The sequence below is a fragment of the Acomys russatus genome, chromosome 28, assembly GCF_903995435.1.
Source record: "Acomys russatus chromosome 28, mAcoRus1.1, whole genome shotgun sequence".
Classification (NCBI taxonomy): domain Eukaryota; kingdom Metazoa; phylum Chordata; class Mammalia; order Rodentia; family Muridae; genus Acomys; species Acomys russatus.
In genome coordinates this window covers 36,306,440-36,428,752 of record NC_067164.1, presented here as the reverse complement: position 1 = coordinate 36,428,752, position 122,313 = coordinate 36,306,440, and the positions used below count along the sequence as shown (strand labels likewise).

Genomic DNA, 122,313 nt, shown 5'->3' with positions numbered 1-122,313 from the left:
CCTCATCCTATCAAGTCCCATCTGGACTGCCTGTCTCCTCTTCCTCTGTGGCCTGGCAAGGCTGCCCCGTCAGGGGAAATGATCAATGTGTGGGGGCCAGAGTCCACGTCAGAAGTAGTCCCCACTCCCCATATTATGATGCCCACAAGGGGACTGTGCTGCTGATCCGCTACATCTGAGCAGAGGGTCTGGGTCCTCACCATGCATGGTCCTTGGTTGGTGCATCTGTCTCTGTCTCTGCAGCATCCCTCTCCTCTGCCCCAAATCTTCTTTCTTTCTTTCTTCCTTCCTTTCTTCTTTTTTTAAAATTAATTTATTCATATTACATCTCAATTGTTATCCCCTCCCTTGTATCCTCCTATTCCTCCCTCCCTCCCACTTCTCCCCTACTTCCTTCCCCTATGTCTGTGACTGAGGGGGACCTCCTCCCCCTGTATATGCTCATAGGGTATCGAGTCTCTTCTTGGTGACCTGTTATCCTTCCTCTGAGTGCCACCAGGCCTCCCCATCAAGGGGATGTGGTCAGAAATGGGGTCCCAGAGTTTGTATGAAAGTCAGACCTCACTTTCCACTCAACAGTGGAGAATGTCCTGTCCATCGGCTAGGTCTGGGTAGGGGTTCGAAGTTTACTGCCTACATTTTCCTTGGCTGGTGCCATAGTTTGAGCAGGACCCCAGGACCCAGATCTGCCCATCATAATGTTCTTTTTGTAGGTTTCCAGGACCCTCTGGATCCTTCTATTTTCCCATTCTCCCATGCTTCTCTCACCTAAAGTCCCAATAGGATGTCCTCCCCTCTGACCCACTTTCCTGGTAAGTAAAGTCTTTCATGGGACATACCCCTTGGGCTAGTATCTCAATATAAGTGAGTATATGCCATTTGTATCTTTTTGCTTCTGGGTGAACTCACTCATTATGATAATTTCTAGTTCAATCCATTTGTCTGCAAATTTTAGGAATTCCTTGTTTTTAATAGCTGAATAGTATTCCATAGTGTAAATGTACCACAGTTTCTTTCTTTCTTTCTTTCTTTTTTTCGAGACAGGGTTTCTCTGTGTAGCCTTGACTGTCCTGGACTCACTTTGTAGTTCAGGCTGGCCTTGAACTCACAGTGATCCGCCTGCCTCTGCTTCCTGAGTGCTGGGATTAAAGGCGTGCGCCACCATGCCCGGCTATACCACAGTTTCTTTATCCATTCTTCTAGTGAGGGACACTTAGGCTGTTTCCATGTTCTGGCTATTATGAATTAGGCAGCTATGAACATGGTTGAGCACATGTCCCTGTTGTGTGGTAGGGCATTTTCTGGGTATATCTCAAGGAGTGGAATAGCTGGGTCTTGAGGAAGCCCTATTCTCATTTTTCTGAGAAAGCGCCAGATAGATTTCCAAAGTGGTTGTACTAGTTTGCATTCCCACCAGCAATGAAGGAGTGTTCCTCTCTCTCCACATCCTCGCCAGCATGTGGTGTCACCTGAGTTTTTGATCTTAGCCATTCTGATGGGTGTAAGATGGAATCTCAGTTTCGTTTTGATTTGCATTCCTCTGATGACTAAGGAGGCCGAGCATTTCTTCTTCTTCTTCTTCTTCTTCTTCTTCTTCTTCTTCTTCTTCTTCTTCTTCTTCAAAATTTGTATTTATTTATTTATTTTTGGTTTTTCTTTTTCTATTTTGTTTTGTTTTTTCAAGATAGGGTTTCTCTGTGTAGCCTTGGCTGTCCTGGACTCGTTTTGTAGACCAGGCTGGCCTCGAACTCACAGCGATCCGCCTGCCTCTGCCTCCCTAGTGCTGGGATTAAAGGCGTGCGCCACCACCGCCCGGCTAGCCTTCCTACTTTCAAGCGCACATGAACTGGTTGTAGTGATACAACAGACGTCTTTCATCGGACAGATCAAGTCCAGCTCCAAATCCTTTACTTGTGATTCTTCTTATTTTTTTAAATATTTATTTATTTTATGCATAGGAGTGCTCTATCGCATGTACATCTGCCTGCTAGAGAGGGTATCAGATCACATTACAGATGGTTGTGAGCCACCATGTGGTTGCTGGGAATTGAACTCAGGACCTCTGGAGGAGCAGACAGTGCTCTTAACCGCTGAGCCATCTCTCCAGCCCTCCATTGTGATTCTTATTTGAAAGTGTATTTTTTTGTTTTGTTCTGTTTTGTGACAGGATCTTACAGTGTAGCCCAGGAGAGCCCATGCAAATGTCCTGCTTCAGGTTCCTGTGTGGTTGGGAACTTCCCTGAGTGCTGGCCTTCAGAGTGCGCGCATGCGTGTTGGTGTGGGTCTTGTAGCCTAGGCTGGCCTCGGATTCATTACGCAAGTGTGACTGTTCTGCAACTCCGAATCCTCCTCCTCTACATCTCAAGGGCTGAGACTCCAGGCATATGCAACCACACCCAACCTGCTTGCATTTTTCACAAACTGACCTCCAGGCCAGCTTGGGCCACTTTGTGAGTCTGTGTACTTAAAAAAAAAATGTGCTGAAGAGATGGTGACTCATGGGCTAAGAGTACTTGCTGCTTTCTAGAGGACCTGACTATAGTTCCCAGCGCCTACACCTGGTGGCACAAGACACACAGCTGCTTATAATTCCAGCTGCAGGAGACCCAGTGCCTTCACTTGGTTTTTGCAGACACAGACACACAGTCACTATATATATATATTCTTTCTTTACTTTTTATTTTTTATTTCCCTCTCTCTTTTTTTGTGGGGGGGGATTGTTGAGACAGGGTTTCTCTGTGTAGCCTTGGCTGTCCTGGGCTCATTTTGTAGACCAGGCTGGCCTGGAACTCACAGAGATCCACCTGCCTCTGCCTCCCTGAGTGCTGGGATTAAAGGTGTGCGAGAGAGAGAGAGAGAGAGAGAGAGAGAGAGAGAGAGAGAGAGAGAGAGAGACAGACAGACAGACAGACACTAAGTCTAGAAAACTGTGAGCAATCAATGAAGAGAACAGAGAGAAGTCAGAGCAGCCCTGCAGGAGGTTGGAACTCTCCCCCCTCCTATATACTTCTCTAGGAGAAGTCCCTGCTCTCTTCCTCATCTCCTCCACAGCACTCCCTTTAAAAATATAGAAAGCTTGGGCTGGAGAGATGGCTCAGTGGTTAAGAGTGCCACCTCCTTTTCCAGAGGTCCTGAGTTGAATTCCCAGCAACCACATGGTGGCTCACAACCATCTATAATGTGATCTGGTGCTCCCTTCTGGCTTGCAGGTGTACATGCAGATAAAACACTCATATACATTAAATAAATGAATATTTTAAAAAATATACAGCCTGTAGGTAGTGGCCCACACCTTTAATCCTAGCACTTGGGAGGCAGAGGCAGGCAGATCACTGTGAGTTCAAGGCCAGCCTGTTCTACAAAGAGAGTCCAGGACAGCTAAGCCTATATAGAGAAACCCTGTCTCACGAAAAACAAAACATAACAATTTTTTTTTCTTTTGAAACTCCAGAACCATCTGGGCAGTGATGGTGCACACCTTTAATCCTAGCACTCGGGAGGCAGAGACACGCAGATCGCTGTGAGTTCGAGGCTAGCCTGGTCTACAAAGTGAGTCCAGGACAGCCAACGCTACACAGAGAAACTCTGTCTCACAAAAACAAAACATAACAATTTTTTTCTTTTGAAACTCCAGGACCATTTTATCAGAATTTAAGAGGAAGACAGCAGGGCAGGGAAGATATCAATTTTGGCAGAGGCTGGGAGGGGAGGGGTTAAGAGAAAGAAAGTTATGCTATTTTTTGTTTGTTTATTTTGTTTTGTTTTTTGGAGTCCTAGACTCACTTTGTAGAACAGGCTGGCCTCAAACTCTCAGTGATCTGCCTGCCTCTGCCTCCTGAGTGCTGGGCTTAAAGGTGTGCACCACCACCACTGCCTAGAGATGCCTTTTGAGTTAGAGTCCAAGAAAGCAGGCAGATCCATCCATGGAGGTCTACAAACAGCTGTGTTGTGGGGAGACTCTTGAGAGGAAAAGTGAGAACTCCCAGAGTGAGAGAAATCTTGCTTAGGATTTGAGCCAGTGTCTAAAGAGATATGAAGGGGGGGGGGTGAAGAAGAAAAATTAACGCTTTTTGAGTTAGAACTCAAAAAAGTGGACAGGCTTAACCATGAAGGAATGCAAGCAACTTTGAAACTTATCTGATGTTTTCTTGGTATGTAGTTGAGCCTTCCTGGTCCATCCTAGAGTATGCTTTGTGTTCTAGCAGGATTTTACCAGGTAGCCCTGGCTCGCTTGGAACTCTGTGTAGATCAGATATGCCTGGAACTCTGGAGATCCACCTGAGTGCTCAGATTACAGGTGTGAGCCTCAGCTTTTAGTACTTAAGTTAGTAGAATTTATTTATTTTTTATAAAGATTTATTTATTTATCAAATATACAGTTTTTTGCCTGCATGTACACCTGCACACCAGAAGAGGGCACTAGTTCTCATTATAGATGGTTGTGAGCCATCATGTGGTTGCTGGGAATTGAACTCAGGACCTTCGGAAGAGCAGCCAGTGCTTTTAACCACTGAGCCATCTCTCCAGCTCTAGTTTGAATTAATCATTATTGAGTGTATGGGTACTCAGGTGTGCTTGCGCCATGATGCATATGCTAACCAGAGGGCCACTCTGAACCGCTGTTCTCTCCTTCCTCTGTGGGCTCTAGGACTTCAGGCTAGTGCAACAAGTATCTTTACCGGCTGAGCCATCTTGCTGGCCCATAGTATATCCTTGATTGTAACTAAGATGCTAGTTTCTGGAAAGGGTCACTTAAGGTCTTCAAATGTCGGTTACACAATACTCAAGTGGATACACTCTGGGAGACAGTAACAGTCATTGTGGGCACAGCCTGCCTGCCTGTTTAGGAGTATCAGGAGCTCCTACAGGCCGCTTCATTTTGTTTCATTTACATTTATAGGAAATAGGTAATTATTTACTCTAACAAATGAAAAAAGTCTGGTATACAAGGGACTGTCTCAAAAAAAAAAAAAAAGATGGAGACCGATAGGCCGGGCATGGTGGGACATGCCTTTAATCCCAGCACTCAGGAGGCAGAGGCAAGCAGATAGCCGTGAGTTCGAGGCCAGCCTGCAGCCTGGTCTACAAATTGAGTCTAGGACAGCCAGGGTTATACAGAGAAACCCTGTCTTGAAAAACAAAACAAAACAAGACAAAACAAAAACAAAAAAGACAAGTAGAGGCGTTAGTGACCTGAGTCCAGTTCCCCTCCCACAGGGACCTGCTCTTGAGAGTTGTTCTGGGTCGGGCAGTGGTGGTGCTAACCCTAACCCTTTATTCCCAGCACTTGGAAGGCAGAGGCTGGCTGATCTCTGAGTTCAAGCCCAGCCTGGTCTAGAGAGTGAGTTTCAGGACAGCCAGAGCTACACAGAGAAACCCTGTCTGGAAAAGCCAAATAAAGATTTCTTTTTAAAGTTTTAGAGATGTGAGGCAGTTAGTTCTCTCAGGGTCGCTTAGCTTGTGAGCCGAGGAACTAGACTAGAATGGTTTTGTTCTGTTTTGAGACAGGGTCTCACTATGTAGCCCTGGCTGTCACAGAGATCCACCTGCCCCTGCCTGCAGGGACCAGAGGTGTGCACCACTGCTGCCCTAGTTGGACAGAATGTTGACAAAAACTTGGCTTTAGAAAAACTTTTTTCTAATGTTTTTATCACAAACGATAAATGTTTGAATGGACAAATGGTTAACCTAATCTAAATATTACACAATTTACACAGAAAAGCACAGACTGATATTTTGTTAGTATGTAGAATATTCATGTTTTTGTGTATCAGCTGTAAATTAAAGCTGGGCAGAGTAGCTCATGTCTCTCATCCAGGAGGGAAGAAGGTGAGCAGGACTGAGCTTGAGACCAGCCTAGGCTACAAAATAACTGACTCAAAATAAAATAGAACAATTTTATTTTTAAAAAAACACTTATTTTTTTCTGTGTTATTTTATTCTTTCTAGCTTTTTGAGACAGAGTTTCTCTGTGTAGGACTGGCTGTTCCTAGAACTTGCTCTGTAGACCAGGCTGGCCTAGAACACAGAGATTTACCTATCTCTGCCTCCTGAGTCCTGAGATTAAAGGCCAACATGCCTGGCTTTTTTTTTTTTTTTTTTTTTTAATTTTTAATTTTTCTTCAGGCAAGGTCTCCCTTACAACCCTGGCTGTGTGGAACTGGCTTGGCCATCCTGAGGTGACCATTTAATATCCTTTAGGAAGCCTGTTCTAAAATAACAAGAACCAGTCGGGTCGTTATGAATGAAAACTTCCGAGGGTGGAAAAGGGAAGTTCTTGAAAAAATGCAGCGTCCCTGAGAGATGCTATTATTTACTTATTTACTGTCTTGGGCTGCCAGTTCCATTCTCAGTTGCAGTTCCCACATGGAGGCTGTTCCCACCCTTCCTGTGTCCCTTGAGTTAAGCAGGCACTTCCTGTTGGAAATGAAAGTTGGAGTTGGGGGTAGCCCTGCATGTGTGCAGTACCGTCTGTTCCCTTATCCCAGCCAAGTGGTGACAGGAAATCCAGAGAGCGGAGGAGCTTCATTTTAGCGAGAGTTTGGGTTAATGCCTGTTGTGACAAAGACGGGGTTAATTTACTTTCTGGAGCACGTGTGTGGGGAGGCCTGAGGAAGGAATCTGAAGGCAGGCGGTGGCCTCCCTGCTCTGGGTGAGTGGGTGGGCTTCCTCTGTATCCTTTTTGAGTTTTCTTTTCTTCGAGGGCAGGCGTGTTGGAGGTGTTACTGCAGCTGTGTGATATTCTCAACGAGTTATATTCGTCCCTTAAAAGTCTCCTGTTTTCCTTCTTTTTAGAGCATGCTTTTTAAAGAGTTTACCATTTGTTTGTTTGACAGCTCAGAGACCGCGTCCTAACTCTGAACTTCATTCAGCTTGGCTATAGGATCCACACCTGGTGAGTTTTTATACTTGTTTAAGCTGTGTGGGTCTTAAGGGCTAGGGAATAGTAGAATAAAAAAGTCAAAGAGCTGGGCATTGTGGTGTTCGCTTCTGAGCACCCAGGACGACAGCAGGAGGACCCAGGTCCACATTTCTGACTATATGGAAATCCACATCAGCTTAGGCTACAAGAGATCCTGTCTCAAAGCTGGCGAGCTAAGTGGTTAAGAGCTGTTGCCTAAGCCGGGCGTGGTGGCGCACGCCTTTAATCCCAGCACTCGGGAGGCAGAGGCAGGCGGATCGCTGTGAGTTCGAGGCCAGCCTGGTCTACAAAGTGAGTCCAGGATGGCCAAGGCTACACAGAGAAACCCTGTCTCGAAAAACCAAAAAAAAAAAAAAAAAAAAAAGAGCTGTTGCCGAGGACCCAGACTTGATTCTCAGCACTCACCCGGTGGCTCTCGGACATCTGTAACTCCAGTTCTTGGAAATCTGACCTCTGTAGGCACCAGGAAAATCCACAGCACACAATACTCATAAATGATTAAATAAATCTAACTTTAAAATAAGGATTAATGCGGGGCATGGTGGTGCACGCCTTTAATCCCAGCACTCGGGAGGCAGAAGCAGGCAGATCACTGTGAGTTCGAGGCCAGCCTGGTCGACAGAGTGAGTCAGGGACAGCCAAGGCTACGCAGAGAGACCCTATCTCAAAAAAACAAAAAAATTTTTTAAATTAATTAATTAATTAATTACATTAAATAAGGATTAAGTGGCTGGGCATGGTGGTGCGCACCTGTAACCCCAGCACTGGGGGAAGCAGAGGCAGGGTGAGTTCGAGTCCAGGACAGCCAGGGCTACACAGAGAAACCCTGTCTCGTCGAAACCTGCCCCCTCCTCCCAAAAAGAATCAAGTATATACTAGAAGGGTGGGAATGTACCCCTTGGCACAGCGCTGTATCTCTTAGCATCATCAAACAAAATAGCCAAACCCAAGCCAACCAAACACAACGGGGCGTCAGGTTGGTGTATAGGTTCGTAATCTTGCACTAAGAAGCCTGAGACAGGCAGATAATGAGTTTGAGGTCAGTGAGAGCTACAGAGTGAGGCCCTATCTTACATAAATAAGTAAGTAAATAAATAATAAAGTTAAATAAGATAGCTTCCACGTGGGTTGAAGGCTTAGCTCAGTGCATGGGAGAGATCCTGCTTAGCCTTCTAGAGCCTTTGTTTTTTGATCCCCAGTAACACTGAAAATAAATAAGTAAATAAAATAATGATAAAATTAAAAGCTTCTGCTTGTCCAAAACAATCACAAGGCAGCGAGGCTCCTGGACTTGTTCTGCCGATGATGCCTTAAGTATGAGCTCTTGCTGGGAGAATCTGAGGTGGGGACTGTAACATTAGCCTGTCCAGGGGCACCCCAGAAGGAACAGAACGAAGGAGCTGAAACTATTTCCATCATATAATTTAATTTCTATCTGCTTTTTGGTATACTGCTCAGCTTTGCTCTCTCTCTCTCTCTCTCTCTCTCTCATTACATTTCAAAAACACTGTGTGTGTGTGTGTGTATGTGTGTGTCTGTACCTATGTCTCTGTGTTGGGAATGCATGTATGTAGGTCAGAGGACACATTTCAGGAGTGGCTTTTCTCTTGTACCATGTGGATCCTGGGAACTGAATCCAGATCTTTTTTTTTTTTTTTCTTCAGCATCTTTACCTAGTAAAACATCAGGATGGCCTGGAATTTGTGATCCTCCTGCCTCAACCTCTTTTGTGTATTCCATCATCAGTGTGTGGCCTTGGGTGCCCTGGAACCTGGTATGTAGATCAGGCTGGCCCCAAACTTGGTGGTTCTCTTTCGTGTGTACAGGAGTTACAGCTTTAAATAGTGTATTGCTATTACTAGGCCATGATCTTTCTTTTTCATTATTATTATTATTATTATTTATTAATTTATTTATTTTAGGTTTTTCGAGATAAGGTTTCTCTATGTAACAGCCATGGTTGTCCTGGACTCTCTTTGTAGACCAGGCTGGCCTTGAACTCACAGAGATCTGCCTGCCTCTGCCTCCCAAGCGCCTCCTATGTCCTGCTTTATTTTTAATTTTATTTATTTATTTGTTTTGTTTTGTTTTTTGAGACAGGGTTTCTCTGTGTATCCCTGGTTGTCCTGGACTTGCTTTGTAGACCGGGCTGGCCTAGACTCACAGTGATCCTCCTGCCTCTGCCTCCTGGAGTGTTGGGATTAAAGGCATGCGCCACCACACCCAGCTGAAAATGTTTTCATGATTTATTTTTATGTGCACCTGTGAGCATGCCACGTGGGTGCTTGGTGTGTGGGGCCGTGCGGGTGTCAGAGAACAATTTTTGGTAGTTGGCTCTCTCCCTCTACCATGTAGATCTGGGAACCTAACTTCGGCCTGATAATCGTTACCGCTAAGTCATCTTGCAGCCAAGCTTGAAATCTTGCAGCTGAGATCTGAGGGAAACAAAACAACAGCGGGGAGGTGGTGGCGCAGGCAGAGACAGGAGGAGCTCTGTGAGTTCGAGGCCAGCCTGGTCTGCAAAGCGAGTCCAGGACAGCCAGGGCTACACAGAGAACCCCCGCCCCCAACACCAACAAAACAAAACAACAAAAACCTTTGTCTTTTCACTGATGGTAGGGTAATCGTCTTTTTGTTGATAACCAGAACTTGTTCAAGGAGGAATGGGGATCCCTTGTGACCTAGAACTCCTCTGTCTAGCCTGAACTACTAAAGTCTGTGGGAAACAAACCGAATTAGAACATGCGGGCACTAGGACCCAGTGGAAGAGGCGCCTGACTCTGGGTTAACTTCTCTCAGTGACGTAAGGAACAGACCTAGCTCATTCTTCCCCGCGGCCCCCCCCCCCCCTTGCTCCTTTTTCTCCTCTTTCTCCTCCCCCTCCCTTCTCCCTTCCCTCCCTCTTTTCCTCCCTTCCTCTCTCCCTCTTCTTTTCTCCCCTCCTCCCTCCCTCTCTCCCTCTTTCCCCCTCCCTTCCCCTTCACTTCTCTCCCTCTCTGAGCTCCTCACAGTAGAGACAAAATGCTGCTATCGGTGACTTCCAGGCCCGGGGTTTCGACTTTCGCCTATAACAAGAACAACAAGAAGGTAGGAAAAGGCGCTTTTGCGGACCGTGGCGCTGCCGTTCCCGGGGATCCGGGGGGGGGGTGCCCTTGGCTTCAGCCTTCCTCTTTAAGAGGGAGCTGGATTCCTCCGTCCCCTCGCAGTGCCTCTCTCCGCCGCTTCTCCGCCTGCCGCTCCCTGCACCTGGTTCTAAAGTTGAAGGAATTTAGAGCCAGGGGTTTGTGAGGCTTGGGGGGGGGGCAGCGGGATAAAAAACAAAACAACAAACAAACAAACAAACAAAAAAACAAAACCAAAACATCAACTTTGCAAGTTTGTATCTTGTGAGATGAAGTTACTTTGCCTGCCTGCGGCTGTGTGCCAGCCCTCCTGCGGGGGCAACTTGACATCTCAGCCCTCGTCCTCAGGCTCACTCCGCACAAGTTTAGTTTATCATTTTGGTTAATTGAGCCCACCCTTAGCCCACCCCCACCCCACCCCACCCGCCTGGCTTTTTATTCGGATCGCTAGGTCGCTGAAATTACAGGTAGTCTGAGAGAGAGAGAGAGAGAGAGAGAGAGAGAGAGAGAGAGAGAGAGAGAGAGAGAGAGAGAGAGAGAGAGAGAGAGAGACGTGTCCTGAGGCTCGTCCAGAATTAAGTGTGTGTGCTTCTGAACTAGAGACCCTACCCCACCCCAGCGTCCGGCAGAGGAATTTGGGGAGATAACATGCCTCGGGATTAGGGCAGAAGGCTCTGTGATTCTTTGAGTCTTGGCTTCCGTGCTGATACTTGGAACCCTGCAGATAGCCAGGCTTAGCGAGGGTCCCTGGAGTCTTTACGGTTAACCCCCGGCTGCCTGAGAAGTTAAACAGCCCCGAGAGAGATGGACAGTCTCGCCCACGTTTGCTAGAGAGGACCTTCGGCAGTTTCTTGGCTTTTCCTGGTATGCAGTGCTGGAGGAGGAGCCGCGAGCCGTAGCAGGATGACTTTTTACCCCCTCTGAGCATTACAGCTGTCCTTTAAGAAAAAACGTGGTGCAGAGATCTGTGCTTGTGTGATGGAATGTTGGAGGTGGGGAAAGGCTCATGTCCTCAGGGACCTGAAGAGACCATTTCAGAGACTCAGGGGGACACTGGTTGTCTCATCAGGGCAGTGGCTCTTAGTTTATGTGACATTCATTCTGTTTATATGCTTAAGAAGAATAAAGCTCGGCGAGGGTGAGGGTGGTTGGTGGTGGCGCACGCCATTAATCCCAGCACTCAGGAGGAAGACTCAAGCGGTTCTCTGAGTTCGAGGCCAGCCTGGTCAACAAAGTGAGTCTAGGACAGCCAAGGCTACACAGAGAAAAACCTGTCTAGAAAAAAACCAAATAAATAAAAAATAAATAAATAAATAAATAAACAGAAAAAAAAAACAAATGAAGCTTTATGCATATTTTGATTAGATACCTATATATCTCATGTTCCAGCAGGTATATACAGACTGATGTCCTATCATATATAGAGAGAGATTATATATTCATTTTATATGTGTGTGTGCTTGAAAGGGAACATTCTGTCTTCTCAAATTCATATCGTACTGTATAAAAAAGGGTTTTTTTGGTTTTTTTTTTTTTTTGGTTTTTGAGACATGGTCTTTCTCTTTACCACAGCTTGGCTTGGAACTCATTCTGTAACCCCGGTTGGTCACAGGATCACAGGCACGGATGAGCCACTGCACCTGGATCTTTTTTTTTTTTTTCCTCCCCTTGCCCCCAGGGTGTCTCAGTGTAGTCCTGGCTGTCCTGGACTCACTTTGTAGACCAGGCTGGCCTTGAACTCACAGCAATCTGTCTGCCTCTGGCTCCCGAGTGCTGGGATTAAAGGTTGGCTCAGCCTCCCCAGTGCTCCCATTACAGCCGTTTTCTGATTCTCTCTCCCCATCTAAGTTTTCAGGATACTCATTAAAATGAAACTAAATGGCCAGGAATAGTGGCGCACGCCTTTGATCCCAGCACTCGGGAGGCAGAGGCAGGTGGATCGCTGTGACACCTGAAAAGAATAAGTAGTTTAAAAAGTCTTTGGGAGTCTGTCACAATGACTCAGAGGGCAAAGGTCATGGCTTAAAGCCTGCATGGCATCCTGGGACTCACATGGTGGGAGAGTCTCACACATTGTCCTCTGACCTCTACATCCACAAACAAAAACATTAAAATGTTAAGTAACAAAAGAAATCTCGAAATTCTTTTTTTTTCGAGACAGGGTTCCTCTATGTAGCCCTGACTGTCCTGGACTCACTCACTTTGTAGACCAGGCTGGCCTGGAACTCACAGGGATCTGCACAGCACGCCCGGCTCTAAATTCTTATAGGTCAATGTTCCAAAACTTCTGAGGGTGGCGCACGCCTTTAATCCCAGCACTCTGGGAGGCAGAGGCCAGCCTGGTCTACAAAGTGAGTCTAAGACAGCCAGGCTACACAGAGAAACCCTGTCTGGAAAAATTAAACAAACAAACAAACAAAACAGAACAGAACAAAATTTTCTGAGGGAGCAATATTTGCACATTGCGGCTGCGTACAGGACTGCTATAGTGTGTCTGTATGGGCTGTGAATTGTGGGTATATGCACTGAGGACTGCTGTGTTGCTCTTTATCTTGTTGATGCAGAGTTTGATGCATTTGTTCTTGTTTCAGGATAAGTGTTCTTGTGTATTTTCTCATGTGAATCCGTGCTTTGGGGGCGGGGATGGGGACTGTGATTCTTACTATGTATCCCTGGTTGGCTTGAAATGTACTCTGTAGCTGCGTAGACCAAGCTTCCCTCTGGCCTGCAGGTGTACATGCAGCAGAGCATGCATGTATTAGATAGATAGAAAAACAAATCATCCGCCTGGACCAGTGGAACAAGCTTTTCATCCTAGCACTCGGGAGGCAGAGGCAAGCAAGTCCAGGACAGCCAAGACTACACAGAGAAACCCTGTCTCAAAAAAACAAAATCAAAAAACAAAAAAACAAAACCAAATTAAAGTCCTGTAGTTTCTTCATGTCCTGTGATTTATTTATTTGTTTTTTTAGTTATTTATTCAATGTATATGAGTGATCTATTTGCATGTACACCTGCAGGCCAGGAGAGGGCGTCAGATCACATTACAGAATGGTTGTGAGCCACCATGTGGTTGCTGGGAATTGAACTCAGGACCTCTGGAAGAGCAGACAGTTCTCCCAACCTCTGAGCCATCTCTCCAGCCCCCATGTCCTATAAATGCTTACTCAAATCCCACTCCTATAGAAAAATGCCTTACAGTATGCACGTTCTACCAGACTTTCTTTCTGCTAAGGCTGTTTTAGTGTGCGTGTGGCGGCACATGCCAGTGCTCTCAGCACGTGGGAGGCAGAGGCTGGAGATTGATACAAATCCCAGGCTAGCCAGCAGAGTTCTGTCTAAAACAGAAGTGTCATGTGGGGCTCTGGGACTGTGGTGCCTCCTGAGGCACTGGCCTGGGAATTGTTGGGATGCAGCATGTTCCAAACTCTCTCAAGCTTGACATTTAAAATCTCATCCTGAGACCAGAAGGTGTGGGACAAAGCTCTCTCCTTGTTTCTGTGCCTGCCTCTGGAGCAGGTGACACAACCCCCAAGAGGCTACAGGTAACAACCTCTCATGACTGGCCACCTGTTGCCTGGGTTGACTTTATCAGTATATTCTGGGGATCCATTTGTTGTGTCCCAACGGTGGGAGTTCTGGGGAGACATTTTTTTTATGTATAAGAACGTGTTGCTGCATGTATGAACGTTTACCACATATGTGCGTGGGTTTTTTGTTTTTTTCGAGACAGGGTTTCTCTGTGTAGCCTTGGCCATCCTGGACTCACTTTGTAGACCAGGCTGGCCTTGAACTCACAGCAATCCACCTGCCTCTGCCTCCCGAGTGCTGGGATTTAGTGCGCCACCACGCCCGGCTGTATGCCTGGTATTTATAGAGGTCAAGAAGGTGTCAGATCCCTGGAGCTGGAGTTACAGATGATTGTGAGCCACTATGTGGGTGCTGGGAACTGAACCTGGGTCTTCTGCAGTAGCAGCCAGTGCTTTAACCGCTGAGCTATGACTCCAGCCACTGGCCCTGGGGATCTGAACCCAAGCCTTCATGTTTGCACTTTACCTACTGAACTGCCTCCTAGTCCTTTTTTTTTTTTTTTTTTAAGAAGATTTATTTATTTATTATTTATACAGTGTTCTGCCCACATGTACACCTGCACACCAGAAGAGGGCACCAGGTCTTATTATAGATGGTCGTGAGCCACCGTGTGGTTGCTGGGAATTGAACTCAGGACCTCTGGAGGAGCAGACAGTGCTCTTAACCTCTAGGCCATCTCTCCAGCGCCACCGGTCCTTATTTTTAATTTAATTTGTTTATTTATTTGTCATGGCTATGGTAATGTAGTCAAATATAAGGACAAGAGTACTGAAATATACTGTAACCCAATTGATCAGGAGACTGAGACAAGGCTGTAAGTTCAGGACCATTCTTGCCTGTGTGATAGGGAGATGGCGCTGAGGTGAAGAGTGTGTGCTGCTCTTACAGAGGACCAGAGTTAGGCTCCTAGTATCCACCTCAGTACCTCCCCTGTAGATCCAGCCCCAGAGGGAACCTGATGCCTCTGGCCTCTGTGGATACCTGCACTCAAGCACGTACTCACAGGCACACAGGCAGACACACACAGATACACACACATGGGAGGTGGCGGTGGGGTGGCGTGAGACAGACAAACAGACACATACACACACACCCTGGGGAGGCGTGAGACAAACACAGACCAACACACACACACACACAGATGCACATGGGAGTGGCTGAGAGTGAGACTGACACACACACATGGGGGGTGGTGTGGTGTGGTGTGACACAGACAGACACGCACCCACACTGCGGAGGCATGAAACAAACACAGACCAACAGATAGACACACACACACAGACGCACACATGGGGGTAGGGGTGGGAGTGGGGTGGCTGAGAGTGAGACAGACACATACACACATGGGGGAGGGGTATGTATGAGACAAACAGACCAACACACACACACACACACACACACACACACACACACACACACACAAATCATTAAAGTTTTAAAATCTCATTTTATTTTAAATTGTGTGTATGTGCTGGGCAGTGGTGGCACATGCCTATACTCCCAGCACTTGGGAGGCAGAGACAGGCACGGTTGAAGGCCAGAGTGAGTTCCAGGACAACCAACACCCTGTCTTGAAACACAAACAAAAAAACCCTCAAAGCACAAAAGAAAAAAAAATTCTGCGTTTGGGTGTGAGTATGTGCATGTACATGCAGGTGCCCGCAGAGGCCAGGGGAGCCAGATTCCTCAGAGGCCGACTGCAGGCAGTTGAGGCACCTGATGTGGGTATTGGGAACTGAACCCAGGGCCCCCGCAAGAGCAATATGAGCTCTTAACCACTGAGCCATTTCTCCAGTCCCTAAAAAAAATCCTTTTTTTTTTTTTTTTTTTTGGTTTTTCGAGACAGGGTTTCTCTGTGTAGCCTTGGCCATCCTGGACTCACTTTGTAGACCAGGCTGGCCTCAAACTCACAGTGATCCGCCTGTCTCTGCCTCCCGAGTGCTGGGATTAAAGGCGTGTGCCACCACGCCCGGCTCAAAAAATCCTTTTTTGTTTGTCTGTTTTTTTGTTTTTTGAGACAGGGTTTCTCTGTGTAGCCCTGGCTGTTCTGGACTCACTGTAGACCAGGCTGACCTCGAACTCACGGAGCTCTGCCTGACTCTCCTTCTTGACCTTGTCTCGAAAACAAAACAACAACAAAACCAAAGAAACCCACACACACAACACAACAATACAAACAATTTAAAATCAGCTAATCAAGGCAGTGTTTCTTGGAATGCAGTGTTAAATTTCTATGCATCGGAATTAAAGTAGCTACAAAAGGGAAGCAGGCCTGTTGGCACATGGCACTTGTGTGGAATCTCAGCATTTTGGAAACAAGCAGAATAACGCCATAGAGTTTGAGCCAGCCCTGTGCACATAGCAAGTCCAGCCCAGCCAGACCAAGAGTCTGTCTGAAGGAAAGGAAGGGAGAAGCAAGCTGTAAGTAAATACATAAAGTTACAAAGTGGACTGCGCCATTTTGTACACACCTTTAATCCCAGCACCTGGGAGACAGAGGCAGGCGGATCTCAGTGAGTTTAAGGCCAGTCTCCTCTACATAGTGAATTCCAGGACAGACAAGGCAAAGTAAAGAAACTCAAGCCAGGTGTGGTGGTGCACACCTTTAATCTCAGCACTGGGGAGGCAGAGGCAGGTGAATCTCTTGAGTTTGAGGCCAGCCTGGTCTACAGAGTGAGTCCAGGACAGCCAAGGCTACACAGAGAAAACCCTGTCTCGGAAAAAAAAAAAAGTTGATGTCCTTGAGTTAGGTTTTAAAAAATGAAGCAAGGAAGATTCGTTGTAAGTCTCAGAACTGTGCCTCCGCATAGAAGGAGCTGCCTCAGGCCGAGGTGAAGTAGGCAGCTTAGGTGTGGAGCTAGAGGAGTGTCTTACTTGTGCAGTCAGATACCCCCTTCCTTGCCATCCCCTCCCTGGCCTGTGTTGTCATAACTTAACTCCCAGAGCTACAACCATTTCTTTTAGAAAAAAAGGAAAGGCATTATTTTGGGATTCCCACCCCTCCGCCCGCAGGTGTCTGTGTGGTATGTGTGTGCACATGTGTGAAGCCTCCAGGCTGAGGTGGACAATCGTTACCTTGCTCACTGAGGCAAAGGCTGTCAGCATTTCAGACTGTGGCTAGCTAGCCTGCTCCAGGGGTCCCTTTGCCACCTATGGAGCCTGGAGTCACAGTTGGGCACACTGTGTCCACCTGGGATTTATGGCATTTACAGGGGTCTTGAGACCTAAACACCAATTTTCATGACTGCTTGGCAAGTTTTTTACCTGATGAACCATCTCCCAACTGTGTACATGTGCCTGTGTGTGCACATGCATGTGTGTGGTGTGTGTGTTTGTGTGTATGTAGAAGTATGCATGTGTGTGGTGGTGGTATGTGTGTGCAAGCATGCATGTGTGTGGTGGAGTATGTGTGCACACGTCCATGCATGTGGTGGTGTGTATGTGTGCAAGCATGCGTCTGTGTAGTGGTATTGTGTGTGTGTGTGCGTGTTTGAGGCTAGTCTCTCTGTATCTTTTTTTTTTTTTTTTTTAAGATTTCTTGACTATTATGTATACAGTGCTCTGCCTGCATGTACATTCACCTGCAGGCCAGAAGGAGGCATCAGATCTCATTATAGATGGTTGTGAGCCACCATGTGGTTTCTGGGAATTGAATTCAGGACCTCTGGAGGAACAGTCAGTGCCCTTAACCTCTGAGCCATCTCTCCAGCCCCAAATAAATAAATCTTTTTAAAAAATCCCTAAACTAAAATTAGAAGGACTCTGAGAAGGGAGCTTGTTTAACCCAACAGGTTACCAATGCCTTCTAGTAAAGCTGTGTAAAGTTCTCCCCTTTTTTGCCAATAAATTTGTAAATAAAAACCATCATACACCCAAAAACAAACTCCCTAACCTACAGCTGGAGATGTAGAGTGCTTGCTTCATATCGGCATGCTGTTTGCTGCTATAGAGCAGGTCTCGTCTTTATCATCATCTCTCTCCTTCTAGGATATTATTGTCTCCTTAAAAATCACGTCTATGTGTTTGCATCTGTATGTGGGTGTGTAGGTACCCGCAGGACCGCAGCCATTAAATGCCCCTGGAGCTGGAGTTACAGGTGGCTGTGCTGCCGGAGGGCTGTAAGCCATCGGATGTGGGTGCTAGAAACCAAACAAAGCCTTTTTAGGAGCACCAAGAGGGGTGGTACACCCCGCCCCTACACATACACACTCAGGAGTATGGTGGATGAGTTCCAGGCCAGCCAGGGATACATAGTAAGACCCTGTCTTAAAAGAGAAACAAAAGTCAATAGGCCTTCCAGTGTCTCTAGTTTATACTGTTTTGTGTGCGTGCTAGAGATTGAGCCAAGGCCCCAGTGTATGCTAGCTAGGCAAGTACCCACCAGTGAGCTGTCACTGTAACCTGTTTTTCCAGACAGGGTCTCTCTGTGTAGCCTTGGCTGTCCTGGACTCACTCTGTAGACCAGGCTGGCCTCGAACTCACAGTGATCCGCCTGCCTCTGTCTCCCGAGTGCTGGGATTAAAGGCGTGCGCCACCACGCCCGGCTTGCTACTGTTTTTAAAGACACTGAGCAGGTGGCCCTCTGCAGTGAGGCACTCAGAATGGTCCAGTGTTTGACTGCAGTACAGCCTCTAACAGAACTATGCAGTCTTGAACCCCTGGCAACAGGATTGTTTACTTCTATACTTAGGGGGTTGGAAAAACACCCAAATCGCTTGAGGTGTGGGTCCAGGCAGATGGCGAGGGGTTTGTGCTGTGAGGCCTAAAGTCCTTGTGAGACTGCCTAAGACAGAAACATGTCAGCAGAGCCTGTGGTGGTCCTGTGTGTGCCAAGTGTGTCCACGTCAGGATCAAGCGGGCTTGCCTTATTGAGGAGCAGAAAACGTTGTGAAAGTCTTGAAGGCACAAGCAGAGGCAGAAAGCAATATGCAGCTTCCCCCCACCCCCCACAGCTTTTTAAGTAATAAAAGTCAAGGCTTGGTTAAAAAAGAAAAATTGCTTTTATGTGTTTTCTTAGCTGTTTGCCCTGGTTTGAGTATTATTAATGTTATAGTTTTTCTTACTTATGTCTTTCTTTCTTTTTTTATTTATTATGTACACCATGTTTTGCCTGCAGGCCAGAAGAGGGCATCAGATCTCATTACAGATGGTTGTGAGGCACCATGTGGTTTCCGGGAATTGAACTCAGGACCTCTGGAAGAGCAGTCAGTGCCCTTAACCTCTGAGCCATCTCTCCAGCCTCCTTCTTTTTGGTATTTCAAGACAAGATTTCTCTGTTTAGTAGCCCTGGCAGGAAGATCTCTGTGAGTTTCAGGCCAGTCTGGTCTACAAAGTGAGTCCAAGATAGCCAGGGCTGTTACACAGGGAAACCGTGTCTCAAAAAACAAAAAAACAAACAAGCAAAAATTATTTATTCATTATGTATATGGTGCTCTGCCTGCCAGACAGGTGTACCAGATCTCGTTATAGATGGTTGTGAGCTCCCATACATCTGTGTGAAGGTATCCAATCTCCTGGAACTCAAGTTACAGACAGCTGTGAAACACCATGTGAGTGCTGGGATTTGAACTCAGGGCCTTTGGAAGAGCACCCAACCTCTGAGCCATCTCTCCAGCCTGAGAGTTCTACATCTTGATGCACAGGCAAAAAAAAGGACACTGCCACATTAGGCTTAGCTTGAGCATGACACTTAAAGCCCGCCCCCACAGTGACACACTTCCTCCAGCAAGGCCACACCCACTCTATCCAGGCCACACCTCCTATTAGTGCCACTCCCTATGGCCAAGCACTTGAAAGCATGGGTCCATGGTGCCTATTCAAACTACCACAGGGATGAACACATTTATTTTGATGTTATAGCTTGTTTACATCATCCAAGGAAGTCAGGCAGGAACCTGGAAGCAGAAACCAACGCTGGGTCCGCCCACATCAATCATTAATCAAGAAAATGTCCCAAGGGCTTGTTCACAACTTCTCAGCCGAGGTCCCCTTTTCCAGATGGCCCCCAGCTTGTTTAGGCTGACATCGCAGTGGCCTGACACACAAGGCGTCTTGGCGGGGGTTTCCTTTGTGGTTTCCCAATGGCTGTCTTCTGAACCTACTGTTGTGCTTGTCCTATATGCTCTGCATGTGTCTCTGTGTGAAACTGGAATCGTAGACGGTTGTGAGCAGCCATGTGGGTGCTGGGAATTGAACTCAGGTCCTCTGGAAGAGCAGCCAGTAAGTGTTCTAACCGCGGAGCCATCTCTCCAGACCCGTCAATGCATTTTTCATTCTGATAGTTTCCTGGGCTGTGAGCTCTAGCTCGTAAACTCAGGGCCAGCCTGAGTTGTGCCAGCCATAGTTGTGCAATCAGCCGGTGAGGCTGACGCAGGAGGGGTCTGAGGTCACCCTGGCTGTATAAATATCTCACATGGGCTTGTATAAGCAGTAAGGACTGCGGAGAGACACTCAAACATGCAGAGATTCCCAGAAGAGGCTCAGGCCAACCTACCTGCCTGGAAAAGACCCTGCCAACCTGTAGAGGCTGTGCAGTGTGGGCTGGGGTGATGCAGCTGTCTCTGAGTCATTTCTGCTCCTGTTAGTGACCCCAATAAAACCCACTGGTTTAGGGCTGGAGAGATGGCCCAGGGGTCAGAGCACTGACTGCTCTTCCATGGGTCCTGGGTTCAATTCCCAGCAACCCCATGGCCATTCAAAGCTGTCTGTAACTACAGTTCCAGGGGGTCTGACTGACACCTTCACACAGACATAGTCGGGCAAAACACTAACGCACATAAAATAAAAATAATTTATTAAAAGAAAAAACACTGGATTACCAAGTTGAGTTTTGAATGTTGAAGGCCTGCCTGGGCAACTTAGTCCATGCCTCAAAATAAAAAGTAAAATAGACTGAAGATGTGGCCTTTGCCTGGCTTATAGTCAAGACCTGGGTTCACTCCCCAGCACTACATAAATTAAACAGCATTGTGATTTATTAATGATTCTTACAGTGTCAGTCAGTGCTTTTGTGCAGTGGACAATTCAAGTATTCACTGAGTGACTGAAATAGCCCAGAGGTCTCATGGGTAGTTAGTTACTGGAGAGTCTGTTAACTCCACGGAGAATGGGGACCTTTCTCTTATTTGGAGGCATTAAGAGTTGGAACCCACTGGACGTGGTGGCGCACGCCTTTAATCCCAGCGCTGGGGAGGCAGAAGCAGGCAGATCGCTGTGAGTTCGAGGCCAGCCTGGTCTACAAAATAAGTCTAGGACAGCCATGACTACACAGAGAAGCCCTGTCTCAAAAAACAAAACAAAGAGTTGGAACCCAAGCAAAGATATTCATCCGTGGCCTGACGTATAGTAAGGATTCCTGTGAGCTGATTTCTCTCGTCTTCACAAACACCATGCCTGCTATGCACCAGCAGCTATGGCTTCCTGGTGAGGGAGGGCTTTCTCTTGCTCTGGTGGTTAATAACAAAGTTAAGGGCCCAGGTCAAGAATGAATTTGGCAGCAAATGAGTGACTACCAGAGTTTTGAAATGTAGCCCACTGTGGCTGCACATGTATGCAGTTCCAGCGTTGAGGAAATGAAGCCAGCGGAGTTTAAGACTAGCCCGGGATATCTGGGATCCTGCTTCAAACAGAAGGCAACACAAAAGATTCTGAATTGCATCAGTTTGTTTTAGGGTATTGAGCAAAGCGCAGCTTTTTTGTATTCTTTGCTCTTCCAGTAAGTTAGTTCCCTAGTGTCTCTCTCTCTCTCTCTCTCTCTCTCTCTCTCTCTCTCTCTCTCTCTCTCTCTCTCTCTCTCTCTCTCTCTCACACACACACACACACACACACACACACACACACACACACAGCCTCTTTCTCTCTAACCTATTAGGTGGACATGATTGGTTTACACCATCTTTCTTTCTGAATAGTTTCCTTTGGGAAGTCAGATATGTAATGCTTGCGAGTTTTCCCTCTTAAACTGTCTTTTATTGGCTTAGTCTTTCTTTCTTTCTTTCTTTTCTGAGACAGGGTTTCTCTGTGTATCCCTGGCTGTCCTGGACTCTCTTTGTAGACCAGGCTGGCCTGGAACTCACAGAGATCCACCTGTCTCTGCCTCCCAAGTGCTAGGATTAAAGGCATGAGTCACCATGCCTGGCTTGGGGTGTTTTCTTTTCTTTTTCTTTCTTTCTTTCTTTTTTTTATATTTATTTATTTAACACCTGCGTGCCAGAATAGGTTGTGAGCCATCATGTGGTTGCTGGGAATTGAACTCAGGACCTTTGGAAGAGCAACCAGTGCTTTTAACCTCTGAGCCATCTTTCTGGCCCCGTTGTTTGTTTCTTGAGACAGGGTCTTACCATGTAGCCTTGGCTGGGCTGGAGTTTGCTTTGTAGTCCAGACTAGCCTCAAACTCAGAGACCCTCCTGCCCCTGACTCCAAAGAAGGGGTCTCTCATTGAACCTGCAGCCTGGATTTGCCTAGGCTGGCCAGCCAGTGAGCTCACCTGTCTCTCAGTCCTAAGACTGGGATTATAGGTGTCTGTCATCCAGTTTTCTTCACAGGTGCTGAGGGTCTGAACTCAGGTGTCATGCTTGCAGGACAAGCCCTTTACTAACTGAGCCTTTTCCCCAGCCCCAACATTTCTTGTTACAATCCGAGTTGACAGCAGCTTTCAACTTCCTGAAAGCACTTTTTTTTTAACCTCGTGAATATTTTTTTTAAAAGATTTATTTATTATTATTTGCTCTGCCTGCATGCCAGAAGAAAGCATCAGATCACACTATAGATGGTTGTGAGCCACCATGTGGTTGCTGGGAATTGAACTCAGGACCTCCTGAGGCACAGTCAGTGCTCTTAACCTCTGAGCCATCTCTCCAGCCCCCCTCGTGAATATTTTTTTTTTTTATTTTTTTTTTATTTTTTTGTTTTTTTGATTTTTTTTTTCCTCGTGAATATTTTTGTGTTTAAATTATTTCTCTCTCTCTTTCTCTTTCTTTTTCTTTTTTTTTTTTTTTTTTTTTTTTTTTTTCAAAAAACAGGATTTCTCTATGATATATTGGCCATCCTGGACTCACTTTGTAGACCAGGCTGGCCTCGAACTCACAGTGATCTACCTGCCTCTGCCTTCCAAGTGTGTATGTACTTTATGATTTGATAAGTCATGGATGTGAGCGGTAGACATTAATCATGTTCTACAACATATTTATGACTAGAAACACCCCACTAGCCAGGCGTGGTGGCACATGCCTTTAATCCCAGCACTCGGGAGGCAGAGGCAAGGGGATCACTGTGAGTTCGAGGCCAGCCTGGTCTACAAAGTGAGTCCAGGATGGCCAAGGCTACACAGAGAAACCCTGTCTCGAAAAACCAAAAAAACAAAACAAAACAAAACAAAACAAAACAAAAAAGAAACACCCCACTGTAATACAAAGCACCCTTCTCCCAAACAGGCTTATTTCATTCTATTTATTTATTTATTTATTTTTGGTTTTTCAAAACAAGGTTTCTCTGTGTAGCCTTGGCTGTCCTGGACTCACTTTGTAGACCAGGCTGGCCTCGAACTCACATCGATCTGCCTGCCTCTGCCTCCCGAGTGCTGGGATTAAAGGCGTGCCCCACCATGCCCGGCTAGTTTGTATATTTATTTAAATAATTTTATAGTATATTTTATATACTTATTGCATGCATGCGTGCATAGGAATGTGTGCAAATGTAGATGTATGTGTGCGGGGTGGGGGTGGCTTTCCACAGTGCACATGTAGAGGTCAGAGAACAACTTTTAAGAGTCTTTTCTTGGGCTGGAGAGGTGGCTCAGTGGTTAAGAGCACCGTCTGCTCTTCCAAAGGTCCTGAGTTCAATTCCCAGCAACTGCATGGTGGCTTACAACCATCTTTCATGAGATCTGGTTCCCTCTTCTGGTGTGCAGGTGTACATGCAGGCAGAGCACTGTATACATAATAAATAAATAAATCTTTTAAAAAAAAGTCTTTTCTTTACTCCCCATGTGTGTCCACCCTGCCTTTTGGGTTTGGTATTAAGCACCTTTACCTGCTGAGCTGGCTTACAATTCTTTTTAACTGTTTTATTCCCCTTTTGAGTTGGTTTCTGTTAATGTTTTGTCTCTACTTCTATGGAGTCAGGGGCTTCCTCAGTCTCCAACATTTGGACGTGCGATCTCTCTGACCTGATTTCATGTCTTCCTGCAGCCATATGTGTCATTGTCTCAGCAGATGGCACCGCCAAGTCCAAGGAACAGCACCCCTACCGGGAGCAGCGGGAGCAGCGGGAGTGACCAGCTAAGCAAGACCAACCTGTACATTCGGGGATTGCAGCCGGGCACTACCGACCAGGACCTTGTCAAGCTCTGCCAGCCGTAAGCTGTGCTCTCAGTACGGGGGCTTCCGGGGGACAGTGCAGAGAAGAGCCGCCTGCTGCTTGCCACCCGCTCTTAGCATGACTTTCCAGTGCTGTGCTTTTAGCCAGGTGGTGGTGGCACACACCTTTAATCACAGCTTTTGGGAGGCAGAGGCAGGTGGATCTCTGTGAGTTCGAGGCCAGCCTGGTCTACAAAGTGAGTCCAGGACAGCCAAGCCTATACAGAGAGACCCTGTCTCGAAAAACAAAAACAAAACAAAACAAAACCAACCAAATCCAGTGCTGTGCTTTTACTCCAGAGTCACACCATATCTCAGAAGGTGGGTTTCAAACAAAATCAGCCTGAGAGAGGAAGAGGGAGAGGAAGGGGGTGGAGAGAGGGGGAGAGGAAGGGGGTGGAGAAAGGGCTTCTTTTGGCTCAGAGCTTGAGGCCAGGCTCTCATGCTGGAGGAGTCTAGGTGAAGGAGCTTGAGGCCGCAGCCACATTGCCCCCACACCCAAGATGAGAGGAAAATGGCAGCTTGCTGCCACCCAGCTCCATTTCTGCACTTATGTAGTCTAGGATCCCAGCCTGGAATGGCACTACCCACAGTGGGTAAGTCCATCACGGGCACCGTGGGTGCCCCAAGGGCCTGTCTCCCAGATGGCTCCTGATTCCGTCAGATTGACAATTAACAGTGACCATCACACACTCGGATAGAGATATTCACTTCATCATCACCATCATCATCATCATCTTTTTTGGAGGGAGGCGTGTTTTGAGACAAAGATCAGCCTGCCTCTGCCTCCCAAGTGCTGGGATTAGAGATGTGTGCCACCACTGCCTGGTCTTTTTTTTTCCCCCGAGGCAGGGTTTCTCTGTGTAGCCTTGGCTGTCCTGGACTCGCTTTGTAGACCAGGCTGGCCTCAAATTCATAGAGATCTGCCTGCCTCTGCCTCCTGGTTTTGTTTTGTTTTGTTTTAGGTTTTTTGTTGTTGTTGTTTGCTTTTTTGTTTTGTTTTTTTACTGAGACAGGGTTTCTTTGTGCAGCCTTGACTGTCCTGGACTTGCTTTGTAGACCAGGCTGACCTCGAACTCACTGCGATCGATGGGCCTGCCTCTGCCTCCCAAGTGCTGGGATTAAAGGGGAGTGCTGCCACGCCCGGCTCGGTTTTATTTTGTTTTTCATTCTTCTGTCATATATTGCATCCGGACCACAAACTCCCCTCCTGCCTACCCCCACTCCCCCAAGTCTCTCTCCCTCACCTCCTCATGGTTTTCACACTAGGTGTAGTGTGGTCCATGTCTGTAATTTCAACACTCAGGAGATGGAGTCAGGAAGGCTGGGGGTTCAAAGTCCTCTGCTTGCGGCACACTTGAGGCCTCCTGTGTACTAGGCGAGCACTCTAGCCAGGTGCTACGTCTCCAGTCCAAGAAACTCAGTTTGGCTTCTCTGTCCTTTTGGGCTTTCGTTTTTGCCCAGGGTCAGCATGTAGGATGGAGGTCGGGGGTCCGGAAGGGACTGAACGCTTGGCACAGAGGCTAACACGTGTGCTGACACTATGTGGGAGCACAAGGTAGGAGATCTGTCAGGCCAGCCAGGACTACAGAATGATAGGTAGCCCGTCTCAGTAGGCTGAAAAGGCCAGTGGTGAAAACATAACCGCTCTTGAGGAAGACTGCAGGTTGGTTCTCAGTAGTCACAGGCACACACCTCCACACATAGATGCACGCATAATCGAGAATAATGAAATCTTTTTAAAAGTCTGTCAAACAAGCCTGGTGGTGGTGGTGGCCCACACCTTTAATCCCAGCAGGCAGTTCTGAGTTCAAGGCTAGCCTACAGAGCTAGTCCCAGGAGAGCCAGAGCTACACAGTGAAACCCTGCCTTAGGAAAACCAAACCAGAAACCAAGAAGGGACTGGTTGGGTGGAGCCCTGTGGAGCGGAGCGGAGCAGAGCAGGGAGCTCGGAGGCCTCTTGGAGAAGAGGGCGTTTCTCGCGCCCAGAGGTCTTCCTGCCTTTGTCCCAGTGATCTCTTCCTGGGCTGCTGGGTCCCAGACTCTGGTTGGTGGGAAGGAGGGGCGTGGCCTGGGATTGGAACTCCTGGTTCTCTGGGAGGGGCTCCTTCTGAGGAGGAGGAGGAAGCACTGACCAGCTGTTGCCAGCTGCAGTGGAAATTCTGAGCTCTGCTAGGCCACAGCAGGCTCCACCCTGGGGCCTTAGTGGGGATAGCAGCTGAGTGTCCTCTGGCCGGCTGTCACTTCTTATGACTTCTTGCCTTAAATTGGCTTACAGAGTATGGAGCCTCAAAAGTCCCCAGGACCACTGGCCCCCACCTCCTTTACCACTGGCCCCCACCTTCTTTTAATACGTTCTCCCCCACTCCACGCCCCCACAGGTTATTTGCAGCCAGAGGGGAAAACAAACTGAGCAACCATTTCATATTTTTTGGGATAAGAGGATAGATTTTTTTTTTTTTTTGAGAATAGATTTTTTTTTTAAATGCTTGTTTGGAGTATTAATCTCAAATTTAGTTCCTGCCATCTGTTTCTGTTCAGCTCCCATCCTGTGACAGTGTGGCTGCTGTTCTGCCTCTGACATTTTCACATAGCATATAGTGGCTTTTTCTAGTGGGAGGCTTCTGACACAAACTGAGATCTGCACCACCTCCTGACTAGAGCTCTGGGAGCTGTGCAGCCTCTTGCTGCCAACAAGGAGTTCCCCCCCCCCCCCCCAGAAAAGCTGGAAAACACGGACTCTCATAAAACAGAGAGTGAAGCCAAGCATGGTGGTGTACGCCTTTAATCCCAGCACTCGGGAGGCAGAGGCAGGTGGATCCTGTGAGTTCGAGGCCAGCCTGGTCTACAAAGTGAGTCTAGGATAGACAGGACTGTTACACGAGAAACCCTGTCTCAAAAAACCAAACCAAACCAAACAAAATAGAGAGTGAAAGCACACCGCAGACATTTAACTGAGTCAGAAGCTGGAAAAGCAGGTCAGAGAGCGCAGGAAGTCATTTGTTGGCACTGAAAAGTGTTGGGGTAAAGGGGCAGTGGTGAGGCCACAGGACTTGTCCAAGATCACACATAGCTAGAAAGCATCAGAGGGAGAATTTGAGCCTAAGCACTCTAGGCTGGTTCACATAGGAGAGTGATAGAGTGTTCTGAATAAGGGACCAGAGGAAAGAGTTACTATTTTTTTTTTTTTTTCTTTTTGGTTTTTCGAGACAGGGTTTCTCTGTGTAGCCTTGGTTATCCTGGACTCACTTTGTAGACCAGGCTGGCCTCGAACTCACAGCGATCCGCCTGCCTCTGCCTCCCGAGTGCTGGGATTAAAGGCGTGCACCACCACGCCCGGCTTGAGTTACTATTTTTAAAGTGATTATTATTATTATCATTTTTTAATGTGTACTGGTGTTTTGCCTGCATGTATGTCTGTACACCCTGTGCATGCCTGGTGTCCACAGAGGCCAGAAGAGACTTTTGGGACCCCTGGAAATTGGAGTCACAGATAGTTATGAGCTACTATGTAGGTGCTGAGAATCCTGGACTTGCTTTGTAGACCAGGCTGGCCTCGAGCTCAGAGATCTGCCTGCTCTGCCTCCTGAGTGCTGGGATTAAAGGCGTGCACCACCATGCCCAGCTTCTTCTTCTTTTTTTAAAAAAACAGATCCTGCCTCAGGTTTATTTGTAAAAACAGCATAGGACTCTGGTCATCTGTAAATAGTGTGTAGGTAGGTGTGTCACACTGTCCATCTGTTTTCACATTGCAGAAGCCTTTTCTATGGGGCTTTCACAGGGCCCTGGGCACCTTTGGGAGCCTGAGCTGGGCCTGAAGCCTCTGTCCTGGTTTGGGCTGTGGTTGGTACAGCCTATGACCCTCAGCCATGTAGCTTTGAATCCACTTCTCAAGCTTGGGATGAGCGATGAAGGCAAGCTGGCTGCGTTTGCGGCTGGGGCCCTTTGGCATCTTGGGTTTAACAGCCTTAGGCTTCACAAGTGCCTGCTGCGTCTTCTTCAGGGCTTTCTTGTGCTTCTTGGAAAAGCACATGTTCCTCAGGAACTTAGGGTCAACCCTTAGGAGAATCGTATCTTTGTGACCGGAGTTTCTTGATGCCGTTTCTGTGCCATTGGCGGGACTGGTTGTGTGTGGTGTGGTTCTTGGACTTGGCCACGTCTGCACGGTAACCCGCGGCTGCCACAGCGCCTGAGACCAGAAACACTTTTTAGTGCTTTTCACTGCTGAACCATCTCTTAGGACTTATTTTAATAGGGTGAATGTTGTTTGTCTGAAAGAAAAGTAGCATTAAGAATTATTCCTGAGCCGGGCATGGTGGCGCACGCCTTTAATCCCAGCACTCGGGAGGCAGAGGCAGGCAGATTGCTGTGAGTTCAAGGCCAGCCTGGTCTACAAAGCAAGTCTAGGACAGCCAAGGCTACACAGAGAAACCTTGTCTCAAAAAACAAAAACAAACAAACAGCAACAAAAAAAGATTTATGTCTGCTAGCCATACAGTGGTGGCACACATCTTTAGTCCCAGCACTTGGGAGGCAGAGGCAGGTGGAGCTCTATGAATTCGAGGCCAACCTGGTGTACAAATCGAGTCCAGGACAGCTGAGGATACACAGAGAAATCCTGACTAGAAAAAACAAAACAAAACAAAAACAAAAAACTTGAAAGAAAAAAAAAAAGATATTTCAGTTCCTCAAGGAATTCTAATGGAGCTGGGCCTACCCGTACATACTTTACGTGGGTGTGGGTGTGACCAAGCTTATTTCTCCACAGGTGTTTTTCCAGACAGGGTTTCCCTGTGTAGCCCTGGCTGTCCTGGAACTCTCTTTGTAGACCAGGCTGGCCTTGAACTCACGGAGATCCGCCTGCCTCCGCCTGTTGAGTGCACCCAGCTCTTCTTTGTCCTGTCCTTAGCCCCCAGATCATCACTTTGCATGTTCCTCTCCCTTAGATATGGCAAGATTGTGTCCACTAAGGCTATCCTGGACAAGACCACAAACAAGTGCAAAGGTGAGAGAAGCTGCTTCCGGTGCCGCTCCCTCCTGCTGCCTGGAGTCTGAGGGCTCTGTGCCAGGCAGGAGCCGAGAGGACAGTCCGGTCGCTCTTCTGTCCAATGCTGAATGGTGGTGGAGGGCTTGAGGCCTTCTGAGTGGGGCTCTGAGAATTGAGGGAAGGTGGCTGGTTGCTCTGCCCAGCACTTCTGGGGGTGTCTAGAGAAGAGACGGGGGTCCTTTACAAATGCATGGAGTCTAGGATTTAATACCTTAGATCTGAAGCCACAGGAGAAGGGCCTCATTTCCCGTGGCCACAGAGTGGACCTAAGCTCTGGGTTGGGGGTGGGGTCACAGGGACAGGCACCTGAGAGCAATCTCTCTCTCTCCCCCACTACATCATTTACACGGACCATACCTCTCCTTCTATCCTGAAAAGCCTGGGCCTCCCACCTCTCTCCCACCTCCTGCCTCCCTGTGATGCTGTTTTCCTGTTCCAGGCTATGGCTTTGTGGACTTCGACAGTCCCTCAGCAGCACAGAAGGCTGTAACTGCACTGAAAGCCAGCGGTGTGCAGGCACAAATGGCTAAGGTAAGCTACTGCCCAGCCAGAGTTCTTGGGAAAGTGAAATTGATGAGCAAGTCTACAGTGCGTGCACGGTGCGTGCGTGTGTGCGTGTTTGTACATGTGTAAGTGCAGAGCCACCTGATGTGGACGATGGTAATTGGACTCCGGTCCTCGCCACCTTTCTGGTAGCACCTGACACAGACATGCTGAGCCAGGGTGCACCTGGCTGCTAGAGGAGGCTGTGCTGTGTGTGGCAGGCAGGAGGGCCGGGCCTCTTGGCACTTCTGCAGCTGCCTCGCTCCGCCTTCCTAGGACAGATGGTTATAGTTTCGCAGCAGTTCTCTGAAGAAGCCGGCTGTGCAACTCAGGTTCTGAAGAATGCTTTACAGGGCCTGGGAAGGGGCTGGGGGGAGGGCAGGGAGCTAGAGCAAGCAAGGAAGAGAACCGAGCCTCCTGCTTTGATCTCCCTGGGGCTGAGGGTTCTGTGGGCTCATCCCCTGCCCCCATGTCAATCCCCAGAAAGATAGGAGCCTTTCTGAAATCCTCACGTGTGGGATTGGCCTTGATGAGGCATCTTGACTACTTTAAAGAAGCTGATAAGGGCAACCATTCCTGGAACTGGAGTCACAGATAGTGGGGAGCCACCATGTGTCTGCTGGGAATTGAACCCACATCCTCTGGAAGAGCAACCAGTGCTCTTATCTACAGGGCCATCTCTCTAGCCTCAAGATAGCCGTTCTTTTTCTTTTTAACTTAAAAAAAATTTTTTTAAATTTATCTTATGTATGAGTGCTCTATCTGCATGTACACCTGCACACCAGGAGAGCATTAGATCACATTATAGATGGCTGTGAGCCACCATGTGGTTGCCGGGAATTGAACTCAGGACCTCTAGAAGAGCAGCCAGTGTTCTTAACCTCTCGGCCATCTCTCCAGCCCCATTCTTGGTGTTTTGGTTTTTTGTTTTCTAATGGTTAAAGGAAAAATGAAGTGGGTAGGATGGCTCGGCATATAATCCCAGCACTCGGGAGGCAGAGGCAGGTGGATCTCTGTGAGTTCAAGACCAGCCTGGTCTACAAAGTGAGTCCAGGACAGTCAGGGCTACACAGAGAAACCTGTGTCGAAAACCAAAAAACAACAACAAAAAAACCCCATCCCAACTCCAGTTCCAGGGGATCCAATACCCTCTTCTGGCCTCCATGGACAGTACATGTACACAGTACACAGACATACATGCACACAAAAACACCCATAGACATAAAGTAAAAAAATAAATTTTAGGGACAAACAGAAGGGAAGAGAACTGAAGTTGGAAGTGGGATTAATGTTGCTGGAAATGGCCGACTAAGGCAGAGTGATGATTGAGTTTTGAAAACACAGCTTGCGCGTGTACACACACACACACACACACACACACACACACACACACACACACACACACACACACACACACGCCTGTGATCCCAGCACATGGGAGAAAGAGACAGAGGATCAGGAATTCAAGCTTATCCTTGGCAATTTAGCAACTTCCAAGACTACAGCAACAAGAAACCAGCCTTATGTGCATATGTACATGGAGAAAACCAAATTGGCAACAAAACTGCCCTGGGGCAGAACCGCCATTCCTTGTGCTGTTTGCCGGCTAGGAACTCCTGCCCCGCCTAGCCCTAGGGCAGAACCGCCATTGTGCTGTTTGTCCCGCCCCAGTGCAGCCTCTCACTTGGGCTCCCAGGAGACTACACCTTCTGATGGCAACACTGAGCTTCTCTTCTTGCTGGGCCTGGTTCTTTTTTTTGTTTTTGTTTTTTGTTTTTTTTTGTTTTTCTCTTTTTCTTTTTTAAAATCTTTTAAAAATATTTTTTATCAATTTATTCATATTACATCTCAGTTTTTATCCCATCCTCCCATTCCTCCGTCCCTCCCATTTTCCCCTATGACTGACTGAGGGGACCTCTTTCCCCTGTATGTGCTCATAGGGTATCAATCTCTTCTTGGATTTTTTTGTTTTTGGTTTTTTTTTTTTTTTTTAGTTTTTCGAGACAGGGTTTCTCTGTGTAGTCTTGGCTGTCCTGGACTCGCTTTGTAGACCAGGCTGGCCTCGAACTCACTATGATCCACCTGCCTCTGCCTCTCGAGTGCTGGGATTAAAGGCGTGTGCCACCACACCTGGCTTCAGGCCTGGTTCTTTTTTTTTTTTTTTTTTAAAAGATTTATTTACAGTGTTCTGTCTGCATGTACACCTGCAGGCCAGAAGAGGGCATCAGATCGCATTATAGATGGTTGTGAGCCACCATGTGGTTTCTGGGAATTGAATTCAGGACCTCTGGAAGAGCAGACAGTGCTCTAAACCTCTGAGCCATATCCAGCCCACCTCGGGCCTGGTTCTTAAAGGCACAGTCAGACATGGTTGGTGACTTGTGTGACTGGACTGTTCAGTAGTGGACGTGGACGGACTGGAAATTACAGACAGCTAAGAATCTCTTTGTTTGGAACCCCCTAAATGTTTCTTTTCTCAAATGTTTTTATTTTGTACGTAAGGGCCGAGGATGGCCCGGGAATAAACAGGTGAGCCTCAGTCTTCACCTTTATGTTCATAGCAACAGGAACAAGACCCCACAAACTTATACATCTCAAACCTCCCGCTCTCCATGGATGAGCAGGAACTGGAGGGCATGCTGAAGCCCTTCGGCCAGGTCATCTCCACTCGAATCCTCCGAGACACTACTGGGACCAGCAGAGGGGTTGGCTTTGCAAGGTAAGAGATGGTTAAACAATGTGGCTGAAAAGACGTAAGTTAGGAAAACACACACACACACACACACACACACACACACACACACACACACGCTCCCCTTCCCCCTTACAGCTACCAAAATAATGGGCAAAAACGTCTGGTAAGAGCCAGCCAGGTGGCTCAGCAGGGAAAGGCACTGTACCCCAAGCCCGATGGCCAGAGTCTGACCCCTTCACACGGCGGAAGGAGAGAAACACCAGCCTGTGGTCCTTTGATCTTCTCATGTGCTGTCCTTCTGCACACACACAGTAAACATATAAAATACAAAAGAAAATTGTCTAAAGCCCTGGTAGCAAGTCTAGTTTGAGTGTGTGCGTGCGCGTGTGCGTGTGTGTGTGTATGTGTGTGTATGTGTGCATGTGCATGCGTGCTGAACCGAGGGCCTGGCACGTAACTCCTTGAACCGGCTGCATCCTCCTGCCTTTGCCTTCTGAATGCTGGGGTTCCGGGTGCGCCGTCCCATGCCTCACCGCTTCTTTTCCCTTCCTTCCTTCATCCCCTCCCACCACCTTCCCCTAACCCAGAGTAGAATAATTCTGTATGCTCCCTTCTATGACCTCATTCTAAGTCTACTAGGCCTGTGATTTGCAAGTGGGAGGGAGCGACTCCCCAGATTCCCCACCCTCACCCCAAGAACAGACAACAGAGCACAGCCTGGTTGGTCCTCAAATATGATAAAGTGGAACAAACTTTACAGCGGCTGCCCTGTGTCTGACCTTTAGTTCTCTGTCCTGCTCCGCAGGCCGCCCTCTTCTGGGCTCATGTGTCATGATCCTGGTCCTATTAGCTAAAAAGGATTGATTTTTAAAAAAATATTTTATTTAATTTTAATTTATGTGCATTGGTATAGGGGTGTCAGATCTTGGAGTTACAGACAGTTGTGAGCTGCCATGTGGGTGCTGGGAATTGAACCCAGGTCCTCTAGAAGAGCAGGCAGTGCTCTTAACCACTGAACCATCTCTCCAGCCCCTAAAAAGGATTGATTTATTGAAAGATTTTGTTTGGGTGCTGGCAAGATGGCTCAGCAGGTAAAGATGCTTGCTGCCAAGCCTGCCAACCTGAGTTTGGCCCACAGACTCACATGGTAGAGAGGGAGACTCCCCACAAGTCCTCTGATCCCCAACTTGCATGCCCCCACGCAGAATAAATATACGTAAAAGTTGGTGACACATGCCTGTAGTCCCAGGACTCGGGAGGCAGAGGTGGGCGGACAGCCAGGTGAGTTTCACTGGAAATGAGACTGTTAGCTGCTCAACAGTCTGGGGCCTTGTGTTTCAGTCTCTGTCCACGAGTACTCAGGCTACAAGTATGTGGGTGTCGTGGCTCACTCTGTGATCCTAACATTTGGGAGATAGAGGCAAGAGGGTAAGGAACACTTGCACTACATGAGACCCTGTCTCAAAGAACACCCTAAATAAAACAGGCTGCGGCTAGGAAACAAAATGTTCTGAGCAGGCTCAGTCTGAGTAGCGCCACCTAAGAACAACTCAGGTATGACAAGAGGAAATTCACTGGGCTTGTGTTCATGGCTTTTCGGCTCTCACTTTTTTTTTTTTTTGGTTTTTTGAGACAAGGTTTCTCTGTGTAGCCTTGACTGCCCTGGACTTGCTTTGTAGACCAGGCTGGCCTCAAACTCACAGAGATCCGCCTGCCTCTGCCTCCTGAGTGCTGGGATTAATGGCGTGCGCCACCACTGCCTGGCTCTCACCCGGTAATTTAGTAGACTTTGAGTCCCACCTCACCAGTAGCTGGATTAAAGGACAGCCAGTGTTTTGTTTAGTTGTATTTTATGTGTATTCGTGTGGATGTGCAAGTGCCACAGCAGGAGCGCATAGGTCAGGGGACAACTTTAGGAATGGGTTCTCCTCTTTACCATGTTGGTTCCAGGGTCAAACTCATGTTGCTAGACTGGGAAGCCGGCTCCTTGACCTGCCGAGCCAGCCCAAGGGTAGAGCCGCTGAAATCCTCTCATGTGCAGACTGAGACAGGGGGATGTCCAGGTCAGAGCTAACACGAGCTGTATACGAAAAGATTCCCATTTTAGAAAACGAAGAAGAGGAGGAACCACGCAGGGGTTCCCTGCTTCCCTGAGTGTTCTCACTGTAGAGCTTTGGGTGGCACCTACACCATTTCTCTCTCGGTGCTTTTCCCCCCCCAGCAGGAAGCTGTAATGAAATAATTCCTGACATAGCCGCTTCTCTCTTCATGAAACACAAGCCCTCACCCCCTTTAAAAACCATTTATTTATGCTAGGTGATGGTGGCACACACCTTTTTTCCCAGCATCTGGAAGGCAGAAGCAGTCGGATCTCTGAGTTCGAGGCCAGCCTGGTCTACACATTGAGGTCCAGGACAGGCAAGGCTACACAGGGAAACCCCTGTGGGGGAAACAAGTATGCCATAGCACTTCTGTGGAGGCCAGAGGACGCCCACAGGAGTCACTTCTCTCCCTTCACTCTGTGTGTGTTCTGGGGATCACTTAGCTCCTCAGGCCTGGCTGTAGTACCTTTACCACTGAGCTATCTCACTGGCACAGTGAGCTTCTACTGCCAGAGAACAATATGTCACAGCTAACTGGGCCTTCATAATTATTTCCAGAAATAAAAATAAGTATCAACAAAACCATAGTTCATATTGTTTCATCAAAGAAACAAAATTTAGAAATTAAAAAAAAATTAACTGGGCGTGGCGGCACACGCCTTTAATCCCAGCACTTGGGAGGCAGAGGCAGGAGGATCTCTGTAAGTTCAAGACCAGCCTGTTCTACAAAGCGAGTCCAAGACAGAGAAACCTTGTCTCGAAAAACCAAAAAAAAAAAAAAGAAAATTTAAAAAACTTATTGCATATACAGTGTTCTGCCTGCATACACACCTGCACGCTGGAAGAGGGCACCAGATCTCATTATAGATGGTTTTGAGCCACCATGTGGTTGCTGTGAATTGAACTCAGGACCTTTGGAAGAACAGACAGTGCTCTTAACCTCTGAGCCATCTCTCCAGCCCAGAAACAAAGCTTTTAATATTTATTTTTATGTGTCTGAGCCTGTTGCCTTCAGAGGTCAGATGAGGGCACCAAACCTGGAGTTATACATTGTTGTGAGCTCTTGAAACAGAACCTGGGTCCTCTGCAAGAGCAATAAGTAATTTTACCCACTGAGCCGTTTCTTTACTTCCCCTCACTCCCTTTTTTGAGACAAGTTCTCGGCCTCCCCCCCTTTCTTTCTGGTTGTTTGTTTGGTTGGTTTTTTGAGACAGGGTCTCTCTGTGTAGCCCTGGCTGTCCTGGACTCACTCTGTAGACCAGGCTGGCCTCGAACTCACAGAGATCTGCCTGCCTCTGCCTCCCTAGTGCTGGGATTAAAGGTGTGTGTCCCTGCACCTGGCGAGATGGGGGTCTCATTTTAGTCCTAACTAGCCTGGAACTTGATAAGAAGACCCAGGCTGGCCTCGAGCTCTCAGAGCACCTGCCCCTTCTTCCTGAGCGCTGAGAGTAAAGGAGTGCACCGCCATGCTGGCATCATTAGGATTTTTTAAAAAAATTGTTTAACAGACACTTGAAAAACTTTATTTGTTTATTGTGTACAAATGCGCATGTGTTGAACTCAGAGGATGACCAGAGAAGTTGGATTTCTCCTTATACCCTGTGGGATGGGACTCAAGTTACTGCCCCTGTGGGCACAGGCCTTTTCCCACTCAACCTCAGCCCTCCACTAGGAATTTTACAGTAAAGGGCTGGGATGGACTCCTGAGCATTTTCTTGTCTTACTCGACAAACTCCACCACTGCATAAAAACCAGACATGCAGGAGTGTTACTGCAATGGCAACACTGAGGCAGGAGAATCAGATCAAAGTCATCCTTAGGTAGAGGGTTCGAGGCCAGCCAGAGGTCTATATACACACATTCTGTCTTTAAAAATAAAAAAGGAGCCGGGCGTGGTGGCAGGCGGATTATTGTGAGTTCCAGGCCAGCCTGGTCTACAAAGAGAGTTCCAGGCCAACCAGAGAAATCCTGTCTGGAAAAAACAAAAAATAAACAAAATAAATAAGAATAAAAAGGGAAAGCAACAGCTTTGCAACAGAAACTCCATGTGTGTATCTTACGTAACTTCTTGAGCATTTTGTGGGGCTAGGAACTTGGGTTTTCTCACTGGATGTCTGCAGAACACACATCCTGGGCAGGTGAGAGCCTTATTCCTCATATGTGTCTTAGGATGGAGTCCACAGAGACGTGTGAAGCTGTCATCACCCACTTTAATGGAAAGTATATAAAGACACCCCCTGGAGTAGCAGGTGAGGCCTCTGGGACGTGGGCTGGGAGCCACTGGAGGTGTGAACGCTGTACGGTGGCCCAGCAACTGTCCGCTTGTTCTCTCACCAGCACCCTCTGACCCCTTGCTTTGCAAATTTGCTGATGGTGGGCCAAAGAAACGACAAAACCATGGAAAATTTGTGCAAAATGGACGAGCCTGGCCAAGGAACGGAGAAATGGTAAAAAGATCTCTGAGGAAGTACACACACTAGAGGCATTGGCTTTGGGAGCAGGATGTGTGGCCGAGCCCTGCTGCATGTTCCTTGATTTTCAGTGCAGTTTTACAACCTATACAGTCCCCCAAAAGCCCTGGTGGGACGTGTGGGTCCTCTGGGTTTGCAATATGAACACTGCATTCTTTCTTACAGGGTGGTATGGCCTTGACCTATGACCCCACCGCGGCTCTTCAGAATGGGTAAGGGTATTTCATGTAATTAAATCACCTGAAAAGATCAGTGATTTGTGTCCAGGCACTTTGGTTCTCAAATAGCAGTGGAGGTAGCTCTGGTTCCCTGAGGCTTCTTACTGAACAAAGCTCTTTCCTATAGGTTGTACCCAGCCCCTTACAGTATTGCTCACAGCAGGATGCTTGCTCAGTCTGCACTCTCCCCGTATCTTCCATCTCCTGTGTCCTCCTATCAGGTAAGCTGTGGGGCTTTTCTTTGAAGTACACAAGTAATGGTATATAGGAGTGTAATGTGTGATTTATGCATGTATATAAACAGCATGTATTCCTGTATGTGTATATGCCCATGCATAGTTTGTGTGTATATAAACAGTTTTAGAGGCATCCTCTTGGGCTGGCATGGTGGTGCATACATTTAATCCCAGCACTCTGGAGGCAGAGGTGGATCTGTGTGAGTTCCAGGACAGCCTGATCTACAGAATGAGTTCCAGGACATCCAGGGTTACATAAGAGAGACCTTGTTTCAAAAAAGAAAGTCATTTTCTTTTTACCATCCCAAGTAAACTTGTGTTCACTGCCTTTTGTATATGACTTTCATGTGAGTAAGTTCATGTGTGGGGCTTTGGGAGTAATTTATTTTATAAAAAATGTAACCATATTTAAAATATTTTGTTATTCTTACAACATCTTTTACTTTATGTGTATGAGTATTTTGCTTGCATGTATCTGTGTGCACTAAGTGTGTGCTGGGAACCAATCCAGAGTTCTCTGGGAAAGCAGAACCGTCTCCCAGCCCCAATATCTTCTTTTAAGATCATTTTATTCTCTCTCCCCCTCTCCGTGTGTGTGTATGTTTTTTTTTGTGTGTTCTCTGTGCATGTGCTGTGTATGTGGTGTTCTGTGTTCTCTGTCCATTCTCTGTTCTCTGTGTTTATTCTCTGTGTATTTTTTGTGCATTCTGTGTGTGCGTTCTCTGTTCTCTCTCTCTCTCTCTCTCTCTCTCCTTCCCTCCCTCTACTTGGTAGGTTCTGGGGACCTAATTCAGGTCATCAGATTTGGTAACAGACGCCTTTACCTGCTGGGCTATTTTATCAGCTCCTTTGCCTATGCTTAACTGGGTGTCTTGAGTTGTAAGCTGCTAGTATTGGTAAACAGCTTGTTCTTTTTCATTTTTAAAGTTGTTGAAACAGGGTCTCAATATACAGCCCTGGCTGGTCTGGGACTCAGATCCACCTGCTTCTGCTTTCCTAGTGCTGGGATTAAAGGCGTGTGCCACCACCGCCCAAGACAGAGTCTTTCTGTGTAGTCCTGGCTGTCCTGGACTCACTTTTGTAGACCAGGCTGGCCTCGAACTCACAGAGATTCACCTGCCTCTGCCTCCCGGGTGCTGGGATTAGAGGTGTGCGCCACCATGCCTGGCTTTTGTTTGTTTGGTTTTTCTTATTTTTTTCTTTTAAAAAGAAATGTCTTATTTAATTTTAATCCATGTGCATTGGTGTGAAAGTGTCAGATCTTGGCATTACAGACAGTTGTGAGCTGCCATGTGGATGCTGAGAATTGAACCCGGGTCCTTTGGAAGAGCAGGCAGTGCTCTTAACCACTGAGCCATCTCTCCAGCCCCTGTTTTGTTTTTTTCAAGACAGGTTTCTCTGTGTAGCTCTGACTATCCTGGAACTCTCTTTGTAGACCAGACTGGCCTGAACTCACAGCGATGCCCCTGCCTCTGCTTCCTGAGTGCTGGGATTACAGGCCTGCGCCACCACCACCCGCTGACAGCTTTTGTTCTGAAGGGACATGTCAGTGTGGGGGGTTGCTGAGCATTCTCTATCACTGAGCCTAGGGAGTTAACGTTTATTTGTTTTTGCTTGTATCAGAGAATGACTCAGACGTCTCCTCTACAAGTACCTAACCCATCTTGGATGCAACACCAGTCGTACCTCATGCAGCCTTCAGTGAGTGTTCAGAAGTGGGCAGAAGCAAGAGCTGTAAACAAAAGCAAAGGGCTTTGATGACAGGATACGTGGGTGTGAGTTCTGGCTCGGTGCATTGTGCAAACCAACAGTAAACCTAAATTCTGTGATTCTACAGACTGAAGGTCAGGGTGCCGTTTGTATTGCAGAGCCGGGCTACTCTCAAGACAGTTCTGTAGCTCCTGTGCAGCTTGCTTGCCACTTATTTGCAGTTAGTAAACTATTCTTAAAAAGCAAATAAAAGTCTGGGTGTAGTGACACACACCTTTAATCGCAGCACTTGGGAGGCAGAGGCAGGCAGATCTCTGAGTTTGAGGACAGCCTGGTCTATAAAGAGAGTTCTAGGACAGCAAGGGCTACACAGAGAAACCCTGTCTTTAAAAAAAAAAAAAAAAAAAAAAGGAAACAAAATGTTGGTGGCTCTGCTTGCCCCATGAGCCTGTGCTGCATAACCTTGTCCTTCATTGCATTCTCTAGGGCTCAGTTCTGACACCAGGGATGGACCATCCCCTCTCTCTCCAGCCTGCCTCCCTGATGGGACATCTTACCCAGCAACTGGGCCACCTGTCACTCAACAGCTTGGGCACGGTAAAGGATTGTCTCTAGATTATCAACTCCTGCAGAGTAAGAACTGCCTGTGAGATGCTCCTTGGCACCATAGTTAGGAGGATTGAAGTGTTTCAGGGCCAGTAAAGGTGCACTCAGAGCTGTACTCAGGAGGCTGGGGCAGGAAGACTGTCAAAGGTTCAAGGCCACCAGTACACAGGAAAGAACCTGTCACAGAACCAGGATGTTCTCAACATGAGTGTACTCTAGTAGGCTCCCGGGAACATCTCATTGGGGGTGCTAAGAAAGGGGTGAAGCTCACCTTTTGCAGGAAAGTGAGGGTGTGGAGGAAGAGGTGAGGAGGTCAAGAGGCCGTGACTAGCCAGTGCCCCAGGAACACTTTTAAGAAGCACCCACACCAATGAATTAGCTGTGTTCCCCAAAGCTCCCAAGTGCTTTATTCTAGCTCAGAAACACTGTTTTTCATTCCAGTTCATGCCAGCCGCGGCCGCTATGCAAGGAGCTTGCGTCTCCCAGTATCCCACTGTGCCTTCCTCCAGTGTTTCTGTTGAGGTAGGAGCATTCCTTCTTTGCAGTGAGGGTAGCACACATGAAAGGCAGATTTCTGTCCTGAGCAAGCCCAGTCTCTCAGCACTGCTGACTCTTCTTCACTGGTGGGTGTGAGGCGCTCAGGAAGAAGGCTTCCCTGCTGTTCTCAGCCAGCCTGCTCAGCTCAGTTAGGTTGCTAACTTCGGTTGCTTCAATGCTCTGAAAATGAGCAGTTGTTTAAGTGTTTTTTAAAGCAGCTGGACTATTTCGCCCTCTCTCCTGGATGCTGTGTGCACACCTGCGGCTGGGGAGTGGGTGAGTTGGGGAGGCTTCTTCAGTGGGAACTGAGCAGGGGAATGCTTCAGTAACTTTCCTTGACCTTGATACAGGAGAGTAGTGGTCAGCAGAACCAAGTGGCAGTGGAGACCCCCTCAGACCATGGGCTCTATCCTTTCCAGTTCAGCAAGTAATGAGGTAAGACCTTTATGATGGGAGATAGCTGCTTGCTGCTTGGTCTGGCCTATAGCCAGACAGGTTAGCTGTCACACCCCTCCATACCTGCTCCAGCCTATGCCTCCTTTGGGATTCTTGCCTCATCTTTGTTAAACAGACTTCCGAAGGTTCAGCAGGTTGCAAGCCCATCTATAGACCGTGTTGAGCACTAACAGTGGCCAGTGTTCCCTCACAGGCCCCGGCACTCTTCCTTGGGCTAGTTTCCCATGGCTGATAGAACCTGGGGAACCATGTTGCTTTTTGTTTGTGCTACATTTAAGATCAAAAAGTCTTTTCTTTTGCAAAGAAGTTTCTTGCTTTGTATTTAATTGCAGTGAACCTTTCCCCTACCCCAAAGACTCCGGCTGAGCTGCTTCTGGTCCTCATGAAAAGGTTTGTGTATGTTGGAATTGCTTAGGAAGACTTTTTAAACGATTTCTTTAAAAAAGAAGAAAAAATAGTGCTGGAGAATCGATGAAGGAGCCCTGAGTGCCGAAACTAGTTACGGACTATTTTTGATATTTGTCAGTATGCGTTTTAATATGCAGACTTAAATTTTGTTTTGCAAAGTTCTCAGCTCACACACTGCACCTCCCACCCTTTAAGTCAGGGAACGTAGACCAGACTGGCCTTGAACTCTGTTTCCTGAGTGCACCACTATGCCTGGCTAGTTGGCTTTTTTTTTTTTTTAAAACTTCTTGTCCAGATTTTTTTCCTTTTACATTTAGCCGAGCCTGCCTACTTTGCCTTTTTATAGTTTCTGTTTGGTTTTTCAAGACAGGGTTTCTCTGTGTAGCCCTGGTTGTCCTTGAACTCAAGGCTTGGCCTTGAACTCACAAGAGATCTACCTGCCTCTGCCTCAAGTGCTGGGATTACAGGCATGCACCTGACTCTTTTTTACAGTTTTTAATTTGTAAAATTGACTTAAATTTCATGTGGAACTGGGGGAAGGGAGAGCAACACACAAGTAGAGAAGTGCGGACAGTAGAGGTGGCTTTCCCACTGCCCTCCTGTCCTAGGAGACAAGAGAGACTACACTTTGCCTTCAGGAAGCAGATGAGTGACATTGTGCAGCCTTTGGAAGCCAAATCTGGTGGACAGTGCTACAGACAAGTGTCATCCAGCTTCAGGACCCTGGGACACCTGCTCTGCCTCCTGGAGGGTCTTCATTCTGCCCAAGGTCTCACAGCCCTCCGCGCCGAGGAAGCTCTGTCCCTCACTTTACCTGGAGGTGGATTTGTCCCCAACAAGCTGCTGCCATCTATGCTGCTGCCTATCATCCCTGATTGCCATGCCTGGAGATTGGTCATGTATGCTTGGCAAGTAGTTGTCACAGACCAAGGATGGTCCTCAACACCAGACAGTACACAGCCCCACCTCACCCCTCCCTCCCAAGCAGATTTATCTAACCAAAGTATGTTTGTACCTTTTGGGGTAGGTGAAATCCCCAACACAGAGCCTGTAACCTTCCTGTAACTGACCAGTAGTGCCAGCTATGACTTTGAATTCTGACCATTCTGCCTTCTGGAGGATCATTCTGTCTAGGGTCTCACAGTATGTCATCCAAACCACACATGGCTTTACTTATGCTGTACCTTGTCGAATCACTTAATTCAGCAGGAGCCGTCTTAGCAGGGCTCACTCTTGGTTGTATGCACGTGGTTTGAAGGGATGAAAGTGGAAACTGTTCTGTGTGCATGCTTGAGGAAGGACTGGGCTCTCCTTGCAGAGTTCCCTGCCTAGCCCTGGTGTGTTTGGACCCCTTCCCCAGGGAGCCAGAACACCAGAAATAATATTCCTTCTTGTGGAAGGACAACAGGGTGCTAGAATAGAAAAAGACAATAATACACCCAGCTCATTACCTAAGGGACCTTAAAGACAGGCATTTCAAAACTGTCCCCCTCTACAAGGCCTTCCTCACACACTGTCACAGGTACACACACCTCCACGAGATAGTTACGGGGACACACGTGCAGAGGCTGGTGTGGAAGAGGAAGCTGTTTCCACAGCTGTGTGGGACTCCAGGCGTGGTTGTGCTGTGCGTTCTGGGAATAAAGGGCTGAGGGCAGTGGACAGCAGAGTATAAAGTACAGAATTACCAGCTTTCTCACTGGAGCTTCCAGCCTGAGGCAGGTACATCCAGTTAAAGGGCTCTACCTCTCAGTGACAGCAAACCATCCTGACAAGCAGGGTCCTGTGGACAGTCCTCTTTGCCACTGTTGCTGATGGCTGTACAGTTTGAATTACCTTTTGAGGTTTCCCTCATGTGAGCACGCTGGTTAGAGTCCAGTGTTTCTGGCTGAACAGGTGTGAAGCATGGGAAAAGAGGACAACTTGTAATTTTATTTTTATAGTAGCTAAATGGCACTGCATAACTTCTGCTTGGTGATTCCATCCATTCTTTCCCTCTCATTAGCTCACTGCTCCAGAAAGTAGTGACTGGAGACAACTGGATGCAGCTGTGAGGGATGGTCCATACTAAACGGCTTCCTGGGAAGCCAGGGAGAGCTGTAAGCCATTGCTCCACCACGCTGCCCAAGGCTCTTAATACATGCCTGAATCCTGTGTGAATGAAGGCCAGGTTTTTCTTTCTGTACTTAACATCTATCCCCCACTCATTATAGATGCTCATACCACTCTTAAAATGAGGTAGCACTTTTGTGTTTTTGTTTCCAGTTAGAACATAACCAAAGCCTACACCAGTGATGTGCAATCCTTTACTAGGCTCGAGGCTCCAGACGGAGAAGGTGCTGGCATTAACTAGGAAGACGTGGGAACAATGAGGTGTTTTTAGTGTTTTAACCCAAAGATTTGAAGAGCTGCCCAAAGCCTGTGAGGGAACAGCTCTTATCAATAGTAAAGATAAGGCAGTGGTGAGGCATTAACTGCTACAGGGGGAAGGGTCTCTCCCAACAAGCAGGCATCCCTCTGAGTCCCCCTAGCCTCTGGAAAGTGGAACTGCACCACTGAGGCCTACTTGTTGTCAAGAGCGATGCAGCTGAGTAGGTGGTCAGGCCCAAACTCACCTAGCCTTTCCGAGATCTGAGTCTGTCAGCTCATCTCTCAAGATGTGCCTTGTTAGCCTGTCTTCTGAAGTGCCTTCAGGTATCAGGGCACTCCTGAAGTAGATTCAGGCTCTACAAGAGCCTGCCTTCCCTCAGCAGCTAAAACCAGTCTGTGTTAGTCTCCATGTGGCAGTGATGCTCTCATTTTCCCCACAATCTCTCTTCTCTGTTTGCTTATTCACGATAAGCATTTACCGTCCAAGCAAATCTCCAAGCTTCCTCGTCCTCATTACTCAACTACCTCAGTCTCCCGATTCAACAAGGCACAAGCGCCTACTAGCTTAACATCATCCTTAGGACAAATGCAAGCTCTTCAGGTCTAAGTTGACACTGCTCTTTCTGGACTATCTTTAGTGACATTGCTCCCTGATCACCTACAAGTGTGAACTCTCCAGATCGCCCCTGTACGACAAGCCAGCGGCTGAGCTGTGTAGTCTGATGCCAACTTTGGAGCAGCTTAAGACCCCAGAGTAAGAGGACTGATGGGTGGCTGCCACAGAGCTGCTTGTGGCTTGAACAGCTCCTGCCCCTCTCTGAGTGGGCCGGGTGATGGCTATTGGATGCACTTATCACCCAGGAGAGCAAGTTAATTTATACATATTCCCTTTACCCAGAAACCTGCAGTTCTATATTCTTCCGTGCTCGAATACTACCTCTCTCTCGCTTGCTCTCCTTCCCTGTGATTTATAAGAGCTTTACTTTTGCTAACTTTAACCTTTTTTCTTTAATAAATAAATAAATAAAACACAAAGGCCCGTCTTAGCGTCTTGTTTATCACTGTAGAGGGAAAACTGGTGACAGCACATTAGGTCTACCTGGGAGGTGGACATACCCACACCCATCTCTACCTTAGGGATGGCTTTCTTCATTAGAGAAACACGCAAGTCATCTTGAGTCTCTATCAAACGTGGTTTATTCAATGACAAGCACTTTCTACAGCCGCACCTGTGGAACATCACATGGCAAAAACGAGTTTTTTTTTTAATCTAGACTTTTTTTTCCTTTTTTTAAACCTTATTAAAAATGAGATTGGTCCTAAAAATATAGAAAGAAATAAATTTAAATTCACAAAAAACTGTACATTATCAAAAAGTCACTAAAACACCACATTTGGTTATATAAAAGTCAGTCCCTTTGTTGTAAAAGGAACATGGGAACTTGTTGGTGTTGATGGTTTCTTGCTATTACCAGACAGGAGAGGGGACATGAAGGACAGGGTGGGCTCTTTTTATCTTTAACCTGCTTTCCCTACCAAATACTCTTTGTCAATCAGAGAATCCACCTAGCTTGAGGGGCAGTGAAGATGAGGAAGGAAAAGTGAGAAATGGCCCCTCTGAGCATGTCCTACGCCTCAGTCCCTTCAGCCCCCACTTCTTCAAATCCAGTCTCGGACCTCCAGGGCCTGGTCCCTAGGGAAAGAGGTGGAGGTGGAGAGGAGCACAAGGCCAGGACTGTGGCCCCACTCTCCCCACAGTACCACCAATAATGAACGACTCCAGTACATTTTATGCCAGGGGAAACTTACCATGGGGAAAAGAGTTACCCCCAACTATAACATTTCCGAACATCTGACTAACACAAAGTTTGTTACGGCGCAGTTATTTAGATAAAATATAAATATTTATGCATAATATAAAGTCAATTCAAATAGTCTTCAATCCACTTCTTATTTAAAAGCAAAAAAAAAAAATATCAAATAAAATTAAGTTTTGAGGTTTATCGACAGAAAAGGCGACTTTAGAAATAGGCAATGGGGTTAGGGAGTGGGGTGAGGGCGAGCTGAAAAGGAACAGGGGCTGCACAGGAGCCTGTGCTGCCCCCCACCCTTCAGCACTGCTGGAGTACAGAAATGCTGCCCCTCACCTGGCACCCTCCGCCCACCCATGGAACACAGCTTGGGTGCCTCAGCTCTCTGCTTAGGCCAGCTAGCAGCCACCTCCTCAGTGCAAGTACCCGTAATTTCTGGTGGGAGGGGCTCTGCTGAGCAGGAAAGCAGGGGCCAGTGGCCCATGGCTATAGCTCAGTTAGCAGCTTTCCTCTCATGTGCTGGGGCTTAACCTGGGTTAATTACACACAGGGCAGTGGTAGACCCAGAGCTGCTGCCCATCATGTGCTCCAGGATCTCTGCTGCTGGGGAAGGGCCCTGGGGACAGTAGGTGTGAGGAAGGAAAACACAGCTCAACCCAGACACTCATGGTTTAGGAAAGATCCAGTTCTACCTGTCTCCCAGCAAAAGCTCAAGACTCAAAGCTAATGAGAGAGGAGGGAGTTCCTGCTGAGAAGATTGCACAGTTTGAAGAGGCTGGAACAGAAATGACCATGAGGAGAGACAGCCTTGTCTCCAGAGAAATAGTTCCTGTGTTTTCCCCAAGACAAAACGTGATGGTATGAAACAATGGGAAGGGTGGGAATAAAAACATTACATTAAACAGGGTCACAATCACAGCTCTCGTGTGTGCAAGTGTACACGTACACACACACACATACATACACACACACACACACCCGCCTCTCTCCCCCTCTCCCTGAGGCCAGTCAATTGCTACCAGGCCTCCATCTCGGAGGAGCACTCAGACTCAGCAGTAGTTGTCCCTGAGGAGTTCCCAAGAGGGAGGTTTGGGAAGCAGGGGAAGGAGGCTGGAAGGCCTAGGGCACCTGCCCACCTGTCCGGCTCCCCATCTAGAGTTTCAGAAAAGGCTAGAAACTCAGCATGTGATGAGGAGTCAACATCTTAAGAGGGTTAACTATTGGCAGAAGGTGAGGACAGAAAGACAGGGGAACTCTGAACGTTAGCTTTCCACACAGGGGAAGGAGACTGGGGAGGGAAGGGAAAGTTAGAACCCGTACAAGATAGTTTTACATTATTGGGTAGGAGGAGGAGTAAGAAAAGAAAAGAGAGAGAAAGCGAGAAGCAGGAAGGGCTGAACATGGAAGCAGCATGTCCAGGGCCCGGTGTCCGGCTCGACACACCTGGGAGTTAAGTCCACTTTACTGGCCGTCACTGCGGGTCCACACACAGTACAGAGTGTTTCTCGGTTTTACACATTCACTAGGACTATTGCTATTGTTAAATAACCCCAGGATGCTGGGGCATGTACAGGGAGGGGAGGAAGCTGGGGGTGGGAGGAGGGCTTCTTTACCCCTCTCCACTTCAATTAGGAAAAAAAAATTCTTTCTTTTTTGGCTTTCTGTCCAGAAGGACCTCATCTCTACATCTCTTATTTGAGGAGCATGAGGAACAAGAGAGAAAAGGGATCAGGAACAAGAGGATGTGGGCACTGCCAAGGGTCAGGACCAGAGTCCACCCAGGGCAGCCATCAGCAGGTCAGAGTGGCAGGCTTTCGTTTGGAAGGTTGGAGAAGATGCCACAAGGTGACTCCCACCTTCCTCGCCTCACAGATTGGCCTGTTTTCCCTGATAAAATTCCTCCCAGCGGCTCTCAAAGAAGCGGCGCATGATGTGCCCAGCCTTGCCCACTTCAGAGTCATCCTCGTTGAAGGTCTGGCAGTTGTCAAAAACTAGCAGGGCATCAGCTGCAAACTCCTCAGAGCTAGTGTACCTGGGCAAGGGAGATGGGCTGTGAGCTGTTAGCTCTGAGCAGTATGCTTGAGCAGGGTGACAGGAACAACCAGGAGAGTGCATCATCTTACCCTCCCCGGAGCAGCCGTTCTCGCATGGTAGAAAAATCCATGGGGTTCTTGATGACACGCCGGTACCCACTCACTAGGCGAGGGTTCACAGGCTCCAGGAAAGGCCAGGCTGCGTCATGGGACTCCATCTCCATCAGAATAACCCTGGTACACACAGGAAGCACATGCTGACTCTCCCAGCTCCTCTGCCACAGAAAGGGCAGGCTAGTCCTACAACTCACTGACTCACTCGCAGAATGTGAGGTCGCTGTGCTGGTTTCTCATTGACAGTCGCCGTCTCTTGGAGGGAGACACCCCATCTTCTGGGTGTTCTCGGCTCCTTGACAGCACCCTCCCACGCCGGCTGTCACCCTCTGGGAAGTTCAGTGGAAAACTACTTTTCCGTTTCTGGCCTCGTTTTGGAAAACCAGGTCTCTGAGTGAATTCTTTCTCTCCCTGCTGAGGATAGGCATAGGTGAGCAGCAGTGTAGGGCTATGCTGCTTGCCCCCCTGTTCACTAGAATCCTGCCTATGTATGGTTGTGGCTTCAAATGTTCACACATAAGCCAGCATGTGAATTCATTTAGGTAATCAAGGAGAAGGGCAGTAAAATTAACAATAATCATTCCTATTTCATAGAGATGACTGCAGTCAGAGACTCATCCCTGGGGACATCTGTGGGACTGGTGGTTTAAAGGAAAAAAGGAGTCAAGTGTGGTGGCTCACACCTCTAATCCCAACACTCAGGGAGGCAGAGGCAGATGGATCTCTGTGAATTCCTGAGGCCAGCCTGGTCTACAAAGTTGAGTCCAGGATAGCCAAGGCTGGCTACACAGAGAAACCCTGTCTTGAAAAACAAAACAAAACAAAACAAGAATCTCTGAGCTGGGCAAATGCCTGTAATCCCAGCCCTTGGGAGGCAGGGGCAAGTGGATCTCTGTGAGTTCAAGACCAGCCTGGTCTACAAAGCAAGTTCCAGGACAGCCAGGGCTACACAGAGAAACCCTCTCACAAAAAACCAAACCAAATCAAATCCTTCTTGAGAATGGGGATCAGACAGTAGAAACCTTACCTGGGCCAGACAGACAGCACAGAACCAGTCCCCTTCTGGGACAGTCTCCATCTTGGGCCGATGACAGTAAATGTGGCAGCCTCGGTCACACCCATCACAAAGCAGGAGAAACTCGTCATTGTCGCCCTTCCGGCAGACGAGGCAGGTCTGGACCAACATTGTGAGGAGGTAGAGCGAGTCCTTAGCCCCTGCCTATCCCTGATCCCACTCTCACCAGCCAGCCGTCTCCTAAGCGTTTCCAGACTTACCACTTTGTTGACGGACTTCTCCCATGCGATGGACCTTTCCAGCTGTCCCATGCACAAGCATACTTGGGCTGCACTACGGCACCGCTCAAGTGTCTGCCGCCAGACACGAACACGAGGGGTGATCTCGTATGATATCTCTGTGGTGCTGCCTTCAGGGGCATCGCTGGCTGTGCTCAGCAGCGCCTTTTCCACCACCACCTCATGGGCTGCCCACAGGGGCTCCCGCAAGTAACGCCGCTCCACGTTCTGCTCCAGAACAGCCAGCCGCATCACAGCAAGGTCCAGAGGGTTGGTGCTCTGCCGCTGAGGCACTGTTCCTTCCCTGCCCCGACCTCTCCAGGGGCTGTCCTCCTGAGAATCAGGCAGATGCTCACAGTAGGCCAAGTCTTCTCGGGTAGAGTCTGGACATGGACACATCCAGCCCTGAGGGGGGGGGGCGAGAGTCAGGGGAGACAGGGTCAGGGGAGACAGAACCCATTGTAAAGGGAAATGTGGTCACAGGAGACCACTCAGGGAGAAGAAACCAAGGGCCTTTCCTGATACCCTCCCCGCAAAGGCAGGTGTGGTGGCTCAAGACTGCAATCCCAAGCCAGTCTGAGCTAGAGCGAGAGTAGGTTCAATTTCTAGCACCAACATCTTGGGGTTCACAACAGTCAACTGGCCAGTTCCAGAGTATCTTACACTTCTGGCTTCCAAGGACACTGCGCACACATGCTATACAGACACAGATGCAGGTAAAACATCCACACACATAAAATTAAAGCCAAGTCCCGCCTCTAAACAACTCGCTATCCAACACCAATCCCAGTGTACCCGAATCTGGAGATCAGAAAGGACAACTCGTTGTTCTAGTTCTTCCACCCACTGAAGCACAGCTAGGTCTGTCTCATAAGTCTTCTCTTTGGGGGACCAGCTCATAGCTCCTTCTTCCAAGGCAGGTGGTTGACCAGGCTCAAAGATGGAATCTGGGAAGAGAGAGTGGTCCATCAGAACCAGTGCACATCAGACTACAGCTCAGGTTCGGCCAAGGTCTCTTATTTACCAGTTAAGGGCTGTAAGCAAACTTCCTGCAAGAAGTCCTTGTGCTTGCTAAGATGTTTATGAAGTGTCTTCTCCCGGATGCCTCGGGGATGCAGTGCCTTGAGCATGCCATCCAGAGTCTCAGGCTCTCGGATCCACCACCAGCCTGAGCACATTTCTGTGTACAGAGGGATGGGAGCCAGGCAGGAATCACACCACAGTGGAAACTGCTATTACTGCCATGATTATCCCGTCCCAGCCAACTTTGCTTACCAGGGGGGACAGGCTGGGCTGTCAGCTGGGTTAAGTAACGCTGCTCCACCTGCTTGAAGAACTTGCTAGGAGGTCTCCCTCTACGCTTTGGTGGTCCCAGCCCTGTGGGACGCAGTGGCATTTCTTCAGAGTCTCCAGAGGGCCTCTTAGAGCCCCCTCCAGGTAAATGGGTGGAAGAGAACTGTACTGGAGAACAGAGACTGGCAGCACCGGGTGTATTCATCTGTAAAGGAAAGACAGGAAGGAATGAAGATCCTCCATGTTTACGTATTTCCTACTTCAGTGAGACATGAAGCCTGGACCAAGATGCGTGCAGATGGATTTGGCTACTTACTGGCTTGGAGGAGGCAGACAGCTGGAGGGAGGGAAGAGGCTGGTCCTCAGAAGCTGCAGGGGGTGGTGTGGGAGCAGCATCACAGGGGATCTGGGGTGAGAAGTTAAACCAGGGGCCGTGAGGGTGCGGGGAGGGCTCTGCCTCCTCAGGCTCTGGCTCCTCCGGGGACTGAGATGGAGCAGAGTCCAATTTCCCTGGGCTGCTATCAGGCGTGAGGACTGAGCTGCTCAACACAGAATTGTGGCTTTGAGTCTGGCTCAGCCAGGACAGGAAGGCGGACTGGCTGAGGTCATGCTGGCTCTGACCCAGGGACAGAGGGGAGCCTTCTGGCTCGAGGAACCCGTTATTGGATTGGGGCTGGGTCGAAGCCTGAAGCTGGGGACAGGGATGAGGTCCTGGGTGAACTTGAGTCTGGGCTTGCTCTGAACCATGCTCCCTGATGGTGGACTTAAGCTGCTGAGGTTGCAGAGACCCGGGCTTAGATTTTCGAGGTCGGCCCCGGGACCGGGCAGGAGAAGCAGAGGTGCTGGAGGCAGTTAACTCCCTCTTTATAGAGACTGTGGCAGAGTTGGGTGTTGACGTGAGTGCTTCTGTCAGGAACTCAGTTTCTTGCTTTATTCCATCTTCAGTAACTGTATAGAGAAATAAACACTTTAAAACACACAGCTATACAATGGGAAGAATGGGTATATATAAACAGAACATGCTTGGGTTTTGGGGTTTTTTTTTTGTTGTTGTTGTTTGTTGGTTTGTTTTAGTTTTTCCAGACAGGGTCTCTCTGTGTAGCCTTGGCCATCCTGGACTCACTCTGTAGACCAGGCTGGCCTCGAGCTCACAGCGATCTGCCTGCCTCTGCCTCCCAAGTGCTGGGATCAAAGGCGTGCGCCACCATGCCCGGCTATGCTTGCTTTTTTACAAATTTTTTTTTAGAGTCTACTGGTTAACAGTTTATATGCCAATGAACAAAATATATAAGGAAAAAAATCATTTCTTGTTTATTTGTTTTTGACAAAGAATATTTCTATTAGCTCTGGCTGGTCCTGAACTTTCTATGTAGACTAGGCTGGCCTTAAATTCAAGAGATCCATTGGCCTCTGCCTCCCAGTGAGAATCTTTTGCTTTAAATGACGACTAGCCATAGCATAATCTTTTTTTCCCCCCCCTGAGACAGGGTTTCTCTGTATAGCCTTGGTTGTCCTGGAACTCACAGGGATCCATCTGCCCCTGCCTTCCGAGTGCTGGGATTAAAGGCGTGCATTACCACCGCCCGGCCCCGTTTGTTTTTTTTTTTTTTTTCCCGAGACAAGGTTTCTCTGTGTACCAGGCCTGGCTGTCCTAGACTCCACTTTGTAGACCAGGCTGGCCTCAAACTCACAGAGATCCACCTGCCTCTGCCTCCCACATGCTGGGATAATCTTAAGGTACTTTAGTGAGAAACAACTATAGGTTAAGCACTCTTTCTTGAGGCAGGGTCTTGTTGGATATCTCAAGCTGGCCTTGAACTCTAGATGCCCCTGACTTGGCATCCCAAGTACTGGAGTCAGTCTTCATCAGCAGGCTCAGCTGAGGTGTATTGTTGGTGTTGGAATCAACCCCAGAATATTACTGTTAACACTTGCCACTAACCTATACCTGAGCTCTGTTTAGTACTACAGAGTATCAGCTTATTTTAATTTTTAGTTGCCTTTGGGGAAAAAAAATGATGTGTGTATGTTTGTGTAGATCCCTGCAGAAGACACAGGCACTGGATCCCTTTGAGCTACAGGTGGCTGTGAGCCATGTGACATGGGTGTGGGGGACCCAACTCAGGTCCTTGAGAAGACCAGTGCATGCTCTTAACCCCTGTGCCCCCTCTCTAGCCCCAATGCTCAGTTGTCTTACAAAGCACATTTACTACCAATAAGGTCTGTTTACAAATTCAGTTGCACACAAGAACACAATTCTACTCTGGAGCCATGCTCAGTCAACTCCACTGCATCACAGAATTAAAGCCCAAGAGCCCGAGGCTCAAGAAAGAGGTGTTGGGCTGGAGGGATGGCTCAATGGTTAAGAGCACTGTCTGCTCTTCCAGAGGTCCTGAGTTCAATTCCAAGCAACCACATGGTGGCTCACAACCACCTATAATGAGATCTGGTGCCCTCTTCTGTCATGTACGCAAATAAGACACTCATTAAAAAAAAAGAGAGAAGTGTTTGCTGTTGTTTGAACTGAAAGACTTGACGTTTCCACAGATACACCTACCTATGTTCCCCTCCGATCCTTCCACAAAGATTCCAGCCAGATATGGCAACACCCAGTAATGGCGACTATAGCGGTCCTGACCCAAGGAGACTGCCCGAAGCATCTGGGATGAGTGAAGCAGTTTTTTTCTAAAGAAGAGCTGACGCTGGGTAGGGATTGGAAAAAGAACATGAATGAAGAGACATTGCTATCAGGGCATGATACATCTCCATGTATGGGAGGGAACTGAGGTTTATCTGCTTCCCGTGGATCTGATGTACTCTAAAGAAGGTGGTAACTTTTATAAGACTGAAAGCGCAGTACCTTATTGAGTTTCTCTATCTGGCGCTCTAGCTCTGGAATGCTAGACGCTGCAGCATCAACCTGGATAGAAACAAATAGACACTGAGAAAAAAGGGAGCTACCAGACAAAAAAAAAAAAAAAAAAACTTTCTAAGCTGGGTGTGGTGGTGGCATACACCTTTAATTGCAACACTCAAGAGGCTGAGGCAGGAGGATCTCTGTGAATTCGAGGCCAGCCTGGACTACAAAGTGAGTCCAGGACAGCCAAGGCTACACAGAGAAACCCTGTTTCCAAAAAAAGACCCCCCTCTGCCTCCCGCTCTCCTTTGCCTTGGGTCTGTACCTCTCCATCCCTTCGACCCCTTCGGCTGTGGACAGCTGCCACAGTTTCCTCCTCCTCTTCCTCTTCTATGCCACTGGCTTCTTCCATGATTCGAGAGCTGCGCCTCCGCCCCAGGCCTTCTTCTGGCCCTTCCATCACAATCTCAGGCCGCCCAGTTCGCTTGGCCAGAGCAGTTTTCAGTCTTAAGAAATAGAGATGAGGGGAGACTGGTGAGAAATTTAATGCCAAAAACCAAACACCTGAAACGCATGTTTTCCAGAGCCCTGGCTAAGTGTCAAGCAAAGAAGGCCACCATACCAGACAACATTCTGGCCATGCCTCACCCCCTCTCTGGGTTCTACTCTGTCCTACCCTTACCTCCTGAGTCGTCCTTCAACAATCCATTTGTTTTTCCTGTAGCTAGACATATTCTCCAGAGTCTTGTCAATCTCACTGCAGGGCAACACAGATAGTTTTTGAGGGAGAAGTGTCAGAAAAAAAAAAAAAAAAAAAGATAAAAGAAAAGAAAAAAAAAAAGAAAGAAAGACTAAGTATTACAAGGAGCTACAGGAATTTCAGTCTAGTCCCCAGACTGGCTAAATGACAACGGCAGGCTTCCGATCTTCTTGGGAAGGCAATGAGAGTCTATGCCAAGTCATTCCAGTATCCTCAAAGAAGAGCAACGGATACACATCACCCTGGGGCTTCTGGAGAGCTAAGGCTCTCCCCAACCCCACTCCTATCCATAGCACAGGATCGACCTCTGCCACCCAAGCCCTCACTTGATGATAATGGTGGAGCTGTTGAGCTCATGCACAAGGAAGGCTAGAACAGCAGCCTTCTGGTGAGGTGGCTGGGCCTGAAAAGGCTGGGTACGCAGACTGTCACAGAAGGATGGCTCCACTCTGTATGCCATGAGGAAGCAGCGTAGGATCTCAGACACGTTGTCTCGGGTCAGTGGAATCTCAGACACCTTCTCCCCCAAGATCTTTAGGGACTGTTTGGAAGGAAGCACAACGGCAATGAGAAGGGAGACTCAAGCTGGGTGGCCTGGAGGGAGCTACACGGTCAAGACACAACGCTAAGAAAGAAGGAAGAGGCTGGAAAGATGGCTCAGAGGGTAACGGCACTTGCCACTAAGTTTGATAAAAATGAGTGTAATTCCCAGAACCCACTAACTCTTCATAAGTTGTCATCTGAACGAACACACACACACTCATACACACTCTCTCGCTCGCTAAATGTAATTTTAAACAATTTAGGGTTGGAGAGATGACTATTGCTTTTGAAAGGACATAGGTTTGTTTACCAAAACCCATATGGCAGTTCACAACCATCCATTATCCAGCTATAGGGGGATCCAACCCTGTTTTTTGGTCTCCAGGGGCATCAGGCACATACATACATGCAGGCAAACATTCATCCACATGAAATAAAAATAAATCCTAATTATTAAAAAATGTTCTCTTAGCCAGGCATGGTGGCGCACGCCTTTAATCCCAGCACTCGGGAGGCAGAGGCAGGCAGATTGCTGAGTTCAAGGCCAGCCTGGTCTACAAAGTGAGTCCAGGATGGCCAAGGCTACACAGAGAAACCTTGTCTCGAAAAAACAAAACAAAACAACAAAACAAAACAAAAAGTTCTCTTGCTGGGCAGTGGTGGTGCACGCCTTTAATCTCAGCACTCGGGAGGCAGAGGCAGGCGGATCACTGTGAGTTTGAGGCCAACCTGGTCTACTAAGGGAGTCCAGGACAGCCAAGGCTACACAGAGAAAACCTGCCTCTCTCTATTTTTATTTTTGACAGGGTCTTGCTTTGCACAACAGGCTCAAAGTGGCCATTTGCCTCTGCCACCCCAGTGCTGAAAGGAAAGGTGCATGCCACTACACCCAGCTAGAAGAATTTTTTGTGAAGAGAAAAAAAAGCCTGAACACAGCGCAAAAGAGATGGCTTAGCAATTAAGAGCAGCGGCTGCTCAATTCCCAGCATCCACTTAGCAGCTCACAACTGGCTGTAACTCTAATTCCAGGGGATCCAACACCCTTTTCTGGGGCGTGTGGTGCCAGACACACACATGGTACAAACAGGAAGGAAAAACAACTCTATACATAAAATATTAAAGAATTAAGGAAAAAAGTTACTAGAAAAAGCTGAAAGACATTTAGGTGCGGTGGCGCAAGCCTTTAATCCCAGACAGAGGTAGGCAAATCATTGTGAGTTCAAGGCCAGCCTGGCCTAGAGAGAGTTCTAGGACAGCCAAGGCCACACAGAGAAACCCTGTCTTGAAAAACCAAAAAAAGGGCTGGAGAGATGGCTCAGAGGTTAAGGGCACTGACTGCTCCTCCAGAGGTCCTGAGTTCAATTCCCAGCAACCACATGGTGTCTGACAACCATCTGTAATGTGATCTGACGCCTTCTTCTGGCCTGCAGGTGTACATGCAGGCAGAGCAATGTAAACATAATAATAAATCTTAAAAAAAAAAAAAAAGAAAAGAAAAGAAAAACCAAAAAAAGTTAACATCTACAAAGAAAAACTGCAAAGAAAAAGACAAAATGAACAAATGAAGCATTGGACAAAAAAAAAAAAAAAAAAAAAAAAAAAAAAAAAAGCAAGGGGCTGGAGAGATGGCTCAGTGGTTAAGAGCACCACCTGCTCTTCCAGAGGTCCCGAGTTCAATTCCTAGCAACCACATGTTGGCTCACAACCATCTATGATGGGATCTGGTGCCCTCTTCTGGCGTGCAGGTGTACATGCAGATAAAGCACTCATATACACAAAATAAATAAATAATAAATCTTTTAGAGCCGGTCGTGGTGGTGCACGCCTTTAATCCCAGCATTCGGGAGGCAGAGGCAGGCGGATTGCTGTGAGTTCGAGGCCAGCCTGGATTACAAAGCGAGTCCAGGACAGCCAAGGCTACACAGAGAGACCCTGTCTCGAAAAAAAAAAAAAAAAAAAAAAAAAAAAAAAAAAAAAAAAAGAAAAAGAAAAAAAAAAGCATCTAGAAAACTAGAAAGTTTTACTTTCCTTACTTCTCTGGTTCTTTTAGAGGGGGCGCAGGAAAGCTCACCTGGCAGTAGGAGGGCAGGCCAGGATCATGGAGGGCAGCCTTCAGGAGCCGCACCAGCAGGTCTTGCACTTTGCCCAAGCTGTCACCTTGACATAAGAGTCCCTCCTGAAGGACTCCGAGACTAGGAACATCTTTGGCAAGGTCAAAGCCTAGTACTTTGCCAAAACTGTGCAGGAACTCCACGATGGTCAAGCAATCTGAGAAAGCCCTACTGGACAGCATCAAACCAGGGATGCGCGTGAAGTCAGGCAGGGGCTGGAAAGAGAGACGAGTGGGTATCCTGTTAGACTGACCAGGAGGCAGTATCTGGATATTCAGGCCCTTCCATGACCCTTTATACCTGGTGGTCAGTCAGACACATATCCTCCGTGGGCTTCTTCATCTCCTCCAAGATAACCTGCTGCCTCTGCCGTTCCTGCAGACGCCTTTGTGTGACGAGACTCTGATCTGCTTTGCAGGCTGGCTTGGCTCTGGTCACCTCCTTCACCTTCACTCTCTCCTTTTCTTTCCTTTCTCTCTTCACCTTTTCCTTTAGTTTTTCCTGTTTTGCCTTCATCTTTTCTTTCTCAGCCTAGCCATCCAGGGAGAAAGGACCAAGTAAGTGGCATAAAGATGCCTATCTAGGGGCTGGAGACTTGGCTCAGCAGCTCCGTGGCTAAGAGCTCTTCCAGAGGACCCAGGTTCAACTCCCAGCAACCATATGGCAGCTCACAACTGTTTGTAACTTCAAGATCTGATGCCTTCACACAGACATACATGTAGGCAAAACACAAATGCACATTAAAAAAAAAAAAAAAGATGGGGCTGGAGAAATGACTCAGTGGTTAAGAGCACAGCCTGCTCTTCCAGAGAGCCTGGGTTCAATTTCCAGCAACCACATGGTGGCCCACAACTGTCTGTAGCTCTAGTTTCAGGTGATCTGACAACAGGACACCAGACACATGCAGGCAAAACATCAATGCACATAAAATTAAAAAAAATATCTGTCTAGCCATACTTGATCCTAGTTCCTCTCCCAAACTCAGGAGTCCAAAATGTAATTATAACACAACAAAGCTGGGTGTGGTGGTGCACACCTTTAATCCCAGCACTTGGGAGGCAGAGGCAGGGGGATCGCTGTGAGTTTGAGCCCAGCCTGGTCTACAAAGTCAGTCCAGGACAGCCAATACTACACAGAGAAACCCTGCCTCGAAAAACAAACAAACAAATTATAACACAATACTGACATTGGTATGTTTGGAAAAATCTCTGTTATGACTTCAGAATCAGACTTGAAGGATAGGAACTAACTCTGTAGTGTAGGGTGCTTATGTAGCATGTATAATGCATCCTGGGAAAAGAAATCGCACTTGGGACGTGTATTTATGTATATACCTTAATTTTCTTTTTTGTGTCCCTCTGCTTTACGTTCTTGGTGTCTTGCTTCCTCTTGTTTCTGGCCTGTAAACCATAAGGGAAGTCATTTCTCCTCAAACTCTGCTGGAACGGTGGTGAGGGGGGTGAGGAGGGGTTGGCAATGCATCCAGTCTCTCACCCTAGAGGCCCCATATTTTTCTTGAATGAGCCCACTTTTCTAGGTTAAGCTCAGGAAGGCCCATTTAATGCGTGCTGTGCTATATATTAAGGGAGGTCAAAGAAAATAGAAAGCAGGTTGTAGAAAAAGTTAGCCCACTGACGTTGCTCACCTGCCCTGGGACAGGAGTCTGAGCCTCTCCCCGCTGTACTTTCTGCCTCATCTTCTTCTTGCTTTTACTCATCTTTGCTTTATCCTCCTCATTCAGTGTTTCTGTGAAGGAAGTAAGGTAGAAAAGCAAGTTTGGCACACGGGGGCACCTCATGCCTAGTACAAAGCTGGCTTCTCATGCAGCTCCACGAAGAACAAGTGTTGCTGTTGTTGTTGGTTTGGTTTTGGGCCACTTTTTGGGCTTGTTTACTGAGTAGCTAATAAATAACAAAACATTCAAGAGATACAGGGGTGAGAGTAGCATCAGCTCAGGTAGGTGTACAAAAGGCTCACCCAGCACCGCCAGTCCAGACACCCCGGACTGAGTCCAGCTGATGGAGAAGACACTCCAAGTGCAGAGCGCCCTTTCCCAGGCTATGCAGCAAGGGTAGCACTGCACTGATGCACACAGCCTGCTTTATGCAGAGAGCTGAGAAAGCAGAAGGAATCTAAACAGTCATAGATAGAAAGAGCACTGTTCTGTGATACTGGCAACCTAGTGTGCACCAAGGAAGCAAAGGCAGGTAACAGACTTTTTCAGAGAATCAGCTCAACACTGTTACAGCCAGTGCTCATCTCAACTTCCACAGCTCACTCCACTCAAAGACCTGAACCAAAGTACAGACCTGCAAATGACTCATTTCTAAAAGGTATCTGACTGACAGTCCCTGTTGTTTCATTTCTGATACACAGACAACATCACCATATACCACAGCAATCTTCTACAAAAGTATGGAAGATAAATCTCTTAAAGCTTTCACTAAGCCAGGCGTGTAATCCCAGCACCTAGCAGGCAGAGGCAGAGACAGGTGGATCTCTGTGAGTTCGAGGCTAGCCTGGTCTATAGACTAAGTTCAGGACAACCAGGGCCACACAGAGAAACCCTGTCTCAGGAAAACACGGCAGCATACCACCACCTACAAACTCTAGTTCTAGGGGATCTGACACCATCTTAAGAAGGCCTTCACTGGCACCAGGCATAGAGGTAGTGCCTAACTATGTGCAAAACATTTACACACAAACTTTTTGAAAAAAATGAAATATACTGAGGTTTGGGGTTTAACTGTGGTAGAGTGCTTGGTAGACAAGAGCAAAGCTCTAGGGCTCGTCCTCAACATGGGAAGAAAAATTATTCTGCCAGAAAGCAGAGCTGAAACTCCAAATGGAGCTAACAAGACTATTCTACACTCTGCACTGTATGTGCAATGTTACTTAAAAGCCAGACATTCCCCATTTACCTATCCCACTGAGATAGGGTGCCAACTAGCTTTTGGACTCAGGTGTGCACTAGAGTTTCTACAACAAAAAGCACAGAAATTGTAGCCAGGAGCTGAGAGACAGGAAGAAGCATGGAGCTTCTCCTCTGGCCGTTGTCACTGTGTCTGGGGATAGCCCATGGTGGTAAACTCAAAGAAGAGACGTGGCAGTGCTGGACTCTGACCATGCCTTCCAAGGCAACAAGGTGTTTAGGTTTACCTGTCCGGATGTCAGTCCCTCCCACAAAATGTAGGAATCAGCAATCCAGCATTGCTTCAGAGGCCTCCTGGAGGGAGCAGAATGCTTGAGCTACAAATAACAATGTACCTTGGGGTTCCAGCTTCTTTGGAAGTCGGTTGTCTGTCTTACTCGGTAGCTCGGGCATTTTGACCTTAGGAGGCCGACCTCGACCCCGCTTCACTTTGGGAGCTTCCTTGTTCTTGGCCTTCTCATTGTTTCGAGGTCGGCCACGTTTGCCAGTGATTGCTTCAATTCTGGATGGAATCTCCTCTGCTGATAGTTGGACCCACTGCAAGCCCTAAAGGGACAAGGAACACTGAGCTGTAAGGGCAATCAGTACAAGCCACTAAGCCTTCTGAACTTTCCCGGACTCCCTGAGCCACCAAACTCCACCAAAACAAACTATAATCCTTCCAAACTATTTAACCCTCAGGCAGGCACCTCTGGTGTATCTCTTTCTTCAAAGAAATCTCCAACAGGCATGCGGGGACTGAAGCTGAAGTGCTCACGGCGGACACTATGTACCATATTTCGGCTCAGGTACTGAGAGGAAAAACAAGTGATATTAGAGAGGGCCCCACTGTGTCTGTGTCTATAGCAAGCACAACAGGCCCCAGAGCACACAACGCTAGCCTGCTCTCCTGCGACCCAAGAAAAAGTCCTACAAAGTGAGTCCAGGAGAGCCAAGGCTACACAGAGAAACCATGTCTTGAAAACCCAAAAACACCAAAATCAAAACCCAAATCAAAAGTTACAAATGCTGTTACCTTGATAACTTCTGGAAATTGCTTCATTCTTTTCCCACAGGGGCCATAATACCAAGTCTCCCCCTGCCACCGATGGCTGCCCTTCTTGATGCGCACTTCTCTCCGCCACCTGCCAGAGAAGCACATGGGCCCTGCCACCAGGTCACACCCCTACCCACTCCCATGCCACCCAGAGGCCAAGCCCACTGAGAGATCCCCCTACATTTGTCTCCCTATCCCTGCATGCAGGTAGTCGTACAGACAGACAGTCCTGCATACACAAACAGCACAGCATACAAGCTTGACAAGCAGGCTCACAATGCTTGAGCTAAAGCAAATATTTCAGGAAAACAACCACACAGTGGATGGCAAATGTGTGCACAGATCTCCACCCTCCTTTTGAGGTAGGTTTTAGTTAGTGTCTATGCTCTGAGCAGTGGATTATAACTCTGCCTTAAATATTGCAGCAGTACTAATGGGGACAGCAAGTTGCCTAGAGCGGCTGTGGTGAAAATCAAGGAATACAGTTATTCCCACAAGACCTCTGACCATAGCTGGTTTGGTCATTAAGTAAAGTTATTGTTGCAGGAGGCTTTTCTCCCTCACTGCTGTCCCTCTCTATGCAAACAGGTCTACCTAACTCTGATGAGTTAGGTCTGGAAAAGGATGCTTGATCAAAACCAAGTGACTGGCAGATGAACAAAGAATACATAAGGGAAGACAGACCCTCAGAGACAGGAAACTGGTCTGGAGCGATAGCCCAGCAATTAAGAACACCCCAGCTCCGATCCCAACATCCACAACAGGTGGCCGCATGACAGCCTGCAATGCCAACACAGGTTTCCACAATCTCCTCACTGTCCTGTGATCTACTCCTGTCTGCCCAATCTAGATGAAGAAAGGAGCTGTTTTCTTCCTAGCCATTCCGAAGCTTGTTTAGGCCAATGCATGTAGCAATTTTGAGCACTTACCCATGTTGGAGGGGAAGACGAACTTCTTCTTGGGTGGCAATGCGTCTCTTCAGTATGTCACCTTGAGAATAAGATGACAAATGGTAAGAAGTCAAGCAGAGAAATTGAGTACAGCTGAATATAGTGACACAACACTTGGGAGGCAGAGACAGTTGGATCTCTGTGAGATCGAGGTCAGCCTGGTCTACAAAGTGAGTCCAGGCCAACCAAGGCTACAGAGAAACCCTGTCTTGAAAAACCAAAAAATAAATAAATGAATGAATAAAAATTAATAATAAAATAAACAGGCTGGGAGAGAAGAGAGGTATGCAATATGACATAAACTTTTGCAGAACCCAGGCAGGCAAGAGAACAGAGTCTAATCCCAGCATCCCAGAGGCAGGTGAATCTCTGTAAATTTGAGGTCAGCCTGGTCTACAGAGCAACTGCAGGACAGACAGGGCTACACAGAGAAACCTTGCTTTGAAAAGCCATTAAAAAAAAAGTGTGTGTGTGTGTCGCAGGAGAGGTGGCTCAGCAGTTAAGAGCACTGCTGAACTCTTCCAGTTGAATCCCCAGCATCCATATGGTGGCCCACAACCATCAGTAATGGAATCTGATTCCCTCTTTTGGTGTGCATAAAGAGAGCACTCATATACGTAAAAAAAGGAACAGAGTCTGGACACTTACCACTACCAGAAACTGTGGTGGCTTCTCCAGTGGTCTCTTTCCGATCAGCAGAAGCTCCAGGGACAGTGCTGACACTGTCATTTGCTGGGGGGACTGTCAGGATGGCAGCTGAGGGACAAGAGAAAGCTTGAGAAGTCACTGGAGCTGTCACAGAGGCTTCCATGGAGATGTCTGGGAGGGCAGGTGAGACTTGTGCAGATGCTGCTGGGGGCGCTGTTGGTGAGACTGCTGGATGCAGCTCAATAGCAGGTGGCTGGTCAGGGCCGAGCTCAGTCGGGGGATGTGGGAAATCTGAAGACTGAGTCTCCATCTCTTCCTGCTCAGAGTCATTGCCATTGTTCAGGTCAAAGCTATTATCTAAAATCCAAAGGATATGCAAATGAAAGAAAATGGTATCAGGTAAATGTATTTATCCAACCAAACCTGCACTATGGTAAACACGCTTATTTTAAGGATTTTTTTTAGTGGGGGAAAAAGTAGCTCTAGGGGCTGGAGGGATGGCTTAGTGGTTAGGAGACCCAACAGGTCTGACCCTCTTGTGGTCTCCAAGGTTACCAGAAGCACACACGGTACATAGATATACTCTTAGGAACACTTAAACACATAAAATTAAATTTAAAAAAGAAGCACTGGCTCTTTCCCAAGTTAAAGGGTAAAGCTAGCACTGTCATTCTCACACAGGGAAACAGCTTTTCCTGCAGCTAGAAAGGCCTCTGCCCTTCTTTTCCTCCACAGCTTCCCAGTCTCAGGGCACAGGTCAAAGTACCCTGCCCAATGTCTTTTTGTTTTTTGTGTTTTGCAGACAGGGTTTCTCTGTGTAGCCCTGGCTGTCCTGGACTTAATTTGTAGACCAGGCTGGCTTCGAACTTTGAGATCTACCTGCTTCTGCCTCCTGAGTGCTGGGATTAAAGGCGTGTGAGATTGTGCCTGGTGGCTGATGTCTTTTTTTATTCCCACTGGACACCAACACACTTCCCATGCTAAGGCACCCATTCTCTCGATTTTTCTGCAGGTGAGAACTTTGTCAGACTTTTCATCACGTACCTTGCAAGACAGACTCCCCTAAGACAGGCGGGGAGGTGGGGCTGACAAAGATGGAGGCTGCTGTCTGACTGTCGTCTGCCAGGAGACTGAAGGCAGTGGCATTATTGAGAGCAGGGCAATCGAGGGCCGAGATCACAGGGCTGTCCTCAAGAGGCAGCTTGTCTTCTGTGCCCATCAACTCTGTGTCATCTAAGCCATAAAGCCCACCACTCACTGGCTCTGTTTATGGGGGTGAAAAAAAAAAGCAGAACATTAAGACAGCAAGACTTCTTTAAGAAATACTAGCCCCCACAAAATAACCCAATTCTAATTTTTAGTGTAATGAATTGGGGAAGGGGGAAGGAAACAAGAAAGGGTCTCACCTCTAGCTCAGAGTAACCTGAAACTCACTATGTAGTTCAGGATGGTGTTAAAGTCACAACCCACATACCTTAGCTACCCTACCAGGCTATACATTAGTATCAACTATGGGAAACATAGCCCTCTTCAAATGCAAAGTCAGGAGGAGACCTTGAAAATTAAAGCAGAGATACTGACTGTATATCTACCCACATATCCTTGCAGAAATCTAACATTTATCATAAAATAGGCCTTCTTTTTATGTTTAATTGGCAAATGTTTTCTTTCTAGCTAGTTAGAACCCAAATAACCCGACCGTGTGATAGTTACAGCCTATCCAGTGAATTATTGCAGCCAAGGGCTCTCAGCCAACTGGAAGACAGAAAGAGTCTGGGAAATGAACCAATGCATCTGAGTAAAGTTGGCCCAGCCAGCAGTTTAGACTGCAGCTTACTAAAGGGTCACCTACAAACCGACATCCCAGAGTCCCTTAGCCTTTCCTGGGCTCTCTAACTTCTCTGCAGAGCCCACCTGCTGCTGCCAGAGAGTCGAAGGGCTCAAGGGGGTCTTCACTGAGGATGGGCGTGTCTTCCAGTTCATCAGGAAGATGTGAGGGGTCATCCAGACAGCTCACTGTGGGGTCAGGGACCAGGACGGAGACCTCTTGGTGTAAAGATGCCACAGACGAGACAGGGCCATTGTAGCCACACATCTTAAGTTCTAGGTAATCCCAGGAGAGACCCAAAGTCAAATCTGATGCCCTCAATTTAGCTGTATTAGGTACTTATTGTAGGTGTGCAGGCAACCCTTTTAAGAAGTCCACACATGCACAGGGTATAAACTGTTCTTTTCCTAAATGCACCCTCCAGGTGCTCAAATCCACATTAAAACAAATCTAACTTTGCTTTAAAAATAAGATGGTCAGCTGGGTGTGGTGGTACACGCCTTTAATCCCAGCACTTGGGAAGCAAGGCAGGCGGATCTCTCTGAGTTCCGAGGCCAGCCTGGTCCTCGTGAATTCCAGGACAGCCTGGACTACACAGAGAAACCCTGTCTCTGAAAAAGAAAAAGTTCCTTCACCCAATCAGCATTCATTGCCAGTTCTATGCTGTCCAGATGTCTTACTAACACCAGGCATACATGAGGCAAAGAGTCAGGACTGAGATCTGAAGCCTACCATGTATTTCCCAACAAGTGCAACAGAGAAAAAAATTCTTTGATTTTTTATAGGGTAGTCACCCTTGCACTGAGTATGAACTGCAAACTAGGAATTTTATCTATTTTTAGGGAAACAAGAGAGGCAGTCACCTATGTAAATGTTAACAGCCAAAGGGAAGGGGCTGAGCAGACAGCAGCCGTGCGCTCCACCCGTCACTAGGGCAAGTTCTCTTCAGCAGTGCCTAGCTCTGCCACAATTAAACAGCCGCTCAGCCTCACCTATTTTAACAGACATCCCTGCCCACCCTTTTCTGAGCCTGAATGACCTTGAACTAGAGATAGAGTCTAGGCCTTGCACACTGGCCAGGAAGCCATTGCTGATGCAGAGTCTGTTTGGGCTGCTGCCCTGTCCAGGCTGGCAGCTCTGCATGAGCTGAGATACTCTGCACCCCACTCTTGACTGGTGCTGCAGCCACAGACACCAGCCACGTGGCTGCTCATCACCAGCATGCAAATCAGCCTCCACTGCAGAGTACTAGAAAGACAAGCTCTTCTCACGGCCAGAGCGACCGTCCCACGGCCCCTCTCCACACCCAGCTCACAGACCCAGCTATACCTGGCTGCTCTTCCTCCAGCTCCAGGCTGCCAACCAAGCCAGTGCCATTTTCTGCTACAACTGAAGTCAGCTCCTTTTCTGCTGCCTCATCAGGATGGATCCCATTGCCTGTATCCTGGGAAGGTGCAAAGGTCTGGATACTAGATCCCAACATGGGAGAAGTCTGTGGGGAGGTGAAAAAACTTGGGGGTCCATTGGGCATCACCTCAAAATTTTGGTCAGGAAAGGAATCATACAGCTCCTGTGAATCGAAGTTAAGCCCCACAGGACTCTGGGTACCATTGGCCCAGAACTCTTGGCTCCCAGCTCGAAGGTTAGTGTTGTGGGTTGGGGACGAAGGTTGTCGGCTGCCCCCAAGGATGCCATTGAGTGGGTATTGTCCCCCAGGGAACTGAGAAAGAAGGGGAGGGTCCTTGAGGTTGCTGCCAGGATTAGCAGGTGGGTACTGTGAATAGTTCCAGAGACAGTCATAGGCCACATTCGGGTGATGGAGGTGTGAGGTGTTGGAGGAGTGGGGAGCAGAGTTCAAAATCCCTGAAGTAGTAGTGTGAGATACAGTAGATAAGCCATTAACATTCACATCCCCATTCAAACCTGTCAGAAAAAAATTGAAAAGGGTTAGCTATGAATATACATGCATAATGCTACCAAATAAACCTCAAATGAACAGTGCTGAAGGCTTAAGTAAGGGGACTCCTCTGTTACCTCTATCTTCTGGGTCTCACAGGAACACTAAAGCTGGATGTTCTTGTGTGTGAGTTTAGCAGCTGTCGCTGAGACTGACTGCTAAGGGTCTGGGGAGTGTCTGGTGTGCTCCAGGACCTGGTGGCAACAGCTGTTACTGCTGCTGCAGGGCTTTACTGCATGCAGCTACACGTACATTTCCTACAGTGACTTGCATTCTTCCCCACTCCTTCCTTATGGGATTCCTTGGAGGGCATGACTGGCCTCCCCATCCACCTTCCCTTAGTGCCTATCTGGCCCTACAGTGGCACCAGAAGGGGTAGCCTCCACCTCACTGACACATGCAGAACCAGCACTCTGTGCTGGACTAAGAATAGACTTTGCAGTCACCACAGTGACAAGATTCCAGCTCAGAAGGCTGGGGTTAGCCCCTCCCCACAGGCCCAGGAGGGTAATACGCAGTGGGTAAAAATCTTTGCATGACCAGTGCTGCAGAAAAGAATCCAGCTAGGAAAATAGGTATCTGAGTTTGTAACAGACAACAATCAATAAAAGGGACCAAGATTCTAAAGAAGCAGGTGTAAGTGTGTATGGGGGACTCCTACAGCAAGTGTGTGTATGGGGGACTCCTATAGCAGGTGTAAATGTGGGGGGGAGAGGGTGGGGGACACAACTCCCAAAGCAGGTGTAAGTGCAGGAAGTTCCAATGAAAAAAAGAAGGCTTGTATTTATCTTTACAGGAAAGGACATAAGTCAGAATTTTCTACTGGAAAGAAGGAAAAAAACATGTGAAATTCTAATTCTAAGCAAAATGACCTGAAATCCAGGCAAAGTTAGAAATTGGTAGGGGGGCTGGAGAGAGAGCAGTTAAGGGCATTGACTGCTTTTCCAGAGGACCCAGGTTCAAATCCCAACTCCTACATGGTGGCTCACAAATGTCTGTTAACTCCAAGGTCTGACACCCTCACACAGATATACACACAGACAAAAAAAAACAAAACAAAACAAACAAAAAAAAAAGCCAATGCACACAGAATAAAGGTAAACAAATTAAAAATAAAAAAAAATTAAAAAAGAGAAAGAAAAAAGAAAGGCGACTGGTAGATGACTGAGGCAGAAGGAGTGTCACTAGTTCATAGTCACCCTGGGCTAGAATAAGCCATTACATTACCTCAAGAAAAAAAGAAGAAAATGAGGTCAACAGCAACTCGTGTGGAATTATACATTTCTAGGGGAGGCACTGCACACCTCACCTTCCACACAAGGACAAGAAGCAGCTGCAGCACTTCTGCTGCAGGCCTTCCTGACCTTCACCCACCTTCCTCATCCCTAGTCCAAAAGCTTTCTAATTCCCAAGACCTGCTCCCCAGGGCGGTACCTGTCATAGGTCCACAACCCTCACCATCAGCAGCAGTGGCTACCTCCTTTTCTGCCAGGAGCCAGGAAGCAGGACCAACAAAAGACCAGGCTAAGATGGAAAAGCTTGTGTGCTTTTTCCAATCTAGACTCAAGACAGAAAGTGTGGCTTCCATAGCCCCTTTAACTTGTACTCAGAAGCTCAACTTCTCTCTGGCCATTAGTAAGTACTATGGATTTACTTCTTGTCACTACCTGCCAGCAGAGAGTTGTGGGGTAGTGATCCCAAACAGATCTCAATCTCCTGTCAACCTGCTCCAACATGCCCATTCCCTCCCCGGGTCTTTTGGCCCACACTCACTTTTCCCTTGCTGGGGGAAGCTCATGGGAGACCCGTTAGTGTAGAGGCCCTCCCCTGAGGAAGGAGAGGGTTTCAGTCCTGAGGCAGCTGGTGCAGGGGGAAGGCCAGTAAAGTTAAAATGGTCATTTGCCTCCATTTCTGTAGGACAAGAGAAAAAGAAAACATACTTGTGATTAAACAAGGTTATATTGTCATGTGGGGGCAGTGCCCCACCTCCTTTTATTCACACTTCAATGTAGGTACTAAGAGAAGGTCCAAGTAGAGAAAGAAGAAAATATGCCTTAACCTTTGCAAAGACCCAACTTTAAGTCGAGCATGGTATCACACCTACAAACCCAGCACTAGGAGTGCTAAAAAATGAAGCCCTTGATGAAATAAATTTACCTCTGATAGAGTCCAGGAGGGATCAAAGCAGAATTAAGAACTATTGGAAACGTCTGACCTGTCAGATATTTGTGATGTACTAGTGCACATTAACCTAATATGTGAGAGATTCTGTTTCTATACAAAAAAGAAAAAGAAAAAGAAAGAAAGAAAGAAAGGCTTTGGATTATGTTAATAACTTTAACTTTTGGATGGCAGAAGCATTTATACTGAAAGCTTTTTTTTTTCCTTGTTTGGTTTTTGTTTTTTTTTTTCTTTTCTTTTCTTTTTTTTTTTTTTTTTTGGTTTTTCGAGACCGGGTTTCTCTGTGTAGCCTTGGCTGTCCTGGACTCACTTTGTAGACCAGGCTGGCCTCGAACTCACAGCAATCCGCCTGCCTCTGCCCCCCCCCCCCCCAGTGCTGGGATTAAAGGCGTGCCCCACCACGCCCGGCTTCTTGTTTGGTTTTTGAAGACAGGGTTTCTCAGTGATCCATCTGCCTCTGCCTCCCGACTTGCTGAGAGTAAAGACATGAGCCACCATGCCCGGCGAAAGGTTTTTTTCTTTCCCCACACACAGGGTTTCTCTGTGTAGCCTTGGCTGTCCTAAAACTCACTTTGTAGACCAGGCTGGCCTCAAACTCAGAGATCTGCTGCTTTTTGCCTCCCAAGTGCTGAGATTAAAGGCATACACCACCACGGCCAGCTTTAATTGTCCTTTATAAAAGATAAATAAGTTGGTTATGAAAATATATATCTGGGAGCCGGGCATGGTGGCGCACGCCTTTAATCCCAGCACTCGGGAGACAGAGGCAGGCGGATCGCTGTGAGTTCGAGGTCAGCCTGGTCTACAAAGTTGAATCCAGGATGGCCAAGGCTACACAGAGAAACCCTGTCTCGAAAAACCAAAAAAAAAAAAAAAAAAAAAAAAAAAACCAAAAAAAAAAAAGGAAAAAGAAAAAGAAAATATATATCTGGGCTGGAGAGATAACAGCGATTAAGAGCACTGACTGTTTTTCCACAGGACCTGAGTTCAAATCTTAGCACCCACATGGCAGCTGACAACTGTCTGTAACCCCAGAATCTTGATACTCTCACACAGACATACCAGCAGGCAAAACACCAATGCACATAAAATAAAAAATAAAAAATAAAAGAAAGAAAGAATATACTTGACCAATGGCCACCACCTCCAAGAAGTAAACAGACACCAGTCAGACCTGCTGGCACATGCCTACAAGTCCAGCATTCAAGAGGCTAAGGCAAAAAGAGCAAAGGGACTACATAGTGAGATCCTGTTCCAAAGCAAGCCAATCAGGGTTTGTGGATATGCTGTGTGCTGATAATTAAACACCATTAGGTGTGTGTGAACAGTGTACATACACACTACATTCACATGCGTGTGCGCACACACACAAATGCACTCTCGTGTGCACAAACACACACAGGCTGCTTATATGCATGTAGACACACATGCCATGGCATTCACGCAGAGGTTTGCAGATAATTTGGGACATCAGGTCTCTCCTACCATGTGGGTCTCAGGGATTTAGCTTAGTCTACAGGCCTGGCAGCAGGAAGCTTCCCATGTACCATTTGATTCTAAGAGTCTATTATGTCACCACCTTAATCCATTCCAACAAAAAAGAAATAAAAATAAAAGCAGTTTATGTTCTGTTTAAGAGAGCAGTTAGCTGGAGGGAGTTGGATTTTGTTTGCTTGTTTTTTGAGAGTCGTTCCTATAGCCTAGAATAGCCTCAATTTATACCAACCCTCCTGCCTCGGCTTTCTAAGTGCTGAGATTACTGGTATATGCCACCAAGTTCAACTCAGGAAAAGTTTTCAGTACTAATTTATCTCTCATATACAATACCCCAGCCTCACTCCAAAATTACAGTAAGGGCAGGCAAGATGGCTCAGTGGTAAAAGTGCTTGCAGCCAAGCCTGACGGCCTGAGTTCAATCCCTGGGACCCACATGGTTGAAAGAAAGAACCAACTCCTGAATTGTCCTCTCCTCTACATGCCTGCTGTGGCGCCTGTGTGCCCACATACAGACACACCTAAAATAAATGTTAAAATAAATAGCAATCACATCTCGGCTTTTTGGCTAAGATCAAGTGTAAACCAAGTAGTGGCTTCAATCTGCTATGCATCCGTGAAAAAAAAATCAAGTCTATAGAGGAAAGATGACAGTCTTCCAGGATGCCCCCATTACACAGAAAGCCCATTCTTCAGAACAAGGATCAGAAAAATGAGCATCATGAGATTAGTAATCCTGAGTGAAACACATAAACCAAAAAAATTAAATCCTTGTTCCTAGGTTGGGGTACTTCCAAAGCTTAAACCACAAAGCGAAGAGAACATGCAATATTCACTTTGGGAAGGAAGACTGAAGAGCCAGTCCCACTTGACCTGCACTTCCCCCTCTCCTCCTCCAGTTTTAGGCAGGCACATTGCCTGGTATGTGGGGAACAGTAACACATCTTTCTTCCTGTGTCCTCTGGATTATACCCTCAAAGATGGGTCACACTTCCATTTTTTAATTTTGTTTTTGTCGTTGAATCTACAAGGAAACTAGTGCCCTTCTCCTTTGTTACTGAGAAAACAGCATATCCCACTTCACAAACTACATAGTTAGGAATGAGTGGTCAGCTCAAAGACACAGGGACAGAAAAAGAATAAGGATATTTGGCGTGCTGGAGAGATGGCTCACAGGTTAAGAACACTGGATGATCTTCCAAAAGTCCTGAATTCAATTCCCAGCAACTACATGGTGGGTCACAGCCATGAATAATGAGATCTGGTGCCCTCTTCTGGCTTGCAGGTGTACATTAAATAAATCTTAAAAAAAAAAAAAAAAAGGCTATTTGACACCTGCCCCAACTGAAGGGTCACAGGACCCACAGCCATTTCATTCCTAAATACTGATATACAATGAGTTCAGCTTAGGAGCAGACTTTAGGTCTCAGTTCTACTTCTCACTGGCTTCTTTGACCTCAGGCAAATTATTCAGAAAAATTTTATTATCTCCTACTAGGGCTTGTGAGGGTTCAACAAGAAAATCTATGTAAAGGCCCTTGTATTAAATGTTAGGTTTTGTTTGTTTGACAGGGTCTCACTATGTAGCCCCTGGTGGCCTGGGATTCAAACAACATCCAGCCATGCTACCTTTTCTTATTAGACAAAAGAGTTATGTACAACATTTTTTGAGACAGTTTTTATTTTTTTCCCCCAAGACAGGGTTTCTCTGTGTAGCCTTGGCCGTCCTGTACTCACACCGTAGACCAGGCTGGCCTTGAACTCACAGTGATCTGCCTGCCTTTGCCTCCCCAGTGCTGGGATTAAAGGCGTGTGCCACTATGCCCGGCCTACACATGTTTTTTGAGACTGGGTTTTTCTGTGTAGCCCTGGCTAGCCTCACACTCAGAGATCCATCTGCCTCCCAGTGTTGGGACTAAAGCTATGTCCCACCAAGCCGGGATTTAAAAGGCATATTTTTAAAAGGGACTTATTTTTTAAAGATTTATTTATTTATTTTATGTATATGAGTACACTGTCTTCATGCACACCAGAAGAGGGCACCAGATCTCACCATAGATGGTTGTGAGGCACCACGTAGTTCCTGGGAATTGAACTCAGGAACTCTGGAAGAGCAGCCAGTGCTCCCAACCTCTGAGCTATCTCTCCAGCCTAGGGCTTGTTATTATTATTATTATTATTTTATATACATGAATGCTCTATTTGCATGTATGCTTGCGTGACAGAAAAGGGCATCAGATCTCATTAGAGGTGGCTGTGAGCCACCATGTGGTTGCTGGGAATTGAACGCAGGTCCTCTGGAAGAGCAGCCTTAACCGCTGAGCTCCAGCTCTAAAAGACATTATTTTTAAAAACTACTAGTGTGGGAGAGCCTACAGAAGTGATAATGTATCCAGACATTATACATCTTAACTCCTGATTTCAGGTGTCACAATTTAAGAATACAAGAAAATGCCAGGTGTGGTGGCATTGATCCCAGCACTTGGAAGGCAGAGAAAGGTGGATCTCTGTGAGTTTGGGGCTACCTTGGTCTACTTGCCCAGTTCTAGGCCAACTAGGCTACAGAGTAAGAGCCTGGACAATGCTGAGATTACAGGTGCATATCAACATGCCAACTTGCTTCTCAGCATGTGTATGTGTGGACCTCTAAGTGCATGCACACCACATACAGGCAGGAACCCTCAGAAGTGGAGGTGGCTCCCTGGAATTGGAGTTACAGACAACTGTGAGCTGCCATTTGGTACTGGGAGCATTTGGTGCTAAGGGCAGTAAGCACTAACACTCTGCACTTTTAACACAGCCTTAGACAAGCAACCCAAGGAACAGATGGCATCAAGGTTGATGCCCCACACATCCTGGGGAAGCTCCAAGCTTTCGATGCTCTCAGTTCCTGACCCTAGAGACATTATCTCTTTACATTCATACCAAGCAAATGCCTCCTCCTTGCCCAAGTCACTGTCTTCCATTACAGTTCCAAGTGCCAAATTCATACTGAAAGATGCCCTTTTATCTAACCTACTCAAACCTCTCTTGGAATTCTGATTAAGGCAACTAAAACAAGTTCTGACTGAGGCTTCGTCTCTCTCAAAATGTCCTTTCTTCAACCCCCATTTCAAACCAGAACTCTAAATAAGGTAGAAGGAGGGTGATGAAATTTTACACGGAGGTAGGAAGGCCCGACTCAAAGAAAACTGCCTTGTCCAGGCAGGCTCTCTCACATCACCTGGATGTTAAGTCCCACCATCATGTTTCCAGCGTTTAATTTAATCCTAAGTAGAGAAAACAGCCAAATGAAGTACGGCTTAGGTTTTGTTACTGCCATAGGAGCTTAGTGTAAGCTTGTTCCTATGTTCAGAGAAATAAATTCCATTTTTCTCTTTCTTTCTTTTTCTTTTCTATGAGACAGGCTCAGTATGTAATCCTGGCTGTCCTGGAACTCACTATGTAGACCAGGCTAAACTCAAAACTCACAGAAATCCACCTGCCTCTGCATCCCAAATGCTGGAATTAAAGGTGTGTGCCACCACGCCCAGCTTCATAAAGATAAAATTTTATACTTGTACCATTTCTGGTGCCCATGAAGGTCAGCAGAGGACATCAGATGCCCTGAAACGATGTTAGAAATGGTTTAGAGCCACCATGTAGGTGCTGAGAATAGAACCCAGGCCCTCTGCCAGTGAGTGCAGGTGTCTGAAGAGTCCAGAGATGTTGGATTCATCCTCTGGAGCCAGAGTTACAGGCTGTTGTGAGCTGCCTGAGGTGGGTACTGGAAACTGAACTCAGGTTCTCTTCAAGAGCAGCAGCATGCATAAGATGTCTCCAGCCTCATTTTTTTTTAACTTTGTTTTTTTGAGACAGGGTCTCACTATGTAGAGCCTCGGCTATAGTGGAACCCAGTATGGAGACCATGTTAGCCTCAGAGATCTGCCCAAGTGCTAGGATTAAAGGCAAGTACCACCACATCTAGCCCCCAACTTTTTAAAGTATGTCCATGATGTCCATGTGTGTGGCAGAGCTTTCGTGTCAGTGCACATGTAGATCACAGGACAACTTCAAAAGCACCACCTATCTCCTTGGAGGCAGGGTCCCTTAGTGGCTTGAAGTTGTCATTTCTGCCTGGCTAGTAGTGAGCCCTGGGGTCTTCCAGTTCTGCCTCTCCAGTGCTAGGACCACAACCACATGCCTGTCTGGCCTTTTTACCCAGATCAAACTCAAACTCTTGCCCAGCACTGAGTCACAGCAGAGGCAGGTGGGGATTGAAGCTCTGTAAGTTGAAGGTCAGACTGGCCTATACTGCACAGGGAGTTCCAAGCTAACCAGGGCTACACAAAGAGATCCTGCCTATTAAAAAATAAAAAATAAAAGCCAGGATGGTGGCGGTACAAGCCTTTAATCCCAATACTCAGGTCTCAGAATGAGTTCCAGGAAAGCCAGAGTTACACAGAGAAACCCTCTCTCAAAACAACAACAACAACAACAACAACAACATATTTTAAAGAAATCCTACAGGAGCTGGGCCATGGTGGCACACTCCTGTAATCCCAGCACTTGGGAGGCAGAGGCAGGCAGACTGCTGTGAGTTCAAGGCCAGCCTGGTCTACAAAGCGAGTCCAGGACAGCCAAGGCTACAAAAGGAAACCCTGTCTCGAAAAACAAAACAAAATCCTGCACTGCTGTGGACTAAACCCAAGGCCTGTGCAGCCTGCCTGAGCTATGCCATCTGTAGCTGACTGGACTAGCTATCCCTTGTAAACAGGGCAAAGGAATGAAGAACTGGCAATGTTAGAAAAATCAACCTCAGTTCTAAACATAATTTTCTAACAGACACAACTGAACACCCAAAGAACAGAGGAGGCTGTAAATATCCTCAGTTGGTAGAGTGATTGCCTAGCACACACAAAAGCCTGCAGTCTATTCCTAACTCCTATAAACTGGCATGGATCCCACAGCTGAACAGTCAGACAGCACTTAGGAGTTAGAGGCAAGAAGCACACAAGTTAAAGGTCACCTGTGGGTCTGTGATGCACTCAAAGCCAGTCTGGATTACAAAACGATCAGTCTGAAGTTCGCAGCACCGAGGCAGCTCACACCTGCCTGTAACTCCATCTGCCTCCACAGGCACCTGAACACATGTGCACATACCTGTAATAGTAACTGTCATCTCAGAGGCTCACTAACTCCCTCTACTAACCGAGGCCTAGAGTGTTTTCAGCCTCTGGGAAATACTGCTGAATAAGCTCACTCTTTGTTTTGTTTTGTTTTTTGAGACAGGGTTTCTGTGTAGCCTTGGCTGTCCTTGACTCACTTTGTAGACCAGGCTGGCCTTGAACTCACAGCGATCCGCCTGTCTCTGCCTCCTGAGTGCTGGGACTATAGGCATGAGCCACCATGCCCGACATAAACTCACTCTTTCTACTTCTTTCTGAGCTCTGGGCTGGCTGGTCCAACTCAGCTGTTCTGGCTCAAGCTCCTCTTCCAGCTGACTTATTCAATCTGGCTTCTCTCAGTTCTGACTGAATTGCCCTGCTTGACCTCAAACTAACTCCAGCACTCTGTTCTAATCTTCTGGATCCTTCTCATTCTGTGTCTAGTTTGCTTTCTCTTCAACTTGCCTCAGTAAATTCCTCTCTTCCTACACTGCTTTTTTTCTTTTTCTTTTTCTTTTTTTTTTTAACAGGGTTTCTCTGTGTAGCCTTGGCTGTCCTGGACTCACTTTGTAGACCAGGCTGGCCTTGAACTCACAGGGATCCACCCACTTCTGCCTCCCGAGTGCTGGGATTAAAGGTGTGCACCACAGCACCCGGCTCTTAAATAAGCCTCCCTTTCCTTCCAGGTCTGTGATCTGGCTGGGATACAAACACATCTTTAATCTAAGAGACAGAAGCAAGCAGATCTGAGTTCAAGACCAGTCTAGTAGAGAAAAAGTATCAGGTAAAGAAAAGCTTAGCTCCAGGGGTGGTGGTGGTGCACTCCTTTAATCCCAAACAATGCAGGTAAAGTTAGTCTGTAGAGAGAAGCACCTATATCTGAAGGTGATGTCTAATTGAGTGGCAGAAAATGAAAGTGACAAATCAGACAAAATTTGACAGAATAGGATCCTCCCAACTTTGATGAGAATAGAGAGGAAAGGGAAGCCAGTTCTACCAGGAGAGTTTTACAAAGAGAGGTTGAATGAGAGAAGCTACACACAGGTGAGGACAGAATCAAACAGAGAGTGAGAGGGATCCAGAAGATTAGAGCTGATTGCTGAGTTAGTTTGAGGCCAAGCGGAGAAATTCAGGGGCCCAGAGAAGCCAGATTGAATCAGTCAGCTGGCCCAGAGTGCAGTAAGAACAAGTAAGGATGAGCTTATTAAGCAGCAAGTCTCAGAGGCTGAAAATGTTCTAAGCCTAGGTTAGATTGTATGGAGGCCAGAAGCTTCCAGGACTAGGCCTAGGTTAGCAGACAGAGGCAGGAAGCCTCAGACACAACAACTGAAACAGGCAAATACAAGTTCCTTTTACACAGGCTTCTCTGAGTTTACAGCCAGCCTGGGCTACATGAGACCCTACTGCCAAAATAAGGAAGAAAAGGGGGCAGAGGTACACCTCAGAAAAATACTTCTATGTCCTAAAATATAAAAACTCACATTACAGGGCTGGAGAGATGGCTCAGCAGTTAAGAGCACTAACTGCTCTTTCAAAGGGCCCAGGTTCAATTCCTAGCACTCACACGGCAGCTCATAACCATCTTTTAACCCCAGTTCCAGGGAATTTGAAGCCGCTTCATGTCTCTTGTGGGCTCCAGGCCCACCCGTGCTGCAGACATACATGCAGGCAAAACTCCCATACACATAAGGCAGAAAAGTGAAAGCGGGGGGGGGGGGGGGGGGGGGGGGATTCGGGCATACACAAAAGGGAAAAAAACCCACACTTCAAGAAATGTTCTTTTATAGACCGGAGTTAAGTCATGATAGTAAATTCCCCTAATTAGTTCTGTAGAAGTTAAACGTGCAGGAACCCAAGTCAAGGAAGGAACAGTCAGCCCCCAACAGTGCACACAATCCTAAGCGCACGCCCTCCCCATTCCCCCTTCTCCTCACAAGCCTATCTGCTCAGAGGCTCTTAAAAGCATCGAGCAGATCAAGAAAACCACTGACTGCATAAAGAGCGATTCCCCAGTAGTTCTCAGTTCTCTAAGCTCAATCTGCACCGCTAGTACTGGGCGGCGATCGCTTGTGGCGACAACTCAGTCAGATTCCCTGTGACCTCCACCGCGGGGCGGCGGGGCGGGGTCCGGAACAGACGGCCTCCAGAGGGGTCAGCTACAGTTGACTACTGGTTGACAAATGAACGTTACAGGTGAAGAGTCTAAGGAGAGATCTCTCGGGCCACCCGGTTGGCAAGATCCAAGCTTGCCCAGGAGGCCTCAGAAAAAGAAAGCAAATTACATTAAAATGGACACTTCAAAACAAGAGACGCAGCATCGAACGCACAGCTGCCATTTCCCGGCCACTTCCTGGGGCGGCTGGGGGAGGGGCGGCCTGTGTACAGATGGAGGCGGTGGCGCTCCCCCCACCCCCCGAAGGACACAAATCCCGCACTCCAGTAAGCTCCACAAAGGACGCCTGCTATTGGCACTGACGTCTGGAAGTCGGGGACGCTGGAACCAGAGGGACCGGGCGGGAGCATCGTCTCGGCTCCGGAAACGGGGATCCCTTTCGGAGAGGGTTCCCTCGGAGCGGAATCCCTCCTTATTCCTCTCCGACGCCTCCGTCTCCAGCGCGGGGCCTCTCCCGGCCCAGGCCCTCCACACCCAGAACGCGAGCGTCACCCTCCGACCCCCGCTCCACACGGACCTCCCAGGGAACCCCGCACCCACCCCGCACGCGCAGCCCTGCCGCCCCAGCAGGTGGAGCCCCTCCCGGGGATCCCGCCGCGCGTGGACGCGTCTCCACTAGCCAGCCTCCACCTCAGCCCTGTCAGCCTCCACCTCAGCCCCGTCAGCCTCCACCTCAGCTCCGGCCCCGGGTACCTCAGCCCCGTCAGCCTCCACCTCAGCCCCGTCAGCCTCCACCTCAGCCCCGTCAGCCTCCACCTCAGCCCGGCCCCGGGTACCTCAGCCCCGTCAGCCTCCACCTCAGCCCCGTCAGCCTCCACCTCAGCCCCGTCAGCCTCCACCTCAGCCCGGGCCCGGGTCCCCGTCAGCCTCCACCTCAGCCTCCACCCCTGCCCCGGCCGGGGTCCCCTCAGCCTCCACCTCAGCCCCGGCCGGGGTCCCCTCAGCCTCCACCTCAGCCCCGGCCGGGGTCCCCTCAGCCTCCACCTCAGCCCCGGCCGGTGTCCCCTCAGCCTCCACCTCAGCCCCGGCCAGGGTCCCCTCAGCCTCCACCTCAGCCCCCACCCCTGCCCTGGCCGGGGTCCCCTCAGCCTCCACCTCCGCCCGGGCCGCACACCCTACAGACCTGAGGCGACGGCGTCCGGGCAGGTCACATGGCCAGGCTCGGGGTGCCCGCGGGACAGGGGTGCAGGGTCGGGGTCCGGAGGGGCAGGGGGTCGCGGCTTACCCGCGGGGACGGAGCGGAGCCAACATGGCCGGCGGGCGGAGGGGGCCGGAGCTGGAGGGGGCGGGGACGCCGCGGGCTCCGCCCCTCGCTGCCGCAGGTCCTAGTGCCCTCCCTGTCGTCCAGATCCGGGTCCTAGCGCCGCGGAGCCTCGCAGTCTTGTTTGACCCAGGTCAAACTGTAAGGGTAGCTAAAGCCTTTCCCAGGTTAACCTAGCCGACTACAGCAAGTCCCTAGGGCCAAAGGCAGAAAGATGCTCCTTTCCTAACTGAGAGGGGACGCCTGGGAGATAATTTCGGGGCTGTTCACTTCCTCAGCAGGATAGTGAGAAAGTGGGAGTTGTTAGGCAGCGACTCACACCAAGGAAAGGGATGGAGGGAAGCAGAAGTCCACTCACCTACGTCCTGGGGCACAACCTGGTCCTGCCTGGATCACTGCTTTCCTGGTGTCGTCGGCAGGGCTTCAGACATCAGGATTCCTGCACATGGAGGAAAAGACTCAGTTCTGGCTCCACACAGACAAGCCTAAATGTAGCCAAAGGGTGGGAGAGAGGCAGTAAAAAGTTCCTGGCTGGGCGTGGTGGCGCACGCCTTTAATCCCGGCACTAGGGAGGCAGAGACAGGTGGATCACTGAGAATTCGAGGCCAGCCTGGTCTACAAAGCGAGTCCAGGATGGCCAAGATAACATAGAAAAACCCTGTCTCGAAAAACCAAGAAAAAACAAAAACAAAAACAACCACCCCCCCCAAAAAAGTCCCAAATGTTTATTTTACTGTTCCTGTACTTTTTCTAACAAGGCTATGTAGCTGTGTTCCTTGGGAAACTGCAATGTAAAATCTAGCAAGGAATTAAGAGTTTGGGAAACAGTGTCATATGATGTTACAGCTTATTGGGTTGTTTTTTGTTTTTGTTTTTGTTTTTTTAATTCCAGCTTCTCATTTGCTAGATGAAGAAATGAAGACCCACAGAGGCTCACTGACTTGTTCAAGGTCATACATTAGACACATGAGGAGAAAAGAAACTTCATTCCCTTCCCTTACAGTTCAATGAAATGTAATTCTAGAATGTTAACAGTTGCCTAAAGGATGCAAAGCTAAGTCTGAACACCTGGGAAGAACAACAGACAGAAGGCTGGTGAGATTCTGGCTGGTTGGGAGGTGTCAGCAAATACCTTTTCCTCTTGGAGGGTGCCAAGAGATTGGAAAGCTGAGTGTGGACAGAGTAAGGTAGAGCCAAATCCAACAGTCTAAATTGGATTTCCTTACTGCAGAGAGGGATTCTGTGTGTGGAGGACATTCCCCACCCATCACTGCAAACAGTTCAGAGAGGCTGAAAGGAAGGTTTCCATAGACAAGCCGACAGTATGGGTCAGCAGACACTAAGGGGTTCCCCTGCTCTCCCCCAAGGGAAGGAGACACAGAAAAGCAAAATCTTACGTGTTAAAATGGGTTTTTGGTTTTTTTGAGACCAAGGGTTTCTCAGAGTGGCCCTGACTGTCCTGGACTCACTGTGTAGACTAGGCTGGCCTTGAACTCACAGTGATCGGACTGCCTCTGCTTCCCGAGTGCTGGGATTAAAGGCATGAGCCACCACGGGCCCTACAGTGGGCTTGTAATTTCTACATAAAGTAATTCCTACACTGAAGAGACAGAGACGAGAGGATCATTGTGCGCTCAAGGCCGGCTCAGTCTACATATCAAATTCCAGGCTAGCCACGACTACATGGTGAAACTTAGTCAGGAAAAACCAATAGGACATTTATAGATCTGGTGTGTGTGTGTGAGGGGGGGGGTACACCTCACCCTTCTAATCGTCCACTAACCTGAAAGCCCTAAGTAGAGGCCAAGCTCAAGGGACAAGGAGTTCTTCCTTCCGGAGAAAGGAGAAGTAAACTTATGCTAAGGAAATGTCTAACCCCAAAATGATAAAAAAATAAAAATAAAAATAAAAAGGTTAGGTTGGAACTGGCACCTGAGAGCAGGAAAGGGAGGAAGCAGGTGTAGGGGGAAGCTGGTATCTCCTTTTCCCTCCTCTTCCTTTTCCAGGCCAGAAGAATCTTCCTACCTCCCACCAGGGGTAAGCACTAAGAGACAGGGCATGAGGGGAGGAGCCTGCGCCGGTCAGACGTCCGTGACCACGCCCCCTTCGCTTCACCACCACACACCCACACACACCCACGGCTGACTCCGGAAGAGCCGGTTACTCCTGTGCCCCAGTATCCCCACCCCTTCCGAGCCCTAGGCCTAGTCTCCTGAGCAACCTCTAGGCCCTCATCCAGCCCTGAGCCAAGAAGAAAAGGGTAGGATAGAAGACCACTTGGGATTAGAAGAGAAAAACATTTAAAATTTTTTTTCTTAAAAAGAAGAGAAATGCATTTTTCCCATTTGGTCCAGGATCGTTTTTTATCCACTTACCCTGGGATCTTCCCTGCTGTATCTAACGCTGGGCTGGAAATATGCCCCAGAACTAAGTGGTTACTTTTTGTCAGGTGCCGCAACCTTGTAGCACTCGTGACCCCCTCCTCACGGCCAGCCCAATTTGAACCACAGACCCCTTATGTCCTCAAACCATTTCTCAATCCCATAAAACGTGGCTGGTTATCCAACAAGCCTCGCTTCGAAAAGCTACTAAAACGAGAAAGGGACAGGGGTTATTTTATCAGCAACTTGTAAGAGGAATGTCTGGGGAATTTGACGGAACCTCCCTCAAAACAAGCCAGAGGACGAGAAGCGATGGGTGGAGACAAACACCTGCTCCCCCTTTTGCACACTCTCCCCATTCCTGCTGTACCTCCCTGACTCTGGGTCAACTGCCATAGTGCCAGCCACTCTGGAGCCAGATGGTCAGGGCTGGGAGAGTCACCCTAGGTGCATCCTAGCTGTAACTGCCCTTTCCCCAACCCCGACAGGCTCAGCAGCACAGACACTGCACACTTAGCTGTGACTCAATCTTACAAGACAAACCCTGACACCCATTCTCAAAATTCTGGATGCAGGGGCACTGGAGGAGGAGGCAGGGGCTCAGGTGGCGTTGGCGTAACGAGTATCCTCCATTCAAGGTAAGGTGGTTAGAAAGACCTCCCACTCGCTGACTGGGCAGATCACCCTGTAGGCCACTGCTCTCGGCCCTGTAGCTATTCCCACTGGTCCCTGTCGCCAATAAGGCTCGGGCAAGACAATCTCGGTGTATTTTGGGAAGGGTAGATTCCCTCTTAATATACCAAGAGGAATATAAGCCCTCCCCAGTGGGCCCGCGGCGGCCGTCACATTTAGTCTTTTCTCAATGGACAGCTCCACGGTGGGCACACCAGACACACACAGCTCATTCTTTCCTGGGGTAACCTGAAATAGAAAAGGTCGGGCTTCCTTTGCCTTACCCAGCACCCCAAATCCCTTAGAGACTTAGCCCCGGGTCCTCTCTGCCGCAACAGCCGCTAAAAGCCGAGTATCCCAAGGTTGGTTCCCACAGCGCGGCTGCCTCGGGTGCCGGGACGAGGGGGAGGGGCCAGCCCCAACTGGGTCCCCGGCCCTTCCCACCCGGTCTCAGTGGGCGGTGCTGAGGTCAGACCCCAAACTCCCGCAGGAAAGCCTCTAGTGGGACACGGTTGGACTCGAGGGTGAACGGAGCGGGGCGGACAGGGGCCGTAGTGTGCGCCGTCCGTCTCTCCCTCCCGTCCGCCTGCCGGGACAGACGGACAGCGAGCAGAGTGGTTGGGGTGGCGGTTACTCCCCCTCCCGTTGGGGTTAGCGTGGCGTGGGAAAACGCCGGTTCTAGGGGAGGCGAGACCTAGACCGCAGGAGGGAGGGAGGGAGGTCTTCCTGGCGGGGGAGGGGAGATCCTGGGCCGGGAGAGGATGGCGAGAGCAGCCTACGGGTCCCGGTGCGTCGCAGAGGACAGGGGCGGGATGGGCGCGGAGGAGACGGCGCTGCGGGGCGCGGAGGGGAGCAGAGAGGGCAGCCGCCCGGCGCGGCGCAGGGAAGGTCAGAGCCGGCATCCCGGGGCATCGCACGGCAACCGGCGAGGACACCCTGCCCCGGGACTCCCGGCTTGGAGCGGGATGCCGGGCCTCACCTGGAGCACGGCCGGGCAGGGCCAGGCGGCAGGGGCGGAGGCGCAGGTGGCCGAGCCGGGCGGCGGCGGCGCCTCCTCCCCCAGCCCGAGGCCGGCGGCGGTGGAGGGGGGGAGGTGGCGCTTAAAGGGGCAGGAGCTCCTCGGGTGAGGGAGGACGAGCGCTCTCTCGCTCGCCTGCGCTCAGGGACGGCGGTGGCGGAGGCTCCGCTGGGGGAGGGGAAAGCGGGTGGCGTCTCCTAGGGGCCGGAACCAGGAAGGATCCCAGAGGCAGGAAAAGGACAGAAACTTCTACTACGGCGCAGCTGGGGATGGCGGTGGGCCTGAGCCGTATGCGGTACCCCAAGAGCTCGCTTGCTCGTGTTCTCTCTCTCTCTCTCTCTCTCTCTCTCTCTCTCCCTTCCTCTCCGGCAAAGACTTAATCACAAAGACGGCTGGGAGACAGTGGGAGCCACCGAGGTTCAAGGAGGCCTAGGGCAGCAGGAGAGGGCGTCTGGATCGCGCACGGCAGGCACCTCGCTGGGTAAACATGCTTCCTCTCCCCGGCCCTGGCCCTGTCCTGTCAACCCTCTGGGTATCGTGGAGGCCATCTGTAGCAGCGTAGTGAGGCTGATGGAGGACTGTGAGAATCGGCTTTATTCGTAGCTCAGCTTGGCCTCAGCCACCACCACCACCACCCTTGCAGCAACCTCTGGGGCAACAGGAAGCAGCTGCTCAGTGCAGCCCCGACCTGGTGGTGAGTTAGGGTGGGGGAGGAGGAAAGGCTGGGCTTTAAAGGCCTGAGAGAAACTAGGGGAAGGGGAGGCACCCTTAACAGGACCAGGAGTGGACTAGTAATGAATACTTTAAAATACTACTTGTCTCAGCCGCGTAAATGGGAATGGAGGGGCCGGCCCACCTCGCGGGTGAGGAAGGAAGGCATCACCTAAACCCTAGGCTCTTCCTTAAGAGCTGGAGCTTGCCAATGCTAGGGTCTCGTGCTCAGCAGCTAAGCCGTGTGTCCCCCACACAGTCCATTTCCTCTCCTTCACCCCCCCGCCCCAAAAGAGCAAAGGTTAGGCCCCACCCCTGCTGAGTCAGCCAGGGAGGGAGCTCGGCATCCCTTAGGCCTTTCCCAGGGGCTGCTATCATACTTACCCATGTCAGGCTGGCAGGACTCCAGGGTAGGACCCAGCTTCTCACTGTCCTTGGGCCTCGCTGCACTTGAAGGCTACTGGTAGGTTCTCCCCAACTATGAGCTGGGAACTCGGAAAGAAAAACAAGAAAACAAAACAAAAAACCAAAACCAAAAAGCCAGTGTATGCTTCCTGCGAACCACACAGCCTAAACTGCTGTAGGGTGATGTCCCTGTGTGACAGCCTGGGGTAGGAGGGCGGAGGGAAGGGCGGGGCTTTCGCTGGGTGGAGAAAGGGAGGAGGCGAGGACAGGGCTGACCCAGGAGAAGTATGGAGGAAGGTTACAACTATGTTAACACTTCAGGACTGTGGTAAAAGAGGACAGTAAAGGCAGAAGGAAACAGAGTTGCAGCTAACGAGAGGGAAAAGGTCTCGATAAATGCTAGAGGACATGAACACTGGGACGCAAATGACCTTTAGAATATCCGTTTGCAAGTCTGTATTTGGGTGACAAAGCAGAACAAGGTGACCTGAACTCTTAGGTCTTCACCCGCTTTTTACCTTCTCCAGTCAGGATCTGGAGGAGGTGTTCCCACCCCCATTACAGCATTTCCCCCAACCCAAGCAAGTCTACCAAAGCACTGGCAACTCAGGGGCGCCACCTTGTGTCCAGATCTTGGCACGGGAGGAACTGGAGCCAAGGACGTCATGATCAGGTGGAAGGAAGCTGAGGCCTCCTCTCTGCCCCAGGAGCCTCTCCTAGAGCTCTCCAGGTCACCGGGGGCTCAGAACTGTGAGTTCAGCTGTCTCGGCGGAGCTTCTGCCCGATGTTGGCAACCTTGCAAGGTGGCGCCTATAGATGCAGGCTCCTCCGCAGGACAAAGCTCCAGCTGGTTTGTAAACAGTCATTAGCTGACAGAAATACCTCCCAGAAAATAGCCTGTAATAGATTTCAAAATGGTGAGATTCCACTCTTGTAGTCTCAAATGCTGCCACAAGAGGCCACTAGCTGGGCTCAAAACAGGTTGTAGGTCACAAAATATAGCCTACTATAGTGCACTAAGTGCACATTTTATGAAGAACTCCCAATGCTGTTCCAAAGCCCCAACAGCAACACTAAACACCATGGGGTTTTTTTTGGGGGGGGATGGGGGATAGTGGCGTTGCAGATTGGAGACAGGGTTTCTCTGTGTAGCCTTGGCTGTCTGTTGACCAGGCTGGCCTTAAACCCATTTGTCTGCTTCAGTCATCTGGCCCAACCTAAAAATTATCTTTGTACCTTGTCTCGAAAAACAACAAAAAAATTGTCGTTGTATCACCATTAAATCTTCCTAATTCTCATAAGGGATCTTTATCCAATCTCCTGGGGTTTTTTTTTTGTTGTTGTTGTTGTTTCTTTAACCTGCAGCCTCAAACATGCAAGTCTAGGCTTGCTCAAATATCTGGAGGAAGTCTATTAGGAACTTCCTGAAGACCTAGACAAGGCCCACAAGACCCTCACTTGTAACGCATCGTCCACATCTCATAAAGGCAATTGATGCCTGGTCTTGGAATAAACCAACCTATTTTCCTCTTTCAATAAAAAAAAAAAAACCATTTTGTGCTGGGTATGGTGGTTCACACCTTTAATCCCAGCACTAAAATCGGTCTCACAAAGTCCAGGACAGCCAGAGAAACCCTGTCTTCAAACTTGTACCAGGTCTGTATATACCTTTAATCCCATTTAGGATCTGAAGCAGGTTCTGAGTTCAAAGACAGTGTGATCTATAAAGGGAGTACAGGATAGCCAAGGTTACACAGTGAGGCCCTGTTTTGAAGAGAGATGGGGGGATTACCTTGCCTACTTAGTGTGGAAATGAGCACTGTGGAGTTGGTTTGTAATCTTAGCACTTGAAAGGCTGAAGCAGGACCATGGAGACCAACCCAGGACTATGCAAGATTCAAAAACAAAAGAAGCTGTATGAAATACTCGAAGAAAAAAAAAAAAGCCACAGGAAGCCGCACAAGGCCCACAGCATTCCACCGATGAATGGCCCTTTCTGATAGTCCTGTTCCAACCACATGCTAACTGCAGCCTCTTACTGCCAACTGCATTGTGGGATGACTCAGAAGCAAGACAGACAAGCGAGGGGTGTACACTTTATTGAAAACTTTAAATACTCCTCTCCTCAGAGAGAACATCACATCTTCAATCAAGGCTCTTGTGTGGCCTACACAGGAAACTGAGCTTTCAGCATGGAGGAAGGAGAGGACAGTACAGAGTGCTGAGTTTGGCAAATGGACCCCTCATGAGGCGTGCTCTTCTGCTAGCTTGTCGGCCTTTGCCACAGCTTCTTCAATCGGCCCCACCATATAGAAGGCTTGCTCTGGGAGATGGTCATAGTCGCCTGCACGGGAGAATGAGCAGTGAGAAGGTGAACGGACTTTGTGCAGCACACACACCTCACCACGTGAAGCCACTGGTCAGACGGATAAATTCTTATTATGTAAGGAAACTTAAACTTCCAAGTGAAATTTACTTTTTGTTTTTTGGGGACAGTTTTCTGGCTGGCCTGGAACTCAGGAACCCAGAGATCTATTTGGGAGCACTGAGACTAAATGTGTGCAGCACACATGTCCCCTCCAAGAACACAGTTTGGGGCTCAGCAGTGACTGCTCTTCCAGAGGACAGAAGTTCAGCACCAGCACCACATGGCAGCTCACCACCTCCTCTACCTCCAGTGGCTGTTCCCAGGGGATGGAACTCCATGGGATCCCGCATGCACATATACACCTGCAGGCACAAGAGCACTTAACACCCCCACACACAGACACAGCAGATGGGCAGCTCAGTTTTCACATGGGTTCCCTGGTAAGGGGGGGTGCTGTCTCTGACATGGACTGTCACCTGCTTTTCCATCATTCCTCCTGGTGCGGCTGCTCAGTCCTGCTGAGCCAAGATGTGCTGGGGTGGGTTGGTAGTGGGAGAAATGGGTTCTGTTATTCTGAGGCATTGGGGGGCGGGCATTTGAGTTCTGGTTTCAAATTCCTACTCTCTGGCTCAGTGACATGGGACAGTTTACCACAGAGCAGGGCGATGGCCTCTGTAGTGAAAGGTACACAATATGTATCAGGACTGTCTTGTATTTCAGTTTTCTATAATTTTTATGGCTAGCTTGGTAGAAAAATCTCACCTGCTAAAATCTGCTGGAACCCTTTAATGGTCTCCTTCAAGGGCACAAGCTTTCCCATGTGACCTGTGAAGACCTCAGCAACCTGGAATGGCTGGGACAAGAAACGCTGGATTTTCCTTGCCCGGGACACAGTCAGTTTATCTTCCTCAGAAAGTTCATCCATGCCCAAAATGGCAATGATGTCCTGGAGAGATTTGTAGTCCTAAAACACAGCAGGATGAGGTGAGAGCTAGGTGCGTTATCCCTTCAATTTAGAACTCTATCAGAGTCCCAGGTTCCTTCAGCCTAGAGCAGCATCTCCTCCCCACTCCTCATCAGCTACATTAGAGAAACTGGAGCCCGACGTGGTGGTGCAGGCCTGTAATCCCAGCACTCAGGAGGCAGAGGCAGGTGGATCTCTGTGAGTTCAAGACCAGCCTGGTCTACAGAGTGAGTTCCAGAACAGCCAGGGCTGCACAGAGAAACCCTGTCTTGAACGCCACCAAACCCAACTGGACTCTTTTTTGTTGTTGTTTCAGAGGCAGGATTTTTCTCTGTAGTCTTAACGACCCCCGGCACTCCCTCTGTAGTCCAGGCTGGTTTCTGCTTCCTGAGGGCTGGGATTAAAGGTGCTTGCTATCATCACCAGTCGGGCAATCTGATCAGTCCCTTCTCAACTTTGCCTGCTCATACAAATGACCAGAAAAGATCCAGTCCTTACAGTTTTCAAATTCTTTATGATCCAATAACCACCAACCCCAGGAGGCAGACACTCACCTGCAGAATCTTCTGCACCCCTCGGGCGACATCATAGTGCTCACTGCCAACAATATTAGGATCCATAATTCGAGAGGTGGAGTCCAGAGGATCCACAGCTGGATAGATGCCCAACTCAGCAATAGCTCGGGACAGCACGGTAGTAGCATCCAAATGGGCAAAGGTAGTTGCAGGGGCCGGATCAGTCAGGTCATCAGCAGGCACATAGATGGCCTAAAGTGAGTCAAGAACCCATGGAGATGAGCAGCACATCCCTCCTTAATCCACCCGTTTCCCAACATCTGCGCCTGTCCTCCTACATAGGCCCACGCTTTGTCTTAGGCCCCTGGTGCTGGAGCAAGGCATGCTGTGTGCCCTGTGCGGCCAGCACACTATGCTGTGTTGTGACTCCACTGTAATGGCACCAACTTTTATTGACATCTTTATCTTCCTGCACTGTAGTAGCTACGTGAACACGGCCACGAGTGCTCCTCTAGTGTCTACGTGAACACGGCCACGAGTGCTCCTCTAGTGTCTACGTGAACACGGCCACGAGTGCACCTCTAGTGTACGGTCTGTTTTAGCACTCGAAACTCCAGCCACAGAATACTTGCCTCTACCACACACAAGGAAACAATGAAAGGCAGAGGAGTGGCTCCTGTTTGTAATCCCAGCTCTTAGGACACAGAGGCAGGAGGATTGCTCTGAGTTGAGGAACTAGGCTGGGTGGATAGTGAGTAGCAGACTAGCTAGAACTACACAGGCAGATCTTAAAAGAAGGGTCCTGTTTTATTATTGTTGCCTTTATGAATTTCTGTGCACCACATGCATGAGTCAGCCTGCACAAGGTAGAAGAGGTCAGATGCCCTGGACCTGGAGTTACGGGTACTTGTAAGGCACCATCAGGTACTAGGATAGAATCCAGGTGCTTTGCAAGAACAAAAAGTTGTTTGTTTCTCTGCGTAGCCTTGGCTGTTCTAGAACTCAATCTAGACCAGGCTGGCCTGGAGTTTAGAGATCCACCTGCCTCTGCTTCCCAAGTGCTGGGATTAAAGGTGTGCGCAACCACCACCTAGCTTCAGAAAGTACTTTTAGCTGTTGAGTCATCTCCCCAGCTCCAGATACCTTCAAATTATTAGTGTTCCATTTTCTTGGTTTTTTTTTGAGACAATGACATATAGCCAAGTTGGCCAGGAACTCACTCTGTAGATCCCCCTGCCTCTGCTTCCTATGTGTTAGATCACAGGCATGTAACTCCAGACCCAGCTAATGTGCATTTGTATTTAATTTAACTTGAGAGCCTGGCATACGAATACATCTTTACACATTATTCTAACTGGTTAACTCTTCCAACTTAAAAGCCCTGCTGGAGTACACATGCCTTAGTCCCAATACTCGGGAGGTTTAGGCAGGTGGATCAGGAGCTCAAGGCCTGCCTGGTCTAGATGCCAAGTTCCAAGGCTACATAATAATGAGACCCTTTCTCAAACGGCCACTACCAAATAAGTGAGCAAGCCCAGGCTGTCCCAATCTCAGATGGTTACCAGCCATCAAGCATGGCTCCTTGGAAACCCTGGAAGACCTAGACATGCTCTTAACCACTGAACCATCCCTCTAGCCCAACACATAAAAAGGGCTCATTATCTCCCTGGATGCCTTTTCTTCAGCTGAAGTCCTGTCCACTCGGTCTCTCACCTGCACAGAGGTGATAGAGCCCTTCTTGGTGGTGGTGATTCTCTCCTGCATTGTCCCCATGTCAGTGGCCAGCGTCGGCTGGTAGCCTACAGCAGAAGGGATTCTGCCCAGCAAGGCAGACACCTCTGAGCCAGCCTGGGTGAAGCGGAAGATGTTGTCGATGAACAGCAGGACATCCTGGCCTTCTTGGTCTCTGAAGTACTCCGCGACAGTCAAACCAGTCAGAGCTACCCGGGCACGAGCACCAGGGGGCTCATTCATCTGCCCGTAGACCAAGGCTACCTGCAGAAAACACGCGTCAGAAAAGCTGGCAGAGCAATAAGGATGCCACAGACAACCCATTATTCCCAGTCAGAGACTACTATGGGCCCCACTCAGACGCCAATGCTTCTGTTTACAAATTTCTTCTTCCCGTTAGACATGAAACCCAAAACACTGAACTGAAGATGTGCAGACCCCCCATTCAACACCTCTAATCTAGCTCCCAGCACTCATTATCTACCAAAACTAAAGTCCAGAAATACCACACACCAGAGAAAAATGGTGGAAGGAAAGGCTGTTAACAGACCCTAGGGCATTCAACATCAAAGACAAAACATGGCTTCAGCTGGTACTAGCTCTCTGCATAGGATCATGTGGACACCAATCAACTCGGAGCTTACCTTGGAGGTGGCATCTTTTAGGTTGATAACACCAGACTCAATCATTTCATGGTATAAATCATTGCCCTCACGGGTCCTCTCGCCAACACCAGCAAACACAGAGTAACCGCCATGGGCTTTAGCAACGTTGTTGATGAGCTCCATGATCAGTACCGTCTTTCCCACGCCAGCACCACCGAAGAGTCCTAGGTTAAGAAGAGCGTTTCAGATCCCCGCTTTCCCAATGAAGCGACTGTCAGACAACATTTAGTTGTGTCTCCCTTCTCAGGAATGGCATCTGGCTTCAGCAAACTCAGAAGAACGAAAGTCAAAAGCTAATCATCAATGAAGGACGTCAGCGCATACGCTTCCCTTATTACATCATACAAATCAGCAACATACCGATTTTGCCACCCTTGGCGTACGGGGCCAGCAGATCCACAACCTTTATACCCGTCACCAGAATTTCCTGCTCAACACTCATCTCCATGAACTCAGGAGCCTCGGCGTGAATAGGAGCAAATCTGTAAAATGTAGAGGGAAGAGGGTCCGCACTGCGTCCCTGCGCTGACAAGCCACTCTGGTCAAATCTAATCTTGTCCATGTAAGCTAAGCTGCTGTGTAATTCTAACTTTCTGCAATAAAAACTTTTGACTCAGGAACAAATAAGCTCCCTTTCCTGACAGTTTCCTCTTATTCATCCTAAACATAACAAAATTCCTTTATATACCAGTAAGAAAACAAAAATCTGTAAACTTTAGAGAATCCATAACCTAAGTCATCAACAGAAGCTTTAAATAATTTATGAGGTGGGGTTCTAAGTAGAAACATTTTAATAGGAACCTTTTAGTTTGTTTTTTGAGACAGGGTTCTCTGTGTAACAGCCTTGGCTGTCCTGGAATTTGCTCTATAGACCAGGCTGGCCTCAAACTCACAGAGATTTATTTGAGTGCCTCTGCCTCCCCGGGGCTGGGCCTAAAGGCGAGTGCCACCACTGCCCTGCAAAATCTCAACTGCTGTATAACTGAATACAACAGACACTGAAGTAGTGCTGTAGGAAAACTGCTTGACTCCAAGTCATTACCCTAATGCCTAAAGCTTCAGTAAAGAGTGCCTGGGTTCACGAAAGCAACGAGAGGAGCTTACTGTTTGGTTTTGATGGGACCTCTCTCATCAATAGGTTCTCCAATGACATTCATGATCCTGCCCAAGGTCTCTGGACCAACAGGAATTTTGATTGGCGCGCCTGAATCCAGGACTTTCTGGCCTCTAACCAAGCCTTCAGTGCCATCCATGGCGATGGTTCTGACGGTGCTCTCCCCTGTCAAAAAGTGCTTAGAGGTTACAGGAATCAAAGCTCGTGGTGATGGGCGGCCAAAAGCAAGCCAGACTCCCCCTCAGCATCTGAAAGTGGCTTCAGCAAACTCAGAAGAACGAAAGTCATTTTGATAAGATCATCACAGATGGGAGACGGCATGGATTTTGTGCTATTTATACTTAACAAGCTCCTTGAAAGAAAGAAAATCCACTTACCCAAATGCTGCGCCACCTCCAAAACCAGTCTGGTGTCCCTGCCTTGCACTTCCAGGGCATTTAGGATGGGCGGTAGTCCCTCATCGAACTGGACGTCCACCACGGCGCCGATGACCGCCACGATCCGCCCGGTGGCAGCGCCTGCCTTCGGGGCCGGGGACGTCTGCGCCGCATAGTCCCTGGCTAACAGACAAAAGGATACTGGGCGGCCAAGGTCCACGGAAGCCCAGATTTGCTCCCAAGGAAAGGCTAGCTCTGGCCAGACTAAGTATCCCGCAGGCTCGGAAAGCCACGCTGCAATGGAGCGCTCCGCTGACCTCGTGCACAAGCCGCCATTACCCGTGAGACAGGTACCCCAGGCGGCTCCACAAGGTCATGGTGGCCACCCGCCGCCCTCTCACCACAAAACGGGCCATGCTGGTTCGCCCGACGCTCCCACGAGCGACTGTCCTTGGACTTCCCTTACGGAGCACGGATTCCCCCAGGCCTCAAGGTCACGGGGAGAAGACCCGAACCCTGCTCCTCCAGGAATGCACTTACCAGCATGCACTACGGAGGGAGCGGCTCGCAGTAAGAGCTGCGCCTGGGGTAGCGATGCCGCCGAAGGGCCGAGTCCCCGTAATGCCCCGGAGGCCGAGGCCGAGGCCACACGCCCCACAAGACTCAACATGGCGGAGTCCGGGTGGAGACTGAGAGCCGCAGCGGTCCCCGCCGTCCGTTCTGCAGTCGGGGCGGGGCCGCCTCTGCGGGAGGCATGGCCATTGGATAAATTGGCTGCTCATCACGCTAGATCGCGCTCCTATAGGGAAAGCCACTCGAAGGTCCTCATCTATTGGTCAGAACCGGTGTCAATTTCAGATGCCTTTGTTTAATTGGACAAGCACCCCTCTAAGCCGCGAAGCCTAATTGGGCCATAGGAACTTCAATAGGCGAGGTATCTGGCGGAAGTGCGTGTAGGTAAAGGGGCGGAGTTCCTGCTGCCCGCCTTTGCCTGTCCTTGGGCCCTGACTTAGGTGACAGCCACCAAGGTGGCATGCGAACGTGGGGTGGAAGCTTTCAGGCGCCTCGGCAGGAGGACGAGGCCCTTTGCCATTGCCCTAACCAGACGCGGTGGCAGAACCCCGTAGTTCCAGAACGTGACAGGGACCAGCAGTAGGGTCAAGAGTCCTAAGGGCAGCACTCGGGAGGCAGTGAAAGGTGGGTCACTGTGAGTTCGAGGCCAGCCTGGTCTACAAAGCAAGTCCAGGACAGCTAAGGCTACACAGAGAAACCTTGTCTCGGAAAACAAAACAAAAGACAAACAAAAGAGTCCTAAGGGCCAACTTAAGCCACTCGAGCCCCTGCCTCAGATAAAAGGAAGAACGGAAGTGATAGGCTTCGGATTCAGTAGCTGAGCCAGGTCTCTCAAAGGATCTCTGAATGAGACTGGAGGCTGGCCGGAAGCATGTGTTGCTGCAGAAGGGAAAGTCACAGAATCCATGGCATCCTTCCCTGAGATGCTGACTTTGAGCAGCGACAGTGGGCATGGTGTGGAGTCTAACAAGAAACTGCCTTGCTGTGACAACACACAGCACCGATTAAACCACACATGGCGGTTTCGCTTTCATGTATTTCTATGCATGCATTATGTGGGTGTGTGGTACTCTCAGAGGCCGGAAGAGGGCATGGGATCTGCTGGGACTAAAGTTATGACAGCTGTGAGTCGTGTGTGTGTGTGTGTGTGTGTGTGTGTGTGTGTGTGTGTGCGCGCGCGCGCGCGCGTGAGCCTGGGTCCTTTGGAAGAATAGCCTTAATCACTAATACATCTCCCCAGCCCTTCTCCATCGTATTTATTACTTATTTTTAATCATCTTTTGGCTTTTTGAGGCAAGACTGCTCTGTATAACCCTGGTTGTCTTGGAACTCTCTTTGTAGACCAGGCTGGCCTAGAACTCACAGAGATCCACCTGTCTCAGCATCACAATTCCTGGATTAATGATGTGCGCCCCCACACCTGTCTCTTCACTGAACCTAGAGCTGGCTGTTCCTGTCAGAGCTCCCATGATCCTCCTCTATGCCTCCCTAGGTTTGAGCACCGTTAGCGCTGCTTCTCCCTCCTGAGAAATAAAGTAAGGTCAACAAGGAGAGTTTGATCAACACTTGGGGTTTGCAATCTATCTTTGTGGGTACTGCCCTGAACCTCATAAAGCCACGTGTGTGGTACATGCCTGTAAACCTAGCACTGGAGAAGTGAAAATAAGATCAAGGAGGCTGGAGGAGATGGCTCGTTAATAAATAAGCTTACCAATAAGGCTGAGGACCTGCGCTCCAAATTCAGGTCGGAGGAAAGAGCTAACTTCGGCAAGTTGTCCTCTTTATGTCCATGTTTGTCCTCCCCCAAATAAATAGATGTACTTCTAAAAGGGGAGGCCATCCTCAGCTGTATATCCTGGGCTACGTGAGACCCTATTAAGCAGGGCGCGAGGGTGCATGACTGTAATCCCAGCACTCGGGAGGCAGAGGCAGGTGGATCTCTGTGAGTTCCAGGCCAGCCAGGTCTACAGGGTGAGTCCAGGACAGCCAGGACTATAAGAGAAACCCTGTCTCAAAATAAATAAATAAATAAGAAAAAGAAAGAGACCCTATCTAAAAAAACAAAAACAACCAGGCTGTTGGCACAGGCCTCTAGTCCCGGCACGTGGTAAGGCAGAGGCAAGTGTATCTCTGTGAGTTTGAGGCCAGCCTGGTTGACAAGGCAAGTCCAGGACAGCCAGGGCTACACAGAGAAACCTTGTCTTTAAAAAACAAACAAACAACAACAAAAAATGCCAGGCACAGTGGCACGCACCTTTATTCAGGGACTCCAGAGGTAGAGAGAGATAAATGTGTTTTTAGGTCAGCCTGGTCTGTATAGGGAGCGCCAGGCCTATCAAGGCTTCATAGTAAAACCTTGCGCAAAATAAGTGAATTAACTAATTAGTATTAGTAAATTTCGAAAGTCACATAACTACTGTGGAAGATACTTTGAATGGTCCGTATCCAAGCACAGGACTGTGTTTGTGGTTCTGGGGCTGCACACACGTTAGACAAGCACTCTACAACCAAGCTGTTAATACAGCCCCACCCCTTCAGAGACAGTTTTGTGGAGCCCAAGCTGACCTAAACTCACGGACCTCCTGCCTCTGTCCTCTATCACAAGACTACTCGTGACACTCTGTGCTAATGTGTATGGGTGTTCTGTCTGCACATATGCCTGTCCTCTCTGAGGTCAGATGGCATCAGATCTCCTGGAACAGGAGTTATAGATGCTTGTGAACCACCTGACGTGAGTGTTGGAAATAGAATCTTAGGAGAACAACATTCCTAACTGCTGAGCTGTATCAATCTAGGCCTCCAGCTTTCCCACTTTGAGACAGGGTCTCTGTAGTGGTATGAATAAGAATGGCCCCCATAGGTTGATATATTTGAATGCTTAGTCCCCAGGGAATGGATTTTTAAAAAAGGATTTATTATATATACAGTGTTCTGCCTGCATGTACACCTGCAGGCCAGAAGAGGGCATCACATTCTAGATGGTTGTGAGCCACCATGTGGTTGCTGGGAATTGAACTGGACCTCTGGAAGAGCAGTCAGTGCTCTTAACTTCTGAGCCAACACTCCAGCCTGCCCCCCCCCTCTTTTTTTTAAAGTTTTTTTTTTTTTAGGAGATAGGGTTTCTTTGTGTAGTTCCGGCTGTCCTGGACTCACTTTGTAGACCAGGCTGGCCTGGAACTCACAGTGATCCACCTGCCTCTGCCTCCTGAGCACACATGTTGAGGGATTAGGAGGTATGGCCTTGGTGAGGGTGTCCGTGGGGGTAGGCTCTGAGGCTCTCAGTTGCTGGTCTAGCACCATGCCTGTCTGCTTCCCACCTTGAAAACAATGGACTAATCTAAAACTATAAGCAAGGCCCCCAATTAAATACTTTCTTTTGTAAGAGTTGCCTTCTGGTCACCGGGATAGGGACTAAGGCAGTCTCACCACATACCCTGCTGGCTTCTGATTTACTGTTCTATAAACAAGGCTGGCCTGAACCCTGAACCTCCCACTTCTACCTCCCAAGTTACAGGTATATGCTACCATTCCCAGCTCAAAAATCCCAACCTTTTCCCTTTTTTAAAAAATTATGTATACAGTGTTATGCTTGCAGGCAAGAAGAAGGCACCAGATCTTATTATAGATGGTTATGAGCCACCATGTGGTTGCTGGGAATTAAACTCAGGACCTCTGGAAGAGCAGCCACTGCTCTTAACCGCTGAGCCATCTCTCCAGCCCCCGCTTTTTCCCTTTTGGGACAGGGTCTCACTGTGTAACTTGCTCTGTACACCAAACTGGCTGCAAGCTCAGAGTTCAGCCTGCCTCGGCCTTCCAAATGCTGGGATTAAGTATGCGTCATCTTGGCTGGCTAAGGGAGCGTTGGTACACTGGTGTTTTGCCTACATGTGTCTGTATGAGGGTATCGGATCCCCTGGAACTCAAGTGGAGGTTGAGAATTGAACCCTGGTCCTCTGGAAGGACAGCCAGTGCTCTTAACTGCTGAACCATCCGATTTACTTTTGTTTTAGGGTTAGGCAGGATGGGTCAGTGGTTCAGAGCTGCCTGCTCTTGCTGAGGCCCGGAGTTTCACTCCCAGTGCTCACAAGAGGCTCACAACTGTCTGTAACCTCAGTACCAAGAGATCTGGCACACTTTTCTTGTCTCCTCTGGAACCAAGCGTGTGTGGTACACATACAGACATGCAAAGCAAACACTCGTATACAGGGAATAAGACTTTATGTTCTGAGCTAGGGTTTCTCTATGTGTCCTTGAACTTACTTTGTAGACCACACTGGCCTTGAACTCACAAAGATCTGCCTGCCTCTGCTTCCCTGAATGCTGGGGTTAAAGGAGTGTGCCACTCCTACCTGGGGACTTAAGACTTTCAAAAGTATTTTTCTATTTTGTGTGTTTTGCTTGTGTATGAGTGTGTACTACATACATGGCTAGATGTCCAGAGGTCAGATGACAACACTTGATCAGTGGAACTGAGTATACAATTGGTTTACATACATGTCTCCCAAGACATAGACATTTTTTTTTTTTTTTTTTTGAAAGCCCATTGTGGCCGGGCGTGGCGGCGCACGTCTTTAATCCCAGTACTTGGGAAGCAGAGGCAGGTGGATCACTGTGAGTTCGAGGCCAGCCTGGGCTACAAAGAGAGTCCAGGACAGCCAAGGCTACACAGAGACACCCTGTCTTGAAAAACCAAAAAACCAAAAGAAAAAAAAAGAAAACCCATTGTGCTCACATTTGTTAACTCTTAATTTTGTTAATTTCTTTGTTGTCAATGTTTCCATGCAACAAGCTCTTGACACCACCACCAGTGCCCCCTCCCGCCCCGCCCCAAGTGCTGGGGACTGAATTTAGGAAGCATTCCACCACTTAGCTATATCCCTGGTCCACTCTTCACTGAAATCAGACCTGTTAAAATTATACTAAAACAAAAATATCTTTGCTTAGCTTTGGTTGAGATAAGCCTGTATTTCTTAGTTGATACCCAAATTGTACAAGAGATACTGCTGAGCCATCTCTCCAGCCCTGAAATCCAACTTTTACCAAGGACTGTGAAACCAAGAGCTGGTGGTTATAACCCAGAAGTAGGGTGCTTGCTGAGTACACAGGAGACCACAGAATGCACCTCAATACCACAAAGAGCTGACCATACTGGGGCCATGCCTGTAATTCCAGCACTTGGTGGTAGCAGGACTGCTAAATCAAGATCCATTTAAGCTTCTCAGCAGGAACCAATCAAAAAGCAGAAACATGGGCCTGGAGAGATGCTCAGAGCCTTGGAATTCCAGAGGACCCAGATTCAATTCCCAGTACTCCCAAGGGACACACATACATATAGTCAAAACACCTACAAACAAATCAGGGGGGAGGGATCATCCCTCAGACACATGCAATGTCCCCTTTAGACTACGGCTTGGATATGTCCATCGTACTGTTAGCACAATAGTACAGGAACGTGCTCTCGTTAATATTCTCAACCTGTGTACAGGGCATGGCCTCTTGGGGTCTTAAGACTACTGGAAAACAGATATGATTTATTAACAGCAGCAGGGTAGCAATGAAAATAATTTCATGGTGGGGTTAGCACATGAACAACTAACCGCAGTAGGGGTCACAGCATTAGGAAGGTTGAGAACCACTGCCACCTGTTATGAATCATAATATAAATATCTGAAATGTGACCTGTGAAAGGGTTGCAGCCTACAGGCTGAGAGCAGCTAAGGGGTTGAGGATGGAGATGGCTCAGGTTGAATGCTTGCAGAGGATCAGGGTTCAGTCTCAGCTCATGCCACCTGTAACTCCAGTTCTGGAAAGCTGACATCCTTTCGGACTCCACAGGCACTGCATACACATGGTACATAAATGCACATCACTCAGAAAATACCTTATAGATTATATTGTTGCCTAAATCTCACTTCCTTGCTCAGAAATAAGTGCATTATAATAGGCCTAAGTGTAGCTCAGGGGTAGAGCACTTTCCTGTTGTATGGGCGTAACTAGAGTCAATGTCCAGTTCTAAAATTAAATGTATCATATGCTTCTATTCGCACCCCTTCTGCCCCCATTTCTGAGACAGGGTCTATGCAGCCCAGGTCTACCAAAACCAGCCATGTACACCATGCTGGCCTCAATCTGCTTGCCTGTCTCCCAAGTGCTGGGACAAAAGGAATGCACAAGCACGCTTGGCAGAACATGGAATGTTTATTGTAAGCTGTGAGACTAGTCCTTGGAGTTTCAGCCACATTAGAGTCCATCTTACTTTTTAAAATAAGGCATAGCTACCTGTCCCACCCACCGGATTCCAACAAAACAAAGCTGGATAGTTGCTCAGCCTAGCAGAATTTCTGTAAGGACAAAGTGTGTAACATTTTCCCAAGCTCCAACTTATCTGTGACTAATGTTCCCTCTGCTCTAACAGGAAGCATTGCTCTGAACCCAGGCTCACACTAAAACAGACTTAGACTAGCCTTTTAGGCCAGCCTTGTTTAAATATTATGTAGCCAAGGATGAAGGACTGCCCTGCCCGCACCTAAGTGCTAGGACCACAGGTGTGAGTGGCCAGGCTGCACTGTTTTTTGCTGTAAATGTACTAATTTTTTAAAACTAGGGTCTTATGTGGACCAGGCTGGCTTGTCTCCCGAGTGTTGGGCTCAAAGGCGTATGTCCAAACCCCAGCTAGATTGCTAACATTTAGGTGTGGTAGAGTGTGCCTTCACTCCCAGCTCTGGAGGCAGAGGCAGCCTGCTGTGAATTCCAGGCCAGCCGGGACTCCACAGTGAGACCCTATCTTATGTTCCTATCTATAGGTACACACCATAGTATCCGCACAGGTTAACTTCTGTTCTAAACTCCCTTTTTAGTTTGCTTATAGCCTAGGCTGCCCTCAAACTCTGATCCTGGCTCAGCAGTTAGAACACTTGACACTCATGAGGACTGGAGTTCTAGTTTAGGTTTATAATCAATGTGAATGAAGTATCCAGGGCCTGAGATGGTCTTCTACCCTTGCTGGGCAACCCCTCTTGCCCATTTAAGTTAAGATAGCTCAACAGGAAAAGGCACCTACTAACTGCTCAGAGGACCTGGGTTCAAATTCCAAGACACACATGGAGCAACCTGTTAACTGCAAGGGCTTAAAGTCTTCTTGCATCTGAGGAGACCTGCATAAACCTGGAGCACGGTGTGGTGTGTGTCAGGGTTTCCTCTGTGTAGCCCTGGCCATCTTGGAACCTAGCAGAGTTGGTTGTTTCTTCCACCATGTGGGTCCTGGAGGTCAAACTCAGGTTGGCAGGCTTAATTGTAAGCATACTTTTGTTTCTGCTAGGTTGTCCTGAAACCTATGTTAGTGTGCTGCCACGCTGCCAGAGTTAAGTCTCACTTTGTAACCTTGACAACTACCACCTGAGCCACCTTCCCAAATACATCCTTTTCTGACTTCTGAGTTACGCACACACAGAAGTCACTAGGGAATTAACATCTCTATCTTTGGCACTTCATATAACATGGCCTGGAACACAAGGCATTCCTGCTACACAGATTTCAGAAGCTGGGAAAGAGGCAACACTGCAGGAGCTTAAAGATGGTACAGGAGGACAATACATTCTGTTTTATTTCAATCGAGTCACAACACGTATCCAGTTGCTGCATGGTGTGCCCACAGCCTCCCTTTACAGTCCCATGTTACAGGGTTTCCTGTGACAGTACAGCAAGCCTCTATTCCAACAGGAGCGGCCCCAAATTTACCCTCAGAAATAAACTCCATTCCAATAAGGGATAAATACATCAAATTACAGCAAAAAGACACTTAAAAGGACAGCCAAGAAATCTTCCAACAGTTTATTAGAAAGAATGTAGACATTTAAAAAATCCCCACTGTCATGAACATAAATTGAGGTTTTCCAGCCAGGGCATAAGCTGAAATCAAAACAGGAAATTAAAAAAAAAAAAAATCCAATAGTGTATTAACATGTTCCACTCATTTGCCATACTGACAGTGCACATACAAATCTGTTCTAAAATGTACATACTCTCAAGCAACAATGTACAGCTTTCTTAGTCCTCCATGCTAAGAGATGTAAAAGGGCCAAACAATACCAAAGGTATAGGCTTCAAAACCATCTAAGTTAGGGCATTCACTAGTTTTAGCTAAAATACACCTGAACACTGACAAGTGATCACTTACAATGATGTATATATTTTTGAAAAATAAACTTTAGTGGAATAATTCTGAAGGGTGCACTGGAAGAATGGCAAGCTATCATTTTAGGATATCAGCAAATTTGTCTCAGCCTCCTTCAAGTCATGGTCTAGGATCTACACCTGTGTCTTTCCCTAAGCCGAGACCTTCCTAAGATGTAAATAACTGTGTTATGAAGAGAGAAGACTTAGGTGAACATGTTTATTCATCAGAGCTGCTGTATCAGTTGCCTGGGATCTCAACTGCTTTATAGAATCCTGGGAAATGTTCATGCATAAGGATATTGCCTTAGCTGACTTAAATTGCCCCATACAATGGTACGTTATCAACCCTTAGTGAAGCCTTTAAAAAAAAAAAAAAAAAAAAAGAATCCAGGTTGAAAAACGGGTTAAAGGAGGCAAGTACAGCATCTGCCTTTAGAGCTACCATCACCTCAGGGATTTTCTCAGTATGAAATCTTGCAGAAGTTATTTTTCTTTCTCAAAATCCAGGCGATGACAACATTCCTTACTCCAAATCTGGCATTTCTGAAAGTATTTTTTAGAAACAATTAGCAAGGTCAACAAGAGATCTGAAAGTATTTTTTAGAAACAATTAGCAAGGTCAACAAGAGAACTACAAGACTCTACCGCTTACAAGACAGAGCTCCCTAACAGCACTTGTAAAAGCATGCAACCACATCTTAAAAGAGGAAAAGAGGTGTCTAAGAACTGTGACCGGCGTTTTAGGCTCTTTCCTTAGTTCACCAGCCCGTCTTCATTCCTGAAAATGCCTTCTCCTTTCTTTCTTTTCTTTCTATTTTTCAAGACAGGGTTTCTCCATGTAGCCTTGGCTGCCCTGGAACTCACAGCGACCCGCCTGCCTCTGCCTCCTGAGCCTTCTCCTCACAGCTGGCTGTAACTTCAATTCTAAGGGCTCTGACAGATTTCTGTTTTGGTTTTCTATGTAGCCTTGGCTGTGTTGGAACTAGCTTCGTAGACCACGCTGGCCTCTAACTCAAGAGATCTGTGTGCCTCTGCTTCCTGAGTGCTTGTATTTTGTTCTCTCCAGACACCATGTATACACATAGTGCAGACCCAAGTAGGTAAAACACAGAACATAAAATAGTTATAAACCAGGCGTTTGTGGCAAGCCTTAAATTCCAGCACTTGGGAGGCAGAAGCAGGCGGATCTCTGAGCCCGAGGCCAGCCTGGTCTACAGAGTGAGCTGCACAGAGAAACCCTGTCTTGAAAAACAAACTAAATTGTCCTTTAGCTTAAACAATCAAGCCACAGATGGTGTCTGCTCTAAAACTCTCGCCCCAGTGCAGACAACCAATGCACTAGAAAAATTAAAAAATGAAAACAAAACAAAACTCAAGACACTCACTTTCATCATCACTGTCTTGCGAATCCTAAAGAAGAAAAATTAAAAGGTTACCAAGCTGATCATACATACGTTAACAGAATAACTTATCCTAAAATTTCTAAGCTTTTTTTTTCCTTACTACAGCAGCAGAGTATAGTTACATGGATCCTAGGAATTTAATGATAAACCCAAGACCTCAATTTCCTAAAGTGCACAGCCATGTAGCAGCAGCACCATCTTCCTGTGAAAAGTGCTGTGTGCTTCTTGATGGAGCTGAGCTCACCCCACACTCTCCTACAACTTTGTTGTCCTCTCTTGGCAGTGGATGAAAGGAAGAAGACAATAAATTCTAATTCTACGAACAGAAGCTGAGAATTATCCCATTACATAAACTCTGTGTCAAGATATTAACAGATTGTTGAAGAAATGATGTCTAAAGCAGTTGAATACACCCTCCTCTTAACACACATTGACATTTCTTTATTACTAGTGTCACTGACCTGGCTTTAAATCCTACCTCCTTGGTAATGATAATCTCTTAACTCTGACCTTTATATAATGACTTGTTAAAAATATGATCCCTAATGAGCCACAAAAACACAATTTCCCTAGTAGGTAAAAATCTCTAAAAACTGGATATATCAAACACACACAAAACCTAGCATTCCTTTAAGATGTTAAGAAATAAGACAGGGAGTGGGAGTAGGGCTCAATGAGCACTGGCAGGAGAGCTGCTGAGCATACAGGACCATGTAAAGTAACTGCCTTTCACTATTTAAACAAGGCCTCATGTACTTACGTCATCTGCTCCATCTACTTCTGGTAAATCTACATCCTCATCACCACCCATGTGGTCCATCATCTATTTGAAGGAGGGAAAAAAAAAAAAAAAAAAAAAAAAAAGCTTTTTAAAGCTACACACGGCAGAGTAAGTTTTTAATTCAGCATCAAGGATAAGTACTTTGATTTCCGTAAGGGAAACTGCTTTTTGAACACAAGGGAAGGTACAAGTAGGTAGGTGTGGTGGTGTGAGACTTCAGAAGTTCAAGACCCTCAACTACATATTAAGAAGCCAGCATAGCATGCTACATGAGACCTTGTCTCAAAAAAGCTAAATTAGAGCAAGATACCTACATATGGCAGAAAATTAAACTGTTAAAATTCTAACAACGTACAGCTCTTACAACTCCAGAGGAATTTCACATTTTTATGGCCTCCAACAGGGACCAAGAGAGAACAGGGGTGAAAAATCCCTCTGTATAACTGTTACCCCTGGAGGTAAAGGGAAAACTAAAACAAACAGAATGAACATCAACAGATTTAATTGCAGTTACAGATTCTCCATCTTGGCCGGGAGAGACTGCTCAGTAGCTGAAAGCGCTTGCTGTTCATTCCCAGAGCCCACGTGTTGAGTCACACTGCTGGTAAGGTGGTAACTCTAGTTCCAGGGAAACAACATGCCCTCTTCTGGTCTCTTCAAGGGACCAGACAGGCATGTGGTGCATACCACAGAACACAGTGTGGAGGCGGGATCATAAACAGGTTACCAGGTTTGGCACCAAGCTCCTCAATAGCCTCTCTGAAGATGGGATGTGATTCTGAAGCCCAGGCAGGGCGATCCAAGCAACTCTGCTGCCTTGGCGAAGACAGAAGAAAGCCTTTTTTTTTTTTTTTTTTTTTTTTTTTTTTTTGGTTTTTAGAGACAGGGTTTCTCTGTGTAGCCTTGACTGTCCTGGACTCACTTCTGTAGACCAGGCTGGCCTCGAACTCACAGCAATCCACCTGCCTCTGCCTCCCAAGTGCTGGGATTAAAGGCCTGTGCCACCACCACCCAGCGACAGGAAAAAGCTTTATACCTAGATTTAAGGGAAATAAACTGTTTACATGCCACCTTGCAAACAAAACTAATAACTTAATACTTGATTTCAGGACTGAAGAAGACAGTTTAAAAAGACATATCAGGGTGAAAGTGGGACTGGAGAGATGGTTCAACATTTAAAGGTACTGGCTGCTTTTCCAGAGAACCTGGGTTCAGTCCCAAGCACCCACATGAAGGAGGACCACAACCACCTGTAATTCCAGTTCCAGAGGATCCCATGGTCTCTTCTGGCTTCCATGTACACAAAAGTACTTAGCCAGACAAGCAACAAGAGTAACATGCTCAGCCTTAAAATTATGGACTATTCATATTCAGTCTCTTGAGGGAAGACTAGGAAGGAAGGTGCCATTGTGACGCACACCTTTAAGCCCAGCACTTGGAAGGCAAATCTCAGTGCATTTTTAACTACATAGAATGTCAAAGAGAGACACTGTCCCCTACAAAGGCCAGGTGCTGACTAGACAACAGCAATATCGTATTTGGCAGCAGTCAGGAGGTGAAAGGAACAAAAGCCGTCAATGACGGCACAAAATACTCTCTCGCTACTGAGTAAGAACCATTTGAGATGCTCAGTAACCAGTTAAACACACGTTAGGATCTTTCTTCATTTTGAGACAGTCCTGTGTAGCCCAGTCTGCCCTTGAACTTACTTTGTAGCTGATGATAACCCTGATTCTCCACTTACTAAGTCTGTGCTATCACCTCTGGCTTCAAAAATTCTGGGGATTGAGAATGAAATTTGGGCTCATACAAGCTGAGCAAGCACTACCTGAATCACATCCCTCCTTAAAATTATTTCCCTGCTGTGGTCACAGTAAGATATCTGTGAAATTTACATAAAAATCCTTCTCTGTTCAGAGACAAGGTCTTACTATATAGCCGTGGCTGTCCTTGAACTCACAGCTATCTGCATAGTCTAGAGAGCCAAGTTCCAGGACAGATAGGGCTGCTACACAGACAAACTTGTCTCGAAAACAAAAAAAGGTGACTCTGAGGGGCTAGTTGAAAGCACCCGTTACTCTAGCAGAAGACCAGGTTTTGATTTCCAGCAACCACGAAGCAGCTCATAACCCTCTGTAACTCTATTTTCAGGGATTCTGACACTGTGCTTTGATCTCCATAGGCACCAGGTTCCCATGTGGTCCAGACACACACATGCAAAAAACAACCATACATATTAAAATGAAAAAAGTAGACCATTAAGGCTGGCGGATCTGGACCCAGGCAGGTCAGCTCAAACTACTGTACCAAACAAGAACAATGCATGCAGTAAACCTAATACCCCTTTTCAGATCTAGCCAATGGACACCATATTCTCCACAATTGTGTGGAGAGCAGGGACTGACTCAGACATGAACTCTATTGCCCCCTATTTGACCACTTCCCTTTGGTGAGGAGGCCTGGTAACACTAAGAGAAAGAGTAATTAGGTTACCAGGAAGAGACCTAGTAGGCTGTGATTGTGATAGTGGGGGACAAGGTCCCCTTCTGTCACAGACCTAGAGGAGGGGAATAGGATGAAAGAGGGAGTGAATGAGATGTTAACAAATGAGATGTAATCTGAATAAATTATGTAAATAAAAATTTTTTAAAAAGAAAGAAGAAAGTAGGGGGCTGGAGAGATGGCTCAGAGGCTAAGAGCACTGGCTGCTCTTTCAGAGGTCCTGAGTTCAATTCCCAGCAACCACATGGTGGCTCACAACCATCTATAATGTGATCTGGTGCCCTCCTCTGCCGTACAGGCATACATGTAGTCAGAAAACTGTATACATAACCAATCAATCAATTAAAACACACACACACACACACACACACACACACACACACTCTCTCTCTCTCTCTCTCTCTCTCTCTCTCTCTCTCTCTCTCTCTCTCTCAAACAACCACTACCACCACCACCACAACAAAAACAGCATTATGGGGCAGGTAGAGAACTTACCTCAGAGAAACGGTCAAAATTAGACATGTCCTCATCTGAGTCATCCTCCCAGTCTTTCCAGTTATTGAAGTCCACACTAAGCCAATTAAGCTACAGATCAACAAGAACATCACCTCCATGTTACTTGTAATCACTAATGGGACACAGAGTTAGCACCAAAGATAAAAACCCACGAGAGCTGCGTGTGGTGACACACACCTTTAATCCCAGCACCCAGAGGCAGAGGCAGGAGGATCGATTCGAGTTCAAGGCCAGCTTGGTCTACAAAGCAAGTCCAGGACAACCAAGACCACACAAAGAAACCCTGGGGGGCGGGGGGGCAGGGGGGCCACCCCTAGGCTGCTGAGACCAGAATAATCAGGGCTACACAGAGAAACCCTGTCTCGAAAAACAAAACAAAACCCAAAAAGACTATGGTATCAACTAGGGACTGATTCTGTGACATTCATTGAGATCCAAGAATAGAACACCATCTTTTATACTATTATAAAGATGCCATATTACAAGTACATATTTATTAATTCTTATTAAAAGGTTAAATGTCAAATACAGAAAACAAAAACCTACCTTTGCCCTTTCCTTTGTTAACCTAGGCCACGACTGGCCAGACTCTCCTTTTCGCAAACAACATAAGATCGATCTGTCCGTTCTTTTATGCTTGGAATCCTAAAACAAAAGCATCACACCATTGTCTCTACTATCATGATAAAAAAAAAAAAAAAAAAAAAAAAAAAAAAAAAAAAAAAAAAAAAAAAAAAAAAAAAAACCAACCTGTTCCTAATCCCAGCACTCAAGAGGCAGAGGCAGGCGGATTGCTGTGAGTTCGAGGCCAGTCTGGTCTACAAAAGTGAGCCCAGGACAGCCAAGCCTAAACAGAGAAACCCTGTCTCAAAAAACCAAAACCAAAACCAAACCAAACAAAACCCAAAACCAACCAACCAATCAAACAAAAAAACCGTTCCTTTGTTTTTGGGGTGGTAGTGGTTTCAGGTTTCTCTGTGTAGCCCTAGCTGTCCTGGATTCTTTGCAGATCAGGCTGGTCTCACTGAGCTCTGCCTCTCAGACTGCTAAGATTATAGGAAGGTGCCCTGCTGCCCATCTCTTTCTGCTGTTAAGGTTATTTGTATAAAACTGTTTCTCAGCTTCTCCCTTAACCCGGCTATCACACAAATATTTGAGACTGTATTATATTAACAAGCTTCACAGCACAAGAACTAAACAGTTTTAACAGTATTCTTAACCCTCTAAGCTAATTTGGCTTCCTCCCAGAGAGAACTACTGTATTTTGTGGCTTTCCTTGTTGAACTCCTCTTTCCAGATGTCTCCTAGACCTCTCCTAGGGCTGAATCCCCTACTTCCTCTTTAACTCCTCCCCCAAAGCCCTGCCCCTGCCCAGCGGTTGGCTGTAAGCTGCTTTATTGGCATATCAGAAGGCAATTAGGGAGCAGTGTTTACACAGCACAGAGCAGGAGGTTCTCAGAATAAGGACTGTGACCAGATAAGGAAGGTATAGAAATAAGCACTTGAATTATGCCATATCCTACTTTCCCCTTTCACAGGGAAACAACTCCACCACTAAGCTTTATTTCCATAATTTGGCCATTACTGCATATCCCTGCTGGTCTTGAACTCAGGATCCTCTTAGTATGTGAGGGACTCTCTACACTAAGTGTTGTCTCTCTCCTTTGGCTGGTTTTTCTATGTAGGCAAAAGCTGTCTTGCCCCAACTTTCTGAAAGTTCGACTTATAGGTACAACTCACCTAACTGGTTCTTTTTTCAATTCGTTCCCTATATTTTCTAAAATCTTCTGATTTTTTGAGAAGACACACTTCAAATTACTGTCATCTGTCTAGTGACAGAAAAAAAACACGTAGAAAGGGAAGTTGCACAACAGAGCAGCCTCTAAACTCTTAGGCTATGCAGATTTAATGTTTACTATTGTGTTCATTTGAATGACAGGCTCATAGGGACTGGCACTATTGGGAAGTGCCTCTTCGCCAGCCAGTGTTCCCTCCACGAAATGGATTAGCCCTGAACTGTAAGCCAGCTCCAAGTCTAAGAGTTGCAGTGGCCATGGTGTCTCTGGGGTGGGGGTGGAAGGAGATAAGACAACGACCAGCAGACTCATTTCCTCATAATTTAAGTCAGAATTAAAGCATCAATACTACTTACATTTGGATCAATACAATGGAAGAGATCAATTTCATTTAAATGTTTAAAATTATCACTTCCTCCAAGACAACTAAAAAAAGAAGAGAGTGTGGAATTAAAATAAGCCTCTCTAAATAGAAGATCAGATATAACTTCAGCAAAAGAAAACAAGCTATGGCACTCCATTATCTTTTTTTAAATTTTTTGGACAGTCAAGGTTACACAGAGGAAACCCTGTCTCAAAAAATAAAACAACAAAAAAGTAAGCAGGCTATATTGCTCAGCCCTCCATGCAGCACCCCTCCATGGCCTCTGCATCAGCCTCCAAGTTTGTGCCCTGACTTCCTTTGATGATTAACAGTGGCTGGGTAAGCCCAATAAATCCCTTCCACCCCAAGGTCACAGTATTTCATCACAGTAAGTCACTTTAGCTAAGACAAAAGGAAAATTACCTGAAAGTAAGTTTGGATTTTTCAAAGTTTACGTTAACATCTTTACTGTCTTCAACACAGAATTCAATGAACACGTAGTCCCTTCGATCGTACCACTTTGCAGAGGCAGGCTGCCTGTAGAGAAAATGATACATTCCAGCAAGAACTCATCACATTTAACTTCACAGCCATTTCTCTCTTCATCATAGTTCAGGTTTTACTTTACAGGCACCCTACATTCCAAGGGCTCTAACCAATTTCTGGAGGACTTCAAACTCCATGTTAGGGATTTTATTTTGGGAGGTGGGGGAATGAGGCAGGGTGCTCATGTAGCCCATGTTAGCCTTCAACACTTGATGCTCCCTTGCCTACCAACAGAAAGCAGTCTTTAAAAACAAACAAGCCAGGTGGTGGTAGCTAACACCTTTAATCCCAGCACTATGGAGGCAGAGGGATCTTTTAAGTTTGAGGCCAGTCTAGTCTACAGAGTGAGTTCTAAGACAGCCAAATCTATGTAGAAAAATTCTCTCAAAAAACAAACAAACAAACAAACAGAACCCCAAACCAAACACAACCAAAACCACTCTTTTTTATAGCTGCTGTACTCAGCAGTGTTAGTGTAACAGGAACTTTTAAAGCCAAAATCTAACATTTAACTCTATCCAATCACAAGATATTTTAAGCCATTACTACTGAAACTAAGATACATACACTTAATTATAAAGAGAACTAAGCCACTTTCAAAGTAATGTACTATTTTTACAGCCCTGCTTTCAACATTAGGAATTTAGAAGTAAAAGTTGGGCGTGGTGGTGTACTCGTTTAACCTGAGCACTCAGGACAGAAGAGGCAGGTGGATCTCGGGGAGTTCAAGGCCAGCTTGGTCTATAAAAGGAGTCCAGGGCAGCCAAGGCTACACAGAGAAACCCCTATATCGAAGGGGGAAAAAACCCAGAAAGAAAGGAAACTTAGAATTAGCAGGAATGTAGCCAGGTGGCATGCTTTCCCAACATGTGCAGTGTCTGATGCAGCAAAGCCTGGAACAGAAATACCCAGCAAGGTACACCATGTGTCATCTCAGAACTCAGGAGACTAACAGAACAAGAGCTGAGAGACTGCTGCTCAGTAGTACAGAGGACTGGCTACTCTTGTAGAGGGGGGTGGGAGGAACACTTGTAACCAATCTCTACTACTTGAGGTGCTAACCCAGACCCACCTAGTGGTGAATACCCTTAACCCCGGGCACGGGAGGTAGAGGCTGGTGGATCTGTGTCCATCCTCATCTACAGAGGAAAAACTGAAACCAAACCAAACCATGACATATGTATGGTAGCTTCCCAACTTGCAATGACAATAGCTGGCCAGAATAAAAACCATCTCTTTAGTACCTGTTGGCAGAGCTTATTGTCTACTGTACCTCACAGCCTTGGCTTTTTCTTCTTTTCTTAAACAGGGCCTCACTGTTTAAGTGTGGGCTGGCCTGCAGTGAAAGAATTGTCCCACCTCTTGAATACTGTAATTACAGGTGTACCTCACACACTCAGTTTGATTTGGTACCAGAGATTTCAAATACCTCTTTCCCTTATAAAACTTACAAATTTAAGTTATTACTGGTCTATTTTATGGTTTTTGTGTGTACACACAGGTATCCATCCACAAATGTGCCTGTAGAAAGTTAGAGAACTACTTGCAGTTAGTTGGTTCTTTTAGTCTTGTGGGTTCTGGAAACCAAACTGATCTCCTGCAACCTCCTCCCCAGACAGGGTTTCTCTGCATAGCCCTGGCTGTCCTAGAACTCACAGATCTGTCTGTCTCCCAAGTGCTGGGATTAAATGCATGTGCCACCACATAACCAATCAACTTTTCTTTTGTTGTTCACTCATCATTTAAGACACAGAAATCAGCCTGGTGGTGGCACCCGCCTTTAGTCCCAGCACTCAGGAGGCAGAGGCAGGTGGATCACTATGATTTAGAGGCCAGCCTGGTCTACAAAGTGACAGGCCAGGACAGCCAGGGCTACACCAAGAAACCCTGTCTTGAAAAAAATCAAAAACAAAATAAACACCCCTCCCCCGAAAAAAACAGAAAGAGAAGAAAAGAGAAGCAGTGGAAAGTTAGCCTCTCAAGTCACACCAAGTAACCAATGTTATGGGTTGACTTGTTTCCCGCCCACTTTTTTTTCTGCTCGTCTGAATGGCACCTCAGAATGAGATTATTTAGTTGGAAACAGGTTTTAGAAGATAATTGAGTCAAAGCACGATCTTTTTTATTTTTTATTTTTAAGGATTTATTATTCACATACAGTGCACTGCCTGCATGTGAGCCAGCAGGCCAGAAGAGGGCATCAGATCTCATTATAGATAGTTGTGAGCCACCACCTGGTGCTGGGAATTGAACTCAGGACCTTTGCAAGAACAGTCAGTGCTCTTAACCTCTGAGCCATCTCTTCGGCCCCAAAGCGCAAACCTTAAACCTCCAATATGGCCAGAGCCCTTGTAGGGGAGATGAGGCCATAGATGAGAAGACAAAGAGAGCATCTCTATTAGAACCATTTCCTAGACAATAAAAGCAGCCAAAGTAACTCTTGCTTAACTGTGAGGTTTCACAGCAGACCAGATGTGAGCCCTCTAGGTCAGGAAAGACCTTTTAGCTGAACTGTACATTCCCTGATGAGACTCAACCTGTCTTCTCATAGCAGGTCAGACTAGAATAGCCTCTTTACAAACCAAGTCTCTGCACATACAAATGTGACAAATTCTTGTTTTTACTTGAAATAACTGGGGAAAAATAGGATGATGGTGTAGAGATGGCTCAGCATTTCAACAACCTTCAATAAAGCCAGGCAGTGGTGGCATATGCCTTTAATCCAAGCAGTCGGGAGGCAGAGGCAGGAGGATCTGAGTTCAAGGCCAGGCTGGTCTACAGAGTGAGTTCCAGTACAGCCAGAGCTACAGAGAAACTGTTTTGAAAAAAGCAAAATAGAATCTACCAACCATTACCAAAGACTTGTGTTCAGTTCTCAGCACTGCCATCTACATAAGGACACCTACATGCTCATACATAAACAAAATCTTTACTATCTAGTTACAAAACATAATAATCGCCACAGAGATGTGTTTGATCTTCTTGAACTGGAATTATGGAAGACTGTGAGTCTCTACTTGGATGCTGGGAAGCACCCTGGTCATCTTCAAGAGCAATTGAGTTCTTGTAGTTTGAGACAGGGTCTCCCTAGATAGCCTTGGCTGTCCTGCGACTGTGTAGGCCAAGCTGGCCTCCAACTCCAGAGCATTGCCTGGCTCTGCTTCCCAGGCACTGGGATTAAAGGCATGCACAACCACATCCAGCTTTTAAGTGCTGGACCATCTCCGAGCCTTGCTATTTTTTTCCATCACCACCACCCCAATTTGTTTTCTAATCTGCTCAACTCAGGACATAGTTGGATTCAACTGAAGATATGCTCAGAGTAACCATCAAAAGCATCTCATGCAATCATGCCATAAAAAGCTCATTAGAGCTTGGAATCATTAAATGTTTACTGCAAGTTTGTGCTGGGAATTATGCAGGATTTGACAAGAGAGTGAATTCCCAGCTCTCCCTTGAGCCAGCTTTGTTGCCTCGGGGAGTCTAAGGTAGGACAACCACTGCAAGTTCCACGACAGCTTGGTCTATGCTCTCTGTACCACTTAAGGGCCATGGCTCCAATGAACATGGTATATGGTTATGTAAGGAAACTGCTCAGGCCTCAGCTTCAGGCCTTCTCCCCCCACCACACACACGCAGCTACACATATATAAACCATACAAATTGATTGTATGTTTGCATGTAGTACATATGAACATGTGCAGATGGCTTGCAAACCCCAATAGCTGCAGTGCCCTGCCCATGCAGCAGAGTACCCAGCTTTTATGTGGATGAAGGAAATGTGAACCCAGATCCTCAGGCTTGCTCAGCTACTGCTCTTCCTGACTAAACACATTCCCAGAGAAAAGTCCCCTTTCAGGTTTTGTTTCTTTTTAAAGAAAAGTCTTGTTACAAGAGTCTTAACTAGTCAGGATGGCCTAAAACTGCAACAAACCCACCCTTACCTTTCCAGTGTTGTTATTCCTAGAGGAGGCAGAAGGATGAGGAATTCACAAAAGAACGAAAACAAAACCGTTCTTGTTTGTTTTTCGAGACAGGGTTTCTCTGTGTAGCCCTGGCTGTCCTGGACTCACTCTGTAGACCAGGCTGGCCTCAAACTCAGAGATCTGCCTGACTCTGCCTCCTGAGTGCTGGGATTAAAGGTGTGCGCCACCTCGCCCAGCAACAAAACTGTTCTTTATATGCCAAAATAACAGGTCACCATGGAAAAAACTCACAAGACCCTGGATTCTATTAAGTTTTAGATTCTCAAAGCTGGATTTCCAGTAGTTCTTGTGATCTATTTTTAAAGGGGGTTAGTTCAGAAGTGGTGGTACATACCTTTAATCCCAGGACCCAGAAGGCAATGTTTAGGATCTCTGTTGCGTTCAAGGCTAGTACGGTTTACATAGTAAGACTCTGTCCCATTTCCCTCCTCGGCTAGGGCTATAGATCAGTGGAAGGGTGAGCGAAACCCCAGATTTTACCTTGGTAGCAAAAGATTTGAAAGACAATTCTGCTTTTGAGAATTCATACAAAGGTGGGCATGGTGGCATATGCTTGTAATCTCACTGTTTGGATGGTGGCAAGACTCATTACAGGTTCCATATCAACCTGGCACACATAGGGAGACCTGCCTAAAATCCCCAAAACCTGGCACGGAGGAGGGAAAGTCAGTAACTATTCAAGGCCCCCTAAACGAGGTTTTATCTTCTAATTTTTTAAAACAGAAAATACAATTCAACAGAAATGTTAAATTAGCAATAGGAGTAACCCTACAACCCAGCAATTTTCGTCATTTGTCTCTATGCCTTCTAGTTAAAGTCTAACTCAGCAAGAAAAAGAAGGAATAATCAGTTGCCAGGTTACAGTGGTTAGGAAATCAACACTGAACAACAGCCATCATTGGTTACTCTTCCCAAGTTTAGAAGGCTCAGGATTTCGGATTTCTGGAAAGTAAAAATATAGCAAAAATAGGCCAGGTAGATCTCCTTGAGTTTAAGGCCCGCCTGGTCTACATAGTAAGACCCTGTCTCAAATTATAAAAATAGTGTATTTACAGCAAACATCAAATTGAACAACATTAGGCTGATTCTTCCAATTTTCCCTTTAGAATTCTAAGTCATTAGTTAATAAATGCCTTAACTTCTTTTTGGTTTAGTTTTGAGACAGGGTTTCCCTGTGTAGCCCTGGCCTCATTTTGTAGACCAGGCTAGCCTCAAATGCTGAGAGCTCCACCTGCCTTTACACTGCCTGCACTACCACACCTGCCCCTTGAATGCCAGCCTGGTGTGCAGAGAAACCTTTTCTTCAAAACAAAACAGGCGTGTATGCACACTGAGCCTCACTATGTAGATCTGACTGGCCTTGATCGTGAAGGTATGCACCACCTCTAATTCCAACACTTGGGAGGTAGAGGGAGAAAGATTCAAAATTCAAGGGAAGCCTTTTGTATGTGGAGACTATAGGCTACCTCGGCAGCATAGACCCTGACTCTCTCTCTCTCTCACACACACACACACAAACCCTTTAATGGGGGCTGGAGTGGTGGTGCACACTCTTAATCCTAGCACTCTGGGATGCAGAAGCAGGTAGAGTTCCAAGGCAGCTAGGGTTACACAGTGAGGACTCACTCAAAAACCCAAAACTTTATAGAGGTTAGAAAGATGGCTAAGAGCACTGGCTGCTCTTCCGAAGGTCCCACATGGGGACCAGATACCTCTTTTGGCCTCTGAAGAACTGCAAGCCGGTGATACACAGACAAACGCAGGCAAACATCCACATCCACTGCTCTTGCAGAAAACCCAGGTCCCACACTGGGTGGCTCACAACTGTGCCAAACTCCACATTCAGATCCAACTCCTGTGCTCTCTGCAGGCACCTGCATCAGAGTGTACATACCCACAAAGACTAATATAACTTAAAAAGATTCTATTTTACACACACACACACACACACACACACACACACACACACACACACACTGCCTGGTACCCATAAAGGTCAGAAGAGGGCCCTGGATCCCTGAAACTAGAGTTATAGATGGTTATGCGCCACCATGTGGGTGCTGGGAACTGAACCTGGGTCCTCTGCAAGAACAGCAAGCATTCTCAACCTGAGGTACTTCTCCAAGCCCAATAAAAACAAATCTTAAAAAGAAAAATAAGCTGTAATAAAAAACATTAGTTTTGAAGATAATAGAAGACGGGTTAGAATATATTGTCTACGATTTTCATGTTACCCACAGAACTATTTCAAACGTCATTTTAAACATACTACTTATGTTTTTTTATTTATTACGTGCAGGAAAGTTTGCCTGAACATCATCCCCTAAAACTAGAGTTACGGATGGCGAGCCACTGTGTGGTACTGGTAACAGAACCCAGGTCCTCTACAAGAACCAGTACTGTTTACTACTGAGCCAGCGCTCTAGCTCTTAAACTGGTACTTCTAGGTGAAAAGATGTTTTGTTTGAATATGTTCATCTACTAAATTGTTTTTACCTAGCAATTTATTTTTCTCCTTACAGATGTCCAAATCCAGGTAGTAAATTAAATATCAAAGAGGAAAATAAAGGTTGTTTTATGTAAGTTTGTTTTAAGAAGGCAAGTCTGACCCTGGAATACAGGCCAGTTGATGGAGCCTTTTCCTAGCACGGGGTTGGGTCCACAACACCTCAAAGATAAAATCTGTATCAGTGCTGGTGAGAGGGCTGAGCAAGGGAGGGTTCCTGCTGCACCTGACAACTTTAGTTCTATGCCCACAGACCTCCGTACAGGGTGTCCTCTCACCTCCAGGAAGACACAGAATAAATATAATTTAAAAAGTAGAAGCTAGCCGGGCGTGGTGGCGCATGCCTTTAATCCCAGCACTTTGGGAGGCAGAGGCAGGCGGATCGCTGTGAGTTCGAGGCCAGCCTAGTCTACAAAGTGAGTCCAGGATGGCCAAGGCTACACAGAGAAACCCTGTCTCGAAAAACCAAAAAAAAAAAAGAAGCTAAACCTGTTAAATATCGGGTTTTATGGGGGAGCGGCTCCAAATTTCTTTACACTTTTCTAGCACCACATGCCTTCTTCTAGAACCTGTTTCTCACCCACTGGCTAGTATTAGGGTGTCGTTAAGGTCGTGCATAGCACCCACCTATTACCACTCCTCAATCCTGCACTTCAATGTTTTTCACAAAAGTTTTCCTGATAAGGCCTAGAAAAGTAAGACCAAAAATACTTAATAGGTTAAAAAAAAAATCAAGCCCTCTTTACCAAAGAGCTAAGATTGTTAATAGAATCTGTAACCAGCTCCGTATAAACAAATTAAAGTCTTCGGACCAGTTAGATCTCCGTTCCGTGCTCCATCCATCCAAAGTTTACAGAGGAGCACAGAAAAGGTCCACAAGTATCTTGTGACTAGACACGTGCAGGGCGACTCGCTCCACAGTTAACTACTACTGGCCGCCACGGCAGAGCAAACGTTCCCCCTTTTCAGGAGACCGGAGTTAGGAAGGTGTGGAAGGGCGCTAGGGAACTTCGCCGTGGTGACGGCATGGCCCCTCTAGTTGCCTAGCAGTGCGTGCCGCCGAGGGCGGGGGGCCGCGTGCTGGCCTCCCGGTCGCAGCAGCACGCCGGCACCCACGAGTGCTCCGAGCCCGGGGCCTGGTCGGGGGGCGAGCACCGACGGCTGGGCTCCGGGCGCCCTCCCGGCAGGAAGCTCCCGGACGAGTTGGGGGCCTAAGTTCCCGGAGTCCCGAGCGCGCCAGGCCGCCCAGGGATGGGGGGTGGGGGAAGCGGACATCTGGAGGAAGAAAATGTCCTCCAACGGTAACCGGCCCGAGGATGCAGGACCTCGCAGCCCACGGCGGCGCTGCCCCCGGAGGAGAAAGGCGGCGGGCCGCAGGTGGGGGGGGGAGGGCGGGCGAGGGAGCCGTTTCCCGGCAGCCGCCGAGTTCCCGGCGCGGCCTCGCTCCGGGACGACCTTCCCACGGCGGGATGTCGCACTCACATGGTGACCGGGGCAGGGGGCCAGGCGAACGGGTGGGCGGGCCTCACAGGCGGCGGCGGCGGCGGCTGGCGAGCGGACTCCTCTCCGGCGGCGGCGGCGGCGGCGGCGACTCCGGCGTCCTGTGCCCGGTCGCGGCCTCCTCTCGCTCCTGTAAGGCGGCGGGCTCGACCTCGATGCCCAGAATGCACCGCGCGGAGAGCGGCCGCCTCAGCCCAGGGGAAGAGGGAAGTGTAGGAAAAGGGGCGCGAGGACGGAGAAGGAGCGGGCGGGCGAGCGAGCGAGCGAGCGAGCGTGCGTGCGTGCGAGCGGGGGGTTGGTGAGGCCGGGCGGCGGCTGGTGACGCAGCAAAATGCCCGGGCCCGACCGCCGCGCGTGCGCAGTCCGAGGGCCCGGGCTCGGCGCGGCTTTCTAGAGATCTCTACGGAAAGGGCGGGGCCTCCAGGTTCCTTCGCGACGCTTCCGAGCCCGCCCGGCCGCCCCCAGCCTTCCCGTCGGCCCTCGCGGCCTCGGTGGTGTGCGGCTTCCCGGGCTCCTGTCTCGCGTTACTCGGCCGTTGGCCGCTAACCGCCCGAGCACGCGGCGCGGGCTGCCCGGGGAGGCGGCGGGAGGCACCGCTAGTGCCCGCTAGTGCAGGAATCTGGCTCCGGAAGGATGTGATGGTGGACATTTGATTGAGGCAGGGCCTGGCCTCGAGCTCGCGGCAATGAACGGCTTCGGCCCCGCGAGCGTTGAGATCATAGCCCTGTGCAGCCATGCATCCCCGGCTGGCGGCACCCATTAGCGTCTGTGGAAAAACAGCTCCGTTCTCAGAGCCCGGGCTCGCTTTTTTCTGAGTGTTGGAACCCCTCCCTGGGTAGTGGAAAAGTGCGGCCTCTAGCTGGGGACCCAATTCGCCTTTCCCCTGCCTTGAGACGAGGCACCGTGGCTGAGACCAGGAGGGAAGACCTTGTGGACATTCTGTCTCCATGCGGATGGGCTGGTTCTGCGAATAATGCACTTGGGTTTTTAGACTAGTAACCAAAACAGTATTTGTTCGTCAGAATTAGGACAGAGGTAGATCAACAAGCCACTATTTAGGGCACGAGACAAGTTTTAAAGTATAAAACGTTTGGGGAGAGAGGTAGCTTGAAGGGGAGCTGTGCTGTGCAATGAGAGCTGTATTCAGCTCTGCAAAATGGAGGCCCTGGGCTCAAATATGGCTAAAGGGAATGTAAAAAACCTTACTATTTTTTGTTTTTTCGACATAGGGTTTCTCTGTGTAGCCTTGGCTGCCCTGGACTCTCTTGTCCGCCTGCCTCTTTCCCTAGAGGCAGAATTAAAGGCGTGCACCACCACACCCCGTTTGGGCCAGACTTTTTTTTTTTTTTTTTTAAAGATGTATTATTATTATGTATACAGTGCTCTGTCTGCATGTACTCCTGCATGCCAGAAGAGGGCATCAGATCACATAGACGGTTGTGAGCCACCATGTGGTTGCTGGGAATTGAACTCATGACCTTTGGAAGGGCAGTCAGTGCTCTTAATCTCTGAGCCATCTTTCCAGCACATTGGGCCAGACTCTTAACTGGTGATGTTGACCCTATAGTTCAGATCCTCCTGCCTGTTTCCTAAGTGCCAGGTAAATGAAATACTATGATTCTAAGAACTTGACCACCTGTCAGGGTAAAGAAATTAGTCCCTTATAGTGGCTTGTAATGTCACCTGAGGCCTATCTGGGCAGCATATTATAGTCTGGGCAACTTCCCTGCCTCAAAATTTCAATTCTTAATTTTTCCCCTGAGGTTTATATGTAAGTATTCTCCCAGTATGTATGTGTACCATGTGTGCTCCTGATGCCCACATGGGGGTCAAAAGGGCGTGAGATCCTCCGGAACTGGATTGTGTGAGACATGTGCTTCCTGGAGTTAGAATTTGGGTCTTCAAGAAGAGCTGTTTGTCCAGAGGTCCTGAGCTCCCCAACCACGTGGTGGCTCACCATCTGTACTGTGATCTGATGCCCTCTTCTGGCTTGCAGCTGGATATGCAGGCAGGACATTGTATACATAACTAAATCTTAAAAAAAACAAACAAATGGCAGTGGTGGCACACCCCTTTAATCCCAGCATTCAGGAGGCAGAGGCAGGTGATCTCTGTGAGTTTAAGGCCAGCCGAGACTACACAGATAACCCTGTCTAGAAAAACAAAAACCCTCCAGAGTTCTAAGTTCTGAGCCATCTCTCTAGCTCAAAATTTCAAGAGAGCTGGCAGTCATGGCCCACGCAGAGGCAGCCTGGTCTACAGGGCGAGTTGCAGGAAAGCCAGGGCTACATAGTTGTAGCTTAGTGGTAAAGCCTATCGCGAGTGAGGCCTGGGTTCACTCCATGGCACTACCACTTTCCATCCTAACAGACCAGCTGCTACGATGGAAATAAAAGGTCAAAAGTGTTGGAAGCACAAAAGGGGGCCATCTTAGCTGGGAGAAAAAGAACAGGCTGCTCTTCCATAGGTCCTGGGGTTCAGTTCCATTAGTCCCAGATCTGACTTCTGGCCTCAAATGGCACCAGGCGTGGACACTATGCACAGACATTACATGCAGGCAAACACATACACACAAGCTTAAACAAGGCCAGGTGTGGTATATACCTTTAACCCTACAGCACTATTCAATCCAGGGCTATATAGTGATTGATACTCTGCCCCAAAAGAAAAGCAGAGGATCTGGAGAGATGGTGTACAAGTTGAGAGCATTTACTGCTCTTCCAGAGGACTCTTCCGTTATCAGCACCCACATGGTGACTCACAACTGTAACATGGCACACTGGCACACATACAGGTAAAACACCAGTGCACATAAAATGAGTGGAAAGCTAACTCTAAGATGTTGTTTAGCCTGCCCTTTGCTTTGTTGTAGTGCTAGGAGTTGAGCCCCAGTGCCTCTGTGTCTTTAGCTCTGAGGTATACTCGGGCTCATTCTCTGGAGCCCAGTTTCTTTAAGATTTATTATTTATACAGTATTTCCAGCATACCAAAAGAGGGCACCAGATCTCATCATAGATGGCTGTGAGCCACCATGACCTCTGGAAGAGACAGTGCTCTTAACCGCTGAGCTATCTCTTCAGCCCAAGTTTTCAGTTCTTATATTGGCTTAATTATGAAAAACAACTTTCCTACCATGAGAAAACATACCTAACAAATTTATGCTTGGGTTGTACTATTAGAATATTCAATTTTTAAAACTGTGATTTCAGCCAGGCATGGTGGGATGTGCCTATAATCCCACCACTTAGGGAGGCAGAGGCAGGCAGATCTCTGAGTTCCAGGCTGGCCTAGTCTACAAAGTAAGTCCAGGACAGCCAGGGCTACACAGAGAAACCCTGTCTTAAAAAACAACCTGCCATTTGAGGGGTCTGGCCTTAGTATTGCTTTTCTAAAGGTCCTGAATTCGGTTCCTAACTGTGAAGATAGGAAAAAAAAATAGTAAGTGGGACATAGACAGAAAGGATGATAGCTAGACTATTGATAAATAGTAGTAGACAATTGATATGTACATAACAAGATAGATGATTGATAGGCAGGTAATAGGTAGATAATTGCTAAGTAGATGATTAATTGGTATAGGTGTCAAGCACTTCACTACCATCACCTATAACTCCAGCTCCAGAAGGTCTGATGCCTGTGGTCTCTGTGGGTATACACACACACACACACACGTACACTCACATATACACAGACCCACACACAATCACAGTCCAAAATGTGTATGGGTGATTTGCCTGGACTTACGTATGTGCACCATGTGAAAAATGCAGTGCCTGTGGAGGCCAGAAGAGGGCGTAGGATTCCCCCAGACCTGGAGTTACAGGTTAGGAGTGGCCATGTGGGTGTTGGGAACTGACTCTGGACCCTCTGCAAAGGCAGCATGTGTTTAACTAATGAGCTATCTCTCTAGCCACGTAACATTGTTTAAAATTAATTCTGCCAGGTGTGGTGGCAGGGCCTTTAATCACAGCACTTGGAAGGCAGAAGCAGCTGGGTCTCTCTGCATTCAAGGCCACTGGACTACAAAGAGATTTACAGGACAGCCAGGGCTATGTAGAGACCCTGTCTCTCCTAGTGCCCCCAAAGAATTTGTGTGAGCGTACATATACATGAGTACAGTTCCCAAGAGTCCAGGGTGTCACATGCCCTAAGTTGGAGTCGCAGGCAATGATGCCCCTCTCCAGCAGTATGCGGCTTTCTTTTTTTTTTGGGGGGGGGGGAGGGCTTTTGGAGACAAGGCTTCTCCTGCAGTATCTTAATGCATAAGCAATCCCTACAGCACCCCAAAATTTCTTCATGCAACGTAAGCATCACTGTCTCATTAGTATGCAAGATTGCCTTCACCTTTGTAACAAGTTACATGTGTGCCAAAGAACTGTTTCAAAAAATTAGGATTTATCAGTAAATGTTTAATACTTATGACTATTCGAGGCCAGCCTGGTCTACAAAGTGAGTCCAGGACAGCCAAGGCTACACAGAGAAACCCTGTCTCGAAAACCAAACCCAAAACTTCTTGGGTTCACTCCACAATATCAGCAGAGTTAAAAACTGGCTACACAATAGTATTATTGAATGTTAGGCTAGTTGTATTCATTTTCTCTGACAATGGTATGCTACTAAGTCTGAAAAATGTTGTAGAAAGTCTTGGTAACAAAGTATAAAATGAACTGAAAATAAAGGAACAGACTACAAGATAACGTTTAGACTTCAACCCCAGTTATTGGGGATTTCCCTCATCAAAAGTTCTTTTCAAACAGCCATCTTTCATAGACACCGCATTGTTGCAGCTCATAACCCACTACTCTACTCCTTTAGTGTCAGGGAGACAGAGTTCAAGACCAGCCTGGTCTCCAGTGATTCCAGGGCTACACAGAGAAACCCTGTCTCGGAAAAGAAAAACCAAAAAATAAATTAAAAAACTGACGTTTAACATAACGTTGTTATGCCAGAAACAAGCCATGAACATCCTTTGTCTCTGCATGTCTACTAACCAGCAAGCTCAGCAGCTGTGTGAGATCAGTGTGCTGCCATGTGCTCTAATGTCCTTGCTCAACGGCAAAAAAGCAACACTACACCCCTCCCACCTCCCTCAGTTTCTCTGCATAGGCCCCCTGTTCTGGAATTCAGCCTCATAAAACTGAAAGAAAAGAGCACTGAGTATGTGTAAGGCAAACTTAGTGGTATTTTCAAGAAATTGTAGGGGCTAGACAGATGGCTCCATGACTAAAAGCATTGACTTCTCTTTCAGAGGACTCAGGTTCGAATCCCAGCAACCACGCCACATAAGTTAACTATGTGTAACTCCAGTTCCAGCGGATCAGACACCTCTTATGATCTCTCCAGGCACGGCTTTCAAGTGGTACATGCATACATACAGGCAAAACATACATATAAAAACTGATAAATGTGGAGTTGGAGAGATGGCTCATCTGTAATGACATCTAGTGGCCTCTTCTGGTGTGTAGGCACATGCAGATAGAATACTGTATAAATAATGTTTTTAAAAAATTGATATTAATCCCAGCACTCGGGAGGCAGAGGCAGGCGGATCGCTGTGAGTTCGAGGCCAGCCTGGTCTACAAAGTGAGTCCAGGATGGCCAAGGCTACACAGAGAAACCCTGTCTCGAAAAACCAAAAAAAAAAAAAAAATGATAAATGTAAACAAATTTCCAGGTGGTGAGGGCTTATGAAACTGTTAAATGGAGGATGGGGAGAGGTAAGAGATACATTCAGGACTGACAAGCACCACACTTGTTACAATGCCCTTTAAATGAGACTGAGCCAAGAGATTTTACTTGTTCTGAAGACAGTCTGTGTAGCTCTGGCTAACCTGGAACTTGCTATGTAGACCAGCCTTGTCTCAAAATCAGGAGCTCCTGACTCCCACCATGTCAGTGCTTTAATCAATCCTAACTGTCCTCTAACAGCTCACATGTAGAAGGCTTAGTCCCTTATGAAATGTATCAGGGTGCATGCCTTTAATCCCAGCACTTGGGACACAGAGGCAGGCTGGACCTCTGAGTTCGAGGCCGGCCTGGTCTACAAAGCGAGTCCAGGACAGCCATGGCTACACAGAGAAACCCTGTCTCGAAAAACCAAAAGAAAGAAATGTATCAGGGTTCCTCTCTCCTGCTTTCTAGCGTCAATTAGGCAAGCAGTTTTGTTGTTCCACTTGCTCCTGGCAAGTTCAGCCCTACAACAGTGAATTTTAAGCTTGTAAAACAAAATTTTGTTGCCCACCTTTGTTTTTGACAGTCTCCTGTAACTCAGGTGGTCTCAGACTTGCTATGTAGTTGAGGGTAACCTCAAACCTCCAAAACAAAAAACAAAACAAACAAACAAACAAACAAAAAAACCCCAACCCTCCAATCCTCCTGCTTTGTCATCTCAGTGTTACCGTAGTGTGTGGCATGCTGCCAGCCATAAGATCATCTTTCCCTCAGCTATTTTGTTAGGGCAACAGAATACTGACCAGCCTAAGTATTTCTATAGACTTTTTGAGTGAGACAGGCTACTTTGTAGCCTAGGCTGGCTTGAAACTATGTAATCTAGGCTGGCCTTGAACTCATGATACCATACACAGCAAGGAATAGTTCTTCCCATGAGTGGATGGAAAAGCCTCTTGAGTGTGAGGACTGGTGTAGCCAGTGCCTCCCACATTTTAGGTCTCAAAAACAGTGAGAGGTCGTGCACACCTTAATCCAGTGCCTGGAAGCAAATGCTTGTCAATTTGAAGGCAGTCTGGTCTACCTAGTGACTTTCACACCACTCAGGATGTGTAGAGACAAAAGTCAGGTGGCTGGCAAAATGGCTCAGGTGATGAATAACCCTGCTACCAAGCCTGACAATCTGAGCTCTGTTCTCAGATATCATGTTGTGTGTGTGTCGGGGGTGGGGGGTGGGGGGAAGCAGGGCAGGGGGGCGGCTTCCTG

The 122,313-nt window shown here is 47.7% G+C and overlaps 4 protein-coding genes and 2 non-coding genes across 14 annotated transcripts; 1 reads left to right on the top strand and 5 right to left on the bottom strand.

Annotated features, from left to right (window-relative positions):
• Positions 1 to 9,864: 9,864 nt before the first annotated feature.
• Rbms2 (RNA binding motif single stranded interacting protein 2) lies at positions 9,865 to 41,791 on the top strand. 9 transcript variants are annotated; one of them, XM_051170090.1, is made up of 14 exons: positions 9,865 to 10,009; positions 23,847 to 23,989; positions 28,937 to 28,995; positions 29,477 to 29,568; positions 32,142 to 32,299; positions 36,547 to 36,626; positions 36,715 to 36,824; positions 37,014 to 37,060; positions 37,194 to 37,287; positions 38,926 to 39,003; positions 39,499 to 39,609; positions 40,060 to 40,140; positions 40,506 to 40,590; positions 40,944 to 41,791. In XM_051170090.1, exons 1-13 carry the CDS (start codon positions 9,944 to 9,946, stop codon positions 40,584 to 40,586), a joined length of 1,200 nt encoding a protein of 399 aa, XP_051026047.1. In that variant the 5' UTR covers positions 9,865 to 9,943; the 3' UTR covers positions 40,587 to 40,590; positions 40,944 to 41,791. The 9 variants fall into 9 exon arrangements, with proteins under 9 accessions (XP_051026047.1, XP_051026046.1, XP_051026045.1 ...); XM_051170089.1 differs by having other exon boundaries at positions 9,871 to 10,009; positions 23,823 to 23,989; positions 41,658 to 41,791; XM_051170088.1 differs by having other exon boundaries at positions 9,871 to 10,009; positions 23,823 to 23,989; positions 41,628 to 41,791.
• A 4,774-nt stretch (positions 41,792 to 46,565) lies between these two features.
• On the bottom strand, positions 46,566 to 84,043 carry Baz2a (bromodomain adjacent to zinc finger domain 2A). Its single transcript, XM_051170882.1, has 28 exons — positions 82,978 to 84,043; positions 67,329 to 67,466; positions 64,928 to 65,521; positions 63,685 to 63,873; positions 62,815 to 63,033; positions 61,771 to 62,127; positions 61,102 to 61,162; positions 60,152 to 60,260; positions 59,826 to 59,927; positions 59,472 to 59,682; positions 57,850 to 57,950; positions 57,539 to 57,604; positions 56,505 to 56,735; positions 56,165 to 56,419; positions 53,877 to 54,091; positions 53,473 to 53,547; positions 53,116 to 53,296; positions 52,794 to 52,853; positions 52,491 to 52,635; positions 50,250 to 50,881; positions 49,916 to 50,138; positions 49,665 to 49,820; positions 49,436 to 49,587; positions 48,623 to 49,045; positions 48,375 to 48,521; positions 47,553 to 47,761; positions 47,324 to 47,467; positions 46,566 to 47,232 (listed from the first exon to the last, which is right to left on the bottom strand). Exons 1-28 carry the CDS (start codon positions 82,979 to 82,981, stop codon positions 47,067 to 47,069), a joined length of 5,565 nt encoding a protein of 1,854 aa, XP_051026839.1. The 5' UTR covers positions 82,982 to 84,043; the 3' UTR covers positions 46,566 to 47,066.
• Positions 84,044 to 85,078: 1,035 nt separating this feature from the next.
• Atp5f1b (ATP synthase F1 subunit beta) lies at positions 85,079 to 91,438 on the bottom strand. Its single transcript, XM_051170251.1, has 9 exons — positions 91,273 to 91,438; positions 90,733 to 90,915; positions 90,346 to 90,520; positions 89,602 to 89,723; positions 89,221 to 89,405; positions 88,559 to 88,840; positions 86,885 to 87,097; positions 86,129 to 86,330; positions 85,079 to 85,342 (listed from the first exon to the last, which is right to left on the bottom strand). The coding sequence occupies exons 1-9, from the start codon at positions 91,400 to 91,402 to the stop codon at positions 85,242 to 85,244; spliced, it is 1,593 nt and encodes a 530-aa protein (XP_051026208.1). The 5' UTR covers positions 91,403 to 91,438; the 3' UTR covers positions 85,079 to 85,241.
• LOC127211115 (small nucleolar RNA SNORD59) lies at positions 89,480 to 89,551 on the bottom strand. The gene has a single exon (XR_007833392.1). It is a non-coding gene; the product is annotated as a small nucleolar RNA SNORD59 (small nucleolar RNA).
• LOC127211116 (small nucleolar RNA SNORD59) lies at positions 90,592 to 90,666 on the bottom strand. Its single transcript, XR_007833393.1, has one exon. It is a non-coding gene; the product is annotated as a small nucleolar RNA SNORD59 (small nucleolar RNA).
• Positions 91,439 to 99,523: 8,085 nt separating the features above from the next.
• Positions 99,524 to 107,399, bottom strand: Ptges3 (prostaglandin E synthase 3). The gene is made up of 7 exons (XM_051170536.1): positions 107,266 to 107,399; positions 106,835 to 106,904; positions 105,229 to 105,327; positions 104,662 to 104,751; positions 101,644 to 101,706; positions 100,866 to 100,890; positions 99,524 to 100,023 (listed from the first exon to the last, which is right to left on the bottom strand). Exons 1-7 carry the CDS (start codon positions 107,397 to 107,399, stop codon positions 100,004 to 100,006), a joined length of 501 nt encoding a protein of 166 aa, XP_051026493.1. The 3' UTR covers positions 99,524 to 100,003.
• Between the last annotated feature and the right edge of the window lie 14,914 nt (positions 107,400 to 122,313).

Excerpts from the sequence above, each read along its gene's own strand:
- Rbms2 (XM_051170089.1), top strand. The coding sequence starts at position 9,944 with ATGCTGCTATCGGTGACTTCCAGGCCCGGGGTTTCGACTTTCGCCTAT. Across the intron at positions 29,569-32,141 it reads TGCAGGCACAAATGGCTAAG|CAACAGGAACAAGACCCCAC; the intron begins GTAAGCTACTGC and ends TTATGTTCATAG. Across the intron at positions 37,288-38,925 it reads CTCCTGTGTCCTCCTATCAG|AGAATGACTCAGACGTCTCC; the intron begins GTAAGCTGTGGG and ends TGCTTGTATCAG.
- Baz2a (XM_051170882.1), bottom strand. Across the intron at positions 63,034-63,684 it reads CGACTCTCTGGCAGCAGCAG|AGCCAGTGAGTGGTGGGCTT; the intron begins GTGGGCTCTGCA and ends CCCCATAAACAG. Across the intron at positions 47,762-48,374 it reads GTGCTGTCTGTCTGGCCCAG|CAGGGAGAGAAAGAATTCAC; the intron begins GTAAGGTTTCTA and ends GCCTATCCTCAG.
- Atp5f1b (XM_051170251.1), bottom strand. The coding sequence starts at position 91,402 with ATGTTGAGTCTTGTGGGGCGTGTGGCCTCGGCCTCGGCCTCCGGGGCA. Across the intron at positions 88,841-89,220 it reads TAAAAGATGCCACCTCCAAG|GTAGCCTTGGTCTACGGGCA; the intron begins GTAAGCTCCGAG and ends TGTTTTCTGCAG. Across the intron at positions 86,331-86,884 it reads GGGTGCAGAAGATTCTGCAG|GACTACAAATCTCTCCAGGA; the intron begins GTGAGTGTCTGC and ends GCTGTGTTTTAG.
- Ptges3 (XM_051170536.1), bottom strand. The coding sequence starts at position 107,399 with ATGTATCATTTTCTCTACAGGCAGCCTGCCTCTGCAAAGTGGTACGAT. Across the intron at positions 105,328-106,834 it reads TCCATTGTATTGATCCAAAT|GATTCCAAGCATAAAAGAAC; the intron begins GTAAGTAGTATT and ends CTTTTGTTTTAG. Across the intron at positions 100,024-100,865 it reads GCAAGACAGTGATGATGAAA|AAATGCCAGATTTGGAGTAA; the intron begins GTGAGTGTCTTG and ends AAATACTTTCAG.